A 137488-nucleotide genomic window follows, 5' to 3' on the forward strand; every position below is an offset into this window, starting at 1 on the left:
AACTACTGAAGCCTGCATGCCTAGAGCCTGTGCTCTGCAACAAGAGAAGCCACCACAACGAGAAGCCCGTGCACCAAAACGAAGAGTAGCCCCCACTTGCCACAAGTAGAGAAAGCCCATACAGCAGCGAAGACCCAATGTAGCAAATAAATAAATGAATGAATAAAATTAATTTTAAAAAATTATTAAAAAAAAAAGACTCCTGTTCAGAGTTGGGTGTTCAAAATTTTGTACACACAGGGAAAGGGGCCAGAAAAATTCTACCCATGGCCGCAGTGAGAGGGCAAAGAGGCTTGTCTGTTCCCAGGTTCTGGGTGACAGGAAAAAAAATTGCAGTAAGAAATTGAGACCTCAGGGAAAGGTGACCAGCTAATAAACAGAGCTAAAGGAACAAGTAAGTAAATGGGAAGGTTGATCTTTGGGAATCAGCCAGGTGCAGAAGATGAGGTGGATACATAGTAACACATAACTCATAACATGTAGCAGGAGATTATGAGGCTTGGAAGGTAGAATGAAAAGGTTCTGCATGCAGTTAATCTGAGTTGCACAGTGTGAGGCTGAAGGAAATGAGGACCGGTGATCAAAGATACCAAAGAGATAATGGCTGAGAATCTTCCAGAAATGACCAAAGCCATAAATACATTTAAGATGCACGAGTCCCAAGAAGGACATAAAAGAATAAACTGTGACTAGAGAAGGGGGAGGGGTAATTTAGGAGTTTGGGATTAACATACACACATTACTGTATAGGAGATAGATAAACAAGGATTTAGTGCACAGCACAGGGAACTACATTCAATATCTTGTAATAACCTGTAATGAAAAAGAATAAAAAGAAAGTATATATGTGTCCAAATCACTTTGCTGTACGCCTGAAATTAACACAATGTTGTAAATCAACTACACTTCAGTAAAAAAATGAATAAACCTGGACACATCATGTTGAAACTACAGAACACCAAAGACAGAAAGAAAACCTTAAAAGTAAACAGAGAGGTAAGAGAAATTGCCTTGAGAGAAACAGCAATTACATTGACTCCTACTTCTGTACCGCAACACTGTGGTTCAGAAGTCAGTATCTTGAAACTATTGAAAAACAAGGCTTGTCAACCAACAATTTTCTACCCACAGAAACTATCCTTCAAGAATGAGAGAGAAATAAATATTTTCCGACAATAAAACCTGAAAATTTACTACTCTTAGAGCCATGACGAAAGAATTACTTAAGGATAATCTTAGGAAGAAGAAACTGAGTTCAGAAGGAAGACGTGGCATACGAGAAAAAATAGAAAAGAAACTGGCAAATATCTAGTAAGTCTAAGTCATTGTTGAGAGTTACAAAAATTATAGTGATTGTGGGGACTTCCCTGGTGGCGCAGTGGCGAAGAACCCGCCTGCCAACACAGGGGACACAGGTTCCATCCCTGGGCCGGTAAGATCCCACATGCCGAGGAGCAACTAAGCCCGTGTGCCGCAACTACTGAAGCCCACGCACCTAAAGCCCGTGCTCCACAACAAGAGAAGCCACCATAATGAGAAACCTGAGCACTGCAAAGAAGAGTAGCCCCCGCTCGCCGCAACTAGAGAAAGCCTATGTGCAGCAACGAAGACTCAACGCAGCCAATAAATAAATAAATAAATTTATTTAAAAAAAAAACCAAACGGACAGAACTACAAGAAGAAGTTTACACATCTACTACCATAAAAGATTTCAACACAACACTCAGCAATTCCCGGGTCAAGAACACAAAATGTTAACAGATGGTATAAGATTTAAATAGCACAATTAGTCAGCTGGGTTTAAAGACTGATCTTGACCCCAGAACCTCACAGTTAGGGACTACACACCCTTGTCAAGCTCATTTACAAAAACTGAGCTTACACTTGAGTGCGAGGCAAGTTCTAACAAATGTTCAAAACGTTAGGAATCACCTAGACCTTGATCCCTACACCAAATGCAATCACACCACAAATCAGCAACTAAGAAAGAGCTCTGCAGCACACCAGATGAAACCAGACTTCTAATTCACTCATGAGTGCAAGAAAAAAACATTTTTTAATGCAAAATACTTGGAGCTAAATAACAACAATGCTACAGAAAATCTACCCCTTAAGCACTTCATTTAGTAAAGAAGAATAGCTGACAATTAAAGAATTAAGCATTGGGCTTCCCTGGTGGCGCAGTGGTTAAGAATCTGCCTGCCAAGGCAGGGGACACAGGTTCGAGCCCTGGTCCATGAAGATCCCTCATGCTGTGAAGCAACTAAGCCCGTGCACCACAACTACTGAGCCTGCGCTCTAGAACCCACCTGCCACAACTACTGAGCCCACACGCAGCAGCTACTGAAGCCCGCTCACCCTAGGGCCCTCATGCTGCCCACTGCTGAAGCCCGAGTGCCTGAAGCCCGTGCTCCACACCAAGAGAAACCACCGCAGTGAGAAGCCCGTGCACCTCAACAAAGAGTAGGCCCTGCTGGCCACAACGAGAGAAGGCCTGCATCCAGCAATGAAGACCCAGTGCAGCCAAAAATAAATAAAATAAAAAATAAATAAAATAAAAAAATTTTTTAGATAAAATAAAATAATTAAGCATCCAACTTAAGAAGACAGAAAAATAACAACAGAAGTATACTACAGAAAGCAGAAGATGGGTATCATCAATAAATGTTAAAAACATAAATAAATGGGAATTCCCTGGTGGTCCAGTGGTTAGGATTCTGTGCTTTCAGTTCAGGGGGCCTGGGTTCCATTTCTGGTCAGGGAGCTAAGATACCACAAGCCACACAGAGTGGCAAAAACAAAAACAAAAACCGGAAATAAATGAAAAACAAAATTATAACAGAGACAAAAACATAAAAGTTGATTTCTTGAAAAAATTAATAAAATAGCTAAAATTCTGGCAAGATCTCCCAAGGAGGTAAAAAAGAGAGGAAGCACAGAAACCAATGTGAGGAATGGAAAAGGGGGGCCACAGATGTAGCAGAGGGGGACAAAAAGATATTATGAATAAGCTTATGTCAACACAACTTGAAATCCTCAACAAAATGGACACATTCCTAGGAAAAGATTATTTGCGAGTTTGACTCACAAACAACAGAAAGCCTGAATCATCCTATAATCATTAAAGATATTGAATTAATAATTTACAATCCTCCCACAAATATTTTAAAAATCTAAGATTTATGAAATTTAAAGGAATTTGCCAAAATTAGAAGGAATATTTTATCCCATTTTTACAAACTTCAAACTGTAGGGAGGGACTTCCCCGGCAGTCCAGTGGTTCGGAGTCCGTGCTTCCACTGCGGGGGACTCGGGTTCGATTCCTGGTCTGGGAACTAAGATCCCGCATGCCACACGGTGCAGCCAAAGGGGAAAAAAAAACGTGTAGGGGAAGTGGGAGCGCAACCCAGTGAGTTCTAGGACTTGATATAATCTAATAACAAAGTCAGGGCAGGCGCACGGTGAGAAAGACAAAGCAAACCACCCGTGGTCTTGGGCACTGACGTCAAACCCCAAGTCCAGCATCGCCATGTGGAATCAACAAGGCACAATGCACATCGTGGCTTGTGTGGGGCTCTCCCAGGAATCGAGGTGATGTTAAGCTGAGACAATTCCTAATTCACTCCATTAACAGATTCCAGGGGGACACCGTAGGGTCCTCTCAGGAGATGCCTAAGGAGTGTGTTTAGTCCTAACAAGGTGAGGGACTTCCCAGTAGACTTGAAGCCTTAGCCCAAGGCCATGGTGTTGAACAGAGCCAGGACCGTGCCGGCACGGATGCAGTCACACCAGCGGAAGAGAAGAGAGAGCTCCTGGAAGGCGTGCGCACCTCTGGAGACTTGACAACACGGCCAGTGGGAGAGGATTCCCAACCACCCATCACGAAAAGACATGGAGTTGGACTCTGGCCTCACGTCTTACACAAAACCAGTTCCAGGCATATCAAATGCTTACATGTGAAAAAAGGTGATTTCAGAACACAGGGCTTGCTGTCACATCCTTGGTCAGATATGTTATAACAGCAAACACACGGTGCCAAGAGGTCTAACACTTCATTTCCTGGTACTATGGTTTGTAGTGATATTGGAATTGTTATTTTGAAATTATGTTACACATATTATAAACTAAAGCCAACAAGTAATTATATTAATGTTGTTAGGAACCAAACTTTTCCATGTAAGAGAAAAGAGGTACAAGTACAAACGAAAGAAGTTAACAAAACCTTGTCATCCAAGTGAAATCACCATCCCCAAGAGCTAGGTGCACCCCCATGTTCACGGCAGCACTGCGCACAGTAGCCAAGACACGGAAACAAGCTAAGTGTCCACAGACAGATGAATGGATAAAGGAGACATGTGTGCGCGCGCACACACACACACACACACACACACACACACACACACACACACACCCCGGAATACTATTCATCCATAAAAAAGAAGGAAATCCTGCTATTTCTGACAACATGGATGGACTTTGGGGGTATTACGCTGAGTGAGACAAGTCAGAGAAAGACAAATACTGTGTGATCTCACTTCTATGTGGGATCTAAAAAAACCCCTCTAAACTTATAGAAACAGAAATCAGATTTGTGGTTGCCAGAAGCAGGGAGTGAGGGGTTGGGGGATTGGGTCAGAAGGTACAAACTTCCTGTTACAAGTCCCGAGGCTGCAATGTACAGCACGGTGACTGCAATTAACAGGATATATGGTACACCTGAAAGTTGTTAGGAGAGTAGATCTTAAAAGTTCTCAACACTACCAGGGAAAAAATATCTTATGTGAGGTGATGGATGTTAACTAAACTTACTATGGTAATTAATCACTTTGTAATTTTGTAATATATACACAAATCACATCATTACATTGTACACCTTAAACGTATACAATGTTATTTGTCAATTATATCCCAGTAAAGTGGGAGAAAACAAAAGGAAAAATGAAAACCTTGTAACATTACATTTGAGTTGGAAATATCAACAGGAACTTCCTTACAGAAGATTGGCAGCCAAAAAAAGTGGGGGAGTAACACAATCAGAAAACCAAAGGGTCTGAATCCATTCGGCACAAGTTGAAGAACGGGAAACTTGCAGGGCACTCAAGTGCCCTCAGGTTGCTCACTGAGTGCAAGGAAAGAAATCCAGATTTACAACAACCGGGTTTTACAACGACCAGGTTTCGCATCACTGACAGTGTAGAAGCTGGACTCCAAGGGGACCCGAAGTTCTGGGAAGTGCAGCACATCCCCACCGGCATCCTTGCCGGGCCAGCTCCGTCTGCCTAACCAGGCTTCATGCCTCACTTCCTGGTCCAGGCAGCACAGGGAAAAGAGGAACAGAGACGCCAATGGGGTGGTGGGGGGGGAGGGGGCAAGAGAGGGTCATCTGGGGGTGAGGGATTTAAGAGACATAAAAACCAAACTCAGGGACTACCCTGGTGGCACAGTGGTTAACAGTTTGCCTGCCAACGCAGGAGACACGGGTTCGTCCCCAGTCTGGGAAGATCCCACATGCCGCAGAGCAACTAAGCCTGTGTGCCACAACTACTGAGCCTGTGCTCTAGAGCCCATGATCTAAAACTACTGAGCCTGTGCACCACAACTATTGAAGCCCGAACACTCTAGGGCCTGCATGCCACAACTACTGAGCCCGCGCACTGCAAAGAAGACCCAATGCAGCCAAAAATTAAAAACAAAAAAACAAAACATCCTCAATGTGTAGAGCTCAACTGGTTGCAATAACAAACTGTAAAAGACATTTTGGTGACAACTGGGAAAACATGAACATCAATACAGACTGAGTGTGTCCCCCCAGATTTCATATTTTTAAATCCTAACCCCCAATGTGATGCCATTAGGAGGTAGGGCCTTTGAGAGGTGATTAAGTCATGAGGGTGAAGCCCCCAGGAATGGGATTAGTGCCTTTATTAAAGAGACCCCAGAGAGCTCCCTGGCCCCCGCTGCCACATGAGCACACAGTGAGAAGGTCCAGCCATGAACCAGAGAGCAGCCCCCCACAGGACACCGAATATGCCAGTGCCTTGACCTTGAACTTCCAGCCCCCAGAAGTGTGAGGAGTCGACGTCTGCTGTCTGTAGGCCCTGCAGTCTGCGGGGCTTTGTTACAGCAGTGTGAACAGACCAAGACAAGAATGAACTATGGATTGGATAAAATTAAGAACTGTTGATTCTGTAGGAAGTTTCTTTATTTAGAAAGGCACACTGAAGTATTTAGAAGTGAAATCTTCTCTGTGTCCTCTGTTAATTAACTTATTTTTTATTGATGTATAGTTGATTTACAGCATTATGTGAGTTACAGGTGTGCACTTCAGTGATTCAGGATATTTAAAGGTTATGCTCCATCTACACTTATTATAAAAGATTGGCTACATTCCCCATGTTGTACAATTCCTCCTTAATTTAAAATTCCTTCCGGAAGCAGATGTGGTGCGTGTTGGCAGTTGTGGAATCTAAGTGAGCAATGGCTGTTATCATGCTGTGCTCTCTACTGTCTGCATGTCTGAGATTTTGTAAAAAGAAAAAAGTCTAAGAGAAGGTGCTGCTACACATAAAGCTGATGATTCAGAAAACACGGCAAAGCCGTCACACCTATAAGAAAAATCAATTTGTGAAAATGGTCAAAAGACACAAACAGGACTTCACAGAAGAGGAGACCCCCGTGACTGGCAAACACGGAGACACAGACAGCATGGTTCGTAGTCAGGGACCTGCACACTGCAGCCACACTCAGCACTGCTTTACACCCCCAGACACAAACCTAAAACATCGGGCACCCCCAAGGGCTGGGGAGCCCAGAGCACAAAGGGACCCTTCCGACAACCACCTGGCACCCTCTTGGAAAGTGAAGGTGTGCCTACCTGTTAAGGAAGGAAGCTTGGCCAGCTGACTTAGGTGTCCCGTGACCCTGCCAGAGAGCAGAGGCCACCCTGGATGTGGTCAGGAAAGGAGGGCAGACCCCAGGCTGGCCTGGAACAGGGTGTCTAGAAGAAAGCGCAGGGATCTGGGCCACAGCCAGTGGCACCTTCCCCTTTCACTTCCCAGCCCACCCACAGTGGTCCCAGGACTCCACCCGGAAATCGCTACCCACCCAAGCAGCTTCCCTCTCCCTGGTCACCCTAAGGTCAGCACCCTGGACAGGGCCGCTGTACTGCCCGCCCTGCTGGAGTCTCACAGGCGGGGCCTGGGCACACACCCAGACCTCATTCAAAGAGAAGGGCGATTCTAAAGGCCCCTGTCTGTCTGTGTTTGGGGGGGGGGGGGCGGGGGGAGCAGGGTCGTGGGGGTGGGGGTGGTGAAATCGTCCTGTATTCAGAGTCCCAGTCAAGGGGAAGGAAGGGATGGGGCAGGGCGAGGCAGAAACCCTTGCTGGGGGCCCAGGCTGAGCACCAGCAAACTGCAGCCAGGCCTGCCTTTCCAGACGGCCCAGTAAGCAGCCCACCTGCGATCTTCAGGGTGGAGGTCCTCGCTGCCTCCGTTTCTCAGCCTCCCTTGCAGCTAGATGCAGCCACGTGACTAAGTTCTGAATCATGAGACTAAGTGGAAGTGCCCTGTGGGCCTTCCAAGATGTCTCCTCTGGGATCTCCCTTATGCTCTACTTCCTAGCAGAGGCAATGGCTGAGCTCCAGCAGCCATTGTGGGGCCATAAGGCTGCCAGTCAATCCCAGGGATTGGGAGCTGAGAGCGGGAGGGACCCGGCTCCTGCTGGCTATAGAACCGACACCATCCCTAGGCTGCCAGCCCAGGAACCTGGTCAGTGCGGTGGAGAAACAAACAATGTTCCTCAAGCCCTGGTTCCCTGAGTTTCGGTGGTTTGCATCAAAACTGACTCAGAAACACAGGCCCGTGACTTGGGGTTGGGGGTGGGGGTGGGGAGGGGTCTTCTCTGGAGGTGAAAGTTCTCAGCCCCACCCTCTAGCGGGCCCACCCTGCTCCAGATGTCTGTCAAAGGTGCAGAGGGAGGTACTCAGGATGAAGAGGAAGTGGCCAGAAGGGGAAGCAGCAGGCTGTAGAGAGGAGGCAGGTGGGAGGCGATCACTGGAGCCTGCTGGCGTGCTGAGGGCCTGCGTCTGTGGCGAAGCCAAGATGTACACCAAGGCAGGACCCCCAGAGGTAAGTGCCAGCAAAGCCAGGTGGGACAGCCAGGCCGAAGGCCCTGAGAGCAGGGCTTTGGTCCACTGCCCCCGGCCCTGTGCTGCCAGCAGCCCTGGGCCCAGAGGGTCATAAAGCCTCCAGCTGGGCCTGCAGACCACCCCTCGCTCCTCCAGTTTGTGCAGCCAGGACCAGGAGGGCCTCGGGGTCTCCCAGCGAGCTCACAGCTGGCCCTCCGCCCCAGCCTGGGCCGGGTACCTGCGCCCCACGCCCTGCAGGGCAGGAAGTCCCACCCCTTCAGCCATGACCTCCGATGCCGGCAGGGTCCCACGGCTGCCCAGCGCATGGCCAGCAGGGAGCTCAGAGCTACCCCACGGGAGTCTCCCAGCCCACCACCGCCCTGAGACGCCAGCACTAGTGGGTCATCCTCTCCCAACAGCCAGCACCACCCCGGGACGTGCAGGGTCCCCAGGGCTGCAGCTGCCCAGAGACCCGCTGGATGGCTGGCCTTCCCAGCCCCTGTGGTTCCCAAGGGGATGGGTGGCCTGGCAGGTGCCTTGGCTGGGCTGCGAGTCCCAGGCGGGGGCTGCGGAGGCAGGGCTGCTGTGCTCCAACCTTCCTGTCTGCCCCAGGGGCCCCGGGTGGTGCATCTGGTGGTGGGGGGGTGGCATTCATCCAAGGATGGCCCTAGGCCCCCGCCCGGGACTCTGCCCCGCTTACCTCCCCTGAGGCTCAGTGAAGGGGCCTGGGGAGCCTGTTCGCTATGTGGCACTGGGCCCTCCCTGGGGCAGGGAGGGGAGCAGCGGGCCCCAGGGTGCCCCTTTCCCAGGGCGGGGAGGGGAGCAAGGGGAGAGGGGTGCCAGGGCTCGGGCGCTCTGCCTGGGTCCCCCTCTCTCATTCCGCTTGCCGGGGCCCGCGCCACGCTGTAACGGTTCTGGCTCAGGGCAGACACAGCCCCCAGGCTCAGCTCCTGCGGGAGGACAGCCCCACGGAGCCTGCAGGGCCTGTGCCGATGGCCTGGGTCCCTGCGCCCCAGTGCCTGGCCGAGCTACGCTCACAGGCAGGCCGCGTGGCCCCAGACCCCAGGCTGCACCGGCCACTTCCCCACGAAGGCCAGGAGGGAGGGCTGCGCCCGCCTCTCACGGGCGCCTCAGAGGCCGGCTGGCCGGGGGTGGGGGGACCCCGTCCCTGGGCATGGGCCCCTCCCTGCACGCCGGGGCGGGCACGCTGAGCTCAGGAGCATCCCGCGCGAGGCGGCATTGGAGGCTGCTCTGGGGAGGGGCCCCATCCCAGCCCAGGCCCAGCCAGCCTGGCTTCCGGCTCCTGGCGGGACGGGCCACTCCGAGGGGACAAGACGCACCCTCCGTCCCCCGCTGGCCGCAGGGTCCTGCTGCCGGGGAGACCCCCACCCCCGCCAGCATCGAGGGGTCCTGGCCCAGCGCCCAGTGCCCTGAGCGGCACTGCCCTCTCCGTGCCGAGCCCCCGCCCCGGGACAAGGGCTGCTGCCCAGCTGCCAGGAGGGGCCGCCTAGGGGCCAGGACGGGGGCCCAGCGGGCAGGGAAGCAGCTATTTACAGGCCAGTGTCGCGGGGGCCGAGCTCAAAAGCAGAAATGGCATCAGGTTCGTTGAGGTTGTGGTTGAAACCAGGAACTGAGACTCAGACACCCACACGCCCGCCAAGGGGGGTCTGCGAGGGAAAACAGCGGTCACACCCGTCCCGGGCACAGACCGGGACACACACACACGCACGCGCACACGCACACGTGACAGGCAAGCCATCGCCAGCTTCAGGCTGTGCTGCGGTGAGGCTGTGACCTTGGGCAGAAGTGAGTGCCTGCAGGGCACCCACGGGTGGCGGCCCCGGTGCCCAGCTGCCGGGGCACCGTGGAGCCCGTGCAGCCAGGCCTGGAGCTGCGGGTGACGCCGGGTCGCCCCACACAGGTGTGAGGGCTCTGCGCGCGCTGCACGCCACCCCGCGGCCCGCGGGGCAGGGCGGCTGACACAGCAGGCCCGGGCGGCCCGAGGAAAGGGGCTCGGCAGGCTCACGGGACCCCCAGGCCAGAGTGACGGGGGCGGAACCGCGCTCTCCCGTGGCGCCCTGACCGGCGGGCTGCCCGGCACTGGCCACATCCCCCGTCTGGGGGGGGCTGGGAAGACGGCCGGTGACCGTGCAGCCCCGGGGGGAGCGTCATTCCTGCCGGCCCCACCCTGGCAGCGGGGATGGTCTGCCTCAGCACCGGAGTGGCCCTCAGGCCCACCCAGAAGTACGTGGCCATGCCACTGGGGACCCCATGGCGATGTCCTCCTGCAGTTGCAGGTGCGGGGGACGCTGGCCCTGCTGTGCCTGGGCGCCGTGACTGTCACCTACTTCCTGTGGCAAGCATTCTCTCCTGCTGCCTGGGGCCAGGTGCGCCCCGGGGAAGGGCCCCCCGGGTCTTGGGGCCTTGGCTCCGGCCTGGCCTGGGAGCCCCTGGGAGAGGAGGCCCGGCGGCGGCAGCAGAACGGCTCCTGCCGGTGAGTGGGCCTGCGGGGTCTGCAGGGCGGCGGGCGGGCCCCGGCTCCGTCTCCTCAGCGGGATGAGCGTGGCCCTCTACCACCTCCTCTTGGAAGAAGCAGGCTCCGGGGAGGGTGGGCTGGGAGGCAGGGGCAGTGGCCGGGGGGAGAGGGAGGTGGGGGCAGGGGATAGGCTGACTTGGGGGGCTCTCTGCTGCCCCCCGGGGACGCTGACACGGCAGTGAACCCCGGTCCTGCCTGGGCCCGGGCGGCACCATCGCGGCCCTTCTACCCCGAGTGCTGCTGCAGCGCCCGCCCCTCCTGCGCTGCTGTGGGGCCCCGCCATCCCACCACACCCCCGGCACAGCCCCCGACCTCCGCTGGCCCAGCCCCTCCCTTCTGGCCGTCTCCAGGGGCCTCCCCACCCGCGGGAGCCCAGACCCAACAGCTCTGCCGGGCTCCACAAGCAACAGCTCTGAGGGGACAGCACCCGGGCTTGGGTTGGCCTGGACCCTGACGTGCCCTGCTATCAGGCCCCCTGCTCGGGCCCCTCCCTGGGGCTGCTCCTGGGTGTCAGGCCTGCCCTGCCCAGTGTGGCCTGCAGCCCCCTCCGTGCACCCTCGGGCTGGGCTCGGCCCTCCTGCTTGGCCAGCTGGGATGGAGCGGGTGATGCGAGGCCGGCTGGTGGCTCCTGGGCTCACGCCTGGCACCTGCCTCTGCAGGATTGTCCTCGTGGAAAGCATCCCCCAGGACCTGCTGCCTGCAGCAGACAGCCCATCTGCCCAGCCCCTGGCCCAGGCCTGGCTGCAGCTGCTGGACGCCGCCCAGGAGAGCGTCCATGTGGCCTCCTTCTACTGGTCCCTCACGGGGCCCGACATCGGGGTCAATGACTCATCTTCCCAGCTGGTGCGCCGCCCCTCCCCCAACTCAGAGTGTGCAGGCCGTCCCGGGCCTGGGCACCAGCAAGTCTGGTGGGCAGCACGTCTGTCTGACCGAGCTGTGGGTGGTCGGGGTGGCCTCCTGGGGAAGGTCTGGGCCCTCCCTGGTGGGGTTGGGGTGGCCTCTCACCGGTGGCCTGCTCTTGCAGGGAGAGGCCCTTCTGCAGAAGCTGCAGCAGCTGCTGGACAGAAACGTTTCCCTGGCTGTGGCCACCAGCAACCCGACACTGGCCAGGAACTCCACTGACTTGCAGGTCCTGGCGGCCCGCGGTAGGTGCCTGCCGTCCTGGGCCCGGGGATAGGCAAGAGCCATGGGGCTGCCCAGGGGCGGGGGGGCCGGGACCCCGGGCTGCAGGCGCCTTCGAGCGGGCATCCCCGAGGCCGGTTCCAGGGAGCCGGACGCGTCATCTCCCAGGGGTCAGAGCACAGGGTGGTCTCGGGGCCCGGCTGAGCCCAGCCGCTTCGACCTGTGGGTGGAGGCTTGGCCGGGAGCCAGACGCAGCAGGCTCAATCCTCACAGAGCCGGGCTGCCTGGAGGGACCCCAGGCAGGTCAGGGCCTCAGTTTTCCCACCTGTAATATGGGGGTGATGACAACATCAACTGAGTAGGAGGAGAAAGGAATCCACCCAACTGCAGAGAGCGGAGAATCTGGCTGAGCCCATAGCGGGTTCACGCCACCATCCTGCACCCTCGGCAGGCGCCCAGGTGCGGCACGTGCCCATGGGAAGGCTCATCGGTGGCGTTTTGCACTCCAAGTTCTGGGTTGTGGACGGGCGGCACGTCTACATGGGCAGTGCCAACATGGACTGGCGCTCCCTGACACAGGTGAGTCCCCCAGCCCCGAGAGGGGAGACCCGCCTGGAGCTCGACCCTCCCTGCGCTCCCAGTGTCCCCATGCGGGCAGCCACCCCAGGGGACACGGCCATGACTGTAACGTCGCCGTGGTGGAAACACCTGGAGACTGGCTCCTGGACTCTGATGGCACTGAAGTCACATGGGGGAAGGTCATTGAGCCGCCCGGAAAGGTGCTCGGGTCACCCTATCCAGGGAAGCGCGCACGGCAAGAGCCCTTTCAGGAAAAGCGACACTTTAACCAGGAGTCAAAATGGTGACCGTGGTTGTCGCTTGGCAGTGAAGTTTTTTTTTTCTTTTTCTTTTGTGCATTTATGCGTTTTCTATGGGTTTTCGGTAGTAAACATGGATGGCCCTTGGAATACAACATTCAAGAGAAACAGGGACCCGCTGGGCACCTCACCCCATGGCTCCCCCCGCACAGCACCTACCACAGATTCCAGGGGGGTGCAGTCGAGGACCGGCCAAGCGGGCGGCTGCCCCTGCCCTGCGGGCACACCTGGCCGGGGAGGGGTCCATACAGCCCCACAGAGGGGCCCCTCCCGCAGCGCTGCCCCGGTCCCTGCAGGTGAAGGAGCTCGGAGCCGTCATCTACAACTGCAGCTGCCTGGCCCAGGACCTGGAGAAGACCTTCCAGACCTACTGGGTGCTGGGGGTGCCGAAGGCTGTCCTCCCCAAGCCCTGGCCTCAGAACTTCTCCTCTCACATCAACCGCTTCCGGCCCCTCCGGGACTACTTTGATGGGGTGCCCACCACTGCCTACTTCTCAGTAAGAGCAGTCGGGGAGGCCCGTCGGAGCCCCTGCTCTCCCGGCCAGATGCACAGGGAGCTCGGCCCACCCCGGGCCTGCCCTGCAGACACCGGGTCTTCAAGGTCCTCGGGGCCGTGGCTCGGGGCGCCAACACCGTGGACGGGGCTGTGGTCTCGGGGTGAGGGGCGGGCTGGCGTCGGCAGCCCCGGGGATTTGCCAGGAGGAGGGCCTGGCCCCAGGAGAGGACGTGGTCCCTGTCCTCCATGTGTCAGGCGGCCCGGGGTGGGGGGGGAGCGTCCCGTGGCCCCGGGGGCCTCCAGGCGCACGGCTGGGTGGGGTCCGACTTGGGAGCAGGGAAGGGGGCAGGACCAGTGCACTAAGGAATGGGGTCACTCTGGGGGTGGGAAGGGAGACGGAGAGGTGGGCGGGCACGCCCAGCAGCCACCACCCTCCCTCGGGATACAGGGCAGCTACGGCAGCGCTGGGCTAAGCAGAGACCCGACCTCAGGGGCAGGGACGCGTCCCCAGGCGTGGGGGCCGGCGCTGAGCAGCCCAGGGACCTTCCCCCGGAGGCAGGCCAGCCAGGGCCCCTGTGTACACCCTCCCCCGTCTCGCTCCTGGCTCCTGGTGCTGGAGGCTGGGTGCGTGATGGGGTCCCAAGTCCGGGAATCACGTGGCTCAGGGCCTGAGGGCGCTGCCTGCCTCTCTGCCCGCCCAGGCGTCGCCACCCAAGCTCTGCCCCCACGGCCGCACCCGGGACCTGGACGCGCTGCTGGCGGTGATGGGGGACGCCCGGGAGTTCATCTACGCCTCCGTGATGGAGTACTTCCCCACCACACGCTTCAGCCACCCCTCCAGGTGGGCCGGGTGGGAGCCCGGCGGCCCCGGCCAGGGGAAGCCCCTCTGCCCGCGGGCAGCTCCTGGCCTGTCTCCTCGCCTGCAAGGACCCCTGCCCACTTGGGGCATGCGGGCGGGGCCCGGCTGGCCCGAGGACCCTGACCCTCCCGCCGTCCCTCCGCAGGTACTGGCCGGTGCTGGACACGGCGCTGCGCGCGGCGGCCGTCAGCAGGGGAGTGCGCGTGCGCCTGCTGGTCAGCTGCTGGCTCAACACGGACCCCAGCATGTTCCCCTACCTGCGGTCCCTGCAGGCCCTCCGCAACCCAGCAGCCAACGTGTCTGTGGACGTGGTGAGGACCCACCCCCTGGCCGGGCCAGGAAGCGGCCTCCCTGCCCCCTGACACGCCCTCTCTGTTCCCCCAGAAAGTCTTCATCGTGCCCGTGAGGAACCACTCCAACATCCCCTTCAGCAGGGTGAACCACAGCAAGTTCATGGTCACAGAGAAGGTGGCCTACATAGGTGAGCAGGGGCGGGCAGGGGCTCGGGACCCGCGTGGGCGCGGACTCCACGCCGAGGCCACGCCCGCCTGCGGGAGGGGTTGCGTCCCCGGGCGGCCGCCGGGCCGGGTGCTGGAGGGGCTCTGCTCCTCCCTCCAGCGTGGACCCCCGGGGAAGGAGGCCCGCCGACGCGCTCAGGGCGTCTCCCACGGGGGCCCCCCGCCCAGCTGTGCCCTGGCCCCAAGCCCCCCGAGCGCTGAGTTCTCGGGCTGACGGGGGTGCAGCCCCTCACACGAAGAGCGGGCTGCACCTGCACCGGGGGCCGCAGGGCTGCACGGGGACAACGGCAGAGCGGCCGCGGGGCCCACAGGGTACCCGGCATCCCGCCCGCCCACAGGCACATCCAACTGGTCGGAAGACTACTTCAGCAGCACCTCGGGGGTGGGCCTGGTGGTCGGCCAGAGGGCCTCCCGCGCCCAGCCAGGGGTGACCACCGTGCAGGAGCAGCTGCGGCAGCTCTTTGAGCGAGACTGGAGCTCCCGCTACGCCGTAGGCCTGGACGGACAGGCCCCAGGCCAGGACTGCGTCTGGCAGGGCTGAGGTCCTGCCCTTCCCGGCCACCGGACCCCGCCGCTCCCCGCCAGGCCTCCCCGCCTGGCCTCCCAGCAACGCCATCCGCACAGGCCCCGGTCACGGGCGGGACTGCCCAGCGCGGGGCCGGCACACACTGTGCGCTCTCCGCGTCGAGCCCCTCTTGAACTCCCACCTCCTCCTCCGGGGGCAAGGGGGCAGGAGCCCTCCAGGGTGCCCCTCCCTGACTCCCACAGAGCCAGAGTTCCTCCCCACAGGGATGTGGAATACAGGTGTGCCTCCCTGTCTCTCTGTGTGAGGCCTGTGTGGGGCTGCGTCCCTCCTTCTCAGCCCCGGCTGCAGTTCGGCCTCTACCCACCTGCGAGGCGCCTGTGTCCACGAGACCACGTGGAGGCGGGGCCACGGGACCCACCTGACTCCCGCCAGCGTCCAGCCCTGGGCCCCAGGGATCGGGGGGGCACGCAGGCCTGCGAGAGGCGGGGCTGGCCCCGGGGGTGGGCCCCCAGGCCTGTGGGTGCCAAGCTGCTCGTGGCGCCCAGTCCCGGTGTGTGAGGGGCCAGGGCCGGGTGGGGAGAGAGGAGAGGGCCTGGATTTGAGCTGGGGGAGGGTGACACCAGCCGGGTTGGGGCCCGGAGGCAGCCCTGTTGGCGCTCACCCTCTCTTGAGCCCCACCGGGCACCCGCCCTGCAGAGGCCGGATCTGAATCCTGGTCTGACGGCTCACCTCCGGTTCCAGCCCCTCTGCTAGGGATCTGGGTCCGAAGCCTGTCTTAGCCCCGCGTCGCCACCTCCTGCTTTCTGACCTCGGCTTCAGAGCCCACCTGCCCTGGCAGAGGACGCCAGGGCGCCGGAAGCTAGAGCGGGGGGCTGGCTCAACGTCCAAGAGACCCTGGCCGCGCAGGGAGCTGAGTGCGTGGACGCCAGGCCCGCCCCGGGCCGCCACTCCCCAGTTCCCGCGTCCTCTCGGCCCCAGAGAGACCCGCCGGGTTGCCGTGGACGCCTTTGACGTGAGCCTCCTCATCTGTGAGGAAGGTCCCCACACCCAGCCTGGCTCCCTGCCCAGGCCGCGGCGATCTGGAGCAGGCGCCACGCGCCACGCACACGTGCGGGGCGTCCGGGCCTCTGGGAGCCGGTCTGTGCGTGAGCCGCCCTGGCGACCCCCGCTCCCACCCCCGCCGTGCTGCAGGGTGACACTCCAGGGGCAGCGGAGCCCCAGACCCGCTGCTCCCCAGGCCGCGCAGCCGTGGTCCGGGGGGCCCTGTGAGGCAGGCCATTCGGGGGTGACAGGGCGAAAGCCCACAGCCTGTGCAAGGACAGCGTCACACGGTGTGGGTCTGGTGGCCACACGTCCGTGGCAGCCTCGAAGGGCCCAAGCAGACCCCCCACCCCCACAGGAAACCCAGCCTGATGAGGCTTGAGAGGCCCTGGGGGCCCCTTCTGGGGTGCTGGGGACAGACCCTGCCTCCTGGAAGCCTGGAACCCAGGCCCTGGTGTGACCCCTAAGTCGGGGCGGCACCCACGGCCTCGCTTGGAGCAGGTAGCATGCACAAAGGTGGTCACGTGACATGACACAGGCCTGTCCTGCTGGGGGCCGAGCCCTGCTGGTCTGAGGAAGGAAGCCCCCGTGAAACGTCCTGCAGAAAGGCCCACGTGGCAGGGCCCCGGGAGCAGCTTCTGGCCGGCAGCCTTGCGAGCTCTGGAAGTGGCTCCTTCCAGGCTTGCGTCGAGACGAGACGGCGGCCTGGCCGGTGCCTTGACGGCGGCCTTGGGGGACCTGGCTACCCCGCGCCTGGACTCCTGACCCACAGAAACGGGGGGTCATAAATGCATGTTGTTTCAGGCCACTCCCTCGTGGCGATGTTGTCACACAGCACAGGTGGCCCCCACACACACTGTCACACAGAAGAGGCCACGTGGAAGGCGCAGGGGCCCGTGCTGTCGGCGGCTCCCCACGGGCGGACGGCTGCCTGCCCGCCCTCCAGCACCAAGGCTGCCACCGCTCAGGCCTTGACTCTGGGTTCAGAGAGGAATGAAACCCACGGAGCCGGGCAGAGCCCACGCGGTGCTCCCGGGGCCTGTGCCCCTCACATCTGCCTGACGGGCGGGGCGAGGCCGGGGCTGGGCGAGGTTACTGCAGCCTCCTTGACGGCAGGACCAGGTCCCCACTGAGCTCTCCATCCCCTTCCCCACCTTCCAGAGGACTCCGCATCCCCTAACTCGGGAGACCTTCCCAGCCAGCCGCGGGAGATGTGACACCCTGTGGTGGCTGGGGAAAGAAGGACCCAGCCTCCCAGGCTCGCAGGGCAGCACTGGGGGAGGGGGAGCAGCCTGAGAGCAGCAGGCTGCCCTCTGGGCCCAGCATCCCCGGGGGCTCCCCGCCCCGCGCCTCCTCCTGCGCACCCTCAGCCGTGAGCGTGAGCGCAGCCACTCCTCACCGAGCAGAAGCCACTCCTCGCGGGGCAGGAGGGAGGTGGGCCAGGCCCCAGCACCCGCCTCGGAGCGCGCGCTGCACGCCCACGGGCCCAGGAGGGCCACCTGCAGGCAGCCGGGAGGAGACCTGACCCCTGAAGGGTTGCAGGAAACTTCTTGCACCTTGTTCTGAATCTGCTTGCCGTGGGTTGCTTAGAGGGAGGGCCATGGTGGCGAAGGAAGCCTCTGAGACGGGCCCCCGGGGTGGCGGAGGACCCCGCTACCCCCCACCCCCACCCCCACCCCAGGGCAAGGGCCCCTCTCCGCTGTCCCTGCTCGGCCGCCGCCCTCGCCTTGCACCGCCTCCAGCTGGGGGCGGGGTCTGTCTGTGTCCCCAGCCGCACCAGGGACTCCTGGGCCCTTGCCTTCTTCCTCGCGGTCTCCTGCCGCGGCCAGCCAGGAGGGGGGTCTGGACTCTGCTTTCCAGAGCAGCCAGTCGTGTTTAGGATGGGGCGCGTGGGGGGAGAGCAGGGCTCAGTCCCAACCCGGAACAAAAGACCTCGCAGCCGTCTCGGGGGCAGCTCTTCCTTTATTACCCACCCAGCGTCCAGGGAGCAGCCAAGCAGGTCCCACCTGCAGCCTGGCTGCGGGGTACACCGAGGGGCTGGGGGCCACGCACGGGGCTGGGCACGCCGGGCAGGGCGCCAGCGGGCAAAGGGACGCCTACAGACGTCTGTCTGAACCACCTCTGCTGGCTCGCCCGCCCCCAGCCCAGCGCCTCTGCACCCCGGAGCGTGCCTTAGCGAGACGTCCAGCGGTGGAGTGAGCTGCTTCTAAGCGAGCAGGGAACGGGCTTCCTGGAGCACACCGGCCTCTGCCGGAAGCTGGGAAAGGGCCTCCACCACAAAGCAGCAGCAGGACAGCCGCTGAACCCCAAACCACTTCTGCACCCGCAGCTACCACAGCCCCTTTTCCGAGCAGCCGCTGTGTTCTCGCGGGCCTCGTGGGCGGGGGTCTCGAGGAACGTGTATCTAATAAAGACCCTCAGGAGCACAGGACCCCGCATGGGGCCGGAGTCTTGTTGGGAGTCGGGGTGCTGCCTTTGCTGACAAGGCCTGGGGGGCGGACACATGTGGGTCCCGCTTTGGGAGGGCTGTGGGGGGGGCGGCCCTGCTGTTCTCAGGCTTCTCTGCTTCGCTCTCGGTTCTGTGAATCAAGGTGGACACACGTGTCCTCAGGATGGGAGCTTCACGCAGCCTCCGCTTTGCACCGTCCGACTGTCCTCACTTGGCGGCAGGCCCAGGCGCAGGTTCGTCCCTGCCCTCTGGGTCCTGCTCCAGCAGGATCAGCTCCGTTCTTGCTGCAGACGTGACCATCACGCGGGCGCCTGGTCCAGCGCCCGCGGCCTCCGGCGGCTCCCCGCCCTCCTTGTCCTCGGGGGAGAAGCTCTCTTGGGCATCAAAGAACGTGATGGCTTCTTCTTGGAGTTTTGGGTCTGCTAGAGCTGCTTCGTCTTCAGAGCTTTTGCTTTTCTTGGTGGGAGAGGAGGAGAACCCTAATTTGGGAAATCGAAACCAGCCCACCTTTTCGGGCTTCTTAGGCAGCTCTGCCTCGGGCTGTGGCCCAGGCTGTGTCTGGACAGGAGCCGGCCCGCGGCCTTCATCTCTGGAATCAGCGTGTGTCTCTTCGGCGGAGGAAGAAAACCCAATGTTTGGAAGCCAAAACCTGAACAAACCGGATCTTTTACCTTCTGGTTTCTCTTTGGGAGTCCTGTCTCCCTCTGCCAGGGGGGCGGCTGCCTCCCCGCTGTCTTCTTCCGGGGGAAATTCAAGAATTTCTGCAGGCTCCTCGTCGGAGCAGCTGTCCGTGCCCTGGTGGCCAGAGCGCACTTCCGGTGAGAACGCGGGCCGTCTAGGCTCACCGGCACCAGGCGAGATCACTTCCAACGGCTCTCCGGCGTCCGGCTGCGGGTCTCCGGAAACGGCGTCTGCTCCCCGGGCGGCGCGTCTGGGAGCCTCCTGCAGGCCCTCCCTCGGCCGGGAGCCTTGGACTCTCCCCTGTGTGGGGGGCTCTGGGATCTTCACCTTCAGCAACGAAAATCCGTAAGAAGCTGTTTGGATCTCGGATGAAGGGATCTGCGATTCCCGCACGATCCGGGTGGGAACAGCCTCGGGTCCCGAGGGGTCAGCCAACGCCGCTATCACCCTGCTGTGGATGGTGACCTCAGGGCTCTCTCCCTGAGCACCCTGAACGTGCGCTCTGACCTTGGAAATGGGGGAAGCTTCCGGGGAAAGGTCAAGGGCCACGGGCTGCTCCCCAGGGGTCCCAGAACCTGCCTTCAGGATGCGGGCGCCCCACGCTCCAGGGCTTTCTGCGAGCAGGGCGTCGTCAAGGCTGCGCCCCGGGCACTGCACTTCCGTCACGGTGGGGATAAAGATGTCAGCCTCGGAGCTGGGATCAGGGAAGGCGAACCTTGGCACGCTTAACCTGGGCAGTTTGACAGTTACCACGGAGCCTTCCAAGGGCTGACCCACGTTAACTACGGAAACCTGGGATGGCCCGGCGGTCCTGGACGCCTTCAGTTTAACAGGCCCTTCGGGCTGGGAGGACTGTTCCTTGGCCCTGCCCTCTCTGCCGGCAAGGTCCGGTCCTGCGGGCCCAGCAGGACGAGCTGTGCCCATTTCTCCCGGAGAAGCTTGGGTTCCTGAACGTCTCCCACTGGGCATCTGAAGAGGGAGGGAGCCTTCGCCTGGACGGACCCTGACCTCGGAAGTCGAAAGGTCCGCAGCGGACACCCCGGCAGCAGGGAGGTGCAGCTCTGAGCCTTCGCCCTCAAGGTTCCTCTTTAGAACGTCTGCATACGATGTGATGTCTGCATACCACGCGATGTCTGCATACGATGCGATCTCCGCAGCCGCCTCGTCTGCACCTGCCTTCGGGGGCTGCAGGGACGTAGCTGCCTCCACCTCGGACCCAGGAACGCCCTGACCCGTGACTGGCGCTGGGCCTTCTCCTTCCCTCAGTGCGCAGGCAGCAGGCATGGGCATCGCTGCCCCCGGTGTCCCGGCCCCCCCGGTCTCCCTGGCAGGGCGCCGGACGCTGGGCAGGCGGACCTCAGGCATCATAACCCAGCCCCCGGGCGAGCCCGGGCTCTCCGCTGCGGGCGCGTCCGCCTCCGCTCTTCTGCAGGACGGCAGCGAGGGGTCGCCTGACGAGGGGGCCGTCACCTCCACACGAGGCTGGCTTGCCGAGCCGGCGCCGAGCCCGTGCCCCCGGCCGCCATCGACAAGGGACGGGCCGTGTTTGGGAAAAGGGTCACCAGCAGACAAGCTCGCCCCCACCGTGGGCTTGCTGGATCTGAGGTCAGGTTTGGCGAAGTCCAAAAGGGGAGCGTGATTCTGTGGCAGATGGGGGTCCACGATGCCAGCGCCTCCGGCACGCGTCTCACTAGGAGCCGTCTCTGCGGGAACAGAGCCGTCCCTCACGGGAGGGCTCGAGGGTGAGGCAGAGGGGCGTCCCTGCAGCAGGATGGGCCCTCCGTCTGCAGCCCGCACGGTGGGAGGTGCGTGTCCAACCACTGCGAGACCAGGTGTCTTCGCACCCCGCGCCTCTTCACGCGGCTCCAGGGCTGCCTCTGTGGGCAGCTCCGCGGTTGGCACAGGCAGGGCGCCCGTCCGACGTGCGTCCACGGCTGCGCTGAGCTCTGCATCATCCAGGCTGCGCGCAGGGTCCCCTGGGGATCCCGCCACCTTCTTTGGGGACCACCTGAGGGATGGAAGCCTGATCCTCGGCACGTTTAAAGGACTCCCTTTCCCTCCACGCTCAGTGACACCAGCGGGGGCCTCGCCTGCAGCCGCCACCGACGGCCCGGCGCTGCCTGGCACGGCGGGCGAGTCCAGGACCCGTGCAGAGCAGGGGGTGGACAGGGCAGGGGCACAACACACAGCACCAGCCTCCACCTCAGCATCTGCTGCTTCGCGGGCAGAAAACCCGAACTTGGGTCGATGAAACGTAGGAAAAGTCACCCGACCGTAAGACGCAAGAACCAAGGGGTCCACAGGGCCGGGAGGACTGTCCGTCTCAAATGGGGAAGCGGTCTCCGCGGGGGGAAGCCCAGCAGGATGTTCAGTGCTGGAGACACAGGCATCGTTCTCGGCACCAGGAGAGGTTTCCAGAGGGAGCTCTGGGGCAACGGCGGTGCCAGGGAGAGTCACCATGTACTTTGTGAGTGTGATGCCCTCAACGGGAGAGAGGGAGGAAGACTCGGGATGGCTACCACGGAGATCAAGGCTGCCCGAAACACCCGGCCATCCCAGCCTTGGAAAAGGCAGTGACGTCTCCCTGGTGGACAAATCCTGTGTCAAATATTGACTAGTACTGAAGTCTGAGGGCAGGACAGACGTGGGTGGGGGATGAGGAACCGCTGAAACAACACAGCCTACTACAGAAGTTTTAGAAGATTTCCCAGAAGATGAGAAAACTTTCGGGAATTTAACAAGAGATTTCTTGGTTTGAATTTCAGCTACACCTTCATATTCAGTGCTATAATCTCTCAAGGTTAAATCCTTAACGACCAGGGACAGCTCACCAGCAGGCTTCGGAACCACAACCTCGGTGTCCACCTCCACGCTGGGCAGCGACACCCCCACCTCGGGGGCCGTCACCTCGGCCTTGGCGCCCTTCAGGTCCAGTTTGGGCCCCTTGATGTCCACCTGGGGGGCCTTGAGGTCCACCTTGGGCACCTTGACGCTGGGCATCTGCACCTTGGGCAGGTGGCCCTTGAGCCCGATTCCCGCCGCCGCTTCCCTGGGCTCCGCCTCGGGCAGCTGGCCCTCGGGGAGCTTGATGCCCAGCTCGGCGGAGGGCAGCTCGGCGCTCACCTCAGGGCTCTTGACGTCGGCCGGCACCGAGGGCAGGGACACCTCGGCCTGGGCCTTGGGCAGGGACGCGTCCACGGCGGCCTCGACCGACTTGCTCGGCGCCGACACGCCGAAGGACGGCATCTTGAACTTGGGCATTTTGAACTTGCTGTCTCTGGCGGCCACCTCCTTGTCCCCCAGGGACAGGTCGCCCTCCAGCTTGGCGCCCGGGACCTGGGTGTCCACCTCCACGCTGGGCAGCGACACCCCCACCTCGGGGGCCGTCACCTCGGCCTTGGCGCCCTTCAGGTCCAGTTTGGGCCCCTTGATGTCCACCTGGGGGGCCTTGAGGTCCACCTTGGGCACCTTGACGCTGGGCATCTGCACCTTGGGCAGGTGGCCCTTGAGCCCGATTCCCGCCGCCGCTTCCCTGGGCTCCGCCTCGGGCAGCTGGCCCTCGGGGAGCTTGATGCCCAGCTCGGCGGAGGGCAGCTCGGCGCTCACCTCAGGGCTCTTGACGTCGGCCGGCACCGAGGGCAGGGACACCTCGGCCTGGGCCTTGGGCAGGGACGCGTCCACGGCGGCCTCGACCGACTTGCTCGGCGCCGACACGCCGAAGGACGGCATCTTGAACTTGGGCATTTTGAACTTGCTGTCTCTGGCGGCCACCTCCTTGTCCCCCAGGGACAGGTCGCCCTCCAGCTTGGCGCCCGGGACCTGGGTGTCCACCTCCACGCTGGGCAGCGACACCCCCACCTCGGGGGCCGTCACCTCGGCCTTGGCGCCCTTCAGGTCCAGTTTGGGCCCCTTGATGTCCACCTGGGGGGCCTTGAGGTCCACCTTGGGCACCTTGACGCTGGGCATCTGCACCTTGGGCAGGTGGGCCTTGAGCCCGATTCCCGCCGCCGCTTCCCTGGGCTCCGCCTCGGGCAGCTGGCCCTCGGGGAGCTTGATGCCCAGCTCGGCGGAGGGCAGCTCGGCGCTCACCTCAGGGCTCTTGACGTCGGCCGGCACCGAGGGCAGGGACACCTCGGCCTGGGCCTTGGGCAGGGACGCGTCCACGGCGGCCTCGACCGACTTGCTCGGCGCCGACACGCCGAAGGACGGCATCTTGAACTTGGGCATTTTGAACTTGCTGTCTCTGGCGGCCACCTCCTTGTCCCCCAGGGACAGGTCGCCCTCCAGCTTGGCGCCCGGGACCTGGGTGTCCACCTCCACGCTGGGCAGCGACACCCCCACCTCGGGGGCCGTCACCTCGGCCTTGGCGCCCTTCAGGTCCAGTTTGGGCCCCTTGATGTCCACCTGGGGGGCCTTGAGGTCCACCTTGGGCACCTTGACGCTGGGCATCTGCACCTTGGGCAGGTGGCCCTTGAGCCCGATTCCCGCCGCCGCTTCCCTGGGCTCCGCCTCGGGCAGCTGGCCCTCGGGGAGCTTGATGCCCAGCTCGGCGGAGGGCAGCTCGGCGCTCACCTCAGGGCTCTTGACGTCGGCCGGCACCGAGGGCAGGGACACCTCGGCCTGGGCCTTGGGCAGGGACGCGTCCACGGCGGCCTCGACCGACTTGCTCGGCGCCGACACGCCGAAGGACGGCATCTTGAACTTGGGCATTTTGAACTTGCTGTCTCTGGCGGCCACCTCCTTGTCCCCCAGGGACAGGTCGCCCTCCAGCTTGGCGCCCGGGACCTGGGTGTCCACCTCCACGCTGGGCAGCGACACCCCCACCTCGGGGGCCGTCACCTCGGCCTTGGCGCCCTTCAGGTCCAGTTTGGGCCCCTTGATGTCCACCTGGGGGGCCTTGAGGTCCACCTTGGGCACCTTGACGCTGGGCATCTGCACCTTGGGCAGGTGGCCCTTGAGCCCGATTCGCGCCGCCGCTTCCCTGGGCTCCGCCTCGGGCAGCTGGCCCTCGGGGAGCTTGATGCCCAGCTCGGCGGAGGGCAGCTCGGCGCTCACCTCAGGGCTCTTGACGTCGGCCGGCACCGAGGGCAGGGACACCTCGGCCTGGGCCTTGGGCAGGGACGCGTCCACGGCGGCCTCGACCGACTTGCTCGGCGCCGACACGCCGAAGGACGGCATCTTGAACTTGGGCATTTTGAACTTGCTGTCTCTGGCGGCCACCTCCTTGTCCCCCAGGGACAGGTCGCCCTCCAGCTTGGCGCCCGGGACCTGGGTGTCCACCTCCACGCTGGGCAGCGACACCCCCACCTCGGGGGCCGTCACCTCGGCCTTGGCGCCCTTCAGGTCCAGTTTGGGCCCCTTGATGTCCACCTGGGGGGCCTTGAGGTCCACCTTGGGCACCTTGACGCTGGGCATCTGCACCTTGGGCAGGTGGCCCTTGAGCCCGATTCCCGCCGCCGCTTCCCTGGGCTCCGCCTCGGGCAGCTGGCCCTCGGGGAGCTTGATGCCCAGCTCGGCGGAGGGCAGCTCGGCGCTCACCTCAGGGCTCTTGACGTCGGCCGGCACCGAGGGCAGGGACACCTCGGCCTGGGCCTTGGGCAGGGACGCGTCCACGGCGGCCTCGACCGACTTGCTCGGCGCCGACACGCCGAAGGACGGCATCTTGAACTTGGGCATTTTGAACTTGCTGTCTCTGGCGGCCACCTCCTTGTCCCCCAGGGACAGGTCGCCCTCCAGCTTGGCGCCCAGGACCTGGGTGTCCACCTCCACGCTGGGCAGCGACACCCCCACCTCGGGGGCCGTCACCTCGGCCTTGGCGCCCTTCAGGTCCAGTTTGGGCCCCTTGATGTCCATCTGGGGGGCCTTGAGGTCCACCTTGGGCACCTTGACGCTGGGCATCTGCACCTTGGGCAGGTGGCCCTTGAGCCCGATTCCCGCCGCCGCTTCCCTGGGCTCCGCCTCGGGCAGCTGGCCCTCGGGGAGCTTGATGCCCAGCTCGGAGGAGGGCAGCTCGGCGCTCACCTCAGGGCTCTTGACGTCGGCCGGCACCGAGGGCAGGGACACCTCGGCCTGGGCCTTGGGCAGGGACGCGTCTACGGCGGCCTCGACCGACTTGCTCGGCGCCGACACGCCGAAGGACGGCATCTTGAACTTGGGCATTTTGAACTTGCTGTCTCTGGCGGCCACCTCCTTGTCCCCCAGGGACAGGTCGCCCTCCAGCTTGGCGCCCGGGACCTGGGTGTCCACCTCCACGCTGGGCAGCGACACCCCCACCTCGGGGGCCGTCACCTCGGCCTTGGCGCCCTTCAGGTCCAGTTTGGGCCCCTTGATGTCCACCTGGGGGGCCTTGAGGTCCACCTTGGGCACCTTGACGCTGGGCATCTGCACCTTGGGCAGGTGGGCCTTGAGCCCGATTCCCGCCGCCGCTTCCCTGGGCTCCGCCTCGGGCAGCTGGCCCTCGGGGAGCTTGATGCCCAGCTCGGCGGAGGGCAGCTCGGCGCTCACCTCAGGGCTCTTGACGTCGGCCGGCACCGAGGGCAGGGACACCTCGGCCTGGGCCTTGGGCAGGGACGCGTCCACGGCGGCCTCGACCGACTTGCTCGGCGCCGACACGCCGAAGGACGGCATCTTGAACTTGGGCATTTTGAACTTGCTGTCTCTGGCGGCCACCTCCTTGTCCCCCAGGGACAGGTCGCCCTCCAGCTTGGCGCCCGGGACCTGGGTGTCCACCTCCACGCTGGGCAGCGACACCCCCACCTCGGGGGCCGTCACCTCGGCCTTGGCGCCCTTCAGGTCCAGTTTGGGCCCCTTGATGTCCACCTGGGGGGCCTTGAGGTCCACCTTGGGCACCTTGACGCTGGGCATCTGCACCTTGGGCAGGTGGCCCTTGAGCCCGATTCCCGCCGCCGCTTCCCTGGGCTCCGCCTCGGGCAGCTGGCCCTCGGGGAGCTTGATGCCCAGCTCGGCGGAGGGCACCTCGGCGCTCACCTCAGGGCTCTTGACGTCGGCCGGCACCGAGGGCAGGGACACCTCGGCCTGGGCCTTGGGCAGGGACGCGTCCACGGCGGCCTCGACCGACCTGCTCGGCGCCGACACGCCGAAGGACGGCATCTTGAACTTGGGCATTTTGAACTTGCTGTCTCTGGCGGCCACCTCCTTGTCCCCCAGGGACAGGTCGCCCTCCAGCTTGGCGCCCGGGACCTGGGTGTCCACCTCCATGCTGGGCAGCGACACCCCCACCTCGGGGGCCGTCACCTCGGCCTTGGCGCCCTTCAGGTCCAGTTTGGGCCCCTTGATGTCCACCTGGGGGGCCTTGAGGTCCACCTTGGGCACCTTGACGCTGGGCATCTGCACCTTGGGCAGGTGGCCCTTGAGCCCGATTCCCGCCGCCGCTTCCCTGGGCTCCGCCTCGGGCAGCTGGCCCTCGGGGAGCTTGATGCCCAGCTCGGCGGAGGGCAGCTCGGCGCTCACCTCAGGGCTCTTGACGTCGGCCGGCACCGAGGGCAGGGACACCTCGGCCTGGGCCTTGGGCAGGGATGCGTCCACGGCGGCCTCGACCGACTTGCTCGGCGCCGACACGCCGAAGGACGGCATCTTGAACTTGGGCATTTTGAACTTGCTGTCTCTGGCGGCCACCTCCTTGTCCCCCAGGGACAGGTCGCCCTCCAGCTTGGCGCCCGGGACCTGGGTGTCCACCTCCACGCTGGGCAGCGACACCCCCACCTCGGGGGCCGTCACCTCGGCCTTGGCGCCCTTCAGGTCCAGTTTGGGCCCCTTGATGTCCACCTGGGGGGCCTTGAGGTCCACCTTGGGCACCTTGACGCTGGGCATCTGCACCTTGGGCAGGTGGCCCTTGAGCCCGATTCCCGCCGCCGCTTCCCTGGGCTCCGCCTCGGGCAGCTGGCCCTCGGGGAGCTTGATGCCCAGCTCGGCGGAGGGCACCTCGGCGCTCACCTCAGGGCTCTTGACGTCGGCCGGCACCGAGGGCAGGGACACCTCGGCCTGGGCCTTGGGCAGGGACGCGTCCACGGCGGCCTCGACCGACCTGCTCGGCGCCGACACGCCGAAGGACGGCATCTTGAACTTGGGCATTTTGAACTTGCTGTCTCTGGCGGCCACCTCCTTGTCCCCCAGGGACAGGTCGCCCTCCAGCTTGGCGCCCGGGACCTGGGTGTCCACCTCCACGCTGGGCAGCGACACCCCCACCTCGGGGGCCGTCACCTCGGCCTTGGCGCCCTTCAGGTCCAGTTTGGGCCCCTTGATGTCCACCTGGGGGGCCTTGAGGTCCACCTTGGGCACCTTGACGCTGGGCATCTGCACCTTGGGCAGGTGGCCCTTGAGCCCGATTCCCGCCGCCGCTTCCCTGGGCTCCGCCTCGGGCAGCTGGCCCTCGGGGAGCTTGATGCCCAGCTCGGCGGAGGGCAGCTCGGCGCTCACCTCAGGGCTCTTGACGTCGGCGGGCACCGAGGGCAGGGACACCTCGGCCTGGGCCTTGGGCAGGGACGCGTCCACGGCGGCCTCGACCGACTTGCTCGGCGCCGACACGCCGAAGGACGGCATCTTGAACTTGGGCATTTTGAACTTGCTGTCTCTGGCGGCCACCTCCTTGTCCCCCAGGGACAGGTCGCCCTCCAGCTTGGCGCCCGGGACCTGGGTGTCCACCTCCACGCTGGGCAGCGACACCCCCACCTCGGGGGCCGTCACCTCGGCCTTGGCGCCCTTCAGGTCCAGTTTGGGCCCCTTGATGTCCACCTGGGGGGCCTTGAGGTCCACCTTGGGCACCTTGACGCTGGGCATCTGCACCTTGGGCAGGTGGCCCTTGAGCCCGATTCCCGCCGCCGCTTCCCTGGGCTCCGCCTCGGGCAGCTGGCCCTCGGGGAGCTTGATGCCCAGCTCGGCGGAGGGCAGCTCGGCGCTCACCTCAGGGCTCTTGACGTCGGCCGGCACCGAGGGCAGGGACACCTCGGCCTGGGCCTTGGGCAGGGACGCGTCCACGGCGGCCTCGACCGACTTGCTCGGCGCCGACACGCCGAAGGACGGCATCTTGAACTTGGGCATTTTGAACTTGCTGTCTCTGGCGGCCACCTCCTTGTCCCCCAGGGACAGGTCGCCCTCCAGCTTGGCGCCCGGGACCTGGGTGTCCACCTCCACGCTGGGCAGCGACACCCCCACCTCGGGGGCCGTCACCTCGGCCTTGGCGCCCTTCAGGTCCAGTTTGGGCCCCTTGATGTCCACCTGGGGGGCCTTGAGGTCCACCTTGGGCACCTTGACGCTGGGCATCTGCACCTTGGGCAGGTGGCCCTTGAGCCCGATTCCCGCCGCCGCTTCCCTGGGCTCCGCCTCGGGCAGCTGGCCCTCGGGGAGCTTGATGCCCAGCTCGGCGGAGGGCACCTCGGCGCTCACCTCAGGGCTCTTGACGTCGGCCGGCACCGAGGGCAGGGACACCTCGGCCTGGGCCTTGGGCAGGGACGCGTCCACGGCGGCCTCGACCGACTTGCTCGGCGCCGACACGCCGAAGGACGGCATCTTGAACTTGGGCATTTTGAACTTGCTGTCTCTGGCGGCCACCTCCTTGTCCCCCAGGGACAGGTCGCCCTCCAGCTTGGCGCCCGGGACCTGGGTGTCCACCTCCACGCTGGGCAGCGACACCCCCACCTCGGGGGCCGTCACCTCGGCCTTGGCGCCCTTCAGGTCCAGTTTGGGCCCCTTGATGTCCACCTGGGGGGCCTTGAGGTCCACCTTGGGCACCTTGACGCTGGGCATCTGCACCTTGGGCAGGTGGCCCTTGAGCCCGATTCCCGCCGCCGCTTCCCTGGGCTCCGCCTCGGGCAGCTGGCCCTCGGGGAGCTTGATGCCCAGCTCGGCGGAGGGCACCTCGGCGCTCACCTCAGGGCTCTTGACGTCGGCCGGCACCGAGGGCAGGGACACCTCGGCCTGGGCCTTGGGCAGGGACGCGTCCACGGCGGCCTCGACCGACCTGCTCGGCGCCGACACGCCGAAGGACGGCATCTTGAACTTGGGCATTTTGAACTTGCTGTCTCTGGCGGCCACCTCCTTGTCCCCCAGGGACAGGTCGCCCTCCAGCTTGGCGCCCGGGACCTGGGTGTCCACCTCCACGCTGGGCAGCGACACCCCCACCTCGGGGGCCGTCACCTCGGCCTTGGCGCCCTTCAGGTCCAGTTTGGGCCCCTTGATGTCCACCTGGGGGGCCTTGAGGTCCACCTTGGGCACCTTGACGCTGGGCATCTGCACCTTGGGCAGGTGGCCCTTGAGCCCGATTCCCGCCGCCGCTTCCCTGGGCTCCGCCTCGGGCAGCTGGCCCTCGGGGAGCTTGATGCCCAGCTCGGCGGAGGGCAGCTCGGCGCTCACCTCAGGGCTCTTGACGTCGGCGGGCACCGAGGGCAGGGACACCTCGGCCTGGGCCTTGGGCAGGGACGCGTCCACGGCGGCCTCGACCGACTTGCTCGGCGCCGACACGCCGAAGGACGGCATCTTGAACTTGGGCATTTTGAACTTGCTGTCTCTGGCGGCCACCTCCTTGTCCCCCAGGGACAGGTCGCCCTCCAGCTTGGCGCCCGGGACCTGGGTGTCCACCTCCACGCTGGGCAGCGACACCCCCACCTCGGGGGCCGTCACCTCGGCCTTGGCGCCCTTCAGGTCCAGTTTGGGCCCCTTGATGTCCACCTGGGGGGCCTTGAGGTCCACCTTGGGCACCTTGACGCTGGGCATCTGCACCTTGGGCAGGTGGCCCTTGAGCCCGATTCCCGCCGCCGCTTCCCTGGGCTCCGCCTCGGGCAGCTGGCCCTCGGGGAGCTTGATGCCCAGCTCGGCGGAGGGCAGCTCGGCGCTCACCTCAGGGCTCTTGACGTCGGCCGGCACCGAGGGCAGGGACACCTCGGCCTGGGCCTTGGGCAGGGACGCGTCCACGGCGGCCTCGACCGACTTGCTCGGCGCCGACACGCCGAAGGACGGCATCTTGAACTTGGGCATTTTGAACTTGCTGTCTCTGGCGGCCACCTCCTTGTCCCCCAGGGACAGGTCGCCCTCCAGCTTGGCGCCCGGGACCTGGGTGTCCACCTCCACGCTGGGCAGCGACACCCCCACCTCGGGGGCCGTCACCTCGGCCTTGGCGCCCTTCAGGTCCAGTTTGGGCCCCTTGATGTCCACCTGGGGGGCCTTGAGGTCCACCTTGGGCACCTTGACGCTGGGCATCTGCACCTTGGGCAGGTGGCCCTTGAGCCCGATTCCCGCCGCCGCTTCCCTGGGCTCCGCCTCGGGCAGCTGGCCCTCGGGGAGCTTGATGCCCAGCTCGGCGGAGGGCACCTCGGCGCTCACCTCAGGGCTCTTGACGTCGGCCGGCACCGAGGGCAGGGACACCTCGGCCTGGGCCTTGGGCAGGGACGCGTCCACGGCGGCCTCGACCGACCTGCTCGGCGCCGACACGCCGAAGGACGGCATCTTGAACTTGGGCATTTTGAACTTGCTGTCTCTGGCGGCCACCTCCTTGTCCCCCAGGGACAGGTCGCCCTCCAGCTTGGCGCCCGGGACCTGGGTGTCCACCTCCACGCTGGGCAGCGACACCCCCACCTCGGGGGCCGTCACCTCGGCCTTGGCGCCCTTCAGGTCCAGTTTGGGCCCCTTGATGTCCACCTGGGGGGCCTTGAGGTCCACCTTGGGCACCTTGACGCTGGGCATCTGCACCTTGGGCAGGTGGCCCTTGAGCCCGATTCCCGCCGCCGCTTCCCTGGGCTCCGCCTCGGGCAGCTGGCCCTCGGGGAGCTTGATGCCCAGCTCGGCGGAGGGCAGCTCGGCGCTCACCTCAGGGCTCTTGACGTCGGCCGGCACCGAGGGCAGGGACACCTCGGCCTGGGCCTTGGGCAGGGACGCGTCCACGGCGGCCTCGACCGACTTGCTCGGCGCCGACACGCCGAAGGACGGCATCTTGAACTTGGGCATTTTGAACTTGCTGTCTCTGGCGGCCACCTCCTTGTCCCCCAGGGACAGGTCGCCCTCCAGCTTGGCGCCCGGGACCTGGGTGTCCACCTCCACGCTGGGCAGCGACACCCCCACCTCGGGGGCCGTCACCTCGGCCTTGGCGCCCTTCAGGTCCAGTTTGGGCCCCTTGATGTCCACCTGGGGGGCCTTGAGGTCCACCTTGGGCACCTTGACGCTGGGCATCTGCACCTTGGGCAGGTGGCCCTTGAGCCCGATTCCCGCCGCCGCTTCCCTGGGCTCCGCCTCGGGCAGCTGGCCCTCGGGGAGCTTGATGCCCAGCTCGGCGGAGGGCAGCTCGGCGCTCACCTCAGGGCTCTTGACGTCGGCCGGCACCGAGGGCAGGGACACCTCGGCCTGGGCCTTGGGCAGGGACGCGTCCACGGCGGCCTCGACCGACTTGCTCGGCGCCGACACGCCGAAGGACGGCATCTTGAACTTGGGCATTTTGAACTTGCTGTCTCTGGCGGCCACCTCCTTGTCCCCCAGGGACAGGTCGCCCTCCAGCTTGGCGCCCGGGACCTGGGTGTCCACCTCCACGCTGGGCAGCGACACCCCCACCTCGGGGGCCGTCACCTCGGCCTTGGCGCCCTTCAGGTCCAGTTTGGGCCCCTTGATGTCCACCTGGGGGGCCTTGAGGTCCACCTTGGGCACCTTGACGCTGGGCATCTGCACCTTGGGCAGGTGGCCCTTGAGCCCGATTCCCGCCGCCGCTTCCCTGGGCTCCGCCTCGGGCAGCTGGCCCTCGGGGAGCTTGATGCCCAGCTCGGCGGAGGGCAGCTCGGCGCTCACCTCAGGGCTCTTGACGTCGGCGGGCACCGAGGGCAGGGACACCTCGGCCTGGGCCTTGGGCAGGGACGCGTCCACGGCGGCCTCGACCGACTTGCTCGGCGCCGACACGCCGAAGGACGGCATCTTGAACTTGGGCATTTTGAACTTGCTGTCTCTGGCGGCCACCTCCTTGTCCCCCAGGGACAGGTCGCCCTCCAGCTTGGCGCCCGGGACCTGGGTGTCCACCTCCACGCTGGGCAGCGACACCCCCACCTCGGGGGCCGTCACCTCGGCCTTGGCGCCCTTCAGGTCCAGTTTGGGCCCCTTGATGTCCACCTGGGGGGCCTTGAGGTCCACCTTGGGCACCTTGACGCTGGGCATCTGCACCTTGGGCAGGTGGCCCTTGAGCCCGATTCCCGCCGCCGCTTCCCTGGGCTCCGCCTCGGGCAGCTGGCCCTCGGGGAGCTTGATGCCCAGCTCGGCGGAGGGCAGCTCGGCGCTCACCTCAGGGCTCTTGACGTCGGCCGGCACCGAGGGCAGGGACACCTCGGCCTGGGCCTTGGGCAGGGACGCGTCCACGGCGGCCTCGACCGACTTGCTCGGCGCCGACACGCCGAAGGACGGCATCTTGAACTTGGGCATTTTGAACTTGCTGTCTCTGGCGGCCACCTCCTTGTCCCCCAGGGACAGGTCGCCCTCCAGCTTGGCGCCCGGGACCTGGGTGTCCACCTCCACGCTGGGCAGCGACACCCCCACCTCGGGGGCCGTCACCTCGGCCTTGGCGCCCTTCAGGTCCAGTTTGGGCCCCTTGATGTCCACCTGGGGGGCCTTGAGGTCCACCTTGGGCACCTTGACGCTGGGCATCTGCACCTTGGGCAGGTGGGCCTTGAGCCCGATTCCCGCCGCCGCTTCCCTGGGCTCCGCCTCGGGCAGCTGGCCCTCGGGGAGCTTGATGCCCAGCTCGGCGGAGGGCAGCTCGGCGCTCACCTCAGGGCTCTTGACGTCGGCCGGCACCGAGGGCAGGGACACCTCGGCCTGGGCCTTGGGCAGGGACGCGTCCACGGCGGCCTCGACCGACTTGCTCGGCGCCGACACGCCGAAGGACGGCATCTTGAACTTGGGCATTTTGAACTTGCTGTCTCTGGCGGCCACCTCCTTGTCCCCCAGGGACAGGTCGCCCTCCAGCTTGGCGCCCGGGACCTGGGTGTCCACCTCCACGCTGGGCAGCGACACCCCCACCTCGGGGGCCGTCACCTCGGCCTTGGCGCCCTTCAGGTCCAGTTTGGGCCCCTTGATGTCCACCTGGGGGGCCTTGAGGTCCACCTTGGGCACCTTGACGCTGGGCATCTGCACCTTGGGCAGGTGGCCCTTGAGCCCGATTCCCGCCGCCGCTTCCCTGGGCTCCGCCTCGGGCAGCTGGCCCTCGGGGAGCTTGATGCCCAGCTCGGCGGAGGGCAGCTCGGCGCTCACCTCAGGGCTCTTGACGTCGGCCGGCACCGAGGGCAGGGACACCTCGGCCTGGGCCTTGGGCAGGGACGCGTCCACGGCGGCCTCGACCGACCTGCTCGGCGCCGACACGCCGAAGGACGGCATCTTGAACTTGGGCATTTTGAACTTGCTGTCTCTGGCGGCCACCTCCTTGTCCCCCAGGGACAGGTCGCCCTCCAGCTTGGCGCCCGGGACCTGGGTGTCCACCTCCATGCTGGGCAGCGACACCCCCACCTCGGGGGCCGTCACCTCGGCCTTGGCGCCCTTCAGGTCCAGTTTGGGCCCCTTGATGTCCACCTGGGGGGCCTTGAGGTCCACCTTGGGCACCTTGACGCTGGGCATCTGCACCTTGGGCAGGTGGCCCTTGAGCCCGATTCCCGCCGCCGCTTCCCTGGGCTCCGCCTCGGGCAGCTGGCCCTCGGGGAGCTTGATGCCCAGCTCGGCGGAGGGCAGCTCGGCGCTCACCTCAGGGCTCTTGACGTCGGCCGGCACCGAGGGCAGGGACACCTCGGCCTGGGCCTTGGGCAGGGACGCGTCCACGGCGGCCTCGACCGACCTGCTCGGCGCCGACACGCCGAAGGACGGCATCTTGAACTTGGGCATTTTGAACTTGCTGTCTCTGGCGGCCACCTCCTTGTCCCCCAGGGACAGGTCGCCCTCCAGCTTGGCGCCCGGGACCTGGGTGTCCACCTCCACGCTGGGCAGCGACACCCCCACCTCGGGGGCCGTCACCTCGGCCTTGGCGCCCTTCAGGTCCAGTTTGGGCCCCTTGATGTCCACCTGGGGGGCCTTGAGGTCCACCTTGGGCACCTTGACGCTGGGCATCTGCACCTTGGGCAGGTGGCCCTTGAGCCCGATTCCCGCCGCCGCTTCCCTGGGCTCCGCCTCGGGCAGCTGGCCCTCGGGGAGCTTGATGCCCAGCTCGGCGGAGGGCAGCTCGGCGCTCACCTCAGGGCTCTTGACGTCGGCCGGCACCGAGGGCAGGGACACCTCGGCCTGGGCCTTGGGCAGGGACGCGTCCACGGCGGCCTCGACCGACTTGCTCGGCGCCGACACGCCGAAGGACGGCATCTTGAACTTGGGCATTTTGAACTTGCTGTCTCTGGCGGCCACCTCCTTGTCCCCCAGGGACAGGTCGCCCTCCAGCTTGGCGCCCGGGACCTGGGTGTCCACCTCCACGCTGGGCAGCGACACCCCCACCTCGGGGGCCGTCACCTCGGCCTTGGCGCCCTTCAGGTCCAGTTTGGGCCCCTTGATGTCCACCTGGGGGGCCTTGAGGTCCACCTTGGGCACCTTGACGCTGGGCATCTGCACCTTGGGCAGGTGGCCCTTGAGCCCGATTCCCGCCGCCGCTTCCCTGGGCTCCGCCTCGGGCAGCTGGCCCTCGGGGAGCTTGATGCCCAGCTCGGCGGAGGGCAGCTCGGCGCTCACCTCAGGGCTCTTGACGTCGGCCGGCACCGAGGGCAGGGACACCTCGGCCTGGGCCTTGGGCAGGGACGCGTCCACGGCGGCCTCGACCGACTTGCTCGGCGCCGACACGCCGAAGGACGGCATCTTGAACTTGGGCATTTTGAACTTGCTGTCTCTGGCGGCCACCTCCTTGTCCCCCAGGGACAGGTCGCCCTCCAGCTTGGCGCCCGGGACCTGGGTGTCCACCTCCACGCTGGGCAGCGACACCCCCACCTCGGGGGCCGTCACCTCGGCCTTGGCGCCCTTCAGGTCCAGTTTGGGCCCCTTGATGTCCACCTGGGGGGCCTTGAGGTCCACCTTGGGCACCTTGACGCTGGGCATCTGCACCTTGGGCAGGTGGCCCTTGAGCCCGATTCCCGCCGCCGCTTCCCTGGGCTCCGCCTCGGGCAGCTGGCCCTCGGGGAGCTTGATGCCCAGCTCGGCGGAGGGCAGCTCGGCGCTCACCTCAGGGCTCTTGACGTCGGCCGGCACCGAGGGCAGGGACACCTCGGCCTGGGCCTTGGGCAGGGACGCGTCCACGGCGGCCTCGACCGACTTGCTCGGCGCCGACACGCCGAAGGACGGCATCTTGAACTTGGGCATTTTGAACTTGCTGTCTCTGGCGGCCACCTCCTTGTCCCCCAGGGACAGGTCGCCCTCCAGCTTGGCGCCCGGGACCTGGGTGTCCACCTCCACGCTGGGCAGCGACACCCCCACCTCGGGGGCCGTCACCTCGGCCTTGGCGCCCTTCAGGTCCAGTTTGGGCCCCTTGATGTCCACCTGGGGGGCCTTGAGGTCCACCTTGGGCACCTTGACGCTGGGCATCTGCACCTTGGGCAGGTGGGCCTTGAGCCCGATTCCCGCCGCCGCTTCCCTGGGCTCCGCCTCGGGCAGCTGGCCCTCGGGGAGCTTGATGCCCAGCTCGGAGGAGGGCAGCTCGGCGCTCACCTCAGGGCTCTTGACGTCGGCCGGCACCGAGGGCAGGGACACCTCGGCCTGGGCCTTGGGCAGGGACGCGTCCACGGCGGCCTCGACCGACTTGCTCGGCGCCGACACGCCGAAGGACGGCATCTTGAACTTGGGCATTTTGAACTTGCTGTCTCTGGCGGCCACCTCCTTGTCCCCCAGGGACAGGTCGCCCTCCAGCTTGGCGCCCGGGACCTGGGTGTCCACCTCCACGCTGGGCAGCGACACCCCCACCTCGGGGGCCGTCACCTCGGCCTTGGCGCCCTTCAGGTCCAGTTTGGGCCCCTTGATGTCCACCTGGGGGGCCTTGAGGTCCACCTTGGGCACCTTGACGCTGGGCATCTGCACCTTGGGCAGGTGGGCCTTGAGCCCGATTCCCGCCGCCGCTTCCCTGGGCTCCGCCTCGGGCAGCTGGCCCTCGGGGAGCTTGATGCCCAGCTCGGCGGAGGGCAGCTCGGCGCTCACCTCAGGGCTCTTGACGTCGGCCGGCACCGAGGGCAGGGACACCTCGGCCTGGGCCTTGGGCAGGGACGCGTCCACGGCGGCCTCGACCGACTTGCTCGGCGCCGACACGCCGAAGGACGGCATCTTGAACTTGGGCATTTTGAACTTGCTGTCTCTGGCGGCCACCTCCTTGTCCCCCAGGGACAGGTCGCCCTCCAGCTTGGCGCCCGGGACCTGGGTGTCCACCTCCACGCTGGGCAGCGACACCCCCACCTCGGGGGCCGTCACCTCGGCCTTGGCGCCCTTCAGGTCCAGTTTGGGCCCCTTGATGTCCACCTGGGGGGCCTTGAGGTCCACCTTGGGCACCTTGACGCTGGGCATCTGCACCTTGGGCAGGTGGCCCTTGAGCCCGATTCCCGCCGCCGCTTCCCTGGGCTCCGCCTCGGGCAGCTGGCCCTCGGGGAGCTTGATGCCCAGCTCGGCGGAGGGCAGCTCGGCGCTCACCTCAGGGCTCTTGACGTCGGCCGGCACCGAGGGCAGGGACACCTCGGCCTGGGCCTTGGGCAGGGACGCGTCCACGGCGGCCTCGACCGACTTGCTCGGCGCCGACACGCCGAAGGACGGCATCTTGAACTTGGGCATTTTGAACTTGCTGTCTCTGGCGGCCACCTCCTTGTCCCCCAGGGACAGGTCGCCCTCCAGCTTGGCGCCCGGGACCTGGGTGTCCACCTCCACGCTGGGCAGCGACACCCCCACCTCGGGGGCCGTCACCTCGGCCTTGGCGCCCTTCAGGTCCAGTTTGGGCCCCTTGATGTCCACCTGGGGGGCCTTGAGGTCCACCTTGGGCACCTTGACGCTGGGCATCTGCACCTTGGGCAGGTGGGCCTTGAGCCCGATTCCCGCCGCCGCTTCCCTGGGCTCCGCCTCGGGCAGCTGGCCCTCGGGGAGCTTGATGCCCAGCTCGGCGGAGGGCAGCTCGGCGCTCACCTCAGGGCTCTTGACGTCGGCCGGCACCGAGGGCAGGGACACCTCGGCCTGGGCCTTGGGCAGGGACGCGTCCACGGCGGCCTCGACCGACTTGCTCGGCGCCGACACGCCGAAGGACGGCATCTTGAACTTGGGCATTTTGAACTTGCTGTCTCTGGCGGCCACCTCCTTGTCCCCCAGGGACAGGTCGCCCTCCAGCTTGGCGCCCGGGACCTGGGTGTCCACCTCCACGCTGGGCAGCGACACCCCCACCTCGGGGGCCGTCACCTCGGCCTTGGCGCCCTTCAGGTCCAGTTTGGGCCCCTTGATGTCCACCTGGGGGGCCTTGAGGTCCACCTTGGGCACCTTGACGCTGGGCATCTGCACCTTGGGCAGGTGGCCCTTGAGCCCGATTCCCGCCGCCGCTTCCCTGGGCTCCGCCTCGGGCAGCTGGCCCTCGGGGAGCTTGATGCCCAGCTCGGAGGAGGGCAGCTCGGCGCTCACCTCAGGGCTCTTGACGTCGGCCGGCACCGAGGGCAGGGACACCTCGGCCTGGGCCTTGGGCAGGGACGCGTCCACGGCGGCCTCGACCGACTTGCTCGGCGACGACACGCCGAAGGACGGCATCTTGAATTTGGGCATTTTGAACTTGCTCTCTTTTTCTTGTCCGTCTTTCGTTTTTATGTCTGTATGTGAAGTTACCCCAGTGATGGCACTTTTCTTTTCCTTGTCTGTTGCGTGTGGTTGTCTCACTCTATCTCCTCTTTGCTCTTTTGCTGGTGACCACCCAAATGAGGGCAGTTTGAATAGCATTTTCACTTTTCCCTCCCTGCCCTCCTCTTCCTGGTCCTCTCGCCTTCTTTCCTCTTCCAATTTCTGCACTGCCTCTGCCTCTGTTTCTTCGCCACGTTCAGATGGCAGTTGGGCTGCAGGTTGTTCCGTCCTTCGTGTCTCTGCTTCACCTACATCTGCTCCCGTGGTCCCCGTGTCCTTTTCGGAGACCTTTCTCTGCCGGGTCTCCTGCTGGAGAGCTGCTGTGCCTCCTTCTTTCTCTAGCACTTTTTCTTTGGAAAATCCAAACTTGGGTGTCTTCAAGGTGGGTATCCGGATTTGGATCTCTGGTTCATGGTTCTGGTGGCTGCCTTGGTCTGTGGGTTCTTGCAGAGTCAGCCTGGCAGTGCCAGTCTCCAGCGCCTCACCGCCTTGCCCGGCACCCTCCCTCATCTGCCCTGTGGCCAGGCCCTCCCCTGCTTTCCCTTGGGGCACAGCCTCCGCCTGCTCCTTGGCCTCTTCTGTCTTTGTTTGGAGTCTGGGTTCTGGGCCGGGCCCTCCCCCCAGGGCTCCCTCACTGGGCATTCCAGGCTGTGCGCGGGGCTTGGCCTCCTCTGACACCACTGCCGTCCTGCCCTCTCTCCTGCCGTGTTCGGCAGCCCTGCCGACATCCTCTTGCCCCGCATCCCTGGGCCCTGCTTCCTGCAGGACCTCAGCCTGGACTACGGCAGCGTGGGCCTCCCTGGCCGACAGGCCTTTCCCTGAGCCCACCCTGAATCTCAGGTTTGGGAACCTTCTCCTCCGCTGGCTGCCTGGCCCCGCCTCTGGCGCCTGCTCCTCTGCTGGGAGCTGGGACTCCGTGTCTGTGCTGGTGGGCGACAGGTCGGCCGCGTCCCCTCGCTCGTAGGCCTCCGAGGTGCTGTGTGACCTCCGGGGCCCTGGCCCGCGCTTGCTCTTCAGAGCTTGGAATTTGGGCCAGGAGAGCCGCTCCCTCTGGGGTCGCCTGCCTCTGCCCTCCCTGGGCTTGGAGATGAGTCTCTCCTGGTCTCCATCCCCCTGCGGCATCTTCGTGGGGGTCTCCGTGCACCCGTCGGCCGCATCCTGGTCCTGAAACAGGGAGGGGGTACCTGTTGGCGCCCCGTACAGGGAATCGGAGGTCCTGGGCTCCGGGGACAGGACGGGGCTGTGGGGGCCCCAGCGCAGCCCAGGCCTGGGCACGGGGAGGCTGGCCGGGCCCAGCCTTGCGGGCCACGCACGCTCACCTGCTCCTCGCTGCCCCTCGGGGCACGCTGAGCGCTGCCGGAAGCCCCCTCCTTGTCCTCTCTGGCAGGAAGTTTCCGTTTGACTGTGAACTGAACCTTGTAAGGCTCTGAGTACTGGAGGATCTTGAGAGCGTCTTCGTATTTAATGCCGTCAAAGAATATGGTTGTGCTGAGCAGCTGATCTCCTAGACACAGGCAGAGCGGCCCCGCACGTTAGCACCCCAGCCTCACCAGGCCTCTCGGGGGGCCCCACAGGGACGCGTGCCAGAGGAGGCAGCCCCGCCCAGGCGGCCCGGCCCCTTCTTCCACTGAGCCCCGGAGGGGAAGGCGTCCCCGTTTCCAGGCAGAAAACCCAGGACAGCGCGTGGCCCCAGCCTGGACACAGCTGAGCAGTCTCTAGGGGGTCCACTGGGTCCACTGGGGCCCATCCCCCTCCAGGCCCCCCCATCCTGACGGAACCACAGGGACCCTTCTAGGGGGTCCACTGGGTCCACTGTGGCCCGTCCCCCTCCAGGCTCCCCCCCATCCTGATGGGACCGTGGGGACGTGAGGTGGGGGCCACGGCACCTTCTCTCAGGCTGAAGAGCTTGGCGGCTGGGGAGTCCTTCAGCACTTGCTTGACAAAGATCCCCTGGTCCCCGCCGCCTGTGACAGTGTAGCCACTGGCTCCAGTCTCCACCTCAGTCTTCAGCGTCACCTCTGTCCCCTCTTGCGTGGACTGGGGCAGAAGCACATCAGGGCCTTAGTGAGATTACACCTGCCCCACTGTGGGCGTAGGTGCTGGGGGGCTGCCTCTCCTGAGGCCAGGGACCCCGCAGTCCTCCCGTCGTTGGGCAGGCTGCGGGGTCCAGGCTCTGGGGGAAGCCAGCTGCAGCCGCCTCCGCTGGGAACAGCCTCGCCTTGTCCCCACCCCCCACCCACCAAGACTCAGGAGCAGCCTGGCCTGGCCACTCAGGCCCATCAGGGCTTGGCGAGCACAGGGGAGAGGCTTCTGCTTGCACGTGGCCAAAGCTTTCCTCCATCGGCTCCTCGTTACTTATCACGTTCACTCCGAGCAGCGATCGCACACGAGGCAGCTGGGGCTCAGACCAAGGAGGGCATAAATGCCAAGGAAAGTACTGGATGACGTGGCCAGCCTGACCTCGGACACGATGGGTCTTCGGGGTCCAGGACAGCATTAGCATTGTTGGGGCTGCCAGTGACAGAAGGCAGCGCACCCTCCTTGCTGGGAGCCTACAGAACCCAGCCCCTTCCGTGGCCTTGGATGTAGCAGGCAGCAGGTGTACCCACTGTACAGCTGAGAACACTGAGGTCTGTGCACCTGGTTCCACCTGGTCAGCAGTCTGGGTCCTTCACTGTGAGAGGAGAGGGGCCTGGGGGAGGCCTGGACCAGTGTTCTGGAATCCCTGCTCCCCGCTGGGGCCTGGTGAGGGAGGTGGCACACCTCTCCCCAGCGCACAAGGGCATGCTGCCCACTTTCCAGCTCCTCTCCTTCTCGCCCTGGCCCTGGCTTCCCCGGCTGGAGCCCCTGTGGACGGGCTGCCCACAGCAGCCGCTCCCGCACACCCACCTCCGGATGGCTCATCCTGGAAAGCGTCCGCGAGTCCCCTGAATCCCGCTTCCACCAGGACCTCCGCCTCCTCGGCGCGTCCTCCTGCAGGAGCAACAGACGGCGGGGTCACCAACCTGCCCCAGCCCAGCGGGCGCGAGGGGGGACTCACGGGTGCGCCAGCTCAGAGGCTCAGGCCCCCAGAGTGCCGCTGCGTGCAGGGGGAGCTGAGATCCCCCAGGGGAAGCTGAGATCCTCCAGGGGAAAGGTGACTCTGGGCCCCCGTGCGTCCCACAGGGCCCAGCCCCGCACCCACAGGTAGAGGCGGCAAAAAAGAAACAGTATAAGAGTGCGGCCTTCGGGACTTCCTGGTGGTCCAGTGGTTAAGACCCTGTGCTCCCAACGCAGGGGGACAGTTTCCATCCCTCGTCAGGGAACTAAGGGTCCGCATGCAGCACCGTGCAGCCTCCCCAGAGGTGGCCACGCAGACCCTGTCCGTGTCTCCTTGACAGAGAAGGCACGTGCGTGCACACATCCTGTGCCCCGCCGCACACAGGAGCACGAGGGCTGTCCCCCACACGCACACACGGCTGCCATCCCAAGTGTGTCTTGGCCAGCTGAAGGGAGGGGTCCAAGGGAAGGGCAGAGGAGTCAGAGAAGAGGGCCGAGTGGACACAGCCGGGGCAGGCAGCGTGGCTCCACAGACGCATGTGCGAGCTGCCCACACAGGGTGATGCGGGAGGAGGCGTGATTCCCTGAGGCCCCACACCTGAGCCTTCCCTCACCCTGTGGGTGTGTGTCCGGCAGCCTTACCGGGAGTCTGAAGCTGGTACCCTCAGTCACGCATTCGTAGACGGGTGAGGACCCCTGTGGCCGGGGCCGGATGATCTCGTCCACAGGCCCTTCAGTCACCTGGCAGGAGGGGAGAATCGGGTCACCCTCAGCCACTCAGGCTTTGCTCAAGTCCGGGAAAGGATGGGGGAGTAGGGGGGCACAGGTCCTCCCAGGCCTCACTTACAGAGTGGTCCTCCTCGGTTTCTGCATCTGGCTCCTCAGGCTGCAACTGCCGGCCAGACACTGCGAAGGGAGAGGATGAGTCAGTGGAGCCTAGCAGGCGGGTGGAGCAGATGGTGGAGCTGGGGCTAGGGGCCCAGGAGAGGCTGTACACCACAGAGGTGGTGTGACCCTGCACGCTGGGTCTGAGCACAGGCAGGGGTCAGGGGAAGACCCACAGCCACTGAGAGGCTGTGAGACCAGGTCCCACGGCAGTGAGCCAGGATGGGGGCGTCGCAGGGGGGGCGCTTAAGCAAAATAGATGACTTCAGATTCAGTCAAAGAAAGTTACTAAACAAACACAAATAAAACAGTAACTACAACCCTGACAGGGAATCAGAATCCAGAGTTACGACAACATATAAACTATAATGTCCAGCACTCAACAGGAAAGTACATGACATGCGAAGAAACAAGAAAGTATGATCCATTCTGAGGGACAAAGCAGTTAATGGAAACTATCTTTGAATGTCCGCAGATGTTGGATTTGGGACAGACTCCAAAGCAACATTCATAAATTTGTTCAAAAAAGTAAAGGAGACCATGTTGAAAGAATTAATGAAAAATATGGTGACAATGGCTCAATGAAGAAAGAATGTCATAAAGAAACAGAAATTACTTAAAAAAAAAAAAAAAAGCCAAGCAGAAATTCTGGAGTTGAAAATTTACTACAGGGACTCAACACCAGGGCTGAGATGCCAGAGAAAGGAGGTGAAAAACTTGTAGATTAGGAGAATTCCCTGGCAGTCCAGCGGTTAGGACATAGTGCTTTCACTGCTGGGCCCTGGGTTCAATCCCTGGCTGGGAAACTAATATCCCACAAACCACATGGTGCAGCCAAAAACAAACAAACCCGTAGATTAATAGAAACTAACCAATTTAAAGAAAAAGGGGGCCTCCCTGGTGGCACAGTGGTTAAGAATCTGCCTGCCAATTCAGGGGACATGGGTTTGATCCCTGGGCTGGAAAGATCCCCCATGCCTTGGAGCAACTAAGCCCATGCACCACAACTACTGAGCCTGTGCTCTAGAGCCCAAGAGTCACAACTACTGAGCCCACATGCCACAACTACTGAAGTCCGTGCACCACAACGAAGAGTAGCCCGTGCTCACAACAACTAGAGAAAGCCCGTGTGCAGCAACGAAGACACAACGCAGCCCAACGCAGCCAATAAATAAATAAATAAATAAATAAGTATTTAATAAAGAAAAAAGAAAAAGAATAAGGGGAAAAGAATTTGAAGGAAAATGAACAGCGCTCAGAGATCTGTGGCACATTAAGAATATGAATATATGTGTAGTCGAAGTCTCAGAGAAAGAGCAAGGCAGAAAAAATGTTTGAAAGGATAACAGCTGAAAACAATCTACAGATCTCAGAAGCTCAACAAACCCCAGAAGGATAAACACAAAGGGATTCAGATCTAAACAATCACATTAAAATGTTTAAGGGAAAGAAAAAAGTTTGACAGCAACAAGAGAGAAGTGGCCCATCACATTTAATGGTACAGCAATACAATTACTATCTGACACCTTTGAAGTTAGAAAAAATTGGAACAATTTATTCAAATTGCTGAAAGAAAAACATCGCCAACCATGAATTCCATAGCTAGCAAACCATCCTTCAAAAATAAAGGCAAAAAAAAAAAGACATTTGCAAATGAGCAAAGACTAGGAGAATTCCCTGCTGGCAGGTCTGCCTTAAAAGAAATGCTAAAGGAAGGGAACTGACAGCAGTTGCTAACCCAAATCCACAGAAAGAAACGAAGACGGCAGAAGGTGGTCACTATGTGGGCAGATATACAAGACTCAACAAATACACCTTTCCAATGAGAAATCTATAAGCATATTGCAGTCCATCTCTTAACTTCCTTAAAAGACAAGATTATAGGAGGGTGAAGGGTAAGTCAAAAATTATCTGCACTCCCATTATACTAAAACTTCTATAAATTCTACAGCCAGAGTGTGGATAATTTTTGACTCACCCTTGTATGAAGCAGGGGTTTGCAAACTTTTCTTGTGAAAGGTCAGACAGCAAATACTTCAGGCTTTGCAGGCCGTGTGATCTCTCTTGCCACCCCATGGCTGTAGCACAGAGTAGCTGCAGACAACATGTAAACGAATGAGCGTAACTGCGTGCCAACCAGACTTCATTTACAAAACAAGTAGCTGGACAGACTTAAAACACAGGCCACAGCCTGTCAGCTCCTCATATAAGGCAATAATTCTAATGTCACACTGTTGGGATTATAACTTATATAGATGTGATATATCTATGTGGCAATGATAGCAAAAAGAAGGGAAAGGGAAAGGGTATATTGGATCAATTTCTATATTTGAGCAGAATTAAGTAATTGTTCGGGACTAGGAGTGGGAGTGGGCATTGGCTACAAACAGGCTCAAGAGACTCTGGGGTGATGGACATGCTCTGGAACTGGATGGGGTGATGGCCGCACAACTCTATAAAGTCACTAAAAATGAGTGCATCATACCTTTACAATGGGTGGGTTTTATGGTATGCAAATTACACCTCAATAGAGCTGTCAAAGGAAAAGGTAATTAACTGCATAAAACAAATAATAAACCTAAAAGTAACCCTAATGCAGAAGTAATGCTTATGACAATATGACAACTATAGTACAAAGCAGGGTGCTGGGGGTAATAGAAGCTCTTACTGTAAAGTTCTCACATTACATATGAGGAAGTACAATGTTGTCTGAAGGCCCACTGTGATGAATAAAAAATACATACCACAAACCACGAGGCAACCATTAAGATGAAAAAGATGTGTAGCTAATAAGCCAAAAAAATTCAATACTAAAAATATACATTGTTTATATATATAATGTATATAAATAATTTACATTCATACATGGGTTTAATAATTATATATTTAATGTATAAACCTATGTTAATTTGTAAATCAAAATTTATATTTATGTATGTAATGTATGTTATTAAGTAATGATATACATTATCTATATTTAATTAATTCTAAAACAAGGTAAGGAATGAGGGAAAAAGGAGCAAAAGATGGATGGAATAAAATAGAAAGTCATTAGCAAGATGGTAGAATTTAAGCCAGCTATATTGACAGTACATTAAATATAAAAGGACTTAAAATTCCAATCAAAAACGTACAGATTGTCAGATGCAATTTAAAAAGCCAGACCTGACTACAGGCTATCTAAGAGAAATGGGCTATAAATATAAAGAAGTTAAAAGAAAAGGAAAGAAAAAATACATGCAGTGCAAAAACTAATCATTTCATAATAATAAAGGGCACAAATCATTTAAAGAAAAGAACAAAAACCTAAGTCTGTATACACCTCATAACAGAGGCTAAGAACACTGAAGAGAAAACTGGCAAAACTGAAAGGACAAATAGAGAAATCCACAATTACAACAGAGATTGTAACCCTCCTCTCAGTAATCGACAGCCTTGCAAAATAGAATAGGTAAGAACACGGATCCACTCATCAACCAATGGGACCACGCTGACACGTGAAGATCACGCCACCTGACAAGAGCAGAATACTCATTCCTCTTCGGTGCACATTCACCGAGACAGACCCTGTGCTGGCTCATTTAAATGTCTCAATAAATTTAAAATAATTAAAACCATAATTAAAATCAACTAGGGGTATTTTCTCCGACCCCCAATGGAATCAAGACAGTACGGTATAAACACAAATATCAGTGAAAAAGAATAGAAAGTCCAGAATAGTCCCACACTTTGTAAGATCAATTGATTTCTGACAAAGCAGTCAAATTATTTCGATAGAAAAATAATAGTTTTTTAACAATGGTGCTGCAACAAGTGGATATTTCTTTGCGGAAAAAACCCTGGACCCTTACCACGTAGCACACACAAAAATGAACTCAAAATGAATCATAGAACTAAATGTAAAACTTAAAACTATAAAACTTCTAGAAGAAAACAGAGGAGAAATTCTTCACCACCTTGAGGAAGGCAGTGTTTTCTTAGGCAGGATACAAAAGGTGTGAATCATAAAAGAATATCCGATAAATCATATTTCATCATAATTAAATACTTCTGGTCTTGAAAGACATTCTTAAGAAAATGAAAAGGCAATTCAATATATCTGACAAAGAACTTGCATCCAGAAGAATTTCTCCAAACCAACAGAAAAAGACAAAAACAAAATAAAACAAAAACCTCAATTAAAAGTGGGCAAAGGATTTAAACAGACACGTCACAAAAGAAGATGTACCAATAAGCACAGAAAAGATGGTCAATGTCTTTAGTTGTAAGGGAAATGCAAATTATTGAATAAAACCAATAGAACAAAGCAAAGACCCCGGGATCAGCCTCATACAGATATAACGCTGTGGGAAATTCAGGATCTGGTCAATCAGCAGTGCCAAGTCCACTGGAAAAGCACAAGGAACAATATTAGTCTCGACCCCAACGTCAGCCCCAGGAAGTATTAATTTCATGTGGATTGCAGATCCAAAGTTTAAGAACACAGCTTCCAGAAGATAAGCAGAGAAAATGACTTTGGGGTTAGGAAAACAATTCCTTTTTTTTCTGGCTCTTCCCCGACCAGGGATCAAACCCGTGCCCCTTGCAATGAAAGCGTGGCGTCTTAACCACTGGACTGCCAGAGAAGTCTGCAAACAATTCTTAACCAGGACACAGACAGCACTAGCCCTAAAGGAAACAACCGATTAATTGTTAAAATTACTAAGTTAACTTATTAAATTAAAATGAAGAGCTTCTGTTCATCAAAAGATACCACAGTGAAAAGTTAAGCTGTGCATCGGACAAAGAGATTTGCAATACATTTACCAAACTGAGGCCTCCTACCCAAAGATGTGCAAAGAAGTCCTGCAAACCAGAAGAAGACAGACAACCCAATAGAAACACGCGCGAGAGAACATTGGAAAGGAACTCATAAAAGAAGACATCCTCCTGGTCAATTAACATATGGAAAGGTGCATCCTTAGTCATCAGGATAACGACAGTGAAAACCTGGGGTGGGGGGCAGGGGGAGCTGCCACACCACTCCCTGGAGAGAGGCTCACAGGACCAAGGCTGACCACACCGCATGGTGTCCAGCACATGCGGCAGCTGAAACTCCCCCACCCTGGAGGAGGCCTGGGGGTGAAGTGGCACAGCCACTTCGGAAAACAGCCTGGCAGCGTCTATTTAAGTCAATACATCCTACCCCCAGGCCCAGAGACCCCACTCCGTCGTGTACGCCCAACAGACACGCACGCCTACGTTCCCCAAAAGACAGGTACAAAAACGTCCATGTCGGCACTGCTGCGGTACCCAGAAACCAGAAAGGCTCAGATGCCCAGCAACAGTAGACTGAGGGGAATTCCCTGGAGGGCCAGTGCCCAGGACTCAGCACTTCCACTGCAGGGGGCACGGGTTGCCCGCAGGCCGCACGGTGCACCCAGAGAAACAGACAAACCAAACAAAAAACAGGACAATGAAGAAAAACCTGGGAGTCTCTGTCAGATGAACTGTGTCCACAGACAGTGTGGGTGAAGTTCACGGACTTAGTGCTGCGATAAGCTGGACGTGAACAGCTCTAACAGAGCCCGCTGGGCGGGCAGCTCACAGGCAAGGGCGGCGGGTTGCGGGAAGCGCTGTGGGAGGGGCAGAGCAGCGGGGAGGGGCCTCTGGTGGGAGTAAGGGGCACTGGTTACCCCAGGGTGTCCACTTTGGGAAAATGCATCCAGTTACTCACATGTGATTGCTATCTTTTCCCAAAAATAGTCAAATTCTACATAAAATGGAAATGAAAGTATAAACTTGATGCCAATAAATCCGAAAACGTAGAGGAACTGGACATATTCCTAGAGAAACACGCTGCCGGCACGGAACAAGGAGAAACAGGCTATGTACATCGTTCTGGGATGATTCAACACTCAAAGCCCTTCCTTCAAACCGGTCCACAAGCAACTCCAGGCCCAACGCCCCCGGAACTGCACTCGATATTCCAGCGGAAGCGGCCCAGGATCTCACACCAGATCCGGCCCTGGGCTCAGCCTGGCCCTCCCTGGCTGTGACGGCACTGCTGGTGAGGAGGGGACACGCGTGCCCACTCCCAACCCCCGAGCCCCCCACCCACCGCCGCCAGCAGGACGTGGAGCCAGAAGGGTATCCGTGTCCCACGGGCGCAGCACCCGCCACGGGCTCCTGCACGTCCCTGTCCCCACGGAGCACACGGGGGAAGCCCAGTCCTGGCGGGAGTGCGGGTTTGCCTGCTACTCTGGCCAGTTTGCTGTGTGACACTGAGCAAGCCTGTCCCTTCTCTGGGCCTTGAGTTCCCCATGGATGTCAGAGGGCTACTCTGCGCACTGAGAAGAACCAGAGGCGACTCGGGGGGGCTGGGGGAGGGAGGGGCAGGCGGGAGGGAGGTTGTGGAGGAGTGGGCGGGGCGGGGGGGAGCGCGGCCGGGAGGAGCGCGCGTCCCCGACTGATGCGGGGCTCGCCCCCGGGGGCGGTGCAGGCCGGAGCCGCTCCCCACGCAGCCCGCTGCCCTGCGCGGAGGCCAAGGGCAAGGGCGGCTGACCCCACTCTCTCCGGCCGCAGTGCCGCTCCCAGTCCGGCCCAGCCCCTCACCGCCGTCCCCAAAGCGGGTGCGCCACGAGGAATCCGAGGCCGGGGGAGGGGAGGCCGCGGGCGGCGCGGGGGTGGACGCGGCGGGCGGAGCCCAAGGGTGGCCGCGCCCCCACGGCCCGCCATCCCGGGCGCGGCCGGCAGAGAGGCGGGCAGGCCTGCGGGGCTGCGCGGACCCGCCCGGCAAGGCGGCCGGCCCCGCGCCTCCGCGCCCCGCGCCCCCGCGCCCCGCAGCCTTGTCTGAGTCGCAGCAAAACAAGGTCGGGAGCGCCGCCCGCGCCGCGCGGGCAGGCAGGCGTGTCCCTGGGGGCGGGGGCGAGGGCGAGGGCGGGGGTCCGCCCAGGCCCGCGAAGGCGGCGCCCCGCGGCTGCTGGAGGAGGGGACCCCGGGCGAGGGTGCGGCCGCGCCGGCCAGGCGGGCCTGCGGCTGGGCGCTGTGTGCCGGCGCCGCAGTCGGGCGGGGACCCCCAGGCCCCGAGAAGCTGTACCCCCAGACCTGCTCCGGGGGGGGGAGTCTCCGGGCATGAAGGGCAAGGGTGAGGAAAGGGGTTCACGGCCCGGAACTTGAGGGCGGGGCACGGCCTGGCTGGGAACCTGGGGCGGAGGAGGCTCGGCCAGCCCCGCTCCAGCTGGACCACCGCCCCTCCTGCGCTGGGCCCCTCCCCGGCCCGGTCCCGGCCTCACAGCCACCGCCTCGGGTGCAAGAGCCCTACAGGCAAGGTAGGAACGAAAAGCGGGGCTCAGGGAGGCGAGGACAGACCTAGCCCAAGGTCAGACCGCTGGGAAGTTGCCTGGCTGTGGTTTTAAGCTCTGGGTCTCTCTGCATCCCTTAAGGCAGAACCCCAGGCTGGCTGGAGCCCGGCCCAGAGACGCACAAACAGGAAAGAGGAAATCCTGCCTGCCACGGGGCAAGGCCGCCAGCAGCCTTGCCAGCCTCAGACCTGCCCCCGGGGAGGGAAGAGGAGGCACCCCAATACCCCCCAGAGCACTGTGCTTTGGTCCCCATGTCCCGAGGGTCCCTCTGCACCGAGGGCATGGGAGGTGTCCTGCCTGCCTGACCTGGCCTTGGCCCTGCAGATAGCCCAGACCCAGCAAAAGAAGGTCACCAAAGCGCCACTTTACAGAGGAGGATGTGGAGGTGACATGCTGAGGTCCGGCTGCTGGCACCTGGTACCTCGCCAAATGCCCTTCCGCCTGCTCCTCAAGGCTCAGGCCCTGCCGTGGCCCCAGCACCCTTGTTAGGTGACCTGTCCATCCACCCCCACACCCTGACTCTTCCATGGCCTCAAACAGTGCCTAACAGGGGACTTGTGGGGGGGGGGGGGAGGCGGGCACCGTGTCAGCTGAAAAGCGTCACTCCCAAGAACTGTGTTCTGGGGTGGGGCCTCCAGGCAGTGTGTCTGCCGAGGAGCCAGGATGTGCAGTGCCGCCTGGGGGGGGCCAGGTGGAGGGGTGCAGAAAGGGGCGTTTGCCTGGATGGCTTTCCCACACTCACCTTGCCCTTTGGGCTCCAGACTGAGTTGGGGCCTCTCCTGCCAGTGCCCAGCCAAGTGGGGATTCTTAGACGGCCCAGAGTAGGGCCACTCACGGGTATGGCAGTTTTGCTTAAACAGAACCCTAGTTTGCATCCAAACGGGCCACCCCCGCGGCCCAGCTCCAGCCTCCAGGTGTGGGGGTGAGTGTGTGTGTCACTAGGGCAGTGGTGGGACTGGGGCACCGTGAGAACAGTGGGGGGAGAGCTGCAAACAAAGGGGGCCCTAGAGAGCGGCCTGAGTGTGCACCCTTGGGTCCACCCTGTGTGTGTGTGTGTGTGTGTGTGTGTGTGTGTGTGTGTATGAGCACGAGGGCGTCTGTCTGCGGGGTCTCTGTGCCTGTGCTGCGTGTGTGTGTGTGGATGTGTACAGCCCCAGCTGAGGCCAAGGGACCCGGAGCCCTGGAGGCAGGTTCCCTCCTCAGGGGACGCCACCCAGGGGCACACGGGGTGCCCGGCCTCACCCCTCCTGGAAGCTCACGAGGAAAGCGCCAAGCTCGGCTGACTCGTCATGAGACCTTCAGACTGTCTGAAGCAACACCCACAGGCAGCCGAGGGCCCGCCCTGCCTCCCCGATATTTCTCAAGATAAGTCTGCTGCACAGGGAGGCAGCCTGGCTCCCGCTCTGCCTCCGAGGGCCCGGGAAGGCCCAGGAAGCAGCCCCGGTCCGCGCAAGCCTGGGGGTGAGGACTCCTCTCCCACCCACAGCCAGCGCCGCTGCAGCCCCAGCTGCAACCAGGAGGCTCTCGCGTCACCTTCTCTGGCCTGTCGGTCTGCCTGGCCCAGCAGCACCGGCGGCCTCCCCGGCCTGCGCCGCCGCTGCCCGGGCCCCAGACCCCCGGAGCCGTGCTGCAGACCAGACTCTCTCCCCCGACCGCCGCCCTTCGCACATGCAGTTTCCTCCCACGTCTCGCAGCCCAGCTTGGCCACCCTGCCATCATCTCTGGCCGCTGGTCCCTAGGACGTTCTCACAAGCACTCAGAGCCCAGCACCCAGTAGGTGCATAATAAATACTAGCGCCGGCAGTAGGTGGGTGGAGGAAGGGAAGGTGGGTCCCACCAGTCTGAGGGTGCGGCGGGGTCTCGAGGGCTGGGAGGGGCGGCAGGCGGGCCCAGCGCGTCTCCTCCTGCACCTGGAGACACCGAGGCCTGAAGCAGGCCCACCAGCCCACCCACTCCAAGGGTCCGGCAGCCAAAAGGAGTGTCCCCTCACTCCTGTCCACCCAACAGCACCGCCGGGCCCGCGTCTGTTTCTCTCTGTGCTGAAGGCCAGCACCCAGATACCCAGCACAGTGTGACCCTGTGACGGGGGGCGCCCCCACCGCACACCTGGCACCTGCAGGTCAAGTGTGCCTGCGCGCCCCGCCCCCGCCCCCCCCCAGGGTTCCCAGTGCACCAAACAGGGAACGCAGCCGTCCTCTGAGGACCCCCCGCAGGCCACACGGTCCAGCCTCGCGGACCCGCCTGTCCTGGGACGGAAGTGGCCCTGCTGGTCCCCTTGGGCGCCGTGCCCTGACGCACCTCCTGCCCCCGCAACACCCGCTGAGGCTGGAGCGGGGCCGTCAGGGCGACGCCCGGCCCAGCTCCGCCGCCCCTACCCCCAGGCCCCCGCCCTCCACCTGCTGCGTGTTGAGGTGGTCAGGCGCCCCAGGCTGAACCTGGGAGGAGAGCAGGGGACAGGGGCAGAGGGTGGATACAGAAGACAGCGCAGTCGCTCACCGAGGCCGACGTCCTCCCAACTTGCCCCGAAGTGAAGATCCCGGGCTCGCTGCTCCCTCTGGCCATCCTCCCCGACTCCGCCCTCCGCAGCCCCTCCCTCCACGGCCCCGCCCTCAGGCCCCCTTCTCAGCCAGGCCTGGAGCGGGCCGAGCCCCCCTCGCCCCACGAGAGGGACTGGGCGGATCCCCTCCCAGGCCCCCACGGCTGGGCCAGGCCCCTCCCCCTCCGCTTCAGGAGCTGGGGCTCCCGCCCCTCCCCTGGAGCACCCCCCCGGGCCGAGCAGCTGACTGGGGGAGGAAACACCCGCCCAGCTCGGCATGGGTGAGTCACTGCCACCGCCCTACCCGGCCCGGTCCAGTCCAGTCCTGCTGTGTGGACAGACAGACAGGTGGACAGACTCAGATGTCACACAGGACCATCCACCTTCCCGGGCTGCGGGGAGGGACTTGGAGGCCCTTCCAGGAGGGACCCAGGGCGGGCACAGGCTCCCTCGGGGGCCTCAGCGCCGCACGGCCCCTCAGGCTCCGCTGAGACCCCTGCCCAGGGCACGGCCAGCTCCTCCCACAGCCGAGGCCACAAAGGCCAGAGCAGGGCCAGACCGAGCCTACCTGTGGCCTGGGCCAGTGACCGTGGGGATGGTGGCCTTGGCTCCTGCCCCCCTGCCCACGCCCCTCGAGGGCAGCCAGACCCCGGCCACCCTCTGGCCCTCTCGGCCAAAACCCACCCCTCAAAGTCCCGGGGCATCTGATGTGCCGGGCATGGTGGGCCCCTGGGGCCGGCGGTTTCCACCGCCACCCCCGCCCCCAGTCCCTGGACGTAAGTGGCAGCTGAGGGATACGTGCCGGAGACCCCCAGCAACCCCGCTCCCCAGAGCCCCCCTGCCTGGCCCACCACCTCCTGTCACCTCACCCTTCTGTCCCCCGGGACGTCCAGCCCCTGCCCCGGGGGACCCCTGAGGGGACGCGGGAGGACGCAGGTTCTGGCTTCAAGGCCCCTCCCAGCTGCAGGAGCCTGGGCAGCCGCGGCAGGCCCGGGCAGGACCAGGCTGCCCTATCTGCAGATCTGCTGCTGGGTCCCAGGGCTGCCTCGCCCCACGCCCCACAACCCCGTGGGGTGGGGCCCCGCTGGCTGCGGGCTCCTGCACCCCGCGAGCAGGTCGGAGCAGGCCGGCACAGCTGAGGGGCCCAGCCTGGGGTTCCAGGGCAGTGAGGGGTCAGGCCCAGGCCTGGGAAGGGCGGCGACGGGTCAGCCTGAACCCGCACCCACACCCGCACGGACACACCAGGCCAACGCCTGTGGCCGCAGGGCCGGGGGCTCCTTGGCTCACTGCGGGCAACAGGCACCAAAAGAAGCCACTGGGCGGCCAGGCCCCCACGGGGACGGGGAGGCTGGGAGCGGCCTCGGGGGGGGTGACGGCAGGGCCAGGCCCCTGGCTGCTCGGAGGGCTTCCAGGTGGGGAGACGGCTCCCGCCAGCTCCAGGCGGCGGGCACTGCTGGGGAAACAGGGTGTGAGGCCCGAGGGCGGAAAAGCGCCCAGGCGCCTCCTGGCCTCCCCCTCTAAAAACCTCACGGTCACACAGGACTCTGGTCACACTGAGACGGGAAAGCCGGCCAGGCCTGCTGGCCAGGGGCCTCACCTGCTCCGCCGGCCCACACGCTTCCCGCCTGGGAACCTTTGGTTTACGGCCTGACGCCCCCCCGGACTGCTGCCCCCCACCCCCCAGGCAGGGCCAGGCTGGCTGACTCAGCTGGGAGGAGGGGGCGGACGCGGGCTGGCACGGGGCAGGGTCACCCCACCTCCTCTCCCCACACCAGGCAGGCCACCCCGCACCCTCCTGAACACCCCCCTCCTGGGCCGCCACCCACCGGGCCCTGGACGCCTGTGACAGCCTTGCTCAGGCTCCCACCCCCCACAGCCGGACCTGCCCCCCGCTGGCCTCCTCCAGCCACACGCTCCCCCGCACGCGAAGCTCTGCCCCGCCCCCTGTGACAGGCGCCCCCAGACTCCAGCATGTGCACGTGCCCCCACCCTGGACCCTCTCCCCCAGGCGGCCGGCACCAGCAGCCCTCGGCGGCGCAGGGCACGTGTGGCTCCCGGGCGACAGGAGGCGGCGGCTGCCTGGAGTGCAGGGTGGGGGGGGAGGAGTCAGCCGCAGGCAGGGGCTCTGGGTCAGGACCGCTGCGCACCGGCCGGGGCGGGAGTCGGGGGGCCGCCCCCACCCCGCCCCTGGGCTGGCGTCTGCCCTGCAGGGGTGTCCCTGGCTCCCCAGCAGATACGGGCTCTGGGTGAGGAGGCCCTGCCCACCCGCCTAGGCTCCCGGGGACCCCGCCCGCCGGTGCCCTGGCTGCAGGCAGGTGCTGGGCCAGCGGCAGGGCTGGTGGGCAAGGCACCTGCGGAGCGGCCACCCCTTCGGGCCTGGCTGCAGGTGGTCTGGCACATGCCCGCCGGGCCCGGCTGCACAGCCCCGCCTGGGCTCTGGGCTCCTCCTCGGGGTCACTGTGGGAGGGGTGGGGCAGCGCCGGGGGCAGCTGACAGTGAACCCGCTGGCCAGGGGGGCAGGGTGAGTGCTGCGTTCCTGGGGGGGGGGGGTGTCGCGGAGGGGCCCGCGGGTGCGTCTGCCACCCTGCGGGGGGGGGCGCGGGGGGGAGATGCGCAGGGGTCCTACAGCCAGGCTTCAGGTGGGGGGCCATCCTCTTGCTGCCTGAGGAGGAGTCTGGCAAGGCTGGCAGCTCTTGGGAAACCAGGGCACCAGGGGCGGAGGAGGTGTAGGAGGGGCGGGGCCCCCGGAGCCCAGTGCCGGTGGCCCATGGTCTGACCCCTACCCTGGGGTGGCCAGCCAGCCAGAGGCTCGAGCCCCCAACAGAGAAGCCTCGACCTGGCCCAGGGGGGCCTAACCTCCAGGGCCTCCCACCCACGCAGACACTGGCGCCTGGGCAGCCCCTGCAGCGGACAGCGGGGCTGAGCGAGCCTGTCACCCCACTGCTGTGACAGGGAGGCCCAAACGAGGACATCCCCCCGGCATCCTGGCCCTGGCCCGCTCCTTTCTGAGCCTTGGCTGTCCTCTTGGCAATGGGTGCGCACATCTGGGCCGTGTCCAGGCAGGAGCCCAGCTTGGACCCTTCCCCGGACTCCTGGCGGTTCAACCAGCTAAGGAGGTGGGCAGCCTGCCTCTGCGGGCGGCTGGGAGCCAGCAGCTCTGCCTACCTCTCCGCCAGCAGCCTGGGCAGGTGTGCCAGCCGGCCCCTGGCGCAGAGCTCTCTGGGGAGGGTGCCCACCGCCGCCCCTCACCCTCACATACACACACTGGGTGCACGGACTCCTCTGGCTCCCCGCAGGGCAGGAACCAGGCAAGTGGCGGGGCACCACCTCCCACCCCGCCCCAGCCCCTCAGGCCTCTTGGGCCCAGCTCCATCTTTCCAGTTTAGAAAGTGCTTCTGACTGTTAAACATTTACCCCAGCGAGATGGGCCTTAAGCTCCCAGCCGCCTGTGCCTCCAAAAAAAGAAAAACAAAGGGAAACCTGGAGGAAGAGGCGGGGCGGGCAGGCAGGGCTTGGGGATGCCCCTGAAGGCTCCCAGTGTGACCAGACCCCGGCCAAAAGGGGCAACTGCCCTTAGAATCGGGAGGGGGTTTGGGGAGTGTGGCCGGCTCTCATGCGTGTCCAGCTAAGGCTCCCCTCCACACCCTCCCTGCTCTCAGCCTCAGCTCCTCCACTGCCCCCTCCTCCACTCTGCTGGGCCTTATCCCTTCCCGTGGGACCTGCCCTGAAACCCTCTGGGGTTCCCCGGTGCCCTTGGAACAGAGCCCTCCCTCCTGACAGCCTGGTCCCTCTCCCTTTCCACCCTTAACCCCTAGCCCATCCCCAGACCCACACTGTTAAGCTACTTGCTGCTCCCCAGTCCACATTCTCTCCAGGCCTCTTGCACACAATGCCCCATCAGGCGGCCCTTCCTCCAGGAAGCCCTCCCTGACTTCCCTGTGCACCAAGGCTGCACTGATAGCAGAAGCCCTACCTGTCTCACCTTTGCTGAATGAATACTGGTGAACCCTCGCACCCCAATTTGTGACTACCTAAGGCCCAGGGCCCCTGGGATGCACAGGTGGGTGGATGGGTGGACAGGCAGCCCGCCTCCATGTTAGCCCTAAGTGTAGGGTCTGCTTCCTCCTGCCTGTCCAGGCAGAGGACCAGCTGGGGAAAGCTGGGCTTTCCACCCCTGAAGTGGGTGGTGGGGGCCCCCAGATGACCTGTGCCCGACTCCACCTACCTGGGGTTCTCTTCCCTGGCACCTCTACTTCCCCACCCCCAGGCTGAACCTGAAACACAGAGCCCTTCAGGAAAGGCAGTCACAGGAGAGGATACAGAGAGGGTCGGAGTCTGAAGGAGAGCAATCCAGGGGGCTTCCTGGAAAAGGCAAGCTCCCGGCTGGGCCCAGGATGGAAGAGCTTAGCCAGAGGGAGAGAAGGCCACGAGGGCATTCCTACCACGGGCCCCGCCTGAGGACCCCAGGTGGAGTGGGCACACAGGGGGAGGCAGGCAGTTCGGGGGCACTGGACCCTCCTATCCACTCTTGGGCCCCACCCCACGTCCCGAGGCCGTGGGGCAGGAGCTGGGCTGTCCAGCTTGTTTCTCCACAAGGAGAAGCGCAGGTGTTTGAGGAACACACACGCCCTCGCCAGCGGTGGCTTCCAGAACTGTCCTCGTTAAAGTGTCAGGAGGGTGGGTGCTCCCGCCCAGGATGGGCCCCGAGGCCTCTTTCTCTGCGCCCGCCCTGGGCCCCCGCCTGGTGGGCAGGGCAGCGTCAGCGCGTGTGGCCTGGCTGCTCTGGCCCCGTGCAGGCCAGGGAGGCTCCACGTTGTTCAGGGCTCTGCCTCACTGCCCTGAGACTCAGTGTCCCTGTCTGCAAGGTGGGAACACAGCCCTCCGCCAGTATGGACAACCCAGGGAAAGCCGCCAGTGTGGACAGCTCGCCGGGGCCAGCCCTGGCCTCCCTGGCTACACAGCTCTACCTCTCTGCCCCGCCTGGGCCGTGAGCAGCCGTGGTCACTCCTGCTCACCGATGTGAGGTCCAGCCCACAGCCCAGAGTCCAGAGCTGTGCAGAGGCCGCCGGCCCCGTTCAGAAGGGTGAGGCCACCACGGGGGATGCCCTGCCCTCGGGAAGGGCCCCAGCGTTGCCATGGCCCCCTGCCTGGGAGAGACCGCCCAGAGCCCCCTCATGGTTGTCGCCTGCACCTGGGGCTCTTTGACCCTTGCGGGGGCTTCTCAGGGTGGGTGTGGGAGGGGCCTCAGGCCAAGCCCGGGGCTTGAAGGTGCAGGGCAGAGGCCCCGCCTGGGAGCTGGGGGCTCCCTGCCAGTAGGCTAGCTTCCCAGGACCCAGCTCTGCCTCGGCAAGGAAGCAGCTGCCCCTGGGGTAGGAAGGGGGAGCCAATCCCAGGTGAAGTGGCTGGAGCCTGCATGAAGGCAGTGCACCCAGGTGGAGCTCCCTTCCCCCACGGGAACAGGGAGAGGTCGCCTGGGAAGGCAGTAGCGGCGGGGGGGGGGGGGGGGGGGGGGGGGGGGGCTGCCCAGACTGGCCAGGCATGGGGAGGCTGGGCGGATCCTGTGCTGGTGTGTTCCCAGCACAGCCGCCAGGGGGCAGCCTCTGTGCACAGCCCGGACCAGACTCGGCCCCCTCCCACTGGGCCCCTGTCTGGGGCACAGATGGGCTCTGCGAGGGGTCTTCAGGGGACCTGGAGAGCCGGTCCAGGAGGGCAGGTTTGGGCTGGGTGGAAAGATGAGGGACAGGAAGAGCCTGCCCACCTCTGGCCTGCTAGGAGGGAACTGCGGCTGGAAAATGCCTCGACTGAATCACCATGGGTTTTTACTAGAAATGCATGTTCCCTGGCCTCCTCAGAAGGGTGGGGAGGGCCTGGGAATCTGCATGTTGGACACAACCCCCAGGGGCTCTGATCCAGTAAGTCTCCTTCCAACGCCCCATGAGAGCCACTGATCTCATGCCCTAAGAGGGGATGATTTTGCAGGCGAGACACAAGGAGGAACTGCCCCAGAGGCCAGAGGACCACAAGTCAAAGTGAGAATGAGGGCCTCAGCTGGGGAGGGGCTCCAGCACAGTCCCGCGAGGCAGAAGGGTGGATGAGATGGCCCGAGACCCTGCAGCCTGGGAGTCTCCAGGCGGCCCATGAGTGAGGAAAAGGCCAGTGTGGGATGCTGGAGGCACAGCAAGGGCCCCAAGTCCTTTGGGCCCCTCTCCTCTCCCTGTGATGTGGCAGATTCTCAGGGATGTGGGCCAGGCCCGCCAGTCGGCGGGGGGGTGGTCAGGGACCCCTCAATCTCCCGTTGGCTATCCAGGGAGAACCGGGGTGCCTTGGGTTCCCATTTGGGCAAGGGAGGCCCGAACAGGAGGCCAGCTGGGCTTCAGTGCGAACCAGACAAATGGACAACAGGAGGGCTGTTGGGGGCCCCTGCTGCGGCTGGAGGGGCGCCCCCCCCCCCCCGCATCAGCAGTGCAGTCACGATCACCAATCCCTGCTTTCCCCGGGGAGTGGGGTTCCGCCTGTGCCAGTGCCGTGTGGCCCCAGCCCCCCTTGCCGGCAGCTGGCCAGGTGTCCTGGGTGTGGCCAGGCTGCGGCATTACTGACCCTGAGCTGGAAAGACTGTCCCTGCCCCACCCCATCCTACCTTCCATGACGCTGAGACACCCAGGCCCTAGAATCAGGCCTAATACAGGGACAGAGAGAAGACAGACAGAGCATCTGGTTCTCATTCTGTGGCCAGAGGCGTAGAATGAGAGGTGCTGCCCCATGGGCAGCCCCCACCTTCCCTTACCCAGCACTGGGCGACCCCGTGGCCTGAGCTCTGACCCTACTCAGGCCCCTCATGAAGTCTCAGACCTCATCCACCACCTAGCCAGTGACCCAGCACACAGTAGCCACACACTGGACCCAGCCCGGCCCAGCCCAGCAGTCCTGGACCAAAGCCAAAAACCCTAACTCCTGGTCTAGCCAGGCTGCTCTCCCCAAAAACAGATCAGAGGGCAGTCCTGGCAGCAGGTCCCCACCGCCCCGGTGACCCACGGCAGTCACACCCCACTCACACGTGCGGCCCTCCCCAGGCGGCTGCCTCTAGGGACAGCACAACGTCCCAGAAGGCTACAGCAGAGGGACAGTGACAGAGAGGGAGAGACAGACAGGACAGTGAGTGATAGAGACAGAGGCGAGAAGCGGCTGAGGGGTAGTCAGCGACCCAGAGAAACAAAGTGAGCGGCAGGGATGGAGAGGGGTGGGAGGCCGAGCGACAGGGACAGGTAAGAGGCGAGACGCAGGAGGAGGGAGGCAGAGACCCGAGCAGCCCCCCGAGGCGCAGAAGATCGCTCAAGACCCCGCGCGGGTCCCGGAGGCGCCGTCACCCGGGCCGGCGCTGCAGCCCGCCCGCACTGCGCGCCCCAGGACCCGCCCGGCGCACGCCCCGCGCGGAGCCCACCCGCCCCGAGGGGAGCGGGCTGCAGGCGGGGAGGAGGCGCACCGCTGCCGGGGGCTCCGGGCCAGGTGGGCAGCACCATGTGGAAGCAGTCGCACATCTTGGCGGCCGGGCGGTGCGGGCCGGCGGCGGCCCGTCGCGTCCAGTCGCAGATCCCGACTCCGGCGCGCGGGCGGCCCGGGGGTCGGGCGAGCGCCGCGCTCTGCCAGCGCTGCCCTGCGCTGCCGCTGGCGGCCGGCCGCGGACTGCGGACCGAGCCCGCGCCCCCAAACCCCCCGCCGCCCGGGCCCCGCCCCGGCCCGCCCAGCCCGCTGCCTGCCCCTGCGGAGCCTGAGCGGGAGGCGCCGCCGGCCTCATTCAGCCCATTGGCTGCTGCCCTCCAGTCCCCGCCCCCTGACGACCACGCCACGCCCCGTCCGGCTGGGAACCGGCCTGAGCCGGGCCCCGCCCCCTAAGACCCCGCCCCGGCCCCGCCTCTCGGGCCTGACCGCGTCAACGTCCCACCCCCAGTCGGATCCCCGCACAGGCCCGGGGGCAGGCCGGCCCCGCCCCTAGCTCGGCCCCGCCCCTAGCTCGGCCCCGCCCCGCGTCCCCAAGAGGCTTTTCAGAGCCCTGAGCGTTGACTTTGGACCCCGGCCAGGGAGGGGGCTCCGGACCCCACGCCAAGACTCGCAGGCTTGACCTGCGCGCCGCGGTCTTGCCTCCCAGGCCGGAGACGGACATTTCAGTCACAGGCTGAGGAGCGAGGGCACCCTGGGCAAGGGCACAGGGTCAGCGGGAGCCCGGGCAGGCCATGGCATGGGATCTGACCCCACGAGCCCTGCCCTGGGGGCTCCTGGTCTGGAGGTGTGTTCAGAGGGGTAGCATGGTGCAACGGTGGGGGTGGGTGGGGAGGGGTCCTGGAAGGCCCGGGGAGGACAGTCTAAGCTCGGACTTCAGGAGTAGGGAACAGAGTTCTGGACAGAAGCAACAGAGTAGTGTGTGTGCAGAGGACGGAGTAAGAGAGCCAAAGTGGGTTCACGCCGCTGAAAGTTAGGCTCAGTGGGGCTGGGGTCAGGGGGCAGCAGGGCTAGGCACTGGGAGCTGAGGAAAGACCACCGGGTGGCTGGAGGGTGTCCCTAGTGGCGTACTGCCGCAAGTCAGGAGCCCCGCAAGAGGGTGGGGGCCGGGCCAGGGCGGGGATGTGATGAGGGAGGATCTGGGATGTTCCAGAAGCTGGCAAAGGGGACCTGGTGAAGATGCGTGGGAAGGGTTGGGGGCCACCCTGGGCTCTAGCTTGGGTGTCGGGCAGTGGGTAGCACGTCTGGGGGCGTGGGCAGGGAGTGGGGAGGCCCTGGAGGGTTCTGTTTCCGAGGAAGTAGGGAGTTAGCTGAGGCCCCGCCTGGTGTGAACCTGAGGAAAGGCCCCTTGGGGGGTGCAGGTCCTGCTGGGGTTGGGGGTGGGGAGCCTGGGTCAGAGCAGGCCTGGGGGCTGCCCTGGAACGGTGTCCGCGGTGCTGGAACAGATGAAACACACACGCACAACTTTTCTGGGCAGAAAGAGGCTGGACTGAAACAGGAGGACTACACAGACACACGGACGCGACACAGACACTGAAACACACACAGACACACACAACACAGACACACAAACACTCGTAGATGAGATGAAACACAGTCACACCAATACACAGACACAGGTCTACTTGGCTATGTCCCCACGCACTCAGAGACACACACACACACACACACACACACAGATGCTTGGGAACATGCGCTTACACACGCACCCACTCAGGCCCACCTGCCAGGATGTGCAAACGGGATGCAGCCACACACAGATGTACACACAGAGCACACGATGTACTCCGCGGCTCCCTCGGGGAGGCACACAGCCGGCGGGGCCCAGGTGAGCCTGCCCAGCGGGGATGACTCATGCCTGGCAGTTCCCGTTAGCCGGGCTGCAGCCGGGCAGCCTTCCAGCAGCAGGTCAGACGGACACGCACATCACTGCTGGGAAGAGGCCCTGGCAGCCTCCTGCCTCTCGAGCCCATGGCACCATGGGGCACAGCCCTGTCCTTCAGGTTGGGGACAATGGGACTTGGGTCTCACTCCTCCTGCCCTGGTGTCTTCTCTCATTCCAGGCAGCATTGCCCTGGGGCCAGAGACCCTGCCCTGCTCTGGCTGGCTGGAAACCGGTCACTTGTGGGCGCAGGGAGAGAGCTGTCTGTGTCACTGGGTGTGTCTGGCATCTGTTTGGGCCTGTCGGGGGTCTCAGTCTGCCTGTCCTCTGCATGTGTCACTCTGTCCCTGGGGGCCTGGGAACAAGGGGAAGTCTGTGCCATCAGCACAAGCTCTCTGTCCCCCCGCCCTATTAGGCATGTGACCTTGGATAAGTCGTGTGGCTCCCGGGCCCCCGTCCGGCTGCAGTGGCCTCACCCCGTGTGACATATCCTGATTGTCCAGCACAGTGCACACAGGGCTGTGGTGGCTCCTGTCGGCTCTGTGGGGAGGGAGGATGGAGCCTTGGGTGGGGAGGCCAGGAGGAGGGGGTCTCACATGGCCACTGAGGGAGAGCAGAGGTGGGCACTGCTGGCCCTGCGGGGACAGTCCCTGTGCAATTGGGTGCTCCCTGGGAATCCTGGCCAGCCAGGGCCTGAGGGAGGCTGGGTCCACTTTTGCCCTGGCCTTGGTGAAGGCTGGGTAGGCTTACATCTTCCTGCTGGGGCTGAGCTCACTCTGCAGCTGGGGAGTTGACTCAGCACTGGCTCAGGGCCCCAGATTCAGGATGAGAGTAAGCAGGGAATCCCCAGCCCAAGGGGTTGCCCCCTCCCCTCTCCTGCCTGCTCTGAGGCAGAGGGCTGCCATCACCAGCTGTGCTCACCACCATGTACCCCCTGGGGCCCTGTAGGCCCATTTCATCTCTGGAAGGGTGTGGCCCTCCAGGCAATGCACCCACAGATGGCAGATTGCAGCTGTGCAGAGGGAGACCGCCCATGGGTCGGCCCCTGGGGCCAGCCAGGCTGGGCCCTGCCTCCTCCTACCCATCTCTCCTCCCACCTGCGGAGGCCTTGGAAGCCCCAGCCTGGCCCCCCGGTCACAGCGCCGGATGGGAGAGAAGGCTGCCCGGGTAGGACCTGCGAGGCCCATCTGTGCCCCACCCCTGCCCTCCCTATCGCCCAGCCGAAGTCTGGCCAGGCGCCTGCCGCAGTGCCCTACACAGCCAGGAGCTCCTGCCATCACACTCCCCTCCAGCCCTGTCCTGAGGTCCTCCTCTGGGGACACATGCCCCGCTGGGGAAGGCCACAGCAGCTGGGCATGGCTCAGGAATAGCTGCCCCTCCAGAAGCATGGAGACACAGCCACCCTTGGCACACAAGGCCCCACCCCATTTCTGAGTGTCACTCCATGGGGTGGGGGTGGGGGGGAGGCCTGTGGGGGTTGCGGGTGGCCCACGCTCTCCTGTTGGCATGCACAGGCTCAACCTCCTCCCTAGGACCACGGCGCCAGGCACACTAGGGCCACACTCCAGCCCTGGCTTGGGCTGCTGGGTCAGGGGACTCAGACTGGGTACCCAGGTGCTGCGGCTGGTGGCGCAGGGCACTGGTGGGGCCGTAGCTCCTGAGGCCCCAGCTCCTCAGCAGAGCCGCCAGCCTGCCCCACCCGCCTGGCGGGCTGCTCTGCGTGCCGCTCCAGGCCAGCAGGGATGCCCAGAGCATCAATGATGGATGCCTCCTGCTGTACCCGCAGCCGCATAAGCAAAAGTAGCTCTGCCATTGTCCCTGCCCCAGCCCAGCCCAGCTGGAGAGGCACAGCAGGGTCCAGGGACACTTGAGACCTCCTCCACTGCCGCCTGCCCTCCCACCCAGTCCTCTGCACAGAGACAGGGGGAAGGGCTCCAGGTCTGCTCGCCCCTGGCCTCTAACTGCCTCACTCTCCCCCAAGCTGAGTGCCCGCTCCAGACCTGGGGACAGGTGTCCTCCTAGACTCACCCCAAGGATGCGGGGCCGAGGAGTGGGCCACCTAGGTGCTTCCCGGGGTGAGAAACCCCTCCCCATGACTCATCAGGCAACGCTCAGAGGCACTAGGAAACTGTGGGGCTCCGGGCAGAGTGGAGGCTGGCCCCTTCTTCCTGAGGCTCGGTTGGGGGGGCTTGGCTGGGCAATAGCAGCGGAGAAGCTGCCCCCACCCCACCTTTCAGCAGGGCTGGGGCTCAGGGATGGACCAAGGTGTCCCGAGAGGAGCCTGGGAGGGCCACATGGGCTCTTTCTCCTGACCACACTGCAGCCACCCTCCCCAGCACCTTGGGGAGTCATGGCTTCTGTCCCCTGCACCCCCACTTTAATGGGGACCTGCCCCTCTGGCCAGTCTCCCCCAGCAAGCGAAGCCTTTTAAACTTCAACAGCTGCCAGTCCTGCGTGCCCACCTGGAGGCCTGGCCCTCAGCTCCTGCCCCACCTCATGCCCAGCCGCTCCAGACACAGGCCTGAGGAGCCAGGGGCCACCTGTCAGCTACTTGGGGTTCCCCACCCACTCCTGCAACCACTGCATGGCACCCAATGTCGGGGTCACCTCTGCTGCCTCCTCTGAGTCTTGGTTCCCCCAAAGCAGCACCTCCTTAGTGGGGTAGCAAGGGGTCAGCCAGCCGTATTAGTTTCCTGTGGCTGCTGTAACAAATAAACACACACACACACACACACACACACGCACGCACGCACGCACGCACGCGCGCACGCAGTGGCTTAAACCAACTCCCATTTATTCCCTTACAGTTCCAGGTGTCGGCAGGGCTGCGTTCCTTCTGAAGGTCTGCTTCACGGCAGATCCGTGTCCTGGCCTTTTTCAGCTTCAGAGGCCACCTGTGCTCCTCAGTTCATGGCCCTGCATCCCTCTGGCCTCTGATACATCTTGCCATCGTCTCTCTCAGGCTCTGACCCTCCTGCCTCCCTCTTGTAAGGACCCTTGTGATTCCCTCGAACTCAGCGGCATAACCCAGCACCCTCTCCCCATGGCGAGACTCATAACTCAATCACATCTGTAAAGTCCCTTCTACCTTGTAAGTGTCATATTCACAGGTTCTGGGGATCAGGAGAGGCTCCTCCAGGAGGCATTATTCAGCTACCACACCACGCGATGCAGAGCAACCCACCACTGGGCCTGTGTCATGTCTGGGTCATCTCATTCTGTCCCCCCAGGGTCACAGTGCCATCCTCACGCTTCACGGAGGTCCAGACAGGGCATGGGGAATTGCCGAGGGTCGGAAGTGCTGGTTCCAGCCCCAACACCACTTCTTACTCAGGCCTTTGTGCCTGGGCCTCAGTTTCCTCACCTGGACACGACGACATCACGCCTCCTACCCCCTTGCAGCCCCTGGACTGTGAGGACGGCAAGGACAGCAGATGAGGGGATCTAGCAGTGGGTGGAACGCTAGGACCACTCTCCCTGGGTGATGTCAAGGCAGAAGAGAGCCGGTGCCTGGTCGGCTTCCTGCAGGGTCCCCCTAGTGTCTGCCCAGCGCCAGGCACTCTGACTGCATTGCTCCAGCTCTGCATTGCTGGCCGTTGGGCCCCTGGGAAGCAGGGGACAGGGCAGATGGCTGAGGTCCAGGGTTCAGAGAATGATCTCATCTGGTACTTTAACTGAAATGTTCGGTAGCTTCGCTGAGAAGGACCAGGGAGCAAGCGGGTGATTTGTGCAAACCACACAGGGCCCAGGGAGACCCCCAGGGGTCACAGGGTGGAGAAATCTGAACACGGAGGTAGACTGGGGGACCAGGTGTGGATCGGGGCTTCAGCTGCGGCCTGATGGCCACATCTGTGGAGGGCTGATTGCATGAGACTGGGGCTGGGAGCAGATGGGGAAAGGCCTGGAATGCCTGGGAAGGGAGCTCAGCCCATTCGTGCCCCGCGCCCTGGGGCAGGTGGCAGCAGGAGGGGCTGTGGTCCGTGGCCCAGACTGGCCCTGCTCTGCCCTGGGGCTGGCTGGCGCCCAGACCAAGAATCAGGGCACTATATGGGACCTGAGAGGGAGAGGCGCGTGCCCTCCCCTGCTGACTGCCAGGAGGTCCACGCTGGGAAGGACTAACTTCTGGGGAGCCAGGATTTGGCAAGACAGATGGCACAGCTACAGACACCCCCACGGCGGCGGGGCAGCGGCTCCAGAGGGCGGCCAGGGCCGCCGGGCTGGGGGACTGGCGGCGGCGGTGGCACCCGGCCGCGGGGCGTGTGGGGCGCGGGCTCCACGTGGGGCGGTGGCGCGAGGCGCTCGTCTAATTAAACGAGAGCCTCTTCACGCGGCGGCTGAGAGGCGTCCACCCAGGCCGGGTTCGGAAGCCCAGGCCGCCCTGCTCCTCCCGCTCCTCCCGCGCAAGGAGCGCCGCCGGAGCGGGGGTGGGGCCTGGCGCTGCCACGCCCCGCGCGACGCCGGCGCGCTGACGTCAGGGCGGCAGACGCCGGAAGCGGGACCGGCGCGCGTCGTTGCCGGGCAACCGGTCGGCGCGGGCCGAGGGGACACCCTGCAGCCTGCTGCGCCCGCGGGCGGAGGCGGCGACGCTGCCGAGGTGGGTGCGGGCCGGAGACGGACACCCGGGCCCCAGCTCGCCCCGAGTCTGCCCCGCGGGAGCCGCAATCCAGGCCCGGTCGGGGTCCTCACCGGCCGCCTCGGACCCCAGCCCGCCCCGCGAGGGGACGGCCCGAGCCCCCGACCCAACTCTTGGGGACCCTCGGGCGCCGCCCTCCCGCGGGCGCCCCGTCCCTCCCCCGCTCTGCCAGACTGGGCCTCGCAGACCCCTGCCCGCCGCGGCCGCGGCAGGACCCCCGCAGCTCGTCCACCCTCCCAGGCCCCCAGCACCTGGCTGGTCGCTAGGACACGCCCCTGTGCTGGACCGATCGCCCAGGCGCGTGGAGGCGGAAGCCGGGCAGCGGTGCCGGTCACTTTTCCCTGGGTGACCCGGCTGTGTATGTGGTCTGTGTCCGTTCCACAGCGACCCTGGACCCACACGAGGCCATCCCTACTCCTGAGGAAGCTGCCGGCAGCTGCTGGGCAGCGGGCGAGCAGGCGACCCCCTCGGGCGCTGTCCAGCCCCGGGCAGCTCCCGCACAGCAGTGTGGATGTCTCCTGAGCATCTTCCCGTCGCGTCTATGCGGGCCTCGCGGCACCAACATGCAAGACCAGCGGGAGCCGGGGCCAGCACCTGGCCAGATGCCCCCTCTCTGCGCGTTTCTCAGTGACCTCGCAGGGCAAGCAGGCGGGGTTTCCCTCTGCCGGATTTCGAAAGACAGCTGTGCGGGCTCGGCACCTGGGGGACAGAGCGGTGACGCTGTGGAGTGGGCGAGGCCCGGCTCCCCCCTTCCCCCGCCGGATGGGGATGGCGAAGCCAGGATCTCTGGGCGCAGCGGCGAGGGCGAGGGCCCGTCTGCCTGCACTGCCGGTGGTCCAGACCCAGGGGAGCAGAGCGGCGCCTGGGGGGAGTTTGAAGCCTTTCGGGAATCTTCAGCCGGGTGTGAACAATTCTCTCAGTCCTTTAAGCTCTCGGAGAGGCCCACAGAACCTCAGCTGCCTGGAACTACTTCTGCCCAAATGGAGCGTGGTTCTTGCCAGCCTCACCAGGGCGGACCTGGGGTGACAGGAACCGGCGCCGTCGCACCTTCTGAGGTATTTCTGAAGTACTCGTCTTCGCCATGCAGCACAGGAAGTGTTTCCTACGCTGGCCGGGGAGGGGGTCTGCTTCTCTCCGGGCCTTCATCCCACCCCTGCCTTCCTTTCTCTCCACCTTCCCGTCCGCCCACGCTCCATCAACCAGGCTGCATATTCCTGGCCCCAGTTCAGGGCACCTGGGGAAAGAGCATTTTGTCGGAGTCATCCATCTTGGTATTTAGAACGCCTCACCGAGAGTGACATGTCAGTGTGTGTGTAGTGAGCGGGTGCTGGAGGTGGCCTGGAGAGCCCAGGACTCGCTGGCTCGCTCCGCCCCTCCCGCCCAGACCTCCAGGGTTTCCCTTTAGAGGGACCTGACTGCCTCTCATCTTCCTCTTTCTCTGCCTCCTCTTCCCAGATGGTTTACCCCAAACACCAAGAGTGAAACCGAAAAGTGAGGAGAGGAAAGGATTTGCTGGTTCTAGGGATGGACCTTTTATTTTTCTAAACCAGGACCTCTGACAAGATCCACTCTTTGTACAGTTAGCTCTGCTCTGATGCTTATTTTGTAGACAGGATGGTCTTCCAACGCGATTACTATACCAGCGAGCAATTTGAGCATAATGTGAACTTTGCAGGAAACACCAGGTGAATGCAGAAAACTGCACCTGCTGAACTGAGGCCTGGCAAATATACACCACGCACATGCCCACCTCTCCCAGCCACCTTGGGCACCCACACCCCTCCCCCCTCCCCCAGGGGTGAGGGATCCCCCTCCCTGACATCAGAAAGCCCACCTTCCAGCACATCACACTGACTCCTGACCTGCAAACCTCTTTTCTGGGAGGTGCCATCTTTATTGTCATAGGGATGGATTTCTCAACCAATTAACACGCGGGAAATGGTGCTCACATTTTTATTGGGTGCCTGTCTTTTTTCCGTGTGTCACTGATGAAGTTTATGACTGTTGTGCCCTAATCACACTTTCCCACACACCCACATTGTTTCCATTTCACGATGCACAGTGCAGTGACTCTTAGGAACAAACGTATCATGTTTTAGTGGCAGCAACGGTATATAATTATTCACAAATTATATTTGTACCAAAATTATATGTTTGGAATAAGGTGACATGATGTGTGTATTTCTCCTAACTTTTGTATGTTTTTTTTCTTTTTTTCAGCCCATTGTCAGCTATGAGAACATTTTTAGGTTTGCTTTTCAAGAAGTACCAGTCCTGCAGGCAACTGAAGATGTTTCCGCCTTAGACCATTTCCTAGAAACAAGCAATGAAGAAAAACCTGACCTTGAGTCTGTGCATAGACTGTGGTAATGAACGGAAATTGGAGCTCACATGTCTTTGGGCAGCTCTGCATCTATGCCTTTGGTTGATATGGTGGACACATGGGGTCTTCAGTTTTTACTTCTTTAGAGAGCGTTGTCCCTCCTGAGGTTACGCCACTGGTGGTCAAAGGGTCGAAGGACTGGGTGACAGGTCCGCAGCCCCTTCTCTTGGAGCCACATCCGGCCCCCCGCCTCAGCCCCCTGCCAGCTTACCCAGAGCAAAGTGGGCCAGGGAGTGCCAGTTCCTCAGGTCTTGGTGCGAGTTCTGGGGGTGCTGGAGGGACCAGAGGGCCTGGGTGGCGGGCACAGGGGCTCCTGGGGGACTGGACCAAGTGACCTCCTAGTACCCTGGAGACACCCCATTGCCCTGGAGACGTTCTCAGTCCACCACAGGGTCAGCCCACCAGTGCTCCTGGGGCTACCTGCAAGGCTGACTCTCCCAGGGCTGGGTCCCAAAGGGAGATCACAAAGGCACTTGTTTGCAGATGACCATTTTCTTTCTTTCCTTTTTTTCTTCCTTTTTTCTTTCTTCCTTCCTTCCTTCCTCCCTTCCTTCCTTCCTTCCTCCCTTCCTTCCTTCCATCCGTCCGTCCGTCCGTTCGTTCTTTCTTTCAACATCTTTATTGGAGTATAACTGCTTTACAATGTTGTGTTAGTTTCTGCTGTACAACAAAGTGAATCAGCTGTATGTATACACATATCCCCCATCCCCTCCCTTTTGAGCCTCCCTCCCACCCTCCCCATCCCACTCCTCTAGGTCATCACATTTCCCTGTGCTCTGCAGCAGCTTCCCAGTAGCTAGCTATTTTACACATGGTAGCGTATACACGTCAATGCTACTCTCTCAATTTATGCCACCCTCCCCTTCCCCCATCCCGTGTCCACAAGTTTGTTCTCTATGTCTGTGTCCCTATTCCTGCTCTGCCACCAGCTTCATCAGTACCATTTTTCTAGATTCCATATATACGAGGGTGAGTCAAAAATTATCCGCACTCTGGCCGTAGAACTTTTTAATTAACTTTTAGAAAAGACAAATACATCATTTTGGGACATAATCTCCTTGCTTTTCAATACACTTTGTCCATCTGTCAACAAGATTTCGTATCCTCTCATTAAAAAATGTTTTAGGCTGAGCTGTGAGCCACGAAGGCACCACTGTCTTCACTTCATCAGAAGTGAATCTTCGTCCTCGCAGGGCTGCTTTCAGGGGACCAGACAGGTGAAAGTCCGATGGAGCAAGATCAGGACTATGGGGAGGAGGCTTTAACGCCTCAAAACGAAGTTTCTGCAGAGCGTCAGCAGTGTGGGCAGACGTGTGTGGACGTGCGTTGTCCTGCGAGACCACAGCGCCCTGGACAGCAGTCCTCTGCAGTTAATCCGAAGTTTAGGCTTCAGCTCTTCAGTAAGCATCTCACTGTAATGAGCACTGTTGATTGCTGAACCTTTTTCCTGATAATGTTCCAATACTGGCCCTTGAGAATCCCAGAAAACTGTAAACATCAATTTTCCAGCTCCATGTCTCATCACCAGTAATGATTCTCTTTAAGAAACGTTCACCTTCCTTAGAGTATCGGTTCAAGTTTTGTTTGCAGATATCCAAATGCTTCTGTTTATGCTCTTCTGTGAGTTGTTTCAATATCCATCTCACACAAACCTTTTGAAACCCAAGTCTGTTGTGGATTACTTCATTTTGAGGTGTTAAAGCATCCTCCCTACAGTCCTGATCTTGCTCCATCAGACTTTCACCTGTTTGATCCCCTGAAAGCAGCCCCGCAAGGATGAAGGTTCACTTCTGATGAAGTGAAGACAGCGGTGCATTCGTGGTTCACAGCTCCGCCTAAAACATTCTTTAATGAGGGAATACAAAATCTTGTTGACAGATGGACAAAGTGTATTGAAAAGCAAGATTATGTCGAAAAATGATGTATTTGTCTTTTCCAAAAGTTAATTAAAATAAATTCTACAGCCAGAGTGCAGATAAGTTTTGACTCACCCTTGTATGTCTTAATACACGATATTTGTTTTTCTCTTGCTGACTTACTTCACTCTGTATGACAGACTCTAGGTCCATCCACCTCACTACAGATAACTGAATTTCATTCCTTTTTATGGCTGAGTAATATCCCATTGCGTATATGTGCCACATCTTCTTTATCCATTCATCTGTTGATGGACATTTAGGTTGCTTCCATGTCTGGCTATTGTAAACAGTGCTGCAGTGAACACTGGGGTGTGTGTCTTTTTGGATTATGGTGTTCTCTGGGTATATGCCCAGTAGTGGGATTACTGGATCATACGGTAGTTCTATTTTTATTTTTTTAAGGAACCTCCTTACTGTTCTCCATAGAGGCTGTACCAACTTACATTCCCACCAACAGTGCAAGAGCGTTCCCTTTTCTCCACACCCTCTCCCGTATTTATTGTTTCTAGATTTTTTGATGATGGCCATTCTGACTCGTGTGAGGTGATACCTCATTGTGGCTTTGACTTGCATTTCTCTCATGATTAGTTACGTTGAGCAGCTTTTCATGTGTTTGTTGGCAGATGGCCATTTTCACTGAGCACCGAGCAGAAAAACCAGTTGAGCTCTAGTGGATTATGAGATAGTGCCTGAGCAGCCTGGGACCTGCTGGACCCAGGCCCAAGAGGGAGGAGGCAGAGGTGGGTGGGAGCTGGCTTCCCCAGTCCACGCCCTCTGCTGGGCAGGCCGCAGCTTTGTCAGACGGCTCTTCAGGTGGGCCCTCCCGGGCTCTGGTGGGGGTCCAAGCTGGGGTCTGCGGCAGCACCTGCGCAGGGCACTCTACCCCCACAGAGGCCTGGGGACAGAGGCCACAGCCTAGACGACCCGGACGGCCCGGGTGGCTGGGGTGCTCTCTGGACCTGCTGTTCCCCCAGGTCATGGTCCAGGCCAGCAGGTGGGCGGTGTGAGCCTGGGGCACCCACAGGCACAGGGGGTGCTGGGTGTCGGGACCAGGCCAGGCTGGACGCTGTGGTGACACAGAGCATCGGGGTTACTCGGGGGCAGTCTGGAATTGATTTGGCACTTGGCATGTCTGTCCTCCTGGAGCTGTTTGCACGCCCTCCGTGCCTCTCTCCTGGACGCCGGGCGGAGCAGCAGGGCGGGGCCACGACACACACTCGTGTTTGTCCCTCTGGGCATCTGCTCCTCTCAGTCTGTGGGCATCTCTGTGGCACCTGGCCTGGTTCTAGGCACCTGGGATCATCAGGGAACAAGACCGTGGTATGTCTGGCCCCCCGGAGCTTCTGCCCTCCGACGAGACGTGTGATGGTGAACTCGGTCATTCAGGCCGGGGCTGTGCTCTGTGGAGAGAGAGAGAGCCTGGAGGAGGGGCAGTGCTGGGCCCTCACAGGATAGTGGACGGCTGAGTCGTGAGCAAAGACACCAGACGCTGGGGCTCTGTTTTCAGAATTCTGCAGGGTCAGGTACCCTCCCTGCCTCCCTTCTGACGGCCTTCTAGGTTACCTTGTAATTAATGCAGCTGTCTTCCAGTTCTGAATCTAGAAAACTCTGGAGAGCTCTTCAGAACACCGGGACCACAACGACTTCCCGATGCCTCTGGAGCGAGTCCCACTGCCGGGAGAACTTCCTTCCTGTTCTCGGAATAGACGCGGCTCAGAAGGTGAACGAGCTGGGTGGAAGCGGGCTCCTGGGGGCCGGCTGGACCCCGCCGCATCCTTGCCAGCCACCCTGCGCGCCGCACGCCGGGCGAGGGGCGGGGGCGCCCCGGCAGCCAGGAGGCCGCTTTCTCAGGGTGCGGAGGGCGAGACAGGGCGCCCTCGTCTGGCTCCGGCAGCTCCTCGACGGCGGTCAGGCGCAGCCCTGCCCCGGGTGCCTGGCGGAGGAGGCGCCCTGGCAGCGCGCCCCGCGGTAGCAGCCTCCCGGGTCGCGCGGGCCCAGGGCGCCGGGCTCGCAGGGACAGGAGTGTCCGCACCACAGGCGTTGCTGGAGGCGGTGGGCCGGGGGCCGTGGTCATCGTGAGGGCAGCGGGTGGGGGAGGCGTGGGGTCTGCTGCCAGGGGGGCCCCTCGCGCTTGAGGAGGCAGCCAGCAAAGCCGGCGCGGAGAGGTGGCCGGGGAGAGGCTCGGGAAGGCCGCGGCCCAACCTACAGCCACCCGGCTCTTGCGCCATCAAAGAAAATGCAAATTGTAAGGAGGGTCGTCTTTCAGGAGCCAAGGAGGCAACGACCTTTTTCGATTTTTAAGTGCTGAGGGAATTTTAAGAAGTGGGAAACACAGAAGGGGCCAGCCAGGCAGGCCCCGGGGGGCACGGGGGCGCGGCGACGGTGGCCACACCGGGCTGGAAGGGGCTGCGGGGCCGGATGAGGCTGCCTGGCCGGCGGGTGCGTCCGCCCGAGGGAAGCAGCGGGGCCGCGGGAGCGGGGTGGGCGGCGGGCAGCCCCCGGCGCAGGCCCGGGGGAAGCAGGGGGAAGCGGGCAGAAGGCCCCTTTCCTCTCTCCCCGGCCTGGCCGGGAGCACGGCGAGGCCCGCGCCGTCCTGCAGCCCCCCGCGCGCCCCGCCGCCAGGGACCTGCGCGCGGCCCGGGGGTGGAGCGCGGCCGCCCCGGCGAGAAGGCGGGGCGCACGGGCGGGGCCCGGGGGGCACGCGCGCCCCTCTGCCCGGGGAAGGCTCCGCGAGGCAGGGGCTGGGCCCTTCCAGACACACGCGGCGGGCGCCTCCTGCAGCGACGAGACGGAAGCGGCCCCAGCGCCGCGCAGGGCAGCGCCGCGGCGGCTCGGCGGGCACGTCCCGGGGGCCAGGGCGCGCCCCCCTCGCGCGCCGTCCCCCTTGCCCCGGGCGAAGCCGCGGCCTCCGTCCGGCCCCTGCGGCGACGGCGCGCACGCGGGGACGGCGGCGGCAGAGGCGGGCGCGGGCGGCTGGGGCGCCCCTGGGGGCGCACGTGCTCGCCCCGACCCGCCCCTCCTCTCTTGCCAGCTCTCGGGGCCGCCGGGTGGCCGACAGGGCAGCGTGATCACATGCAGCCTCTTCCTGAAGGCCCCCCTACGCGGAAATGGCCAGTACATCACAATTCCAAGGAAAAAGAAGATTTTCCCTCCTCGGAACCTAAAAATGACATTGTTTAATAGTGATGTTTGCTGAAGCAGGAGGACTGTGTGTGTCTTGATGAGGGATGTTACGGTTTCTTACCGGTTTGGTCTGCTACTGGAAACCAGAACTATTTCATGGAGCGGTGGTCCATGTCAGGGCTGACACTTTGATGGGGGGTGCATCCCTGGGCAAAGCCAGCCACCAGGAAGGGGGCAGCGGGTCCCCAGGAGCCCCACCCCAGCCTGACGGGAGGGAACGAAGGTGGCTCCGGGGACCCCACCCCGGGGAAGCTGTTGACGGCCCCTGGGGGCTCCTGGGAGGGACCCAAGGCCTGGCTGCCTGAGCCGCACTACCCGGGACCCAGGGTGGCCTTGCACGTGGCTGGGACTGTCTCTGGGAGCCGCTCTTCAGGGACTCAGTAGGCCCTGCGTCCATTGCTGCCACACTGGCCCCTGGCCTGGGTGTCTGTGCAGCAGGGCGTGTGGGGGGCGGGTGCTCTTTCCCCAAAGTGAGTGCGCTCGCCTGCCTGGTGCTGGGGTGCGTCTGCCTGCCTGCAGGCGAGCTGTCCTGTGATCAGCTGAGGAAACCCCTTCCCAAGGCAGAGCCCAGCAGTCGGCACTGAGTTTTGTAAAATTTTATTAAATAAAACTATGTGGACGAGCTGTGTTCTTGCTGAACCACCAGCTTTGTCGGGACTGGTGCTGGAAACGCTGTCGGGGAGGCCTGGGGACTGAAGGCCGGCGGGGCCCGGCCCACGCGTGGAGGGACCCCAGCGTCACCGTCCCTCCCTCCAAAGCCACTGTTGAGGCTGGGAGACCACAGCCTGGCGGCCTCAGACGCCAGCTCCATCGATGCAGGTGTCACACCCAAACGGAGGCTCGGCGGGGACACAGTGACCAGCAGGTGTCACCTCTCACACGGGAGGAGGCAGCGTCTGGCTGTCACCCCCACCCTAGTCCCCTCGGCGACTCCACAGACTGCCCGTGGATCCGAGGCGTATGTTAAGGGGGTAACAGATTTGGGGGGCTGCATGTTTGGGAAATCTGCCTAATTTCTCATTTTCAGCGAGAAAGAGGTGGGAATTTGGAAACTGCTTTCTGCCGTGCTGCGAAAGGGGAGCGTCCACCTTGGTGTCTCCCAGGACCCCACCAGCGAGATCACCCGGGCTGTGCCATCACCTCCCAACCTTTGGTTAGAGAGACTCGACCACCCAGAATACGCCCTTCCCCCTCCCAGATTCAGATTCAGATGCTGTCATTTTACTGTCCTCACAGCTGCCCTCCCTGCCCCGCAGGCTCTAAGCCGAGCTCTCCCCTCCCCCGCTGGCCCAGTGTCCATCTGGGTCTGGAGCAGCTCCTCACAGGAGTCACAGACTCTGCAGGTCCCAAATCTGAACTCTGCCCCCACCCAGCTCTGCTCCTCCTCCACCCACCCAGCTCCTCAAGCCAGAACCCAGGGCTCCCCTCTGCCTCACTCCCCATCTGATCAGACATCAAGTCTGGCTCTGATTCTGTGTCCTCATGTCCAGCCCATCTGCTTGAGGAGGGGACTTCCTGAGCTGGGAGAGACCGGCTGGCACACAGTAAGTAACTACTGGTCACCTGATTCAGATGTACAGGGTATAAGCGGCTGTGGCTCTCACCCTGACCTGAACAAGGCCAGTCAGCTCCCAGGCCATGGTTTAAATTAAACAGCATTGAGGGTACGAAGAAACCTAAAATATTTACTTAAATTAGGCAATGGAAGAGGCCACAGCCACTCTCGTCACCTGGGCAGTGAGCTAGGAGACTTTCAGCTCCACGCTGGGCCAGCAGAGTCCAGTCCTGAGCGACCCCAGTGGTGGGCAGGTGTGGACCCACGCTCCAGCCTAGGAGTAAGGGGAGGGCTGTGAGAAATGCCCCCCTAAGCAAAAGGCAGCTCTTTCAGAAGTGGGGGCCAGAGAGCCAAGAAAGGCCCTCTGGCAGGCACTCGGGGGTTTGTCTCAGTCACCGTCACAGAGCTGGGTTCAGAGACACAGGCCTGCCTCATGTAAAAAGGAACCTGGCTTCCTTGACACCTCCACGCTGGAGAAGGTGTCCGGAGTGACAACACGGACAGGGGCCAAGAGAGGCCCGGAGACCCTGTGTTGGAGTCGGCCAGCCCAGGAACCAGCAACGTGGGGGAGGAAGCACAGCCAGCCAGGAGGAGGTTCATTCTAAAACCGAATGACCGTGAAAACACATCAACGTCTGGGGCAAGCAAGGCAAGCTGCGCTTAGAGCAAAATCCACAAACCCCACAAGAGCCACACAACTGCCATCCCTCACTGCCTGCCACATCTCTACTTCATCCTGCATTTCCTACGAGCTTTTTAATCACCTTTTCGTGTGATGATGATCTCATATCACTTATTGTCCGTAAAGATAACTCAGTGTGTTTATTATGGACGGTTCAGAAGTTTCTTTCAATGTTACGGACTTGCCATTGGCCAAGCCACGTGAACCTGAACTGTCCTCAGGGCTGGGAACTCCCCCGGAATCCCTCTCTTTGAGAGCTGGCTGCTGCCTCCATCCACGAAACCCCACCTCCCCTCCCTCCACGTGCTCCGGGACATGGGACGCCGCAGGCGGCAGCAGGCTCATTCCAAGTCCTTCTGGTCAAGGAGCTGGCCGGAGCTCCGCTGTGCTCAGGAGCAACTGCAAACACGCACCATGACTTGCTCCCTGCACACCCGGCTTCCTTACCCAGAGCCCAGGACCGGCCCGGCCGGCAGAGTCAGGGGAGGCGGTGGGGCGAAGGCTGCAGCCTCAGGACTGCAGCGGACACACCTTCCTTTTGCGAAGTTGACACACGTGACCACGTGCCCGCGGGAGCTTAAAGCACCCCCCCCAACCCCTGAGCTCTGCGCTTCGCCCCATCCATCGTCAGCTGCTGGCCACCTGTCTGCCCCTCTGGAGAAGCCCCGATACCTTCAGGGGGATCGGTGTCCAGCCGGACCCTGCCCCCCCGCCCGCCCGGGACATCTAGGCCATCAGCACCGCCAGGAGGCTCCTGAAATGAGTGGGCAGCCGGGAAAGGAGCCCAAGCGCAGAGGGAGCAGACAGGAGGCTGGGGGCGCAGCCGCGTCAGCAGATGGGGACCCCACAGCCAAAGCCCGGCGACAGGCACTGCCCGCCCCTGCCCGGAGCCCCACCCGTCACGCCCTGAAAGGCTGCCAGGTAGACACTGCAGCTACCCTGAAACCGAGCAAGTGTTTTAACAAGACAGAAATGCCATAAAGACACAAAATACTACTTCAGGTTTGCTGCTTGTAAAGCACACATGTAGGCTACGTTCCACAGGAAATACTTTCAGACGCGGAAGGAAGCAACCCTCGGACACTGAGAACCACAGCCTGCGTCTCACCCGCGGCTTCCCGCCCCGGCTGGGCCCCCACCATCAGCCCAGATCCAAGCGTGCTGTCCCTCACCTGTCTCCTGCCACAGGAGCGGGGGCGGGGAGAGCTGCCCTGGAGCCCCGGGAGGCCTGGGGACCAAGATATCCCGCTGCCCGCCCGTCAGCGCACCCACGCGAAATCGTGACATCCGCTCCCAGCCCACAGGCGCCGTTAGATCACCCGGCTGAGCGGAACCAGGAAGAGAGGTCCACTCGAGGACTGCGACGTGGCAGATAACCGACAACACACTCCCGCTTTGTTGGGTAATTTTTTAATAAAGTGAGGTGTACACCCCTGATATGAAGAACGGTCATACGCGCAAAAGAAAACAAACTCTTTTTGGCTAAGGGCTGGAGAAGGAAGAAAAAGCAGGAGAAATGGGAAACGTGGAGTAGGGGCGGGGAGAGAGTACAGTCTTACTTGTAAACAAGGGGAAAGACCTAAAAGTTGCAGCCTGCCTCGGTGCCCAGGGCAGGGTCCCAGGGCACACAAATGGCCCGGCCCACCCTCAACGGCCTTTAAGATCAAGGAGCCAGAAATGACGTGTCCAGATTTCTTTAATCCTAGACTTTAATCTTAAAATTCTGTCCCAGCACCAGTTTAAGAGAGCAAATGTGAACATTCTCCAATCCAGTGGTGCACGGACACGGGCCCTCCCCAAACACACTGGCACACGGCAGCCTCCCTGCACACACGCCCAGCTGACACAGGGCCAGCAGCCCAGCCAGGCAGGGACGTGCGGAGGGAGGCACCTTTGGGAGGAAGGTACCTTTGGGAGGAAGGTCAGCTGTGCTGAGAAACCTGCACAGGAGGGGCCCCAAGACTCAGACCCTCTGGAGGCCCCCAAGACACCTCAGGGTGCACACGACCTCCAGGTAAACCGCACCGGACCTCGGCTCTGCGGACCCTCATACGTGAACAGGCATAAATAAAACCCTCCACAACCTACACTGACGTTAACAGAGACGTGGCTCGCACAGCAGATCTGGTAAAGGCGTCGCCGGGCAAGGCCTTCAACTCTGACCTGCTCTGGCCGCAGCAGTGTGTAGGGCAAGGCTCACATCCGAGTCCGAAGTGGAGGTCACGATGTGCGGACGCTGCCGACTGAGGGCAGTGACGCTTGTTGGGAAAAGAACAGTGTCTGTTAAACCTCAAAAAAACGAAACACACCAACTGCAACTGTTTAGGCTGTAAAACTTCCTAATGTAGCAGCAGCAGATGTTTTATAGAAAAAATATATTTTTAAGAAAATAGCTAAAAAAATCTAAAGTGATACAATATAAAAAGTTTAAAAATATATCTTAAGACAAAATATTGCCCAAAACATATAAAACTTAACTTTAGAAAATTCACCTATCTAAAGCTGGATAAGGATGGATGCGGCTAGGGGCTGGCACCCTCCGCGGGGCTGTAGCAGGACAAGGGCCCAGGGCCCAGGGCGGGCGCGATGACCGGCCTGCGGGAAGGCCACCCGGCCCTGGGAGGGAGGGAGACAGGGGAGTGGGCCGACCGGATGCTGTTCTGGGTCGTTTTCCTAATTGCAGACACACCAGAGGCCGGCCCTGGCGGCAGGCAGCAGGCACTCACACCCCGCGCGCGCCCGCTGTCCCCGTGGGCCTCACAAACACATCCGCTACGTGCCGCGGCCGCGGCTCAGGTCTCCACCAGGATCTCCACCACGTGGTCCAGCTCGCCCAGGTCCGACTTGCAGCCGGCGCTGGGGGGCGGGGCGGCCGCAGAGGCGAAGGCCTCCAGCCCCTCCTGGTCCGACTTGGCGCTGCCCACCATGCCCGTCAGCACCGCGTCCAGGTCATAGTAGGAGCCGTCCACGTCGGAAAACAGCTCCTCCATGGCACCGGGGCTTTGGCTCTCCAGCGTCTCAAATATCTGATCGAGCGACGTGTGAAAGCTTCCTCTGCTTTCTCGAGGGCCGCCCCCGCCCCAGACGCTGTCTGGTGGGCCCCCCGGAGCCTGTGCCACCGGGACCGCGTGGAGCTCAGCGGCCGGGTCTCCGGGGTCAGGGGCGGGGCGTGCCCCCTCCCGCGCCGAGCGGCACAGGATCTCCGTGGACACCAGGCGGTCTCGCGGCGCCCGGCCCGCGGCCTGGGGCGCCGGCAGGCGCCAGCTCCCGTCCTGGGCCATGTCCTCTTGGATCTGCCGCACCGTGTTGGCGATGAGGACGGAGCGGCACAGGTTGGGCTCCACCAGCATGTGGCACAGCTGGAGCTTGACCAGCGACATGTCCAGCAGCGACTGGCGCTGCAGGCTGTAGGCGGGCACGGCCTCCTCGTCCCCCGCACACTTCCTCTTCAGCCCTCGCGCAAACATCGTGCCCTGGGGAAACCAAGAAAGATGCTGCTGCGCCCACTCTAGGGTCCCCGCAGATTCTGCCCCGGGTTCCATCTCAACGTCAGGAGTGACCCGTGCAGACAGGGGTGTGGGCGCAGCCCCTGCGTAAAGTTCAAGCCCCGACGCACAGGCCCCGGGAAGGTTGTTACAGGCGATACCTCTAAACCACAGCACAACTGTCTCCGTCAGAAAAGATGGAGAAATACATTTTAAAGAGCTCGGCGGGACGGCAACACCAGACGTCTGAGTGTTGGTGCCTGGGAGGGAGGAGCTGGGCACAGCGCAAGGGCCTTGGGGCGGGATGGGTGGCTAGGGGCCTCGTGGTCACTGGCGGACGGACTGTGCTGAACAGCTGGCTGAGCGGGGTCCTGGCTACCGACCCCGCTTCTGCACATCAGACACCAGCTCCCCGATACTCTCATCAACAGGGGGACCCCCCCGTGCTGCAGAGCCCCCCTGAAAAGCTGCACCCCAGAAGTCTCAGGGGAGATGCTGGACCGGCAGGGCGCCCCCGGGCCACGGACGGAGCAACCTGGGACCAAGTGCCCTCCCTCCGAGGGCAGCCTCTGCCAGCCTGCGCTCCCCCTGCTCCGCTAGGCCACCCGCCCCCCTTCCCACTCCCGCCTCCCTCAGTGTCTGGAAGCCGGGGCTTGGGGCTACTCCACCCCAGCACCATGGGAGGACGATGCTGGCTCCTGGGCCTCAACGGACCGATGCCGGCGGATGCAGCTAGCTCGCTGCACCTCTGCTCTCAGAGGCAAAAATACAAGGAAGCTGTCCTTTTCAACAGACGCTAAGTTGGGAGACCTCTGGGGAATTAAAAAGCGGAGCCGGAAGGAGCCAGGGCCCCAATGCCCCCCCAATCCTAGCAAGGTCCGCCCTTCCAGGAACAAAGTTAAGCTGTAAAGCATGAACGTTCTCTCTTCTCAAGTTCGTAAAGCAGCTAAACATTTTCATTTCAAATAATTCGAATTATTCATCAAAAGGGTTAGAATCTTTTAAATATGCAAATTTTTGGATTTCCTTCTTTTAAAAAAAACAATCCCATGACTCCCTGCAACTGCGACTGGCTTACGCCCACCATGTGGCCAGGGACTCCTGGGACCGGGGTGGCGGCGCCTGGGCTGACCCATGGCCAAGGCTGGGAAGCTCTGCAGTGAAGGAAGATGTGGCCCTGTCCCCACCTGCCCTGGAGCCCCACCCTTAAACAGACAAAAAAGGTTCCCTTGTCTCCTGAGTCTCCTTTCAATGTCAAAGATCTCACTTGCTGTGCATTTAACATTAAAAAACGTTTTTAGGGTAAGTGACTTCTTGGGCATTTATCCCAGAGAAATGAAAACCAATGTTCATGCAAAAACATGTACAAGAATGTTCACAGCACCTCCACTCGTAATAGCCCCAAACTGGAAACCGAGCCCCTCAAGTGGGGAGAGGCCGCCGCTTGGGTGCCAGTGCAGAGGAGTGACCAGCGGCCTGGCAAGGGCCTCGAGGGGGTCATGTGGGGCGAGAAAGCCCATCTCAGAAGACGGTCCCTGGGAGTCTCCACCTCCGTAAGGACCCTAACACGACAGACGGGGGCGCGGCCAAGGGAGGCTGCCAGGGCACCAGTTTCCTGGTGGGGCTGTGTGTCTGGGCATCTTGCCTAAGACGGCCACACGGGGAGGCAAGACAAGGATGGGCCTCCAGGACGCTCCTCTACTGCCTGTGGACCCATAACTGTTTCAAAACAAAGTTTAAAAACCACGTGACCATAGCGCAGCCCCCTCAAGACTGATTTCCCCAGAAGAGCAAACAGGTCTAACTTATCAACATGACCTCAAAGCCATGGCCAACCACAACACCCTGCACACACTCACCTATCAACTGTCTTTAAGTGAATAAAAGCAGCAGCGTACCACCAAAATACAGGAAAAATATTTCAGTGACTCTAAGTAATAAAGATTCAAGTTTTTTGTCTTGGCTACAAACTCAACTCTTACAGTCTTTTCTCCCCAGTTACTTATGTAAAAGTCCCTGGCTTAAAATTTCTAAGCATATTGAGAATATAAATTACGTCCAACTATAAGGTTCAAGGATGCCTCTGTGGTAAGTCAATCACCTCTAGACTTTTAGCATCTTTTCAACCAATTCTAAAATCCTGACTCTGCACAATGACCGATTTAACTGAGGGCCCGGACAATTCCCTGGCGGTCCAGCGGTTAGGACTCTGAGTTCCACTGCTGGGGGCCCAGGTTCCATCCCTGGTTGCGGAACTAAGATCCCACAAGCCGTGCAGTGTGGCAAAAACAAAAGCAAAAACTTAGGGCACAAACGAAACTCCCTCAAATAACACAATTAAGCCCGAATTTACTGACAGAGTTAAGCTGAGCCACCCTCCCATGGGCCCCACGCAGCTCAGGTCTAGGGCAGGTCAGTGGCCCCTCGGGCTGGTGGGGGCAGGCTGGAGACTATAGCTGACTCGCAGCCAGGAAGCTACATGGGGCAGCACTGCAGGAAAGAAGCCTGGAGGGCACCCTTACAGCTGTTTCCTCTGAGAGGGTGAACAGACACAGCAATGCCACCTGATCCAGTCCACTCGGGACACCCAGCCGCCATCACAGGAACCAGCCCAGGACGCAGCCTGCTCCCTCCACGGCAGCCCTGCAGGAGGTCAGACCTCCATCTCTAGTGACAGCCCAGGAAGCCCCACACCCGCCCTGCGACAACCCCCACCACGGCTGGTGCTTCATCAGTACCCCACGGCTTCCACAGTCTTTGTCCTCGCTTCGGATGAGGACCAACTGGAGAAAACTGGACGTGGTCCCGGCGGTCACACAGGCGCCCGCGGCCCGTCGGCCGTCCAGCTTCCCCAGCCTGGAAGCCCCGCCAGGACCCCTAAGGCCCCCTCCGCTGGGAAGCGCCCCCACTCCCCCGCTGCCCGAGTTCCGGCCCAGCCCAGTGGTGGTGGCTCCCTGGCCCCAGCAGCTCGGAATAAACAGCCTCTGCTCTTCTCGTGAGGTGGCCTTCATTCACCTCCGCAGATAATGAGGGAGAGATGCGGAAAGCACAAGACAAAGATGCTTGGGAACCAGGCATCACGCCGGCTTCCTGGCACCTCCTAAGCACGTTCTCTGTGTGTCTGAGTCTCGGGAAGTCCTGCTTTCCTTGCTCAGCACACCTTCCGTGTTATGCAGAACTTTCCCGCCACTTCTGACAGCCAGGCGTTTGTCCCAACATAAGACACCCTGATGGTACTGACAGTTTATACAGGGCCCTGCATTCCCAACCCTCTAGGCGGGCAGAGGCAGCCCTCACAGCTCTGGCACTGACTCCTCGGCACATCTATGGGGCAAGGGGCAGTGCAATTTTACCACGCTGCCTTCAGGAAGGAAGAACCAATTACCCTCCACCATTTCTCCCACACTGATCTTCCACAGCTGCTGGTGAGCTCCCCTGTGCTTCAGCAACTGTCCCAGCACCAGCCAGACCCACGAGGACCTCATCCCTACCCTTCCCACCCTACCCTCCCTGACCACATCCCCACCCTTCGGCCTGCTCGGCCCACCCCACACCCCAGCAGTTGACTTCACCACCCGACATAACATCCCTTAAGACCGAAAATCAGCTAGCCGGATGGGTGAGGTGTGGTGTATCTGACGACGGGATGCTACTCGGCAACAAAACCCACGATGAGACGCAAGGACACGCCACCATGGATCGCAAAACACCACGTGACTGGGCTTCCCTGGTGGCGCAGTGGTTAAGAATCCGCCTGCCAATGCAGGGGACGCGGGTTCGAGCCCTGGTCCAGGAAGATCCCACATGCCAAGGAGCAACGAAGCCCGTGTGCCACAACTACCGAGCCTGCTCTCTAGAGCCTGAGAGCCACAACTATTGAGCCCACGTGCCACAACTACTGAAGCCCGAGCACCTAGAGCCCAAGCTCCACAAGAGAAGCCAAAGCAATGAGAAGCCCACACACCACAGCGAAGAGTAGCCCCCGCTCACCTCAACTGGAGAAAGCCAGTGCAGCAGCAACAAAGACCCAACACAGCCAAAAATAAGATAAATGTATATATATTAAAAACAACAACAACAAAAAACCACCACGTGAGTAACAAAGCAAGAACAGAAACACAGGGACTGTATATGCTGTGTATGCAAACCTGCAGAACAGGCAAAGCTAACCAAAGTCGTTGCCGCTGAGAAGCCGGGACTGAGAGAACTCCCTGGGATGGTGGGAATACAGCCCCTCCGATGGGAGCAAGGGTCATACAAGAGGATGCATTTGTCAGAATTCACTGAACTGCACAACTAACATTATTCATTTCATTGCATTAAATTATACCTTCATTATAAGGAAAAACGCACCAGTAAACAAGGTGATGGGGGGGTGCCCCATCAAGTCTAAACACTTTAGGTACTGCCTCTGCCACATCCCAGTGGGCGAGCCAGCACAAACACGGGCTCAGTCAGCCCACATCACTCCTACAAGCGTCCCAAAGCCCAAGCAACTGTTAATCTGTGTTACACTCAACACAAGACGCGGGCGGACTTCCACCTACAGAAAGGAGCAGCCCTCGGGCAGTGCCCCATCACCCAGAGGCTGTGTCAGGGGACGGGGTCAGGATGATCCCAGGTGGCCTGCGAGGGTCCCCCTCCTCAGACATCTGTGTTTGGGACAAAGACAGAACAGAGCCTGGTTCATCAGGGACCCTGAGAGATGCGTGGGGCGGAGGTGGGGCTGAACTGGCAGAGTACAGCAACCGGCCCAGTAGTGACTGTGGCCTGAGGCGCTGAAGCCTTCTAACTCCGGGCGACACAAGGCCCTATGCCTCCCGGCTGTCCTAACCGCAGAGCCCGACTCACTGTTGAGTGCCGAACAGAGAAACGTCAGGCATTCTCCTCCTCTGTCACCTCCACAACCGGCCCGAAGGTCTCTCGGCACAGCTGGCTCAACGCCCGAGGCCCACCCAGTCCCCACAGCCCCGGCCAGCTGGGCTTTACCCCCCACCTGCCCCGTCACTGCACAGCGCCGCCCTCAGGCCTCCTCCTGGCCAGGCACTGACCGCACAGGGGAAGTGAAGAGGGACCGGCCGTGAGTTTCCACGTGGTGAAGCCAGGGAGGCCACACCCACCCACCTGGAGCACCCTCGCAGAGGGGACCCCAATCACAGCCAGGCCCCCATTCCTGAGCGGCTCTCACACCGTGTGCCACCATCCTGAGAGCCGGGGGGAAACGCAGATCCCAGAGCCAGAGCAGCAGGGCTGGGAGGGCTGGGGACAGACCCCTCACCATGACCTTCAGCCACGGCCAGGCGCTCGCGTGAGCTTCAGGCTTTCAAGGCAAATCCACACGACCGCTCTCGGTTTCTGCCTCTATCAGACTGGCTTTGCGATACTCATCAAAGAAAAACAGAAGACGGAGCAGGTGAGGCAAAATTTTGAGAAGGCTGCCTCTGAGTTTCGTGTGGGGGCCAACCCTCCACGACTGCCTGTCTGCAGTCTTCATAAGCCAGCACTAAAAAGTTGACTTCAAGCACCGTTTTTTGGCCATGCTGCGCGCCTTCGTGATCCGAGTTCCCCAGTGAGGGGCTGAACCCAGGCCCGTGGCAGTGAACGCACCGCGTCCTAACCACTGGACCGCCAGGGAATTCCCTCAATTACTTCTGCTACTTAGTATAAAATACATACACTTCCTCTGCCTGGGAATATGTTCTAATAGCAAGTTGAGGGAAACTTCCAGCCCTCTTTCCAAGACAAAACCTGCCATTCTCTCTCTCCAAAACAAAAGGTTGTAACTGACTTTTTTACTCTGAATTTCAACTTTAATTATAAAACATGCTGAAACTTGAAAATAAACAGCAATTATGGAGGACGTTCATACAATAATTTAACTTAATTTTGTAAGTGGACAGTATCTTTCTTGGCTCGTTTTAACGGAACAGTAAATAAACTTAGTCTGGCTGTCCCGTTCAAGCAACACAGGCCCCGACCAGAGGAAACACGGCAAGTTTCCAGCAGAGGGAAACCCTCTATTTGGACCACAGCTTCTCCCAGCAAACAGTTACCTGGTGGATGCTTTTCCTGGTAAGCCTGCTTTGGGGACAATAAGCTTTTGAAAATGCAGAGCTGTGCTTGCCTCTGTCCTGTGGAAGCAAGTGTCTGGTACTTTTCCTACTCCTCTGGCTGCAGCAGGACAGGGCGGCACAAGGAGCCCACTGAAGACAGTTCCCTTGCCAGCCAGGGTCTGGGAGTCCTCCTCCCCCTATATCCTGCTCCCCTCCCTGACATCGGTGTCCACTGGACTGGGCAGCTTAGGCCAGGCTGCAGGGGAGGCGGACAGAGCGCCAGCTTCAGGCCACCCAAGGCTCCCATTGCTTGTTCCCTGATCCTCCGTTGACCAGCTTTATAGAGAAGCCTGGGTCCCCTGCAGTACAGGGGAGGGAAGCTATTGCAAAACATCCTTGAGGTTCCTTTTCAAAGCAATTAAAACTGAGACACAAAGGAAAGGAACCCAAACTGAATACGCATAAGCACGCAGCCGGCTACAGGGAGGCAGCCCTGCCCTCCAGGGTTCCAGAGAAAGGTGCCCCTGGCTGGGCCATTTCTGGAAGGCCCAGTTTTGCAAAACCCAGTTCTGCTAAAAGGACCTCTGATGAAATTCAAGTGTCCCATTGTTAACACCCACCACTCACTCCTCACTCTACAAGGAATGCAGGTTAGGAAGGAAACCTAGAAACGAGGGACAGATGGGTGGATAAGAGGATGGGTGGATACGTGGGTGGGAGGAAAGAAGGGTGGATGGATGGACGGGTGGGTAGATGGGTGGATGATGGATGGATGGGTGGGTGGAAGGAGGCACAGAAGGATGGATGGATGGATGAGTGACAGAGGAGCAGCACCTACGGGGCACTGTAGTCGGGCTGTAAATCCAAGCCGGCCAGACCAGTGGCTCCCCAGGGTCCCTACAGGTCTTCCAGGAGGGGCTTCGTGGGAACCTGGAGGAGCAGGAGGGCCTGCACTGACCCCTTCCAAGTCAAAGGTAAGAAGGCAGTGTGGGGGCTTCCCTGCGGAGGAGCCCAACAGACCCACCTTAAGCGTCTGTCCTCTTAGAAAGAGCCCCCAAGTAGGTTAAAGGCAAGGCGACATTACTTTTGGCCGAAATGGTGAGGAACAGCCAAAGTTTAGGCTGCGGCTGCAGACCGGGACTCCCAGGCGGCCGGTCGCTCGTCGGACGGGCGGGCGGGCGGGCGGGGGGCGCCGGTCGCCGTGGCTGCGCCCCCTCCTCCGAGGCGCCCCCGGCCCCCCAGGCAGCCCGCTCCCCCTGACCCCCGGGCCACCCTCGGCTCTCTCCCCGACTGCCCCGGCGGCCCTCAGCCCTCCGGATCCCCCGCCCCGGGCTGCCCCCCTAGGGCCCCCCAGGCGCCTGGGGCCCCCGCCCGCGTCGGCGCCCTCCCGCGGCCCCGCCGCTGCACAAAAGCCCGGGCCCCGACGAGCGCTCACCCGGCCGCCCGCGTCCTCGCCACCCGCGCCGCTGCCGAGGGAGGGGCCGGCGGAGGGGAGGGGCCGGCAGGAGGGGCGGGGCCGGCGGGGCGGGGCCGCGCAGCGCCCACAAAGGGTCGCCGTGGCGCCGGCCGCCCCGCCCGCTGATTGGCCGGGCTCGGGGGCGGGGCCTCTGGTTCAAACCGCGGGCGGGGCCTGGCGCGAGAGTTCCCGCGCGGCCGTGTTGGCCGTTGGGCCCCGCGCCCTCGGCCGCCCCGCCCCTGTCGGCTCCCAGGTCTCCGCGCGCGGCCGCAATGCGCCTGCGCCGGCCTCCCAGGGGCGGGGCGAGTGGGGCGGGAGAGGAAGGGGCGGGGAGGGGGAGGAGGGGCGGGGCGGGGCGGGGGGAGGAGGGGCGGGGCGGGGCGGGGGAGGAGGGGCGGGGCGGGGCGGGGCGGGGGCGGGCAGTCCTTGCCCCGGCTTCAGCTTTCCGTGTAGGAGATGAAGTCGTCACATTCGAAAGCCGGGGATATTTCTTTCAAACATAACCTCTTCGTGGAAAGCTCCTAAATAGGATGCAAAGCCCTGAAGGCATGCATTCAGGCAGCGCTTCTGGAGCGCGGCCCGGGGCTTTGGAGAGGGCCCGGGGGCAGGCCCGCGTCCCCCCGTGCCGCGCGCGGGGCGGGCGGGGAAGGCTCGGGGGGCCGGGGCCTCCCCCCAAGCGCGCAGGCGGAGCGGCGGGGCTGGGCCTGCGGAGCCTCGCCCTCGGGGACAGACTGCAGGGGACGGAAGGCCCCGTCAGGTTAGCACGTGCGCCCGTCCCCCAGGGCGGAAGGGTAGGGCAAGGTGCGCTGCGGGACCTGGGCCCCACCAGAGATGCCGCTCCTTCGTGTGGAGATAAAGCGAGGTCGACAGAGCGACAGAAAGTGGGAAAGACTGTTCACGCAGTTCAGCGCAAAGGAAATAAGATGCTCTTAACCCGATGAAAAAACTACGGCCTCGGAGGGAGGGCAACGCGAGTTAAAGCCAGGCTCTCCTGACGCCGATTTACACTATCAGGTTGACCAAGATCCAGGATGCTCTAGAGGAAGGTGATACCGTCCAGAGCCTGCACTCTTATCCACCCAGGATGTCCAGCATAAAATAAAAAATTAACAGGCACACCAGGACACAAGACTAAACAAAATGGCAGAAAAACAAGGGAGAGAACAGATCATAGAAATAGATTCATGGGTGAACCCCGATAATGGTGTTATCAGATATTTGAAAACAGTCATTGTTGTATTCCAGAAAAGTAATGACAAAGAGAACTACAATCTATGAAAAACACGCAAATGGAAGAAATAACATGAACCTTACACAAGGCTTTCCAAATAATGAGGAAGAAACTCTTCCCAGCTTATTCTAAGCAGCCAGCATAACCTTGAAGCTAAAACCTGAAAAGGATGGCAAGAAAAACCACAGGCTAACCTGTCTCATAACCAAACTTTAAAATCCCAAACAAAATACTAGCCAGTCAAATCCAGGGACATGTTGAAAAGAGAATACATCACAACCAAATTAGGTTTATTCCAGAAATGGAAGTTTAACATTCCAGAACCAACCAACATAATTCACGTTAACAGAAATGGAGAAAAAACATTGAAAATCTCGATAGGTGTAGGAGAATCATCTGATGAGATCCACACACATTCATGATAAATTACTTGGCAAACTAAATATACAAGTGCAAAGTTAGGAACAGTCCACAAGACCACCCTCACTCTGACACCCATTGCAAGCTTGGGGGTCACCAAGACCAGCCGCAGGTTCAGTAGTTCCATAGGAGGACTCGCAAAACTAGGTGAAAACTGTTGTATTCATCGGCAGGTTTATTACTGTGAAAAGATACAGACTACAGTCCGCCAGGGGGAGAGGTGTGTGGGGCAGCAGCCAGGAGGGCCCGTGCATGGGGCTTCCACACCAAATGACCCAAGGCCCCCACCCTACATCTCATCTTAGACAATGTGGTGTGCCTCCCCCCACACTCACCCCCACCCTGGACCCCCAGCCAAACAGCACGAGATGGCAGGACATCCCCTCCCAGGACCGAGGGCAAAGACCAGACCTCTCCATTTCTTTACTACACAACAAGGGAACTCCCTCAAGACCTTCTTATTTCTGTGATCTACTTTTAAATTATGACCGATGACATTATATCAGGACATCCCAGAATTTCAGGAATTTCATACAATTTTGGAATAGTTATGTTAACATATAGCTATACAAATATCACTATAAGATTAAAAGGCTTAGTATTCCTTCTTATTTGACAAGCATCCCATGTAATTTAAGATCAAATAAGCCTGATTAGTTTAACCTTTACCAGATGAGAGACAAGTCCTTTGAGCTTTTCCCAAGGCCCGCTGGAAGAACCCAGAGGTAGTTCAGGGTCAGAAAGACCCATTTAGAACGCAACTTGTGGAAAGTTTGACAAAAATATCAAAAGCTTTTGGACATCTGCTCAAACAGGACCGCGGACCATTAAGAAATAATTCTTAATTATCTATTGGACCAAAGTAATGATAAAAGATTTCAAAGACAAAAAGTTACATAGTTGTAAGGAAAATGTAGCTCTTTTAATATTAACGATTCCATTTTCTTAAGTAATCAAAGACCTGGTGAAGACAATCTGAAGCACAGGAAATAATTTGGGTAAAACATAATTTTGGTTTTCTAAAGCAGATTACTGAAAGATAAGGAAAAACTTTTCACAATCTCTTGTCAGAGGCAGGCTACAGTTCAAGAAAACCTTGTCCTTTTAGCAAATGAAACTTGAGTTTTAGTTTTACATAAGTACACTACTGATTTTAAAGCTTATTTTTAAAACCCTTGTAATAGCAATTCAATTTTAGCCATCTTGACTGCACATGAAGTTCCTTTTTTCAAAGATTCCTTTTCCACAAAACCTACAACTCAGTGTTTCCATTCAGTTTCTGTCCTGTCTTTCCGCTTTCTATTCTGAAACAATCAGATTCACTTTAGGACAAAATTACTTTCTTTCCCTCAACAAAATGCATTTCCAGGACCTTTCTGGTGGCACAGTGGTTAAGAATCCACCTGCTAATGCAGGGGACACAGGTTCGAGCCCTGGTCCAGGAAGATCCCACATGCTGCGGAGCAACTAAGCCTGTGCACCACAACTACTGAGCCTGCACTTTAGGGCCCACAAGCCACAACTACTGAGCCCATCTTCTGCAACTACTGAAGCCCACACGCCTAGAACCTGTGTTCTGCAACAAGAGAAGCCAGTGCAATAGGAAGCCTGCACACCACAATGAAGAGTAGCCCCTGCTCTCCGCAACTAGAGAAAGCCCACGTACAGCAACGAAGACCCAATACAGCCAATAAATAAATAAATAAAGTCATTTAAAAAAAAAAGGTTTACCTAGAAACTTTTATCTCATCCACATCCATTCAATTCAGTTGTTTTCAACAGTCATATTTAGATGACTCATAAAAACTTTTACCATACCAAGTGATTTTTCTGGCTGACAAGTTTTTTTTTTTTTTTTTAATTTTATTTTTTTGGGGGTACACCAGGTTCAATCATCTGTTTTTATACACATATCCCTGTATTCCCTCCCTTCCTTGACTCCCCCCCCCTTGAGTCCCCCCCACCCTCCCCACCCCAGTCCTCTAAGGCATCTTCCATCCTCAAGTTGGACTCCCTTTGTTATACAACAACTTCCCACTGACTATCTATTTTACAGTTGGTAGTATATATATGTCTGTGCTACTCTCTCGCTTCGTCTCAGTTTCCCCTTCACCCCCCGCCCCCTCCCATACCTTGAGTTCTCCAGTCCATTCTCTGTATCTGCATCCTTGTTCTTGTCACTGAGTTCATCAGTACCATTTTTAGATTCCGTATATGTGAGTTAGCATACAATATTTGTCTTTCTCTTTCTGACTTACTTCACTATGTATGACAGACTGTAGTTCTATCCACCTCATTACATATAGCTCCATCTCATCCCTTTTTATAGCTGAGTTATATTCCATTGTATATATATGCCACATCTTCTGTATCCATTCATTTGTTGATGGGCATTTAGGTTGCTTCCATGTCCTGGCTATTGTAAATAGTGCTGCAATAAACATGATGGTACAAGTTTCTTTTGGGATTATGGTTTTCTTTGGGTATATGCCCAGGAGTGGGATTACTGGATCATATGGTAGTTCTATTTGTAGTTTTTTAAGGAACCTCCAAATTGTTTTCCATAGTGGCTGTACCAACTTACAGTCCCACCAACAGTGCAGGAGAGTTCCCTTTTCTCCACACCCTCTCCAACATTTGTGGTTTCCAGACTTTGTGATGATGGCCATTCTGATCAGTGTGAGGTGATACCTCATTGTGGCTTTGACTTGCATTTCTCTGATGATGAGTGATGTTGAGCATCTTTTCATGTGTTTGTTGGCCATCTGTATGTCTTCTTTGGAGAAATGTCTATTTAGGTCTTCTGCCCATTTGTGGATTGGGTTATTTGCTTTTTTGGTATTAAGCTTCATGAGCTGCTTGTAAATTTTGGAGGTTAATCCTTTGTCCGTTGTTTCATAGGCAACTATTTTTTCCCATTCTGAGGGTTGCCTTTTAGTCTTGTTTATGGTTTCTTTTGCTGTGCAAAAGCTTTTAAGTTTCATGAGGTCCCATTTGTTTATTCTTGATGTTATTTCTATGATTCTAGGCGGTGGGTCAAAAAGGATGTTGCTTTGATGTATGTCATAGAGTGTTCTGCCTATGTTTTCCTCTAGGAGTTTTATCGTGTCTGGCCTTACATGTAGGTCTTTAATCCATTTGGAGTTTATTTTTGTGTATGGTGTTAGGAAGTGTTCTAATTTCATTCTTTTACATGTTGCTGTCCAGTTTTCCCAGCACCACTTATTGAAGAGGCTGTCTTTTTTCCATTGTATACTCGTGCCTCCTTTGTCAAAGATAAGGTGCCCATATGTGTTTGGGCTTACTTCTGAGTTCTCTATTCTATTCCATTGATCTTCCTTTCTATTTTTGTGCCAGTACCATACTGTCTTGATCACTATGGCCTTGTAGTATAGTTTGAAGTCAGGAAGCCTGATTCCACCAACTCCATTTTTCCTTCTCAAGATTGCTTTGGCTATTCGGGGTCTTTTGTGTTTCCATACAAATCGTCAGATTTCTTGCTCTAGTTCTGTGAAAAATGCCATTGGTAATTTGATCGGAATTGCATTGAATCTGTAAATTGCTTTGGGTAGTACAGACATTTTCACGATGTTGATTCTTCCAATCCAGGAACATGGTATGTCTCTCCATCTGTTTGTGTCATCTTTGATTTCTTTCATCAATGTCTTAAAGTTTTCTGCATACAGGTCTTTTGCCTCCTTAGGCAGGTTTATTCCTAGGTATTTTATTCTTTTTGTTGCAATGGTGAATGGGAGAGTTTCCTTAATTTCTCTTTCTGCTCTTCCGTTGTTAGTGTATAGGAATGCAAGAGATTTCTGTGCATTAATTTTGTATCCTGCTACTTTACTAAACTCATCATCCCCCTCACTGTCCCCGTCCCCTCGCTGTCCCCCCATCCCCGTCTCCTCACTGTCCCCGTCCCCTCGCTGTCCCCCCATCCCCGTCCCCTCACTGTCCCCGTCCCCTCGCTGTCCCCCCATCCCCGTCCCCTCACTGTCCCCGTCCCCTCACTGTCCCCGTCCCCTCACTGTCCCCCATCCCCCTCACTGTCCCCGTCCCCTCGCTGTCCCCCCATCCCCGTCCCCTCACTGTCCCCGTCCCCTCGCTGTCCCCCCATCCCCGTCTCCTCACTGTCCCCGTCCCCTCGCTGTCCCCCCATCCCCGTCTCCTCACTGTCCCCGTCCCCTCGCTGTCCCCCCATCCCCGTCCCCTCACTGTCCCCGTCCCCTCGCTGTCCCCCATCCCCGTCCCCTCACTGTCCCCGTCCCCTCGCTGTCCCCATCCCTGTCTCCTCACTGTCCCCGTCCCCTCGCTGTCCCCCATCCCCCTCACTGTCCCCGTCCCCTCGCTGTCCCCCCATCCCCGTCCCCTCACTGTCCCCATCCCCTCGCTGTCCCCCATCCCCGTCCCCTCACTGTCCCCGTCCCCTCGCTGTCCCCCCATCCCCCTCACTGTCCCCGTCCCCTCACTGTCCCCCCGTCCCCTCACTGTCCCCCCATCCCCCTCACTGTCCCCCCGTCCCCTCACTGTCCCCCCCGCCCCGCTGTCCCCCCCCCCCCCCCCGCTTGGGCCCGGCCCGGACGCCCCCAGCCGCCGCAGTGTCCGGATTCGCAGGAGGCCGGGCGCCGGGCAGATGTCGCCGTCCACCACGGGCGCAGGGCAGCTTCCCTTCTGCCGCGGAGACCCGGCTTTGCGCGCGGCCTTCCTCCCGGACTCTGCGGGGCGCCGGCACCGCCTCACGGGCCGGGGCCTGGCGCGGGGCTGCCCCCTGGCGGCCGCGGGCCGCACAGCGCGGGGCGCTCAGCCGCGCGCGCGCGCGCGCCCTCTAGGGGCCGTCGCTGGGACAGGCGGGCCTCCGCCATCAAGGAACGTGGGCGCTGGGCGGGGGCCGGGAGGAGGAAGACCCCCCCCAGGAAGCTGAAAGGAGGCTCTGAGTTTTGAGCGCCCCCTCGGTGTCAGGCACAGCTTAAGCGGGAAGCATACATGATGTCAATGAACGCCCCCAACAGCCCTCCGGGCAGGGCCTGCGGTGAAGACCCAAGGCTGGCGGGGGTGAAACACCCCGTCCAGAGCGAGCTGTCCTGGGGAGTCCCGGGTCCCCAGACGGCCTGAGAGTTACTCCCGGCGCGGGACCGAGCCCTCCCGTCCGTGCCAGCCTGCTTCCCTGTGCACTCAGGAGGGCCTGGCGTGTGCGCTGCCCCCGCGCCTGCCCCGCACGTCCCTCTCGCCGGGTCAGGAGGCTCTGGGCAGCAGCGTCCCCTCCTCGAGCTGTGCTGCCCCTTGCAGACCAGCTCCCGACGACGTGACCTCAGGATTCCCCGCCAAACCGGCCGGAGCCCCCCGCCCCCCGCCCCGCCTGTCCCCACGGGCACCCACGCCCTGTGTGCACCTGCGGCCCCGCGAGAGCCCGGCGCGGTGAGGGCGGCACGAGGCGGGGCCGGACCCGGCGCCGCCCATGCGGGTGTGTTTGTCGCGGCGGGGAGGCGGGGGGTCGGGTGGAACCGGCTCTCGGCTTCTTGCTGACTTTTCCTCACGTGCGCGTGGGCCTCCCCGGCTGGCAGGGCGCTCCCCACGCCCACCACCTGTGCGCAGGCACAGGCCCCGTCCAGCGGGCCGGGAAGACACCAGGGAACAGACGGCAGGGTGTTCCCCCGGGAGCCCCGCCTGGGGACACGCTTGAGGCCGGGCGGCTCCAGGTGGCGGGGCCGCCCCGAGGGGTCTCAGTTCCCGCCTCCTGCGGGAGACCCACCGTCCAAAGACCCAGGACAGCCTGCCCCCCACCTCCAGGCACCACAGGAGCACTTTGTAGGGGGGGATGGAAGAGGGGGAAGGGCGGAGCGGGGAGAGGAAGGGGTGAGGGAGGGAGGGGAGGCTGTGTGGCTGGCTCGCGGGCCCTGTAACCCCACTGGGAACCTGAGAAGTTCCCCTAAGTGACTGAGTCAGATGAAGGGGAAAGGTTGTGGTCAGTGACTGAAGGTTCAGTCCTGATAAGGTCACCCTCAGGGAGGGCAGCGTGGCGGGAAGACTGTGCCTCGGGCCAAGGAGGGCCCCTGCCCACCGCCTCCCCAGCCCCTCCCTCGGGGCCCCCCCGCAGCCCGTCCGCTAAGGGCTGTGGATGGCGGATTGGGACCTGGCTGGGCGCTGGGCGCAGAGCCTGCCAGCCCCAGGGGTGACGGCCTCTCCACGCAGCCACCTTCTCGTCTCACGTGGCCCCATGTCATCCCTGCAGGCACCGTCCGAGACTCCCGGGGGTGGAGACCCCCCAGGTCACCCCTCCTGGCAAAGTCCTGGCAGCCATTCATGTGAGCCAGGGGCTCCTGGGACCTGAGCCCTGCCCTGTCCTCCCCACCGAGTCAGCGGTGAGCTGGTGGGCCGGCCAGCACCTGATGGGATCCTGCCCAGGAAGAAAGGAGCTGTTTATTGGTTGCGTGATGTCAGCAAAAGATGGAAACGTAGGCGATTCCCAGCCTGGGTGTGAAGAGGTGGTTGTGAACTAACTGGGAAGCCCCTTTGCTAGGGGCTGGGGGCTTACCTCCAAGGTCACGTCACACACGCACGCACGCGCGCACACACACGCACACACACGCAGCAGGCGGTCCCCTGAGACAGTCCCGTGAGAGGATGGAGGAGGGTGGGGTGGACGGGCCGGGCCCACCCCTAAGGCTTGCTGCACCCCACACCCCGTGCGGGGTGAAGCCCCCACGGCCCAAGGGTGGACAGTGCCAACCCGGCAGGGCAAGGGACACAGCCAGCCTCCGTCCAGCTCCTCTGCTCCTTGGGCAGCCTGGTCACCCTGGTGCCAGTGAGGCAGGCTCTGAGCTCCCAGGGAGACAGGGCAGAGAGCAGTGCCCCGCCCACCTGCCACGGAGCCGCTGGGCCAGGAGGACTGTGGGTGCGGCAGTGCCAGCGCCAGGCACCCACTGGGGCCCAGCTCGTGGACGGGAGGGACAACCTGGAGAGACACAAAGGGGGCACGTGAAGGCAGAAGCCGAGATTGCAGTGATACAGCCAAGCCCAGGGACCGAGGGGGCCACCAGCGGCCGGAAGAGGCAGGAAGGACCCTCCCTTGGCGCCTGTGGGGGGAGTGTGGCCCCGCTGACACCTTGACTCTGGACTTGGGACCTCGGGGCTGTGAGAGGGTTTCCTGTCGTTTAAAGACATTTCATCCCAGTTTGTGATCATTTGTTTTGGCAGCCCCGGGACGCTGCCGTGGGGAGATGCGGACCCTGCTCACAAGGCCCTGCTGCTCAGGGGGGCCCACCCCTCGCTGGCAGCGTGATCTTTATGTCTGTGACAGAAATTGAGGCATAAAATGCCGGAACCCCAGGGCCACTGACACCGACTGTGAGGCTAGGGTGCAAAGACGGTCCTGGGTGAGTGTGCCAGGTGAGGGGCTGGAGGGAGGGCCCCAGGCTGGGATTTCAGACGCCAGGAACTTTTCCTAAAACGCCAAGGCAGTGGCGTGGGGCTGCCAAGAAAGGGGATTCATAAAAAAGATAAACTACCATCATTCTTTTTCTTATTTTAAAACAGATTTTTGCAGCAGCTGGGAGGCCAGCACACAGCTGCAGGGTGCTCGCACGGTAACCGTGTCCTCCCCTTGACTGTCGCAGGCACCTCCAAGCGGACGGTGACAGGTCCAGAGCGATGGAGGGGTGAGCGGTGAGTCTGGGGGCCGCTCCTCCCGGGGGCCACAGAGCACGGTTCTTGCTCCTTCCTGCTGTTCGTAGTGGGTGGACTGGTGGCCCCAGAAGGACACGTCTGCCTGCAGCAGGACCTCATTTGGAAATAGGCTTTGGCTAAGGTTGTAGCGCTGAGCTCACCATAGATTATCCAGGGGAGCCCTAAGTCCAAAGACACAGAAGAGAGACGGGGTGGGCGGACCCAGGGGTGGTGCGGCTGCCACCCGGGAAGGGCAGGGACGCCGGCAGCCCCGGAGGCATGGGCCCCGCTCTTGCTCAGAGCAGCCGGAGGGAGCCCTGCCCACGCCCTGATCTCGGACCTCCAGCCCCCAGGAGGCTGAGAGAATCCCGTTTGATTTGCACCTCCCAGTCTGCAGTAATTAGTTCCAGCAGCCCCGGGAACGCGTATGTCAGACGTTGTTGAAACGTCCTGTGATCCCAGCCCGGAATACTCCAGGCTGTTCCTAGAAGCCGGCCCATCCCTGGGAGAGCCCAGGCGCACGCCCCTCTCCTGGGCTCGGCCCTCCAAGAGGTCCCAGGAGGAAAAGGCTGCCTGAAAGGTAAAATGGCATTACTCCACTTTAAGAAGGTGGAACTGACATGCATCCTTGCATTTTTATTTCCAAACGTATTTTCTAAGTCACACATCTTCTCAGGGTTTCTCACAGTGAAGAACGGGTACCGACGCCGCCTTAGGGAAACAAGGACGTGATTCAACACCTGCCGTTGCCTCGGGGCTGCGCTGCGGTGTGTGTGGTCAGCCCCCGACGCCTGCCCGCTGAGGTAGACGTCACTGGCCCTGTGACGGTGGGGACGCCGAGGCAGCGCTGTGAGCTGGCCTGGTCCTCGGCAGCTTCTCCCCGACCACGGAGCCGCGAGGCCTCGATGCAGAGCACCGCCGCCGTCCTCGCGGCCCGTTGGCGGCGTGTCACCCCGCCAAGGGAGCACCTGGGGCTCCCTTCAGAGGCCACGTGGGGTGCATCCCGCCCCGCGGCTCCCCTCAGGGTCCGCAGCGCAGAGCGGCCCGGCCGAGGGCCCCTCCAGCAGCACTTTGGGAAGGGGCCCAGTCTGCATGCGTGATCTGGGGCAGAAGCACAGGGGCCCCGCCAGCTACTATCAGTGTCATCCAGGCAGCGCTTGCAGAAAAGCACAGAAAATAAAGCCATCACACGGAGGCTGACGGGCACCTACCACACACACAGCCTGTGCCAGCTGCCGGCAGCACCAGGCGGCACATGGCCTCTGCCAGCGGCCCCGCTGTGCGCTGATAGCCGAGAGCGCCGGCCAGAACAAGCCCTGCTTCCTGCCACGCGCTCTCCCTGTGGCCAGCAGACTCGCCCTTACCCTCGGTGTGCAGCCAGCTTCCTGTGGCGCTTCTGCTCCCAGTGGGAAAGCCTGGGGGGCCGGGACCCCCAAGGGGCAGAGGCTCCAGGAACGAGAAATCGGCAGCATGTCATCCAGAGGGGCTCCACAGCCAGCGCCGTGGACACTGGCTGGCGGGCTCCGTGGGAAACCACGCGGCTGGCCTTGGACTCCGGCGCTGGGCTCAGCAGGACTCCTCGGTCAGCCCCTCCAGGGTGCACGGCGAGGCCCACGTGCCCGGCAGTGGCCCTGGTGGGTGGACTGGCTTGGGGATGGTGAAGCTGTTTATGAGCCACGTGGGCGACCGTGCCTCCTCTGAGTCCTTCGAACACCTGAGTTTGGTCACGTCTGTCTTTGTGGGCCACTTTTTCCACCCTTTGTGGATTCTGGACACTTCTTGGCGTGAAACTTCTGTGGCCAGCATGTATATGATGGGATCAGCCACGCTATTCGCTGTGGCCAGGCTCAGGAACACCACGGAGGCTGTGTACAGTTTGATTTCAAAGGCGCACATGTGGTCTGTGTCTCCTTTGTAGTAGGAAAAGGCAGCAGCCTTGACCAGCAGCACCAGGTGGTAGGGGGCGAAGCAGAGCAGGAAGATGGCCACGACCGCGATGACCAGGCGCCTCACCTTGGCCTTCTGGGCGGCGCTCAAGCTGGTGCTCCGCTTGATGCTTCTGAAGATGCGCTGGTTGGTGAAGGCGATGACGGACAGAGGGACGGCGAAGCCCGCGGCGAAGCGCGCGTAGTAGTACCCAGCGATCTTGTGGTCCATTGGCAGTGTCTCGAAGCAGGTTTCCTTCTCTTCCATCTGAAACACCGGGTAGTGGACCAGCCCGACGAGAATGAAGACGGACGTGGAGACGAGGATGGCGGTCTTCTGGTGACGGCGGCCTCGCATCTCCAGCGCGTACACTACCGCCAGGAAGCGGTCACAGGAGACGCAGCACAGGAAGAGGATGCTGATGTAGAGGTTGCAGAAAAAGACGTAGGCAGTCACCTTGCAGGCCCACTGGCTCAGGGGCCAGTGGTGCTCGTTCTGGATGTAGATGACCCAGAGCGGCAGGGTGCTGATGTAGAACAGCTCGCACAGCGCCAGGCAGAAGAGGTAGACGGCCAGCACGTGGCCCTGGCACGCCTGTAGCAGCGTCAGCCATGCTGTCAGGCAGTTGGCCGGCAGGCCCAGGGCGCACACGGTGCTGTAGATGGTCACCAGGAAGAGCCGGCTCTCGTTGAAGGGCACCGGGCATTCCTGGGGAGGCCTGCTGACCGACACAAAGCTGGTCACCAGCGTGGTGTTTCCTGTGAGGCAGAGACAGGCATGAGGGCGGGTGTCACAGGGATAGAGTTTTCCACAAGGCTTTCTAGCATGATCGTCAGATCCCTGATCCCCCGGCCGACGGCCCCGTGGACTCGGGCCAGCAACGCTGCGTCCTTGCCGCAGTGTTGTTTGCGGGCTTGAAGAGAGTTTATTCTCTACTCGCCTTCTGTTTTGGGCGGAATTGTGTCCCCCCCAAAAACATATGTGGAGTCCTAACCCTGGGGACCTCAAGACATGACTGGACCTGGAGACAGGGTCTTTACAGAGGTGAGCAGGTCAACACGAGGTCGTTTGGGTGGATCCTCGTCCAGTACGATCGTGTCCTTATAAAAGGGGGACGTTTAAACCCAGGGACACGCGTGGGGACGACGGCCCTCCGCAAGCCGAGGAGAGAGGCCTCGGGAGAAAGCGGTCCCCCCACACCTTGATCTCGGACTTCCAGACTCCAGGATTGTGACAGGAGAAACGTCTGTGATTTAAACCACCTGCTCTGCGGTCCTTTGTTCCAGCAGCCCGAGCAAATAATACGTCTTGTGGATTTACTGAGTTTAGTTTTCATTGTTTTCCCCCTCTATTGGTTTGGAGATCATTAAGCTTATTTTCACTCTTTTTGAGAGTCCCCCGGACAATTTCACATGTGTATTCAGCAGTGTCTAAAGTTAATCAAAACCTCCACCTCCTGCATGGGAGCAAACCCCGGGCCGCCGTCTCTCTACAGCCCCGCGTTTGGCAGACGTGCGGTCCGGGCCCTGTTGCGTCCGGCGTGGGGGTTCTGTGCCTGTTTAACCCCACAGGGCAGAGGTTATCATGATTCCTGTTCCTGCCGCGGTTGTCGCTGTGACGTCACACCGTCCATCCCTGTTCACGGCTGCCCACCCGTCGGCCAGGCTTCTGCCTGCTCCCCTTCCTCCCGCTCCTGCATGTCCGAGGGCACCCCCTCCTTCCCCGAGGACACCCCTCGCGAGCCCTGTGAACGAGAGCCTGCCCCAGCTTTGGTTCCCTGGAAAGGCACTTCTGTCCCGATGGCGGAGGACGGTTTCCCCAGGGATCCGATGTCGCTCCGGCCCCCGCTGAAGCCCGTCTTCTTCTGGCTTCTGAAGCTGCGTGGGCGGCCACCTGCTGCCTGCTTGCTGTGCGCTCGGACCCCTGCCTCTGAGGCTCGGGACCCCCAGCTCTCCGGACGCCCCTCAGTTGGCCTCCTGAGGCTCTGGTCAGGCACCTGCTACCCATCACGCCCCGTCCTCACCTCACGCTGCAGCCTCCCCTCCCCTGTCCTGCAGGGCCCGCCTTCCGGGCAACCTTCTGGCTGGAACTTCAGTTTGTGAGCTCTTTTTATCGGAGTCTAATCGGCAGGTTTTTCGCTCATTCGCTGAGTTAAAATTCGGTGATTACGTCTTCCACGTCTAGACACCCCATCGGGTTCTCTGCTTGTGTTTCTCTTTCCACCTCTGATCTCCTTACGGGAACCCCAGGTGCTGGTGTCACAGCGTGTGTGACCCCCCGGCACCTGCGCTCTTGGAGGGAAGACCCCCGCCCACTGCGTGGTGCCTTCAGACCCTCCCACGGGCCGGCTCCCTCGCCTGTCCTGTGGCGGTTGTGCGCTCACGTCGGGTGGGGCGTCATCCATGGGCACTTCCGGAGTGGAAGAGGCCGTCCTCCGAGGGGGTGCGGGCTGGCTGCCGCCGGCCACCGGGGACCCCTGCCCCAACGCGGGCAGCCGGAGGGCGGGAGTCCTCGGATATACTCCAGGGCTGGTTTCTGTCCAGGCCTCGTAGGGGGGCTGACCTTCGGGGCCCAATGCAGGTGTCCCGGTTCAAAGCCCATGCCCTCCCCGCGTGGGCGCCAGGGTTCACCTGCTGTCACCTCAGGAAACAGACAGGAAGGAGTCAGTTCATAAAAATATAATGAACCCCAATACCTTAGCCCTGCCAGCGTCCCTCTGCCGAGTCTAAGATTCAGGTACGCGGGACAGTCACCACTGCCAGTCGTCCCATGAAGCCTCCGCCCAGAGGACACTCAGGGTGCCAAGATCCTGGGGACCCAGACACCCCAGACCCTGAGGGCCCTCGGCATCGCACAACCCAGGGCGCCCCCCGGCCCACCGCCCGCGGCCTGCGGCCCGCTCTCCTCCGCCCCCTGGGCTCAGCTTTCACGACGCTCTTCAGACGTGTCACCGGGCTTGGCGGGGCTCACACTGGGCCCGAGCAGAGCTGGGCTGGTGGGCCACAGTGCGGGAGGCAGACGCCGCGGGCGTGCTCATCGGGGCTTCGGGGTCCCTGCCGGGACGGGAGGCTGGGAAGAGCCCCAGCCTGGCACCGGGGGCTCCTCCAAGCTCCAGTGCCCGCGTGTCATGGATGACCCAGGGGGAAGGTGTGACCTGGACGCCCACCTGCCCTCCCCTTAAGCCCCGGCTGGGACGCCCATACCACCCCTCTCAGCAGGGAGGAGGACGCCGGTGAGGAGGGGCGCTCCAGGCCCCAGGCACCTGGGAGGTGGCGGCCACACCTGCCTCCTCCCCGGGTGTTTCCGAGGAGACACAGAATGAGTCACTGGACAAAGGACCCCGCTGTAAGGGTGACCCCCCACCCCCCGCCGTCTAAGGCTCCACAGACGCTGCGGTGACTCACGCCGGGGGACCTCCGGGCGGAGCGACTCGGGGAAGGACCCCGGCGTGTCCCGGGCACCCTCCCTCTCCACCCAGCGTGCCCCTCCTCGGTGCCTCTCGTGGCAGCGGCCCTCTGCCGCCTCCCCACTAGCCCCTGGGACCTGCCGTGCCCGGGAACGTCTGGGTGGCCGTGGGGGACGCGCGCCTGCCACAGCCTGTGCCCTGGCCTCGGGAGACGCTGTCCCGTTCAGGCCCTGTGTCTCCGAGGGCAGCCTGCGGACAGAGCGGCCTCTCAAGGTCAGCGGGCGCCGCAGGCAGCGGCGCCCGGACACAAGCGGAGCTTCACGCTGCCTCTCTGGCCATAGCGGCCTCCAGCGGGGACGGCCCTGTGATCCGGCCAGGCGAGCGGACAGCGGGCTGGACAGGCCTATGGCGGCCTCGGTGACAGCGCAGAACCTGGCCCTTGCTTCTGCAGCCCGGTGACCCCGGAGGCCTGGAAGGCTCTTTGGCTCCTTAGAGGTGAGGTCGAAGACCCCTGGACCTTTCCACAGGCACGTCCAACAGGTGAGGAAACCTCGATGTGTCCCGACACCCACATGGCCGTGGGGCCTCGGGCGGCGTCCAGGCTCCCGCTGGCCCTCCCGAGGGCCTCAGCCCCGGGGCCCAGGCGTGGCCATCGGCATCCTCCGCCCCGCTGCAGGGCGACCTGATGCAGAAATCAGCGGCGGGAGGGTGACGGCGGGTGGAGAGCAATGCCCGCCCCTCGGCTGGAGGCTTGTGGTGACGGGACCGGCAGCTGGTCCCCAGGGCGAGGGAGCTGCCGCCCCCCCAGTGCGATCCCCACGCCCTTTTGTGCCACTCACTGGTTTTCCCCAATTTTTAAAATTCTGGCAAAACAGACATGAGATGAAAGCGACTGACCATCTTAACCATTTTAAGGGTCCAGTCCTGTGGCACTGGGTACATTCACGTTGTTGTGCGGCTGTCACATTGGTCTCTGGAATGTTCTCGTCTTGCGAAACTGAAACTCTGTCCCCATTAAGTACTCACTGCCCCCCCACCCAGCCCCTCCTGTGAGTGATCGTGAAGATCCGCGTGTGACTGGCCTGTTTCTCTGGGCATCACGTCCCTGTGTCGGAACGGCCCTCCTTTTCAGGGCAGAGTAACAGCCCATGGTGTGGAGGGACCACGACAGGCTCTCCCACTCCTCTGTCCGCGGACGCTCGGGCTGCGTCCACCTCCTGGCTGCTGTGAGTACGGCCGCTCAGAACACGGGTGTGCAAATACCTCTTCCACACCTGCGTCCATGCCTTTTGTGTGTATACTCACAAGCAGCATTGCTGGATCGTATGGTGAGTCTCTTGCTTAGCTTTTTTTTTTAATTTAATGTATTTATTGGCTGTGTTGGGACTTTGTTGCTGCACACGGGCTTTCTCTAGCTGCGTTGAGCCGGGGCTGCTCCTCATTACGGTGTGCAGGCTTCTCACTGCGGTGGCTTCTCTTCTTGCAGAGCACGGGCTTCAGTAGTTGTGGCACGTGGGCTCAGTAGTTGTGGCTCATGGGCTCTAGAGCGCAGGCTCAGTAGTTTTGGCGCACGGGCTTAGTTGCTCCGCGGCATGTGGGACCTTCCTGGACCAGGGCTGAACCCGTGTCCCCTGCATTGGCAGGTGGATTCTTAACCACTGCGCCACCAGGGAAGTCCCTCCCTGGTGGCACAGGACCCTCCATACTGTTTTCCACAGCAGCTGCTCCGTTTTCTGTGTGTACCGACAGTGCATCGACAGGGTTCCCATTTCTCCACATCCTCGCCAGCACTTGGTGTTTTGGTTTTGACCAGTGGCCATCCCGATGGGAGCAAGGTGGTCCTTTCCCTGGGCCCCCACCCACTGCCCTGACCCCTGCGACGTGGGCTTCATTCCACGTGCAGACGGAGGGCGTGGGTGAGTCACCAGACCCATTTGCCAGTTCTGCGTGCGAGAGTCGGGCCGCACCAAGCGGAGGGGCCGAGGGCGGGTGGGGAGCACGGAGCCTCGGAGGGTGGTTCTCCGGTGGGAGAGAGCGGACCCCTGTCTCTGCTCAGGCTGGCCCTGCTGAGGAGGCTCATCCCCTCTGGCCGTGCGAGTCCTCCACGGCGCCGGCCCCACCCCTGCACCCAGCACTGCCCGGGCCCCAGCATCCTAGCACCGACCCTGTCTTGCCTCACCCTGGGGGGCAGAGCTCGAGAGAGCCCAAAACCCAGGTGGAGGCCCAGGTGAGGCCTCTGGGCCCCTCGTTGCTGCCACCGGCCTCCCCCACCAACAGTGCCCACCCTCGCAGGGTGACGACTGGACTAGTTAGATTAGCCACGTGCCACCTGCTGGGGCCGTACGGCTGGCATGTGGCCTCCTGTCCTCACTTGCCCACAACCAGTCCCCACCCCCAAGCCATCTGGCAACCAGCCCTGGGCACACAGGTGAGAGCCTGCCCCTCCCTCCACGGGACACTCAGAGGACCCTGACCTCGTGGGAAAGAAGCCTCCTGGGCTGGGGGCACATGAGCCCCCAGGCGCAGGGAGGAGTCTATGTGGGCCGTCTGTGGTTCGGCACGGGGTCTCTCACAAGAAGTGGTTAGGATATGAGGCCCAGGTGGACCCCAGAGCCTCCGCTCCTCCCTCAGTCCCGTTCCTGGTTCTTTTTTTTTTTTTTTAATCTTTATTGGAGTATAATTGCTTTACAGTATTGTGCCAGTTTCTGCTGTACAACAAAGTGAATCAGCTACATGTATACATATATCCCCATAGCCCCTCCCTCTGGAGCCTCCCTCCCACCCTCCCCATCCCACCCCTCTAGGTCTTCACAGAGCATCCAGCTGATCTCCCTGGGCTCTGTAGTAGCTTCGCACGAGCCGCCTATGTTACATTTGGCAGCGTGTATATGTTGATGCTACTCTCTCACTACGTCCCAGCGTCCCCTCCCGCAGTGCCCTCAAGTCCATTCTCTACGTCTGCATCTCTATTCCTGCCCTATCACTGGGTTCATCAGTACCATTTGTCTAGATTCCATATATATGTGTTAGCATACGGTACTAGTTTTTCTCTTTGTGATTTACTTCACTCTGGACAATGGAATATTAGCCATAAAAAGGAATGAAATTGAGCCGTTCCTGGTTCTTTCCTAGCACTTCAACAGAGTTAAGAAGTGGGCGCTTCCCCGTGTCTTGACAGAGAGCCTCTGGCTTTATTGTTTCTGAGTTAATTTTTATTTCCAGGAGTCTACTTTCGTGTGCTAATTTCTGCCGTAATTATCCCTCTTATGAGACAAAGTCTCTTGTAGAAAAATTCTCACCGGCTCCCTCCTGAATGTTCCCAGTCAAAGGAGGCGCAGGGCAGGGCTCTCACCTGACATGTTTGCAGCCGCGCTCAGGACGGGACTGTGCTGCGCATCCCGGGATGACCGTGAGTGTAAAGTGACCTGGAGAGAGAGTGGTGGAAATTGCTTTAGGGAAATCAGATGAAATCACAAACGAAGTCATTTGGCAGGCGATGAGTGAGCGCTTGTTACGTGCCAAGTCTTGTGTTCATCCTGTGGGGTACAACAGCAGCGCCTTCATATAGAAAACTCCCACAAATCAACGAAAGTCAGTGTTGGGATTTCCCTGTGGCGCAGGGGTTGAGCATCCGCCTGCCAGGGCCGGGGACACGGGTTCGCTCCCTGGTCCCGGAAGATCCCACGTGCTGCGGAGCAACGAAGCCCGTGCGCCACAACTACTGAGCCTGCGCGCTAGAGCCCGAGTGCCGCAACTCCTGAGCCCATGTGCCACAACTACTGAAGCCCACGCTCCTCTAGAACCTGTGCTCCGCAACAAAAAAAGCCACTGCAATGAGAAGCCCGCGCACTGCATCAAAGAGTAGCCACCGTTCACCATAACTAGAGAAAGCCCACGTGCAGCAACAAAGACCCAAAGCAGCCAAAACATAAGTAGATAAATAAATAATAAATCAAAAAACAACAACAACAAAAGTCAATGTCAAAGCCCATCATTCACAGGAGTAAAAGTACCTCCTACAAACTGGAAAAGCACTCAACTCCACTTACTCAGTCAAAGAAATGCAAACGTAAACATCCAAACAGTAGCCTTTTCCTTGCCTATCAGGTTGGCAAAAATAAAGAACTTTAATTCTTCGTGTTGGCGAGAGAGTGAGGAAATGGGATCCTTCGCTGTGTTGACAGGGGTGTAAACAGGCAGAGATGTTTTCGAGCACAATTCAGCAACGTGTTTCAAAAATCTTCAATGTGCTTCACTTTTGATTGGGTAAAATTCTTTCTGGGAGTTTTTCCTGGTGAAAGAATTACCTGAGACGCAACGCGCTTGGACGTCGCCCCTGTGAAACGGACCGGGACCCTGGGAGATGACCCGCAACAGAGGTGGGCAGGCTCGGGGGCCCTGGCAGGTGGGGCAGAAGCCCGGCCACCATCTCTCTGCTTCCTTCCCAAACCAGAGGTGCCCCTAACGTAAGCTCCATCCCATCAGCCAGAGAGGGCCGGGGGGGGGGGGGGGGGGGGGGAGGCGGGGGGGGGGGGGGAGGCGGGGGGGGGGGGGGGAGGCGGGCTCTCTAAGCCCCACCTCAGCGGCCTGGAGCCCGGCACCAGGCACCGGTCAGGTGGCTCCCCCAGCCCTCGGGGACCCAGCGGCTGGAGGCACCCCTCCCGCCGGGGGTTGTCTGTCTGCTGGCAGACAGGAAATGACAGGAAGCCTAGGTGTTTACCTGAAACTGCAGAAAGTTCATCCATTTAGAAAGAATTTGTAAGCAAGACCTTGAAAATGCAGACAAAGGGGAGATGCTGAGGCAGGGAAGAATCAAGAAACGGCCTTAACCTTTGACACTGACGTCCCGACTGACGGCTGGGCCTGGGCCCGGAGGGTCCCTGGGCCTCCCCGCTCCGTCGTCCATCCCCGCCCCCCACCCCTGTGCTCAGTCGGTCCCCTGCAAGACGGGCAGGGGCCACCCGGGGGAGATCCGGCTGAGGTCTACCCCAGGTCCAGAGAACTGCCAGCAGAGCGTTCTGCTCTCGAAGCAGGTGGCCCAAGGCGCTCGGGGCGGCCACCCGGTGAGGTCAGCGTGGCGCCCAGGTCTGTGGCCTGGTCAGCTAGGGGGTGAGGGAGGGCTGAGCCCGACGGGGGGGGTCCAGGAGGGTCGCCAACTGTGAAGGGGGCCCACGTGAGCTGCAGGGGCTCCAGCCTGCCTGGGAGCCGTCCGGACACCCCTGAGCCCCGGGAGCCTGGGAGGGGCACCCCCAGCCCCACCCTGGATCCAATTCCTTCATCAGAACTGAGATTCTGGAAAGCTGGAAGGGAGGTCCCTTCCCCCGGGGGCGGCACCGCGCAGCTCTTCCCTACCGCAGATGGGAACAAAGAGGGGATCTCTGTCTCTAGAAGTCACTTCTGCAAAAGCCAGAGGAAGTGGCCCAACCGACCGTGGGCGTCCCCCCCCGTGTGAGGCCTGCACGGCGGGCACAGACGGGCCGGGGTGGAGGTGTCCTGGGGCCTCCGCTCGGCCCGCGTGCACAGCAGAGCGCGGATCCCGGATGCTGGATCCCGGGGCGCCGTCCTGCGCTGCTCAGGCCCATGGGCCTGCGCGCCGGCCCCTCCGCCTCCCCCAGGCTTTCGCCCCTCAGAGCTCGTCCTGTCCTTGGCCTTTGGCCCGGCTGTTCCCTGCGCGATGGACACACAGCTTCAGGTCTCCGCCCCGGCCTCCTCCCGGGGTCTCCTGGACAGGCGACCTGGCCTCCTTCTGCTTCCTCTAGTGTCCTCGCTCCCACGTGTCTCCCCCACCCCTCGAGCTGAGCGACCCGTGTGGGGGGGGGGGGCCAGGGCTGTGTCTGCCCCACCTCAGCCGGTCCCACGTCATCCTTGATTGGCAGCCAGGACACCAGACGGCCACACCCTGGTGCGGATGGGAGCGCCCACGGTGGCGTCCACCTGGCCAGGGTGGTGGTGGACTGTCCGCCTGGTGTCCCCATCCTGCCAGCGGCTGGGGCTGTCACCGGCCGGGGCCCAGTGGGCCTGCGTGTCCCTTTGTCCTCTCCCGGGATCGGGTGCTAAGAGGAGCGAGAGGCTCCCTGCGTCTTGCACGCCAGCAGCCCTGCCGCCCTTCCTGCCCACGCCCGGCAGCCCACTCTTTCCTCCCCTCACCCGTGTCCCCACCCACCCGTGGGGTGGTTGGAGTGACAGACAGCAGGACGCCTTGGAAAGGACAAGCCCACCATGCCTGCCATGCCAGCCTGGTGGGCTCAGGGTCCCTGCCGCTGGTCTGTGCTCCGGGGGAGCTGCGACAGCCACAGACCGTGGGGTGGGTGGCCTGGGTCAGCCTGAAGCGCCTACGCACCCGCCCTTGGGCTCCAGAGGCCCCCACCCCCGCTGGCCCTGGGCACCACCCTGGGGCCTCCACGTCCCCAGAGGGCCCGCGGAGCCCCCAGGAGAAACGCTCTCGTCGTGGCAGGACCGAGAGCGACCTGGCCCCCAGCACTGTCCCCCGACCCTCCACTCCCTGTGTGTGCAGGGGGTCCCTCCCGTCATTTAAAAGACACTTTCAAACATTTTCGTCTGGAACTTTTCAAATAGGCACGAAAGCACAGAGGACGCGCCCACGTCCAGACGCCCGCGGCCCTCCCCTCCCGGTTCCCCGTTACGCACTGTGGGACCTGGTCCCCGGCTACCCGTCGTCACTGTGGGTTTACTGGAATTTCTTCACCCGCTTCACCACGGCCGGACCTTTCAGGTTATTTCCCACCTCTCACTCCCGCCTCCTCGCACCCAGAGCTTGGACTTCGCTTCTGTGTGTGCGTGTAGGCTACACTTCGGGGAGGGAACTCCTGACTCGCCAGCCCCGAGCGCCTGAGCCCCGTGCTCTCAGGCTGCCGAGCAGGGGGTCCATCTCCCTTCCCCCGACTCAGACGGACTGTTTCTAATGCGCCTCCCGAAACGCACCTCCACTCGATGGCCAGTGAGGTTCCGCACCCCCACCGTGTCCCACGGTCGCCCGAGGCCTCTCTGTCCTCCCCCCTCTGCCTGGAGACCCCCTAAGACATCACTTTGCCGTCGTGCAGGTGGAGACGCCAGGAAGAACCCCGTCCTCAGCGGCCAGGCCCCGCCCCCATCCTCGGGAGACGCCTACAGGACGCCCCACTGGGCCTGGCGCCGGACACCCTCCCAAGAGGACTGCAGGCTGCCCAGCCCCAGGACCGCGCCCTGGGACCGGGCAGGCCGCCCACTCCAGCGGAGACCCCCTTGTCCTGCTGTCCCTCCCCACGCCCGCGTGCCTCCGGCCCCCCCAGCCCCTGGAGGCCAGGGTGGCAGGCCCCTTACACCCCACCCCACCAGGCCTCCCTCCCCGAATCAGCGACAAGCGTGCGGCCCCTGCGAAGTCCCCGAGGGCCTGGGCACAGGGCGAGGACAGCTTCCCGGGCACGTGAGCCAGCCCCCAGCTCCTGCCTCCCAGCCGGCCCCACAGAGCAGCCAAGGTGGGGACTCTGCACAGGGAAATCTCAGCAGCTCTGAAGGGCCAGCAAAGGGACTGTCCCTCTGCCGGTCCCGCTGCCCTCCCCCCACATTTGTGGTGCCCTGGGGTCTCTCTTGATAAAGGACCCCAGGTTAAGACCCTCCACCAAGCCCCCACCTTTAGGCCAACAGATCACCTCTGCTTTCAGACCCCACACCGCCTGCTCCCCTCGGGGCCCAGAACCTACCCAGGGCCCGGCCGGGCGCCAGCTTCACGCTCCCTCTCCGCGGGCTCAGTTGAGAGCTTTCAGGAAGTCGCAGGAGTGTCTCTAAAACTCCCCAAACCGCGAACAGAGCGAGCCCTGGGGTTGGCCAACCCGGCCAGAGGCGTCGTCTCACTGGTGGTGAGACTGTGGCCTCATCACTTTCCTGAAAACAGACCCCGCGCCGCCTCTCCTCGTGGCTCTGGCAACCCCAGACTGGCTGCGCTCCGGACGTTCCCGGCAGCTCGGGCGGAACCTGGGCCCCGCTCGCATGAGCTGCCGGCACCCAGTGTCCACAGACAGCTGCGGCTGGACACCAGGGGCAGGGGCGCCCAGGAGACACGCTCCAGCTCCCCAGGCTCGGGCCTGGCACGGCCCCTCGCGGGCTGGCGGGCTCAGAGCAGGGCCGCCTCCAAGAGGCCTTGACCTCCCAGGGACACCGTGGGGCCCTGGGAGTGGAGCTGCCGCCCGGCACTGCCTGTCGTGGCCCCGGGACAGCACCGGTCCCCGGCGCCCGGCCGTCTCACATGGAGCCCACCCCCCCCGGTCCCCGTCCTGGGGTGGGCCCCGCTTTAGGAAAGGGCCATGACACCCCCGTCTAGGACTGTCCCTGAGCCCCTAAAGCGGATCCCAGCCGGGCCAGGCAGCCTCTGCAGGTGGGTTTCTCTTGAGGGGCCGCATGGGATCCCCCGGGACCCAGTGTCCACACTGCAGGCAGGGCTGCACGTGTCCCCAGCTTGCAGGACCACGGCCTAAAGCACGTGACCAGTGTCCTCGGCAGAGGCGGGGGGGGTGGGCTACAGGTGAGCGGCCACATCAGCTGGCCACCTGGGCTGCTTCTGGGTTTCAGGATGAGGCGGAGGCAGCGCAGGCCCGCTGCCTGCATCCCCTCTGTGGTCCTGGCTCTTCAGCGCAGGGCAGGGCTGGGCCACCAGCGTTTGTGGGTGACCTGTGTCGGCGCCGCAGCAGGGGCGGTAGGTGCTGTGGGAACCGAGGCCGCCGCCCGCCTCACGTCCAGGGCCGGGGGAGCCCCGGGGGGTGGGCCCCCGCTCTGCTGTCTCCCTCAGGACGTTTGCTTCCAGGCTGGAAGCTGGCTCCCCCTTGGTCCCCCCCACTCTAACCACACAGCAATTCCTCAGGGTGGTGGGGGGCACGGAGCACAGGAGGGCTGGGTGGGGACACGAGAGGGTCTGAGCACAGGGCTCGCTTCAGCCTTCCCGAAACACCTGCCCAGGGGCGGTGGCGCCCACCACGGGCCCCTGCCAGGGCCGTCACCCGCTGCCCAGGGGCTCAGGCCCAGGGCAGCCCTTCCCAGATGAGAGGCGGCGGGTGGAGCGGAGGCTCTGGGTGGGCCGGGGGGCGCCCCTCTCCCCGGGGTCTGAGGGAGGGCGGGCCTCCGCGGGGGGCAGAGTCCGCATCGGGCCGGCGGGCCAGGCGCTCCCAGGGACGGCCGGGGACCGCTGTCCTCCGTGGGCGCGGCCTGGGCCCCCCCCGGGACGGCTCCCTTCTGCATCCCCACCTGGGGCTCTGCGTTCGCCAGGGCTGCCCGCAGCCAGCTGATGGGCCCAGGCGTGAAGCACAGGCCACCGTCACCCTCTGTGCCGGGGCTCTCGGGTCAGGGATGTCAGCTGAATCCCCACCTCGGGTTCTTCCCGGGGGGTGTGGGAGGGATGCCTGGGCCCCTGTGGCGGGGGCTGAGGGCTGTGAGCTGGGGGTTGACGGCTGTGCCCGCCACACCCCCTTCCGAGACCAGCGAAGCAGGAGGGGTCTGGCTGAGTGTCTTCCGGGTAGGAAGGAGGGGGACCCTGTAGCCGCCTTTTGACAATGCCCTGGGGGGCACCTCTAGAAGAGGCCACTAGCTTCTGTGGTCCCACTTCCACCAGGCGGGTGTCTGTGAACCCGGGAGGGTTACCTCGCTGGTCCTGTCACTTCCATCGCTCCGGGACAGGGGAACTTTATTCACCGGTTCAAGTGGGTCGAATATTCACAGATTCACCCTCCAGAAGATGAGAGAGGGTAGGCGGTGGCCAGGCTCTCGGGCATCCGCGGGCACCTCCCGGCAGCTCGTCTCCCCTCTCCTCGCTGCTCCTAGAGGCTCCATAGGGAAAGGAGGGACCGCCACCCACATTCAACAGGCGTGAAGATTTCCCGGGATGGGCTTCGCGTGTGTCAGCAGAATCAGGGCCCTGGCTCGGGCCCCCGACCCGCCGCGGCACCTCCAGAGCCACGTGTGCGCCCTGCCCGTCCTCCGCACTGTGGCCCCAGCGGCCCCGGCCCCCTGATAGCCACCCTGGTGGTCCCCAGGTGTTTACAGCACCTGGTTGACGTCAGGCGTCTTGGTCTCCTCCCTCAAAAGCAGCGCACCCACTCTTTGCACTCCTTGACCTTCACTTTCTGAAGTGACCTGTCTTCTAACATGTCACATATTCTAGATTTGCTTCCCTGCGTCCTCCTGGAGTCCCTTCACGTGTGTCTCCATCATGGGCTTCCTGTGACTGGGAAGTGGTTCTAAAGCCCCGGCAGGCTCAGTCCAGCGTTCTGACCCTGGGCTCCTGGCGACAGCACCACTCCTTCGAAAGGGCCGGTGATGGGGGGTGGGGCGGACCCCTGCACCCCGGCCACCCCTTCTGGAGCTGAACCTCCCATGCCCCACCCAGGGCAGCCACCTAGCTTGGTCGGCTAAGTGGTGACTCTCCCAGCAACTGACGTTTCCAACTGTGTCCTCCGGCAGGTTGGGGGGGGGCGGGGGAAGTGAGCTGTCCCTCCCCACTCCTCCCCGCTGACTGGTGTGCATCGGTCACCTCCGTCATAGTCAAGGTCACGAACTCATTCTCTCTCTCTCTCCCTGAGTATCATGAAGGACTCAGAGATTTTTTACTGCTGTAAATTATACATAACGTACAATTTAACCATTTTAACCACTTTTAAGTGAACAGCTTGGTGATAAGTGCACTCACATGGCTGTGCAGCCATCACACCATCCCCTCCAGGACCTGTCATCTCCCCAGACGGAGACTGTCCCCATTAAACACTCGCTCCCCCAGCCCTGCACCCATTGTCCTACTTTCCGTCTCTAGGAATCTGCCTGCTCTAGGGACCTCATAGGAGTGGATTCACACAAGGTCTGTCCTTTCGTGGCTGGTCTATTTCGCTCAGCAAGAAGTTCCCGAGTCTACCCATGTTCACTCCTCTTTGTGGCTGCATCCTGTTCACTGTGTGGACGGACCACATCTATTTATCCATCATCCATCCATGGACACGTGGGTCGCCTCCCCCTCCTGACTGCCGTGGTAACGCTGCTGTGAACGCGAATGTGCAGGACCTGTGGGTTTTCGTATCTTCGGTGTGTTTCCGTGGACCACAGTCACCACTCTCGGGGACGCTCAGATAGTCCCAAGCCTGACGAACCATCCGCCCAGCCTCTGTGGGGAGGATGACATGGTCTGGCTCTTAGCTTTGTTATTATGGTGGATTTTACCCATCGATCTCCAAACACCATGTGCCTGGAGCAAGCCCTGCCCTGTCGTGTGTGTCAGTCCATCTGTGCGAAGCCTGATCCCGCTGGCTGAGGCGATGTTTTATTTCCTTCTTCCAGGAAGTCTGCCAGGCTTCCCTGACTGCGGGCCCCTCCCCCTCCCCCACTTTTGAGCCTCAGTGATGCTGAGTCACTGAATCAGTGGCTGGGGGACGGGGAGGCAGGGGGCTTCCAGGGGCTTCCGTGGGACTCAGCTCTCTCACGAGGGGGCAGGAGTTCCCCGGCGCCAGCCAGGGAAGAGAAGGCGCTGGGGACGGAAAGGGGTTTTTGAGAAGCTGTCACCCCAAGAGCTTGGTGATTCTGAAACTGGTTATCGGCCCGTGTTCCTCCGACCAGGGCATGCTCTGAGTGTGAGTCATGGGTCATGGTTTCAACAAAGTCACCGTGTGCCCTAGATCAGCCCAGGACGGGCTACCCATCACCTCAGAAACCCCAGGCGAGCACGCTGAACACACAGGGGCTCTCTCTCGCTCTCTCTCACTGTCTCCCTCAGGGCCGGCCTGGCAGCTTCCGTGGCCTTGGGAAACCCGGTGCCTTGTCTCTTGGTCAAAAATGGCTACTTGAGCGCCAGGCTTCACATCTGCATTCCAAATGTCAGGAAGGAAGGAAGTGGAGGAGCGGAAGAGGGGGAGCGCTGCCCCCCCGCATTGAGGAGATGTCCCAGAATCCCCACCCAGTGGTTTTGGTCCTTTCTGCTCAGGAATGCGATCCTGCGGCCACGCCCGGCTGCAGGGACGGCTGGGAAATGGGGTCTTTGGTTTCGCTGAACCCACTGACCCTGGGTGCTGCTCCCGAGCAGGAAAGGGCACTTGGGGGAGGGGGGGGTGTTGCCTCGGATACACGTGGCCGCCAGCTTCCCTTCCACCTGGCAAGGGTGGGTCCCAGACAGGTGGGTGAGGGGCAAGAAACTGCCCCCAAATGCGAGAAGGGTCTGGAGAGGGGTCGATCTGGGAGGAGGAGGGAGGAGCCCAGAGATCAGAGAAACTGGGAGCGGAGGTTGGGGGATGGAGGAGGAGGGGAGATGGAGGGAGCAGCTGCCGTGGAGAGGCCGGATCAGCTCCTTTGAAGGTGGCTTTCTCCGCCCAGAAACCTCAGGAGACCCACCACCCCCGAGCCTGGGAAGCAGGATCCACGTGGAGAACCAAACCACCCCCTCCACGTGGCTTCTGGCCCCACGTGGCTCTGGCCCACGTGGCTTCAGCCCACATGGCTCTCGCCCAGCAGCATTGACAGGACTTGCTACACCCCTGTCTCCACCGACAGAATGTTGCTCCTCCCAGGAAAGCTAAAGATGGCAAATAACCTTATTATTCCACCCAGAATTTCCAGAAAGACCCATCGACTCTTCAGTAGAACGTGTCAAGGGATGCCTTGGGTGGTATTTTGGGGACCCACAATTACCCGTGTTTGTTGGGGGCACCAGAGGATTCCAGACACAGGACAGGGTCACCATCGCACCGAATCCTGCTCGTGTGACAGACCCTCCCCCTCTGTCTGTCTGTCTGTCCCTCTAGTCTGGGAGCCCCGGGGGCAGCGGGTTCAGAGCCCGTTTGCTTTGGTCCCTGAGCCTGCCCGTCCCCTGCACGTACGCCCCATGAGTGGAAACTGCTCTCAGAAGACTGCGCTCACACCCAGCCTCCAGAACATTAAGAATTATTCTTCAGGGGGGAGGGGGAAATGGAAACCTGGGTGATGAGGCGTTTGGAAAGTAACGAGAGGCCGCACAGAGAAACCAGCCATGGGGGAGGGCATGGTTAACGGGACGCAGAACAGTGATGCTTTAGGAGAAAGCAGAGGGGATCTGCACGTCCTGGTGGCTGTCTCCGGGCCGGCAGGAGAGGGGACTGCAGGCCACTCCTCCAGGGCAAGACAGAGGTGGCTTTAAATAGATCCACCAGCTGAGTGAAACGGCAAAGCCATGAAGTTAATAAAAGAATGTGCAGGAGGATGTCTTGGCAGCCTGGACAGAAAAGGATGTTAAAAATTTCCAAAAGCACCACATGAGGCACAAAAAAAGGGGAGAATTTGATGATTTCAACAATGAGGGCTTCTATCCTCCCTGGGATGCCTGGACCAAGTTAACACACGAAGACAGAACCGGCGAGCACGGGCGCTACACTTAACAAGAATTAGCACTGAAGGTGCGCGAGCAGCTTCTGCGGCGGAGACACGCAGGGAGGGGCATGGGCACCCACGTGCACATGGTCCGCGGCCCCTCCGCCGCAGCAGGTCCACGGGCCCCCAGGATGGTGCCTGGCCCCCCGAGGGAGGGAGCCTCAGCAGGCAGACAGTCCCCACGGGACTCAGCACTCCCGGCCGGCGGGTGCTCACCTGTCCAGGGCTACCTCCCAGGACTCAGGCAGGCACAGGGCGAGGCAGCCCCTCTCCAGGACAGGACGGCCACACTCCCTCGGTCAACAGCTGTCTTCTTAAGCCTCTACTGTGTGCCAGGCCCAAAGCGGGGGCAAGGTAGTCTCCCCCGGCCAGGGAAGGGACCCTCCCTCAGCCCGGCTGCCCTCCCAGAGCACCACCTCAGTCCCCCAGGCTAACCCTGCAGCCCCCAGTGCCTCCCAGGAGCGTGGCCCGCGGGCCCCGTGTGTTCCAGCCCCAGCGGCCTTTGGGAACCGTTTGATGTGCCCTAAGGGTCTCGTGACACAGGAAGGGTCCCAAAGACCAGGGCCACCCCAGGCCTCCCCCAGAGAGATGGCAGAACCGCCTCTGCCCAGCAGAAGCGCAGGTGTGTGTGGCACTTCGCCTGCCCTGCCCCGGCCGTTTCGGGCAGCTCGGGCCAGTGAGAGCTGAGGCAGGAGCCTGCAGCACCTGGCAGGCCCGCGTCCAGGCGTCCACCTTCCTTCCAGGCCGCCTCCCAAGCTCAGCTGTCAAACGTCGGCAGCAGACGGGCTGGGAATGAAAGTAGCAGCCCTCCCTCTGGATCCCCTGCCTCTGAGGCCCCCAAGGACCTCACTTCCTTGCAGACCACCCAGGCCCAGGACCTCGCCCACCGTCCCCAGCCCGGGCAATCTTGCCGCCAAGGGACATTGAGCCTTTCTGGAGACAGTTTTGGGTTTCATAACTGGGTGGGGGGGTGCTGCTGGCATCGGGTGGGAGAGGCCAGGGAGGATGCCAAACATCCCCTAACGCCCAGGACAGCCCCCTCCACCACAAAGAATTCTCCAGCCCCAAGCACAGGCAGTGCTGGGGTAGGAGCCCCGATGGCCCGTGGGCGGGTTTAGAGCAGGCCCCCTGTTAGGAACTGCTCTGAGGAGGGTGGCGGGGGACACAGGCTGCCTGGCAGCCCTGCCACGAGGGGCTGCCCTGACCCACCACCATCCCGGACCCCGGGGGAAGCCCCGAAGCCGCTGGACGCTGCAGAAGCGGCAGGAGGGCGGGGTGAGAACATGCCTCGAGGTCTGGGGCGGCTGTGCCCCGCCCCCACCTGCCACCCTTCGGCTACGAAGTGAAAAGCAGAAGTGACCTGGGGAACAGAACCGCCAGGGGTGGGGCTCCCCTCCCCCCGACCTCCCCACGCGGACGGACGCAGCAGAGACAGCAGCCCCACGTGGAAAAACACCCCGCTGACGCGGGCGCGCTCGGCTCGGGCCGGAAGCAATCGGTTTCCTCCGCAGCTCGCTGGGGCTGCCGCCGACCTCAGCTTACAGCGCTTTGGGTCACAACCCGGGGAGGCTGCGGGCTGGCCGTCGGCCCGACCCCCGAGCCCTGGCTGAGCGCCTGCTGTGTGCACTGCCCTAGGGCGGGTCCTGCAGGGCAGGGGTCACGGTCCTCCAGGATCCCACAGTCCTGGCCAGCGGCGGGAGGCGGTGCAGCGGGACCTGGGGCCTGAGCTGATGGGGGAGGGGGGCGTCCCGGGCGGGGGGGCGGGGGCCAGGCCTGCAGCTGGCCTCCTGGGGTGATGAGGCGGGGTGCAGCCCCCCCCCCCCGAAGGGGTTTTGCTCCGGGCTGGGGAGAGTCCAGGCGGGAGGGGGGGTGTGTGGGTGTGGCCATCTCTACCACTCTGATCGCGTGGGCGCCTCCCACCTCAGAAAACTCGGGTCAGAGGCGCAGCGGCCCCCGCGTCGGGCCCCTCGGCCGCAGGCTCACCCGCGCGCTCGCGCCTCTTCCACCCCAGCCCTGCCGGCGCCCGTGAGCTTCCCCACCGCCGGCGGCACCGAGGCTTGCTCGTTTACTCACACACACGTGAACCCGGGGCACACACGTGCCCTCGCTCACCCGCACTCGCACCGACAGGCACACCCAGCGTCGCACACGGACACACCGGAACGCTGGCAAGGGCCCCAGGCGACGGGCAGGCGACGGGCGGCGCTGGATCCCCCCCCACCCCCACCCCCGGCCATAGGCCCCCCTGTGCCGCTCAGGGGGCCTGGCTCCCCTGGGTTAAGACGGGGTGCGGGCAGGACCCCAGGAGGGGCACCAGCACCCGCAAGCCGTGGGGCAGAGCCACGCCCGCCGCCCCCCCTTGGGATCCGAGAGGCCAGGCTGAGGTGGGAGCGTGGCGTCAGGCCTGCCCCAGCCTTGGCTTCCCGTTCCTCCCCTCCTGCACCCCCCACCCCCGCCCCGTCCCTGCGCCCTCTCCCTCCATCTCTGCCGGCCAGCCCGGGGCGGGGGGAGCACCCGTCTCTGCCCCAGGAGGGTTAATTCCCGGGCTGTCTTGGGTCCCCGGGGCTCCGTGTGAATTCTAGGGTGGCTCTTTCGGGGGGTTGGGGTGTGCGGTGTGTGCGGTGACTGCACAGCGCTCTGTGAGAACAGTCAGCCCTCCAATCCACGAGCGCAAGTTGTGGGCCCTTTGCTGGTGTCTGTCTTCACTTCTCCCGCTCCACGTCTCTGTGGTTTACATCCTACAAGGCTTTTCTCTCCTTGGGTCAGGTAATTCCCAAGTATTTTATTATTTTTGATGCCACTGAAAATGGAACTGGTTTCTGCCCAAGACCAGCCAGAGGAGCATCCCTTGGGAATCTGGTAGAAATGCAAATTCTTGGGACCCACAGTGGAAAAAAGAAAAAAAGAAAGAAAATGGAGGGACTTCCCTGGTGGCGCCGTGGTTAAGAATCTGCCTGTCAACACAGGGGACACGGGTTCCATCCCTGGTCTGGGAAGATCCCACATGCCGTGGAGCAACTAAGCCCGTGCGCCACAACGACTGAGCCCACCTGCTGCAACTATTGAAGCCCACACGCCTAGAGCCCAGGCTTCACAAGAGAAGCCACCACAATGAGAAGCCCCCGCACCACAACGAAGGGGAGCCCCTGCTCACCAAAACTAGAGAAAGCCCGTGAGCCCAACACAGCCAATAAGTAAATTTAAAAAATTAAAAAAGAAAGGAAGAAAATGGAACTGGTTTCTTAATTTCCTTTCCAGCTCATTTGCTGTTGCTGAGCAGAAGCGCAGCTCTGTATCCTGTGGTTCAGCTGACATCATCTATTCGTCCTAACAGGTTTTTCTGTGGAATCGTTAGGATTTCCTACATGTGAGACCACATCACCTGCCAGCAGAGGTCACTTCACTTCTTCCTCTCCTGGCTGGACGCCTTTGGGGGGTCCGTTCGCCGGGGACGGCCCAAGCTGCCGCCTCTGCACAGAGCGCCCTCCTTTGTCCCGTGTACATCAGTGCGCCCCTGAGCAGGAAACTGTACCCTAACTGTATTCCGCAGAAAGGCCCCAGGCTGCACCGTGGACTTCCCGTGATCGCTGGCAGCTGTGTGCCACTCCCCTCGCTGGTCCCCGAGGCCTTCCTGCGGGGAAAGGGGACAGGGCCCTTCTAGAAGTGTGAGTGCTACAGCTACTTCAGCCTCCACGTGTCCCATCTCGCCTTCAGGTGCCACGGTGGCATCTGTGGTCCCGGCTGAGCCCCAGAAACCCTGGTCAGCACTGGGGAGACAGTGGGCAGACGTCTGTCCCTGGCTGCGGCCGCAGGCTAGCGCGTCCGCCTGTGTGGGAAGACTTCTGAATACTGCTTCAGTGGATTTGCTGGCCGTAGGACCATTCAAGCTTTTTATTTCTTCTAGCCCGTTCTATTTTTCTAATGATTTGTCCATTTCATCTATGTTTTCAGAAATGCTGACCTGCGGTTGTTTACAGTACTCTCTAGTTACCTCTTTTTTGAAATCCATGTTTGCACTTCAAAAAATGTAAACGTATGTACAGTAAAATTCACTGTGCAATGTTTGGTTCTGTAGGTTTGGACAGCTGCATACGGTTGTGTGTGCAGCAGAGTTGTGCCACAGAACAGCTGCATCTCCCCCAAATTCCCTCCCGCTGCCCTGGAGAGGCCATCCCTCCCCGACCCCCAGCCCCTGGCAACCACGGATCTGACTGCCTCTCTCTTGCCTTGCCCTTCCTGGAACGTCACGTGAACGGACCTGTACAGCCTTCGGGTCTGGTGTCTTTCCCATAGGAAAGGCACTGGAGGTTCCTCCCCGCTGGGCACACGCACAGCCCCTTCCTCTTGTGGCATCTCATGGACAGAACGCAGGGGTCACCTCGTTGCCAGCTGAAGGACACCCAGTTTGTTTCCAGTTTGGGGTGCCCGTAGATAAAGCTGCTGTAGAGTCATACACAGGCTTTTGTGTGAACGTAAGTTTTCATTTCTCTTGAGTGAATACTGGGAGTGGGAATCCTGGGTCACCAGGTGCTGAGAGGCGACCACGCTATTCCACGGGGCTGCACCACGCTACATTCTCCTCTGTGACATGCAAGAAATTTTTGCTTCACAATTTCATCAGCATGTGGTGTTGCCGTTTTCTTCATGTCACTAGTTTCCGCCATTCTCGTGGGTATGCAGCGGTATTGCCCTGTGGTTTTAATTTGCATTTAATGACAAAGGACCGGGAGCATCTTTTCATATGCTTATTTGCCATCATGCGTGCTGTGTTCAGATCTCTGGCCCATTTTTAAATCGGGTTACTTGTTCCTTTACTGTTGAGTTCTGGAAGTTCTTTGTATATTCTGAATACAAGTCCTTTATCTGATACATAGTTTGCAACCATTTTCTGCCAGTGTGTGGCTTCTCATTTCCTTTTAAATCTGAAATTGTATCTTCTTTTTGATTCCTGTTATTTAGTTTGTGCTTTTTCTTTCCCCTTTTTTGCTGTTTATTTTTCTCAGAAGTCGGTCAGTTTCATTGGTCGATTCTTTTCAGAGAACGGACTTTGTCTCCACAGACCTTTTCCCTCACACCTTCGTTCCCTATTTCGTCCATTCACAAGCTTATTTTCACCTCCGTTTTCAAACTTTCTTTGGGTTTATTCTGTCCGCCCCCCAACACCTTCTTTTCATTTGATTTTCAAAATTCAGGGACAACGTGCATCCCGTGTACAATATTCCTCCCTTCCCTCTGCAGCCTCTCCCCTCACCCCACGCCTCCTGCGCTTCCTACGATGGGGACGCAGCTCCTTTCCACACACGCAGCTGGAAGCAGCACTTTTGCTGCCCACCCCCCACAAGCCTGGATACGCACACAGTGTTTTTATTACCATTCAGGTCCAGGTATTTAAGATTGTCTATTACGATCTCTTCTGTAGCTCAGGAGTTCTTAGCTACATGTGTGTTACGGTGCTCGTCTACAAACATTTCCCCAACACTGTACTATATTTTCAAACAAAAGGCACAGTTAAAAGAATTGTACAGGGAAACCCCACATACCCACCACCTACCTTCTACAGTGAACAGCTCACTGTGCTTCTCTTTCATGCATCTCTTCATCCATCCATCCATCCATCCATCCCCCCTTCCCTCCATCCATCCAACCATCCACCCCTTCCCTCCTTCCCTCCATCCATCCATCTACCCCTCTGTCCCTCCCTCCCTCTATCCACCCCTTTCCATCCCTCCCTCCCTCCCTCCATCCACCCCTTCCCTCCATGCACCCATCCATCCACCCCTTCCCTCTGTCCATCCATCCATGTGCCCATCTCTCTATCCGTCCACTCTGCCCCCTCTCTTTTCCCTGCAAGTCCCACTGTCTTGTCTTGGGGGCCTGACTACAACTAGGGGTGCTGCTTCCACACCCTGTGCCCTGGTAGATGGGAAACCAAGGACAAAACCCTGATGGCTGGATCTTTGGGGCTGCTGCCTGCCCACCACCCATCCAAGGGCCCACTGTGGGCTCAAGACAGGGGTCTCAGACATTCCAGGGACTCAGAGGTTGCCTCCTAGGACCCAGGCAAGGGCTAAACCTTTCTCTGGACTGTGCGGGGTGTGGACAACCCTGGCCTGCTGGGTTAATCCTTTGCTGCACAGGCTCAGAAAAGGGTTCTCTGAGGGTGACCCTGAAGCCAAGCCTGGCAGGGTGAGTGCAGGGAAAGACTCAGGAAAGGCTGAGCCCTCGACGGCTGGGACATGGGGTGGGAGTGAGGTGGGCAGGGGAGGGGCAGGTGGGCAGGCCCTGGGCAGTGCATGGAGTGATGGCAGGGCTCAGGCAATGCCACAGCTGGAAGAGGGGTGTCGGCCAGCTTGCTCTTCCCTCCGCGGGGCTAGACCCTGGGGAGGCAGGTGTCTGGGGAGGGGTCCCTGGGCTGGAGGCTGCCAATGCCCACTGGAGGGAGAAGGCTGCTTTGTTTTTTGTTTGTTTGTTTTTTAAGCTCTTTACTGGAATATAATGGCTTTACACTCTTGTGCCAGTTTTGAGGTTCACCGAAGTGGATCAGCTGTGTGTATACACACGTCCCCACGTCCCCGGAAGCCTGATTTGAGTGCAGGGCTGGTGCCTGCAGCCTGAGCTCTGGTATGGGGGGGGCACTGCTGCAGGCCGGGCTCCCCCACCTCCCCCCGCCCCACCCCCGCTGTTCCCCAGCGTGGCCAGGCCCTGATGACCGACGTGCCCTCCCAGCTGTCCAGCCGCAGGCCCGGGCCCCCAGAGCCCCCAGGCTCAGGGCAGGGGCCTCTGGGGCCGGAGGACCCTCTCCTGGCCCAGCCCCGCCCGCAGCTGAGCCTGGGCCCACCTTCCCCTCCTCCGGCTGGGCCAGCGGTCCGCCCGCCCCGCCTGCAGAGCCCCAGCCTCCCCAGGCCTGTTTCCCCCGGGACAAGGGGGACCCACAGGCAGGGGATTCCCTCCCTCCCCCCGCTTCACAGGGGAGCCGGAGGCACAGCCTGGGCCGGGCGCCTAAGGTCACCTCACGGAGACACGGCTGCGGACCCCAATTTCATCCACCTCAGGCCCCAAATAGCCGCCTCCCTGTCCGCCTCTGGCACAGAAACTCCAAGAGCGGGCGGGGAGGGGGGCCCTGGGTCCGCACCTGCGACCCCACCGCCCGGGGAACCGGGCGGGCTCCGCCGCGCCGCCTAGCGGCCGTGGCCGGCACTGCGCCCGCCGGCCCCCTCCCGGCCGTCCTCGGGGCCCATGCGCCGGCCCGGGGTGGAGGGGGTGGGCGCCGGCGAGGGCAGCGGCAGGCGGAGGCGGGGCCCAAGGCCACGCGCTCCTCTGCGCGGTGCCGCCCGCCTTCCCCTCAGCGCCCCGACTACAGGGACACGGACCCCCAGCCCGCCGTTCCCGCGCAGTGAAACGGGCGTAGGGCGCCCAGGGCGCCAGCGGCGGGGCGGGGGGAAGGGCACCCACCGGGGGGTCCGGGGTCTCAGCCGCCCCGCAGCCCCGCCCCCACGGCGGCCCCCGGGCTTCCCCGCCCCCGCCCTCCCGGCCCCTCCCAGCCGCGCCCCCCAGCCCCCCGCCCCCCACCGCGCGCCGGCAGCTCCGCCGCCTCCCGGCCGCGCCCCCGCCCGGGCCCGAGCGCGCCGGGGCCTGTCGAGGCCGCTGGCCGGGCAGCGCCGGGGCGGGCCTGCGGCGGGCGCGGGATTCGGGCAGCGCGGCCCGGAGGGGGCTCCAGGCAGCCCCGGGCGAGCCCGGGCGGGCAGGGCGGAGGCGCGGCTCGTGCGGGCGTCCTGGGCCCCCGCGCGGACGCGCGCCGGGGGGAGGGGGGGGCCGCGACCTGGTTCCCGGGCAGGACCCCCATCCCGGGCTCAGACGGCGGTCGCCGCCGTCCCTTTGATTTGCGCAACGCTCTGCGAGGTAGGTACCCGCGTTCCGGATGCGAAAATCGAGGCACAGCTGGGATTCGCGCCCAAGACCCAGACGCCGCCCCCAACTCACGTGGAGGTTTGCGCAGAAACAGTTGGTCGGTCGTGACCTAGGGGGTCTCATCTGTTCGTTGGGCAGGGCAGGGCCCGCCCTCCGAGGTGGTGAGAACTCCCGGCGCACGTGCGGGGCACCCAGGGCCAGGGGCGCCCGCTTCCCCAGAGTCCTCCTGCGCCAGCCCTCCTTGCCCCCTCCCCGGGAGAGCGGCGATCCCTCGGGGCGCGGAAACTGGGAGGCGGTGGAGGGGAGGCCAGCTCCTGCCAGGGCCGTTCTGGGGGTGCAGGGGTGGGCCCCGCCCCCGCCCTAGGCCTGGGGGCCTCCCCCGCCCCCTCGGGAATCCAGCTTTCCGCGCCAAACCGCCGAGGGGGCCGAGGGGGCCGAGGGGGCCGAGGAGGTGGCGGAGCCGAGCGCGCTGACACACGCGCCTGGAATTCCCGGGGCAGCCGGCGGCCTCGGCGACCCCTCCGCCCTGGGCCGGCCCCAGCCCGCGGGGGCGAGAGGAGGCCGGCTCCCCGACGGGGCGGGGCGCGCCCGGACCTCCTCCTCGCGGAGCCGCCCCGCCGGGTTCCTCCAGGTGCTGCAGCCCGGCCGCCAGTGCGTCCCCGCCCCCAACCCCCGCCCCCACTGCCTCGGTTTCCCCCTCTGTGCCAGGGGCGTTTCTTCCATCACTGGAGCATCCGTCAGGGTTCTGGGGGTTGATACTTGAACAGTGTCTGCACCGGCGTCTGGTGAACCGTGAGGGGGGCTTGTTACAACTATGCGCAGGACAGACTCAGCCACGGAGCCCCCGCCCCGCCCCTTTGGGTCGGCTCCCTGGTGCCGGGTGTGGGGATGGTCCTGCAAGCGTGTGTGCTCCTTCGTGTGTGAAGGCGTGGGCCTGTGGAGTGTGTGCTGGTGTGAATGTGCTCACGCAAGCAAGCATGCGTGCCCATGTGCCCACAGGAGTGTGCGTGTGTACACACGCATGTGTTGGCCACTTCCACGGGGAGTTGTGCAAATGCAGTGGGGGGGGGGTCCCAGGTACCAGCCCCTGGGGACGTTGGACCCCTGCAGGTTTGCCCAGCCCTGCCCCTTAGCCCTTGCTAAGGAGCACGGTACCATCTGAGGGTCCAGGCTTGTGTGGCAGGCCCAGCTCCTGGGGAGGGCAGGCCTGTGCCCGGGGCACAGATCTTCAGCCCAGCTCATCCTCCAAGCCGAGGGGTCTCCCCCGGCTCCCGTGACAACAGAGCCCCGAAGGGGAGCCAGCCACAGGAAGCTCCCAGTCCTGACGTGCTGGCCGCTGGCACCAAGGGTGGGAGCTGCCACTCACCGTAGGCCAGGACTGGTTGGTCCCAGGGAGGAGGGGTCCTCTGGGCAGATGTGCTGGGGAGCTGGTAGCCTGCAGGGGGACAGTCACCACCGGAACCAAAACAACTGTGGTGCATGGAGCCCCCTCCCTGGGGGGGTGCCGGGAATGCCCCTGCGGTGAGGGCGAGCCCTGAGGGCCTCTCCCCAAACGGGGCCCAGGGTGGCTTCCCAGACCTGTGCCTGCCCTGCCCTGCACCCACTGCCCCCCCCCCCCGGGGCTGGTAGTGGAAGGAGCGGGGGCCACAAGCTACAGGCCAAGACTTGTCCCTTTGCCCTGTGCCGAGGCCAGGCGGGTGTCCCTGGACCTCAGCCCTTTATCAGAGGCCAGTGGGGCCCCGTGGACTGGCCCGGCCCCTCTGTGCCTGTGATCACTGCCCTTCAAGGCGCCTCTCTGTGCCCCCCTCAGGGTTTTGGGGCTGGTGGATGACCCTGAGTTCCATCCACCCCCAGCCTTGTCCCTCCTGCCTGCGGCCATCACAGCCTGCCGGCTCTGACCAGAGAGGTGGCATGGTGCCCGCGGCCTGACCCCAGGCCGGGCGCCGAGGCCAGCGAGGAGCCCGGGTGGACTGGGAGCCTCACCATCCACTTCCCGTTCCACACGTGCTGGCAGCTGCTCGGGGACAGGTGAGGCTCAGGCCGCGCCTCCAAGGGTGGAGGAGCAGGGGGAGGCCTCCCACGGGGGCCCCGCTCTAGGCTGAAAGGGCGTGGGCATCGCAATCTCCTGAAGACCGTGGGGGCCTGGCCAGCACTTCTCCCCGCCTGGACTTGCCAAAGCCTCAGACTGACCACACCCTACAGCTGAGCGTCCCCTGAGCCTCTGCGCCCGCCCATAGCTGGGGCTGTGCCCCTCTCACGTGCAGACCCTGCCCTAGTCCCTGCTTCCCCTGCGGTCAGCCTCCAGGGGACAGTGTCCCTCGGCCCTAATGGCCTCCAGCTGCCCGCAGGATCCCCTCCAAGCTCCTGACCAGGTGTTTGCAGCCTCCCCTGCACAGACCAGCCCCCAGGCCCAGCGGCCCCACTGCCTGTGGCCCCCACAGGGCCGACCCCCAGAGCCTGCGCTCTTCCCCGCCCCTCCGCCCCTCCCCTCTTCAGGTCCTCTCTCACCCACTTGGAGAAGAAAGGCTTGTCAGTCACCCAAGGGCAGAGGACAGGTGGCCCCATGCCACCAGTGGCCACCAGGGGGCGCCGTGTTTTGGATGCGGGGCAGGGGTGCGTCAGGGCCTCTCATCTGGGAGCCGGGAGTGGGGACTGGGGGCCCGAGGGGCCTGGCTGTTGGCTGGCGCCTGCCGGGCTTCTTGACGGCTCCGCCAGGTGGTTCCTGTGAGCCCTCTCCCCAGGTGAGGAGACTGAGACCAGAGACGGGGATGCCACCCACACTGGCTCTCAGGAAAGCAAGGGTCGGGTCCGCAGGGGTTTTCAAGTCCACCTTGAATCTGCTGTGTTGCCTCTACCTTGCTGTGTAACTTTGGGAAAATCACCTGACCTCTCTGGGCCTCAGTTCCTCCACCTGTAAAGTGGGGGTGGGAAGGCATTGCCTTGGCTAGGCAGGGCCGACTACTAGGCAGAGCACTGGGCTCTGGCCCCCAGCCGGAGCCTGGCTGGGCGCTGTCCCCCCTCTCTGGAGCAGGGCCTCCCCCCCGCCCCGCCCCTCACGGGTGCCTCTGAAGGCTGCCACCTCAGCAGGCCAGTGGCCTCGCACCCACGGGGCGGGAGTCTGGAGGGCAGTTCAGCTCTAGTCCAACCATCCGGGAACAGACCCTTCCGGGAGCTTCTGGGGCTGCAGCCGGCACAGGCGAGGCCGCCTTCCTGCCAGCAAGCAAGTCGCCGCAGGCTGAGGGCGAACGTGTGCGAGCACGTCTGCGTGTGCCAGGATCTTGTCCCTCAGCGTGCCCTCCACCAGGGCAGCCTGCCGGCGCCCTTTCCCCTCCGAGGCCCCCTGAGGCCCAGAGGGGCAGGGTCTGCCTGCACAGGGTGCCGGGTGGGGGTCAGGGCTGCGCACGCCCCGCCCCGGGGTGGTGAGGGTGACCTTGCGTGAGCAGAAGAGATGCAGGCCCCCCCGCTGCCTCGCCCTGTGGAGCCCACGGGGGCCCCGCGGAGGCCCTCGAGGGAGGGCGGAGGGGTGAAGGCCACGGCCGGGGCCGCCAGAGGTGCCGCCGGCCCGGGCGCTGGCAGCGGCGGGGTTCCCACGCTGCCCCGTGCCAGCCTTGGCGCTCCAGCCTGCCCCACCCTTGCCTTGCGGCGACCAGGGCACCCGGAATGTGGCTGTGGATTCCGTCCCCCGGGGCCACGGATTCCTGTCTCAGTGGGCGAGGGCGGAGGACGGCTTTCCGCCCTTTGATCCTTGCCAACTCCAGGGAGCTGGGCGCGCCCAGGCTTTGCCAGCCAGGCCTTGGGGGCGCGGGGGGGGGGAGGGCAGAGGGGGGTGGACCTCCAGCCCCTGCTCCCTCAGGCTCTGAACCCCAGCTCCCAGGGCCTAGCCCCTCTCCTCGGATGCCCCAGAGACTTCCTGCCAGCCGGGCAGTGGTCCCAGCCTCTCACCTGGGGGCCCAGATCTGCTCGCCACCGTCAGCCTGGGAACCTCCCACACCAGCCCCACCCCTCCCCCAACCCACCCTGGGGGTCAGAGGCCGACTCCCCCCCTGCCAGCTGGGCCTAGTCCTGCTCACCTCCATCCCCGTGCCCCTGCACAGCTGACCCACCCTGAGGCCCCAGGACGTCCTGGCCTCACCTTTGACCACAAAGGAGCCAGCGCTGATCCTGGGCCCCTCGCCCCCAAATCTGCTTGTTTCCTGCCCTTCCCCCACATCCTCTCTGAGCCACTGACAGTTGCCACTCACCCAGTACAATGGGGGCCCTACCCTGTGTTCCAGCACCACCAAGCACCCCTGACCCTGGGATGAGGGGCCAGCCTCTGAGCCTGGGTTGAGGGACAGAATCTCAAAACCCCAGGGACTTGCCTGGTGGCCCAGTGGTTAAGACTCTGCATTCTCAATGCAGGGGGCCCGAGTTTGATCCCTGGTCGGGGAACGCGATCCCACATGCACGCTGCACCTGAGAGTTCGCGTGCTGCAACTGAGGAGCTCCTGTGCTGCAACTGAGACCTGGTGCAAAGAAAGAAAGAAAGAATCTCAAAACCCCAAGTGGGAGGGGTGGCAGAGGGGTCTCCTCGGGAGCTCCTGGGGGCACGGGAGGGGGGGCTGGGGGGTGGGGGGGGATAGGCTAGCTCAGCCCCGCCAGCTCAGCAGCTTCCCTGGGTCTCCTCATCGGCAGGTGTTAATTACAGTAATTAGCACCTCTCCCAGAGGCAGGGGGCTTGGAGCTGGCCTGGGACCTGCTCCTTCGGCCTCAGCCATGTGCCCCACCAGCCAAGGAGAAGGGAGTCAAGGAGGGCTCCACGGAGGAAGGGGGGGGGCGCTCGGCCTCGAAGCCACGCGCCTGGCTCGCGGGGAACCTTCTGCGCCGGTCACTCTCCTGCCCACCGGATGTGTGCACACCCACCCCACCGGGTCAGACCCGGCCCGGCCAGGGACTGCCGGAGACCTGCGTGCCCTTTCCCAACCGGGCGCCGCCCTCTGGGGACACGGAGAGGGGCAGGGCCAGGCCAGGTCCTCAGGGTCTGCACGGGGGGGCTGAGGAGGAGGAGGCATCCTGCGACCCCAGCAGCCAGGGACGCTTCCTGGAGGTGGGGGCACGGCATGGTCCCTCAGGTGCAGGAACGCATTCCTCCCAAGGTGAAAAGATGGAGCGCGGCGGGGCCCGCGGGGAGTCCGGAGACTTCCGCGAGGCCGCGCACCGCATCCCAGCGCCGCGGCAGGGCAGGGCCAGGGCCGCGGATGCCTGTGCTCCCGTCGGGCACGTGGCCGGCGCGGAGGAGGGGCGGGGAGACGGGCTCCCGACCCCCCAGCATCTGGCCGGACGGGGCGGCGCGGGCGGCGGCACAAGGCGCCCGAGCGCACGGCGTCCCCGAGCGTGTCGCGGCGGGCCCGGCACCCGGCCGCGCTCCAGCGCCCGCCTCGGCCCGCGCCCGGCCCCGCGCGCGCATTCCTGGCGAGGCCGGGCGCCACCGGCGGGAGGGCGGAGGGCACCCCCGGGAAGAGGTGAATTCCTCCCCGGTGGTGACCCAAGGCCGTGTCCACCTCCTGGCCACGTCAGGCCTGGCCCCCGGGGGAAGCTAGGGGTGGGACCTGCTGGCCCAGGAGGTGACAGGCGGGGAGATGGTCCGCAGAGGGGCGGGGTGGCGGGGCCAGCTGGCAGCCGGCGGGGGTGGGCGCTGCTGAGCCCGGGAAGCCTGTCTCGGCGCTTCCGAGCCGGCGGGGCTCAGCAGAGAGCAGAGACGGAGGCGCGGGGGGCCTGTGTGGTCTCGCGGGGAGTGGCAGGGATGAAGCCAGCCGGGAGGGCCTGGGAGGCTCGCTGCCGCTGGTGCCCCTTCCTTCAGCCCTGCCTCCACGCCTCCGCGCTATCGACAGTCAGCTGCTGGGCGCCCATGTCCTGCTGTGGGCTGGGCCAGAACGCCCGCCGCAGCCAGGGAGGGTGTGCACTCTCTCTGCCTTTAAGGGCGGGGAGTCTCGGCGAGGTCTGCAGGGGCCGCCAAGAGCCGGGAGCAGCGCGGCGCAGAGCCTCCTGGGGCCCTGGTGGGGGGTGGGGGGTGGGGGGTGTGGGGCACCAGGGAGGGCTGGGCCCTGGGGACCAGCTGGAGGGCCGGCTGCTTCCCCCACGCTCCCAGGCCCCTCCTCACTCCCATGTGCCCAGCTTGCCCGCACTGACCACACCCGCAGGCCCCAAAGGGAGGGGTAACAGAGAAGGTACTAGGGGGAGAGCATCAGAATGGCGGCACAGAGTGGAGAGGCCGGAGGTGCTCAGAGGGCAGGAGAGTCCGGGTGAGTCTTGAGAGGTGCAAGCAGGGGCCCCACGGAGCAAAGGTGGACCCCGGAGAAGCGCCTGGTGTGGTCCACAGGGCAGAGGTGTGAACGCCAGCTTGCAGGCGAGGCTGGAGGGAGGAGCACGAGGGCAGCAGGGGCCATGGGACGTGCTTGAGCGGGGGAGTGACATGGTCAGATGCGAGTTGTGGAAAGATCACCCCAACAGACACGGTGAAAACATGATGTGCAGGATTGTAGAATGATCCATCCTTCAGGCTGGACCGATGTTTACTGAAAACATCCCCTAATGCTGGGTATTAATTAAGACAGTTTCCAGATTTCTGGTTAGAGGTAGTTCTGCACACAGCATCGCTGTCGGGTTTTGAGTCATGAAGACAGATTTCTAGAAGTAAGTAAGGACTCTTGATGGTCATCACCTCCTGGCCAGTGAAGTTGTGCCAGCTTCACACCCCCCAGCGACCCAGGGCTTCCCCTGCCTCTCTGCCCGCCATGCCTCGACCCTCCCCCCAAGCCTCTTCTCTGTCACTGGGCCCTGACGCCCCCTCCTGGTTGAGCTACAGGAGCCCCCAGCTTTGATCTCCCTTATGTGCCAGGGACCCTGCTCGCTGTCCCCAGCCGAGACTCCTTCTGAGAGCCAGCGGTGCTGCCAGCTGGCCTCAGGACCCTCGCTGTTGCCCCCACCTCCTTCAGAGGCGCCCCTCCCCTGGCTGCTCAGGGGTGGGAGTCATTCCTTCTTGTCCCTCCCGCATCAGTCCAGCCTCCTAACCCTCCATCCACTCCAGCACCCCCCAGGCAGTCCTCCCCCACCTGCCCCCTCCCTGCCCTATTCCAGCTGCCAACACAAGCACACACGTGGCAGGGCAGTCCCCTGCTTTAAAGCCTGCCGTGGCTCTCCAGTGCCCACAGGAACAGACCCACACTCCCGTCAGCCCCCTGCCCCGCTGTTTGCACACCCCCTCCCATGTCTGTCTCCCATGCTGGTGGACACAGGGTCTGACCCAGACTCGGGGATGGAATGTGAAGATGTTGAGGGCCCTGGGGCCGAACCAGAGAAGCTCAGAGGGGCAAGGGCTCAAATGTGGCCAATTTTGCAGACCCTGTTCTGCTGCTGCCCGTCCTCTCCGCATTCAGGCTCACACAGCCCTGGCACACTCTGCCCACAGCCCCACCCCTCCTCCCTGTCCCCGGCCTCTGCCTCTCTGGCCTTCCCAGGGCCCCAAACCTCTTCACATCTCACCCCTGAGCCCGAGTTGGACCCTGTGTCCCCAGCTGTGGCAGGGAAAGCCCTCACCAAGGGTCTCCTCGGGGCTGGGACCTACACCCCAGAGAGGTCACGTGACTGGCTTGGTGTCGTGCAGCCAGCCCAGGATCAGGTGGCTGGACAGAAGGGAGATCCCCTGGCCTGCCCCCTCCAACCTCTCTGGAAGCTCCAGGCTCAGGGGGGCGCTGACTCCAGATCTCCTGCAGGGTCCAGGCCCAGGCCCCCATCCCCACCACACACACACACACACACACACACACACACGGCAGCTCGGCTGAGCCAGATGGCGGATGGGCGTGCTGCAGCACGGCCCGGCATTCCTGGCCTGATGGTCTGGGAAGAACCAGGCAGGTGTGGTCACCACCCCAGTGTCTCTCTCAGGCCATGGAGGGCTGAGCAGAGAACACCAACACAGCCCACTGACCTGTGACCAACTGTGTGGGGCAGAGGGGCCAGGACGTCCTGTCCTGGGAGCCATGGGAGGGGCAGCCTTGGGGAAGGCTGGGTCCCAACACCATGGATTAGGAGACTAGAGCCCAGCCCCTCGATGCAAGTGCTGGGGTGGGGGCCAGGGCAGCTCCATCCAGCCATGGGCCAGCTGGGATCACAGGCAGACCCAGAGGGCCCACGACGCCAACAGAGCAGAGACCCACCCCAATGCTCAGAGCCTCCTGCAGGTCTCCAAACCCACAGAAGTCTGGGCACCAGAACCAGCAAGTGTGGCCAAGGCAAGAGCAGCATGAGTGCAGTAGCATCGCCTTCACAGCCTGGCCCCAGCCCATGAACATGGCAGAAAAGTGTCACCCATTCCAGTTTTCTGTTAAGGTTTGGAAAGATATTTCAGGGTTCTTTTCCCCCATAAAGGATTTGTGGATTTCAAGATTAATTCCTGAATATTTTATAATTTTTGTTTTTTTTGAAAATAACATCTTTCCTGTTATATATGTATTTTTCAGTGACTTGAAGGAATACTATTGACCTTTGTATTGGGCAGCTCTGTTAAATTCTGATTAGTACTAATAGTTAATCTGTTGATTATTTTGGCATTTCCGTGTAAGTTAACATGTTATTTGAAAAGACATGGTGATGCAATTTTGTCTCCCTTCATCTAGTTCCTAAACTACTGATTTCTTTTTCTTGTCTTATTGCATTGGCCAGGACTTCCAGAATAACACTGAATAGTAACTGTAAGAATGAACATTCTTTTGTTATTTCCAACCCCGAAGGGAATGCATGCAAAGTGTGTCTGTTAAGCTTGCCAGAGATTTGAGCAAAACAGTCCTTATTAATTAGGAAAAGTTCTTCTAGCTTCTATTTCTAAAGTTTTTTTTTAAATCATTGGTATGTATTAAACTTTATCAAATGCTTTATCTGGCATCAATGTAATGATTACATTTCTTTTCTTCTTTAACCTGGTGAATTGTTGTGTTAAAATTTCTGGTATGAACTACCTTTAAATTACCGAGAGAAACTTTATGTGACCTTAACATATGGTTGGATTTTTAGCTACCTAATACTTTAAGATTTTTAAAATTCATGATCATAAATAAAACTGGTTTACTTATCGTGTGCTTCTTTTTTTTTTCTTTTTTAAATCTTTATACTAGCTTCATAAAATTGGTTGGACCACTTTCCCTCCATTTCTCTTTTTCTGGAACAACTGAGGGTTTGGTAGATCTAACCTGTGGTAACTACTGGGTTAGGAGCTTTGGGAAGTGTGTGTGCGCGAGCGTGTGCTGGGAGAGAGGTTTGGTTACTATTTTAATTTTTTAAACAGTTATTAAGCTCTTGTGGTTTTCTCTTCCTTCTTGTTTGGATTTCAGTATTTTCAATTTTCTATGCATCTATACATTTTGGCTAGTTTTTCAAACTTATTGGTGTATACTTAAAACAATTCTCCTACATTTAGAATAATGATCATATGGCTAGAGTTATTTACCCCCCTTTGTCCTATATTTTGTTATACCTCTTTTTTTCACTTAGTCACTCTTGAAATAAACTATTTAGAGAGCCCACTTTGATTTTGTCATCATTTCTACTTTTCATTTTTGTTCCTTCTTGGTTTATGTTTTTATTATTTCCTTCCTTCTTCTTTATTTATTTGGATTTATTCTGTGCTATTTTTATAGATCCCTGACTTAGTTGATTTTTTTCAGTCTTTCTTATTTTCAGATAAATATATTCAAAGGTATACAATTGTCTCTAATACTGTTTTAAACATGTCCCACAAATGTTAAGTTGTAGAGTTTCCATTATTGTTAAATTCTAAGTATTTTGTAAGTTATCTTATGAATTCCTCTTTAATCCAAATGTTATTTTAAAACATGTTTTAAAAGTTTCTGAATATGGCATTTTAAAGGCATACTTTTGTTATTGGTTGCTTTTTTGGAAAATTATATTTCATTTACTTACTGAGTATTAAATTCACAGAATAGAATAAAGAACCCCCACTCCCTACCACACTCCAGACACCCTGTTTCCCTTCCAGAGTCAACTAGAGTTTCCAATTTATTTTGTGTCCCTTTGAAGATATTCTAGGTATGGCCAGCATAGTAAATGACTCAGGCCATGCTCATTCTCAGCCTTTTTCCTTCTCCTTTCTCTGTTGTAGGGTCCTCACAGTTGGTTAAATGCTCGATTTCCCTGCCTCCATGGCAGCCAGGAGCAACCACGAACTCAGTTCCGGCCCATGAGGTACAAGCAATGCCTGCTGAGAGGGACACTGAGGAAGCATTTGTTTTTCTAATAGAACGTGGGACCCATGTGGCTCTCAGGGCCTCTTCCCCAACCCCCTTCTTCCTGACTTGGGCACTGCCATGAGGGCTGGAGACCAGCAGCCATCTTGCGACTATGGGGCAACAAGGCTGAGGGGGACCCTGACCTGCTGCAGAGAGCAGAATGGAAAGAGGAGGCCCGTGCTGGGCAGCGAGCCAGGACTGGGACCACTTCCTCAGGGCCTCATGAGAAAAATAAATGCCTATTTGTTGACATCATGCTGTTAGATTTTCTTTTACTTAGAGCCAAACCGTTCCTAATGTAGAAAACCACACACATGCACGTTTCACAGGGCCCAAGTACTGTACCCTCAGCACCTTGATTTTTTCACACAACCGTCGACAGTGGCGACTATCCTTCCTCAGGGCCTGGAGAGCTGGCGGTGGCACATCCCCCCTTGTACACACACCGCGGTTCATTTAACCTGCCCTGCTGGCCTTTCGAGATGTTTCCAATCTTGCTGCTGCGGGTCGTGCTGTAACGCATAACCCTGCACGTGCTTCATCTCACACACGTGCAGTCATATCTGTAGGGCAAATGCCTAGAAGGGGCGACCGTTGTCCTTATGATGCCGAGTTTGCCGACCCTAGAACGTGGCCCGCCTTGCGTCCACACAAGTCTGTGTGCGTCCCTCAGTGGGATCCTAGTCCTCTTCCTTTGGATCTTATGCGTTTCTCATTAGGTTTATTCCTGAGTATTCTAACTTTCTAGAGCTATGCCCAGTGGGATCTTTTCTTTATTATCCCTCATGCCAACAAGCTGTTTTTTGTACAGACCAAGGCTAAGGATGATGCAGTTTCTCTCCCAGGCACAGTGCTGAAATACTGTTTGTAATAGAATTTAAATCGATCCCCTTGGGTTTTCCAGGGATTTAATCATAGCTGCAAAAAAAACCCCAAACAAAACGAAACAAAACGAGAAAACCTGACGTGTTTCCTCCTTTGCTATTTTATTATTATTGTTGTCGTCGTTACCGGCTGGACCTCGCGGCCTGTGGGATCTAGTCCCCGGCCAGGGGCTGACCCGCGCCCCCTGCAGTGGAAGCACAGAGTCTCAAGCACTGGCCCCCAGGGGAGCCCCCCCTTTGCTATTTTTATGCATCATTTTTCTCTTCTCCACTTGCAAAAACATTAAGTAACAGTGATAACAGAAGACAAACTTTGAGTTACTTTAATAGAAATGATTTTAGCATCTCCCCCATTTGCCATGGGGAAGGCTCAGGGACGTGTATAAATGTGTGTCATCGTATCAAGAAAATCTGATCAAGAATGCATGTGGGTTCCAGGCAGGACATCATAAGCGGAGTTACACCTACCGTCCTGCCATAAACAACGATGACATCAGGCGACTGTATGAGACAGTTATTCCAGGAGTCGAGCAACAGGTGTCGTGGGACTGCAGCCCTTGAGAGGACGGAGCGCCACGAGGTGAGCCCCATGTTTGCCCTGGTTTCCCTTCCAAGGTTCAGAGAGCCGAAGCCAGAACAGAGATCTTACTGGCTGAGGAGGCAGAGGTCAGGGTTTGGGGCTCCTGAGGGGCTGGGGGGGCTGCAGCTGGCAGGGTCCGTCCCACGCAGGAGGGAGCACAACGAGGGCACAGAGGAGCCAGTCTGACACCCATTCCCTTGAGGGGGGCTCCCGCACCAGCTGGGGGCCCTACAACTTAACTCAGCTCGGACACTATCTACTGGACACAGCATCAGACCCCACAGACTAAGGGCTCAGTCCTACAAGACTGCCCCCACCTCAGACCATCACCACAAATCCAGCTTGTCACCTGTGCTTCTGCCCGATTTCATATGGACTGGAGGTTCCAAGGACCCCCTCCTTGAGTTTGATTAATGTGCAAGGACAGCTCATAGAACTCAGAAAACCAGTTTACTCACTAGATCACCAGTTTATTGCAAAGGATATTAAAGGATACAGATGAAGAGATACCAGGACGGGGCCTCGTACACAGTAACTTCCGTTCCGGTGGAGTTTGTATGCATCCTGCTTCACCGGTGGGGAAGCTTTCTGAGCTCTGCCCATGGGGGTTCCATGGAGGTTTCATTACTTAGGCGTGATTGATTAAATCATTGACCACTGATCACTGATTCAACCTCCAGCTCCTCTCCCTTCCCCAGAGGCCAGGGTGGGAGGACTGGAAGTTCCAGCCCTCTCATCAACACGGTTCGCTCCCCAGCAACCAGATGCCATCCTTGCATGGTTTCAAAAGTCATCCATTAATATTACAAAAGACACATTTACTGCTGTCTTCACAGGAAATTCCAGAAGTTTCAGGAGCTCTGTATCAGGAACAGGGACAAAGACCAACTATAAGCCTGCAGGGGGGTTCCCCTCAGATCCTGGCTGAGGGCCAGGCTGCATATGTGCAGGGAAGTCTTCCACAAAGCCCCGCAGAGGTGGCTACTGTGGGGCTGAGAGCTGAGATGAAGAAACCAGCCACGGGGCCATGCGGTGACACGGAGGTTCTTGTCCAGCTCCAGGGGAGAAACCTCACTGGGCACTTCGGGTGATCAAGCAAAACCCCAGAAAGGCCAGGATTTAGGAATAAGAATCACACTCCAGAACAAAGGACAAAACCTAGCACTAAGAACAAATCTGAAACAGACCCACCCTTCCAAAGCGTGCCACCACGCCAGACGTGACCGTACAATCTGCTAGGATTTTAACTGCCATCCAGGACAAAGCAACACCTTTTAAAAGAAGGCAACGTCACGTACACTACTTTTAATACAGCAATCACAATGTCTAGCATATAATAAACAATTATTAGACAGGAGAAAAGCTTGGAAACATGACCCATAGCTAAGAGGGTAGAAGTCCCTAGAAAGAGATCCTCAGTGGCCGGATTTCGTGGACCAGAACTTTACCAGAATGGGCATTATAAATATGCCTAAAGATTTAAAGGAGCAAATGAACACATGAGGGAACAAATGGAAAATCTCAACTGAGAAATGACAACTAGAAAACAGGACTGAATACAATTTCTAGCCAATGTCTGAAATGAAAAAAAAAAAAATCCCTGGATGTGCTGACCAGCAGCATGGGTCCTGCAAAAGGTGTCGATGAGCGCACGGAAAAGCAAAACTGAATAACAGAAAAATACATATATTTAAACAGCAGACTAAGTAATCCCTGGGACGATATCAAGAGGTCTAACGTGTGTAATTAGGAGGAAAGACGGATAGACCAGAAAATTTTTTTCAAGAAATAATGGCTGGAGACTTCCCAGGTGGCGCAGTGGGTAAGAATCTGCCTGCCAATGCAGGGGACATGGGTTCAATCCCTGCCCCAGGAAGATACCACATGCTGCGGAGCAACGAAGCCCGTGCGCCACAACTATTGAGCCTGAGCTCTAGAGCCCGTGAGCCACAACTATTGAGCCCATGTGCCGCAACTACTGAAGCTCATGCGCCTAGAGCCCATGCTCTGCAACGAGAGGCCACTGCAATGAGAAGCCTGCGCACCACAACAAAGAGTAGCCCCCGCTCACGGCAACTAGAGAAAGCTCGTGTGCAGCCACGAAGACCCAACACAGCCAATAAAATAAATTAATTAATTAACTAAAAAAAAAAGAAAGAATGGCTGAAAATCCCCCCAATTTGGTGAAAAACGTAAACTTATAGATACAGTAAGTTCCAGTATACCGGAACACAAGAGAACCACATCTGGACACGTCACAGTCAAACACTTGAAAGCCAAAGCTAAGGAAAAGGCGACGTAAACCACGACGAGACACCACTTTTGTGTCTCCTTCATTAAAATGGAAAAGAGTATCAACACCAAACGCTGGTGAAATTATGGAAGGAAGGGGACGCGTGCATTGCTGCTGAGAATGTACGACGGTGCAACGCTGTAAAACTCTTTTGCAGTTATATACCCACCCCAGGGACCAGCGATTCCCCTCTTAGTCGCCTCTACAAGAGAAATGGAGACGTACGACCGCAGGCAGCCTGTGTGAGGATGGTGACAGCAGCTCTACGCGTCGCCGCCAAGATCTGCGAAGAGTCTACGCGCTCATCCTCAGGAGAACTGGTAAGGAGATTGTGGCAGAGTCACACCAGGAAGTCCTCTTCAGGGCAAACAAGAATGAGGTACTCATACATGCCACACCGTGAACGAACCTAAAAAATGTTAGACTGAATGGAAAAAAACGCCAGACACAAGAATGTGTACACCTTATGAGTCTCTTCAAATGGAGAACAAGGAAAGTGACAGAACTCAGAGCAGCGGTTGCCTGTGGGGGTGGGGATGCTCCTCCAGGGGCAGCGTGACGTCGGGGTGACCGACATGCCTGATGTTCTGATTGGAGGGGTTGGCCACAGGGTGTGTCCCTGTCTGAAATCCCACTGAGCTGTGTGCTGCAGATCTGCGCGCTGAAATACCCTTCTCCGCGGAAAGGAACCAGGGATCGTGGAGAAGCGGCTCGACGACTGGGTTGGCCGGGAAAAGTGGAAGACGGGCCTGGAACACGGAAGTGCTCGGGGGTTGAGGGGGTGGGTCTGAGGAGCAGGCGCAGTAACACACCCGTGTGAGTTTCCTGATGTCAACTGCTGTGCTCCGCTTGTGAGGAGAATGTCCTTTCTCGTGGGAAATACACAGTAAAGCACTTGGGGGTGATGGGGAACCAGGTCAGCAACCCAGTCCCAAATGGTTCAGGGAAAAAAGTGGAAAATTTTCTGCAGGTTTAAGGTTGT

General features: G+C 61.2%; 6 protein-coding genes across 7 annotated transcripts; 3 read left to right on the forward strand and 3 right to left on the reverse strand.

Moving 5' to 3' along the window:
• Positions 1–7985: 7985 nt before the first annotated feature.
• Positions 7986–15310, forward strand: PLD4 (phospholipase D family member 4). The gene is made up of 12 exons (XM_057732650.1): positions 7986–8126; positions 9049–9276; positions 9489–9685; positions 10047–10619; positions 11321–11504; positions 11686–11806; positions 12235–12362; positions 12958–13158; positions 13859–13998; positions 14162–14327; positions 14401–14497; positions 14873–15310. Exons 1-12 carry the CDS (start codon positions 7986–7988, stop codon positions 15073–15075), a joined length of 2379 nt encoding a protein of 792 aa, XP_057588633.1. The 3' UTR covers positions 15076–15310.
• A 2716-nt stretch (positions 15311–18026) lies between these two features.
• AHNAK2 (AHNAK nucleoprotein 2) lies at positions 18027–59488 on the reverse strand. Its single transcript, XM_057732651.1, has 13 exons — positions 59304–59488; positions 41907–41965; positions 41702–41800; positions 40910–40993; positions 39907–40057; positions 39340–39524; positions 37898–39184; positions 37302–37525; positions 36336–36839; positions 34404–35873; positions 32955–33941; positions 25227–32492; positions 18027–24764 (listed from the first exon to the last, which is right to left on the reverse strand). The coding sequence occupies exons 1-13, from the start codon at positions 59356–59358 to the stop codon at positions 18758–18760; spliced, it is 18378 nt and encodes a 6125-aa protein (XP_057588634.1). The 5' UTR covers positions 59359–59488; the 3' UTR covers positions 18027–18757.
• Positions 59489–66391: 6903 nt separating this feature from the next.
• CLBA1 (clathrin binding box of aftiphilin containing 1) lies at positions 66392–72933 on the forward strand. The gene is made up of 3 exons (XM_057731280.1): positions 66392–66887; positions 68053–68198; positions 71725–72933. The coding sequence occupies exons 1-3, from the start codon at positions 66396–66398 to the stop codon at positions 72104–72106; spliced, it is 1020 nt and encodes a 339-aa protein (XP_057587263.1). The 5' UTR covers positions 66392–66395; the 3' UTR covers positions 72107–72933.
• Positions 72934–76954: 4021 nt separating this feature from the next.
• Positions 76955–86558, reverse strand: CDCA4 (cell division cycle associated 4). Of its 2 annotated transcripts, none has more exons than XM_057731282.1 (2): positions 86528–86558; positions 76955–79027 (listed from the first exon to the last, which is right to left on the reverse strand). In XM_057731282.1, exon 2 carries the CDS (start codon positions 79019–79021, stop codon positions 78347–78349), a length of 675 nt encoding a protein of 224 aa, XP_057587265.1. In that variant the 5' UTR covers positions 79022–79027; positions 86528–86558; the 3' UTR covers positions 76955–78346. The 2 variants fall into 2 exon arrangements, with proteins under 2 accessions (XP_057587265.1, XP_057587264.1); XM_057731281.1 differs by lacking the exon at positions 86528–86558 and adding an exon at positions 86117–86371.
• A 10869-nt stretch (positions 86559–97427) lies between these two features.
• On the reverse strand, positions 97428–104749 carry GPR132 (G protein-coupled receptor 132). Its single transcript, XM_057732652.1, has 2 exons — positions 104546–104749; positions 97428–98545 (listed from the first exon to the last, which is right to left on the reverse strand). The coding sequence occupies exons 1-2, from the start codon at positions 104550–104552 to the stop codon at positions 97428–97430; spliced, it is 1125 nt and encodes a 374-aa protein (XP_057588635.1). The 5' UTR covers positions 104553–104749.
• A 16514-nt stretch (positions 104750–121263) lies between these two features.
• LOC130852005 (collagen alpha-1(I) chain-like) lies at positions 121264–137297 on the forward strand. The gene is made up of 13 exons (XM_057732654.1): positions 121264–121460; positions 121649–121940; positions 122113–122544; positions 122831–123117; positions 124321–124494; positions 125538–125713; positions 125910–126017; positions 127236–127967; positions 128306–128400; positions 129344–129467; positions 129963–130080; positions 136664–136826; positions 137193–137297. Exons 1-13 carry the CDS (start codon positions 121264–121266, stop codon positions 137295–137297), a joined length of 3003 nt encoding a protein of 1000 aa, XP_057588637.1.
• The last annotated feature ends 191 nt before the right edge of the window (positions 137298–137488 follow it).

The sequence above is a fragment of the Hippopotamus amphibius genome, chromosome 4 (assembly GCF_030028045.1).
Source record: "Hippopotamus amphibius kiboko isolate mHipAmp2 chromosome 4, mHipAmp2.hap2, whole genome shotgun sequence".
Lineage (NCBI taxonomy): Eukaryota > Metazoa > Chordata > Mammalia > Artiodactyla > Hippopotamidae > Hippopotamus > Hippopotamus amphibius.

Coding starts and splice junctions, on each gene's coding strand:
- CLBA1 (XM_057731280.1), top strand. CDS start 66,396: ATGCAAGACCAGCGGGAGCCGGGGCCAGCACCTGGCCAGATGCCCCCT. Junction 66,888..68,052: donor GCGCCGTCGCACCTTCTGAG/GTATTTCTGAAG, acceptor TCTTTTTTTCAG/CCCATTGTCAGCTATGAGAA. Junction 68,199..71,724: donor GAGTCTGTGCATAGACTGTG/GTAATGAACGGA, acceptor GCTGTCTTCCAG/TTCTGAATCTAGAAAACTCT.
- AHNAK2 (XM_057732651.1), bottom strand. CDS start 59,358: ATGTGCGACTGCTTCCACATGGTGCTGCCCACCTGGCCCGGAGCCCCC. Junction 41,801..41,906: donor AAACCGAGGAGGACCACTCT/GTAAGTGAGGCC, acceptor CCCTCCTGCCAG/GTGACTGAAGGGCCTGTGGA. Junction 36,840..37,301: donor GCCGAGCTGCCCTCCGCCGA/GCTGGGCATCAA, acceptor CCCTGAGGTGAG/CGCCGAGCTGCCCTCCGCCG.
- PLD4 (XM_057732650.1), top strand. CDS start 7,986: ATGAAGAGGAAGTGGCCAGAAGGGGAAGCAGCAGGCTGTAGAGAGGAG. Junction 11,807..12,234: donor GCAGGTCCTGGCGGCCCGCG/GTAGGTGCCTGC, acceptor CACCCTCGGCAG/GCGCCCAGGTGCGGCACGTG. Junction 14,498..14,872: donor AGAGAAGGTGGCCTACATAG/GTGAGCAGGGGC, acceptor GCCCGCCCACAG/GCACATCCAACTGGTCGGAA.
- CDCA4 (XM_057731282.1), bottom strand. CDS start 79,021: ATGTTTGCGCGAGGGCTGAAGAGGAAGTGTGCGGGGGACGAGGAGGCC.
- LOC130852005 (XM_057732654.1), top strand. CDS start 121,264: ATGACCGACGTGCCCTCCCAGCTGTCCAGCCGCAGGCCCGGGCCCCCA. Junction 125,714..125,909: donor GCCGCAGGCTGAGGGCGAAC/GTGTGCGAGCAC, acceptor TTGCGTGAGCAG/AAGAGATGCAGGCCCCCCCG. Junction 127,968..128,305: donor GAGGGCACCCCCGGGAAGAG/GTGAATTCCTCC, acceptor CCCTTCCTTCAG/CCCTGCCTCCACGCCTCCGC.